We start from the raw sequence: 139681 nt of genomic DNA on the forward strand, positions 1-139681 counted from the left end.
TGACACATATAACATGGCGGCGACGCTCACGTACAAATGCCGCGAAATCTTCGTATCTATGAGTCAGAAGGAGAAATGATCGCCTCTGATTGGCTGGCTACGGACAGGATGCAGGCGCAAGGTGGGAGGGGGAGACTAGTAGAAGAAGGAGAAGGGCACCAGTAATTAGAGCGGGCTATGGCGGGGAACAGGGAAAGCAAGTGAGTTAACGCTTCGTTCCAGCTCTACTGGAAAGTTGAGATTTCCAAGGCCCAAGCAGCAAACGAAAAGGAAAGTGACGGAGAGCTGCTCGAACACTCATGAAGTTTCAACTTTCACGACCTCCGCACGCCAACTACAAAACTACTGCTTACGTTAGCAACAGTATGAAAAATGCGTAAACTGAGTGTTGTTGTTTTTAATATGGTTGAAATTCCTTTCCTCAAATACAGTTACAACTCATGTCTGTTCCTGTCCTACTTGTGTGAATGAGTGAAACTGTTACAAATAAAACCAGCTAATAAACTCCACGCAATTGTGAAACGTTTCACACCCCGAAACACATTTTTTAGTGAGAGGAAACCTTATTTCTCAGTTTATTAGCCTAATGCTATTAAGGTTTTTAAATGTGTAGGTGTTTCCTGGTCTGCGTCTGTTTTTTTCAAAGATACTATCATGCGTCTCCAAGCTCAGTGCTTTCATGTCTTTGATGTTACTAACAAACTTTCAAGTGCGTGTGCCCGCGCGCGTGTGTGAGTGTGTGCGCGTATTTCTTAGAGCTAACTGTCTGTTCAAAGGCTCCAAAGCAAAATGTGAGTTTGGGGCTCTATTTATGCCATTCATATTGTGTATTGATCATTGATAGTTGAATGTCCCCTTGAGTAATTAAGGAGGACTGAATTTTAAAAGTGGACTGGGGTTGATTTACACAACATTCCAAGTGATAAAACACTAAGTAGGATACTGAAAATTATCTAGGCCAGTGATGGGCAACTGGCGGCCCCAAACTGAGAAAAATCCAAAACATGAACAAATGTTGAAGTAAAAAATTGGTGAATATGCAATTCCGCGGGTGCCAAACTTCAAATATGTGGTCGACTGCAGTTTTAAGTTGTAAAGTTGTATATACATATGTAATAATGTATATGTAATATACGTAGTTGCACTTACACTCTGTCTTATAGACAAATAAGAAAAAAAAAGAAAACAAAAAGGATCTTCTCTATTTGTCATGTACACACACATACACGATATTTGACCTCTGCATTTGACCCATCACAGCAAACACACTGTTAGTGGCACACACCAGAAAAGGGGGTTACTTCATGGTATCAGTGTCTTGCTCAAGAGCACCACAGCCGTTTTGACGGTGGATGGTCTGTTGCAGAATCCTCTCAAACTCACACATTCTTTTTGTCGTTCAGTGATGTGGCAAGTGACGGCTACCCAAATACTGTACAATATTTCCTACGTGGAATGTAATGCTAACCTTCCCTTTTTTTGTTTTTAGTTTTGTGCCCAACTGCCAAGGAGATGAAGAACAAAAAACAAATGTTATTTTTTTCCCCTCATAGTATAATTAGGATAATTAGGCTAATTTAGCATTTTTTGTTACTCAGTTCACAATGTTAGAAACACTATAGGAACATATTTTGATAACGTGTCCAGTGATTTTTAAACGTATTTTTTCTCAGTACACGTACTATCCATATTGATAGGAGGAAAAAATGGGCGTTTAATCCTTTACAGATTAGCGGCTGTTTCCCCCCTTTAGCTCGCAATTTCTCTCTTCATGCTTCTATCTGCCTTGTTCTAATCCTCTAATTTGTTATCTTTCATTCTCCGTGGTGTGAGTGCATATCTGACAAAGCTCGAGGATAAGATCTCATCAATTGAGTCCAGAATTTTCACATCGGTGGCTTTTAATCTAGATGGGCATGGATCCAGTCTGGCAGATAAAGCAGAAGGACCAAATGAGAGCAGGCAGACAGGTATTGAAATGTTGGATTTTCATTTGCCCTCTGGAATTTACGCTGTACGTGTCATGAAAAAAGACGGATGACAAAGTGATTGTTTTAGCTTGGTCTCCTAATAAACTTCTGATAGACCAGACAATTTGGAGGGTGTGTTTTTGGATACCACTATACAATGCAATACAATACAACTTTATATAGCGCATTTCACAACAGCTACAGCTGTAACAAAGCACTTTACATACAACAACAAACTAGCAATAATATAACAAGTGAAAGCAATAAATGAACACAAAATACTGCATGCAATAGACACCGGAAAACAGTAGAAAACTGACAGTCTCATGTCAAATCAAAAGCCAAAGAATAGAAATGTGTCTTTGCCAGTTTCAACTATCAGACACATCCGAGTTATTAGGGGCTGTGCAAGCTTGTGCAACATTATCTCTGCTTGTTTTTACTCCGCCTCTTGAAAAGAGTTGAGGGTTTTTTTTGTTTTATTTTTTCAATTGAGTTTTACAAGTTATCGGTCACATCAATGGAGGTAAAAGTTTTGAAATGCTAGATCATGTTCCTGTTTTTTTTTTTTTTTTTTTTTTTTACATTACAAAATTCCAGTATTTGAATAGGGGTGTGTAGACTTTTGGAAGGTATGAGAGAAACCTGAATAAAGTTGATGAATAAAGTATTGTAGTTTTTTTTTTTTGACAATGATTATACATTACATGAACACTTGTTTTTTTTTCTGCAGTGAAAACGGTCATCTCATGAATGTTTTACATCAACATTGGTATTTCTCAGTGGAGCCAAATTACTGTTGTGTCCGTTATGTCAAGGCACAACCTTACGAAGTGACCAGTCAGATTTCTATGAAGATATCACCGATGCGACTCACAGCCACTATGGGGCATATTTGCACGGCATCTGGGTTTTGCTATAACATGGTTTCATGCATTTCTTCCTTAGGCGTTTCAGTTTTCTGTTTTCTTATCAGTTTTCTGTTAAACTGAAACGCCTCAGGTTAGATAGCAGAACATGTATGCTTATTTTTTGCGAGTGCAGTTGATAGGCACAAAAAGACAATCCAGTTCTTTTCTGATGCCCGTTTGCTATTGTTGACTCACACAGCTGAGCTAATCTGCATGACCGTAACAAAAGCTGGACCGTTATTGCAAAAATGTCTCGGTCTGCTAAGCAGTATCGTAGCACATGCCACAGTCTTACCAAAGTCAGGTTGCAACATGAGAGACTACGAGACACCGGGTCACAGTTTAAACTCTTCACCACCTCTTGATATTAGTAAAGCATGGGAATACTTATCATTTACTTGATTAGGCAAGCATAGGTTGGTAACTGACAGTGATGTTGCCATAACATATTGCTAGTCTCAAATCAGATACACTGAAATACATGAAAATTGATCATCAGGAGTGACTAAGATTTTCTTGCCAACCACTTCAATAAAATTATATTCAACACAATTTTTAAAACTATTTGGTCAACTTTGTGTTTAACTTAATAGAACTAGGTGAAACAGGTTGACAACAAAATACTTCAATGGGAACTACTGTATAAGCAAATAATGTTTTTGCAACCAAGAATATGCTGTACGTGTCCCCACTAGTCTTAACACGGTGACACTGATTACGTTTATTGTGTTTGTGGAATAAAAATTAAACTTGTTTTGGCAAAAAAAACCACCCTTTGCTGTCGATCGAAATTAACATTATGGCTATCCTCGGGCTCACATTATGAACTTCCTGGTTGTGACCAGACCCAGAAAACAGGTTAGCTGACTATCTAGCATAACTCCAGATTGATGGCTTGATGGTTTGAACAAAATTAGCCCATTTTGGTGGTCAAACTGTGATTTACTGTGGTTTAAAAAGTAAAGGTTTCAATAACTGCTAAAACAGTTGGTCATCAGTAATGAGGTCTCCTTTTTCTTTTTTTTTTTTAAGAGGACCTCTCAGCAGGGCACAATCGCTGCAATATGATCGTTGTCTTTTTTTCTCTCGGCTGAGTACAAAGAGGAGGGGTGAGTAGGTAGACACACAGAGGTGAGGAGTGGTTGGGACGAGAGATTACACCATGCAAATTTCAGCATATTTACACGGAGGCCTTTTTGCTCAGCTTATTGCGCATTGTCCTAAAAAAAGAAAAAGAAAACACGGTACGAACAGATACTATTTAGCCCCAAGGACAACATTGGTAGGCCATATGTCTATTCTACAAATAGCAAACCAGTCATGAATGGAACACTGTGACTTACTAAGAATTAAATCAGAAGGTTAACAATTATTCATTCAAATTTAACATGGTACACATTTCTGAATGAACCAAATATTCTTATATTTTGTTTAAAATAAAATGGTGTTCAATAGAGGAAAAAAAATATTTACCGAAATGTTTCAAAAAAGGAGAGCTGTAATTTTAATACCATGAAACTGCAATATTTTTGCTTACGTTTATCATACCATCAGAAGCTAATATCGGCTCATGCCACATACATTGTAAGTCCACTAAACTGCTTTCTGGGTTTGGTCACAATGCGAACCCGAGGGCAGTTGCGACGTTAATTTGGATGAGAAGCGAATAATTTATCTGTTTAATTCTTATTCCACTAATGCAATGTTAATTAAAATACTGTGTTTAGATTAATGTGGGCATATACACTATATTCGTTCCCCCCCCAAAAAAAGTGTTTAGTTACCCTTTATTGTGAGTGCTTTGAGTGTCCAGAAAAGCACCACATTAATCATTGCATTATTATTATTATTATCATTATTACGTCAACACTGCAGGAGGTAATGGCCTTGTCAGTAGTAAACACAGGCGACCTCTAGTGGAGTGTAATTTACATCCAATCACAGGCCACATATATAGTACATAATGGTACTATCGAATGTGTGGGCAAAATATCTCCTCAGACAAATTGTTCTTCACAGTACTTTATACCGTTAATAAACATTTTTTGGATCATGAAATGCAAGAAAATGTAACCTTCTTATTTTATTTTATTATTTATTTGCATACAAAACGAGACCTTTATTTTGAGACTTTTCTAAATATTCTATTATAATGGCACGATCGCATAATTTTCGATTATTGACTGCTTGCGGGGGAAACTATACTTTGATGCATTGTGAGGTGTGCGAAGGTCCACAGGTTTCTTGCCCAATAAAGGGTTTACACATCCGATTTCTATCAGGTAGGAGAACATTTTTAAAAATCCAAGAAATCCAAACGAAATCTTACATGATGGTTCATTTCCTCTTTTTCCTCTTATTGTCTCTGTTGGCAGTATTGTGATTTTTAACATCCAATGCACTCTGATTGGTGGACTCCTTCCTCTGTCCTTGAGACCACTCCCTCTGCAACTGTTGCAGCATCTCGGACGTCAAGAGTCCATCTCGCACCAGGCGGTTAGCCAGTGAGCTGTCCATGGCCTGTCCCGAGCGTCTGGAAGTGCTCGGATTCCTTCTCAATCCTGACGAGTTGCTAGTGGTGGCGCCAGGTTGGATGCTATTGTTCCGCATCTGAAGCGGGTCTGTTGCCCGGATGAGACGCGTGATATTACGGACACCCTCTTGGATAATGGCGTCCAGTTCCCGTTGAATTTCTCGGATGAAGGCAGTATCGGGAAACATGTCCATGAATCGGTAGCTAGACGAAAAACAACGTAGAGGGTGAACGTGATGAAGGAAATATGGCCAACAATAAGAACGGAACGGTATTAATCTAACATTAACAAAATGATGTTTGAAAAGGTCAAAGATGCTGAGAATCAAACTCCATCGTTCACTCAATTACCTTAACCAGAGGTAAAGGTCCAACACGTCGTGAACAGCCTCCAGGTGAACCAGGTCTTTGATGTTTTTGGGTGGGGCCAGAGGCCAGTTGACATGGCGGCAGACCCAGTCAAAGGTCAAGGGTTCGTCTCGACTGAATTGACGGGCAAACTGAAATAGAAACAGGAAGCGGAATCAGAGCAGCGAGTGCACAATTCGCATGCATGTGACATTGGATGATAAATTATTTATCCTAGTCTCCTTTTTTTTCCCCACAAAAATTCTGGCATTTGAACAGGGCTTAGGGCGCTTGAGAATAACTCATCGGGGGTTTAAAATGGATGCCTATGCGTACCTTTAAGAAAGACGTGCACACAAAAGGCTGTTTCTTGTTGATGGGAGCTGTGCAGAAAACGTAGCGTGACCTCAGGTTGAGTGGAATGTGCTGAATCATGTCAGCCAGGAACTTAAAGTCGTCAATGTTGCAGACAAAATAGAGGCCGTCCACCTGGGAGAGGCTCACAAAAATGTCCTGCAGAAGAAGAAAATAAATAAGATCATCAAAAAAATATATAAAAAAAAAAAAATCATACTCATTTTAGCCTCACTCACAATAAGGTTAGAGAGAGTAGCATCGGGTAGATGATAAGCAAACATCTCAATCTGCTCTGCGGTGGGATGAAGACCTGCAGTCTGTGAAGAAACAGTCATATTGTCACTTTATTGCGGAGACTACAAAAAAAATATGGATCATCTCTCGACAGGGCGTAAAACAACTGAGGCATGACCACCTCTATTGGCTCCACTGTGTGACTAAGGATATCCTTCAGGACTGGAAGATCATCTCTGTGCATGGTGGTAACCTCTCCCTCTTTGAACTTGGAGGAGAACCTGGAGATGGCAATGAAGAAAATGTTGGTATAGTCTGACAGACATATACAAAAAATAAATAAAAAAATAAATAAATAAATAACGAGACTGACCTTCCGGCTCGCCCTGCGATCTGGAGCGCCTGTGACGTGCTGATGGTCTCCATCTGCTTCTCCCCTTTTTCGTTGATGTTCGGCTTCACCAGACTGTTGAAGATGATGCGTTTTATGCTCCTGGAGGGTAGAAGAAAATCGAGCTGTTGAGAAGTCCCAGGTCGGAGAGGGCCACGCCCATGAAACCAGGCTTCACTTCCCGCAAAAACATTCCAAAAACTAAGGTTCAAAGACTGATGTCGGTGAGGCTAATATGAGCTGATTCTCATTTTTTAGTGAAACTTTAATAGATATTTGGAATAAACTACAATTTAATTATCGATCAAAATTTCTGTAAAAACAAGAATCCAAAAGAGGTCATCATTGCCAAACCAATCACCAATAAAGAATTCCCCCAGATTTTATTGCCGTCATAAACCTTTAAATGACTATAATATAAACTCAGTGATACTACCGCTATTCATAATTACATTATAATTAACCAATAACTTAATATGAATATTCAATTGTTTACATTGCTATTTCAATAAATCTGTTGACCAATTACCGGTAGTTGATTATGTAAATAATCTTTTTAAAAATCCATAGCAAATTGATAAATACATTTTAAGCAATTTTAGAAGATGAAAAATTGGGGCAATTGCTAAATTAATGCAATGTGTCTGACAAACATTATTAAATGAATGCCTCTCTGACAGTCTCAATCAAAAATGATCTTAAATGTAGAACATTTTGATACAAATCTTGTATTAGCTGTCAATCTACTGCGGAGTAACAGAGGAGCGTGTGCGCGTATGCTAGCACTTACAAATTAAGGCCCATCCCAATTGCATCTGTTGCCACCAAGATTTTGCAAGGGTCATCGGGGTCGTTGAATTTCTTGGCCTGAGAGAGTTTGGTGCCTGAAAAAAAATGGGCTTAATCTTAGCAAAACTGTTTTCTTCACTTCGCATGCAAACATTTTTTCTTGTCTGTGCACTGCGGGGATAAGACAAACTGTGTCACCTGGAGGTAAACTTCCATAAATGACTGCACATTCAAGCCCTCTGGCTTCAATCTGCCTGCTTATGGAGTAGATGTCATTTTTACTGAAGCACACGATGCAATCCCCTGCCCTCAGGTTGTCCAGAGACTCCACGGCCTTGTCCAAGATGGAGAACGGCGTCAGACGCTGGTAGCTATGGACCTGGACATAGTATGAGACACTCGATAAGGTAAACTGCAAAGAATAAAAATGCTCCATCCCATGAAAAGCAATCCAAGTGATGTATCAAAAGATGTTTTCACGACTAGGTATACTGTACTGCAACTCTACACAGTGTCAACTACAACCACAATAATGAACATATTGTTACCTCTTCCAAAGGGAGAATTTTTTTTTTTTTCCAGAATTTTGATAAGATCTTTAATTGGCTCTTGTTAGATTTGTAAAATGTGAATGTATGCATGGAGTATAATGTAACTCACCTCCACCTCCTCTCCAGTGGTGTACATCAGCTCTCTGACAAAGTCAATAGCTGCAGCTTCCCCACACACATGAATCTCCTCCGCACAGAGACCTGTGCGCACATACACACACACACACAAACATTGTTGATTGAAATAATCCACAGGATGGTTTTCACGCACGTGTGCTTTTGTGAGTGTGTTTCCACACAAGCATTTTTGTGTGTATATTTTTGTGCATGTCCCTTTCATGTGTGTGTGTGTGTGTGTCCGTGTGTTACAAACCAAGCAGAGCTCTGGTCCAGGCCCAGCCGCGTGACGGATCTCTGATCATTTGAATTTCATCGATCACAGCCACTTCATCTATAAAACATTGGTCAATACAGTGACTTGAAAAAAGAAGACCAACTTATAACCATGTGGCTAAACTTGCATTTGATGCGATCGGGAGAAATTCATTCATTTGTGAAGTAAAAATGCCATTTTGGGAGGAAATGATTATCTTTAAGACGATAAATTTGAAATGAGCACAGATGCCGTCTGAAGCAATACAACTGACTGTGAATATAGAAGTGCGTATGCACACATGTGTAATGTGGCACTGTGCTCAAACGGCGCACACTCACAAGGCGTTGTGACGCTGCACATCTCGATGGTGCAGGCCACATGACCAGACACTCGGCCTTCAGTGTCCACAAACGTCCTGTCCTCACCAGTAACCAGGTCACATGGCACGCCCTGAAAATAGACAATTAACACATCTAGAGAGCACACAATCGCACATTATTTTCAGAGACAGAGGAAGTCACAGTACGCACGGCCTGGTTGCTTTTCTCGAAGATTTCGTGGGCGAGAAGTTTGAGGGGTCCGCAGTAGGCCCCTGACTTTGCAGCCAGGTAGCGTTGGATGGCGTGGTAGGTTTTGCCACTGTTGGTGGGGCCGGCGTGGAAGATCACCTTCCTCTGGATGGCACGGGCCTCAGGGTACCTCAAGAGAGCACACGTTCAGCGCAGCGCCGTAAATTACAATGTCGAGGAAAACATCAATGAGAAGTACAATTAACTCAGTCACTGCCATTGACGTATTTATTTGTCTTTTCACAGTGCAGCCATTCAATCCACGGAACGTATTGATATTTTTTTCCATTTTTTTTCCAAACGTTAGGGATCTGAAAATGTCTGGCGGTGAGTGAGTTAAAAAAGTTAAACTTGTATAGATTAGATTCACAATCAAAAGAGTAAAATATATCAACATATATATATATTTTATTTTGATGATTATAGATTACACTCAAAACTTCCCGAGAATGAATCATATTGCCCTACACTGTGTGTATGTTTACCAGTTGGCAGGAACTCTGAGGTCAGAGATCTTCCTCAGGTCGTCCATACAGTCAAGCATGGGAAAGATCTGCTTGGCGTGTCGCATAAAGTATGGGTAGATGTCATCTATGTGACCTTGACGTCAACAGAAACGGAAAAAGATCGCAGTAGAACCTTTTCATTTTCTAGATGTACTCATTTTGGGACAAACCTGCGCCGCAATTAATGTCGCTGAGAATGATGTGCAGATCAGCAGGTAGTGATGGCACCTCCAGCATATATTTCCTGAAGTTGATAAAGGCCTGGTGGAAGAGTCGTGCTGCGTGAACACACAGATGCATATCAGAGAGCAAAGCATGCACAATTTGACAACAGTAGTGGTTTGCAGTCTTTCACTTTCACTGTAAATAACTGTTTATATTACGAGCATTGTTCACACAGATATAAACTCATTTGGTTTTGGAAAAGTCAACGTTTTACTCCAGACTAATGTCACAAAATAGAATTTTATTGGGTAGTCTTTGGGTCTCTTCATGGCAATGCAGGAATATTTTGACAGTTGAAAAAAAATGACAGTCAAATTCCATGTAGGGGTCTTTTTTTTAAATTATTTTTCTCACCATCCAGTCCGTTATCTGCAGCCAACTTCTGCATCTCTTTCTTCTTGTAAAACCGGTTTGCAATTTTCAAAAGTTCATCTAAAAAACAGAACACATCGCATATACACTTTAACATTTGAGGTAACGTGTTCGACAGCTAATACAGTCCATACCAAGGGTAGGGAAAGTATGCACAGCTCACCGAACATTTATATTATCAAGAGTCATGCGATGTTTGTTGCATTAATTCAGACATTTTTCCCCAGAATTTGGTTCATTAAAATCTTTTTTTCCTTTACTCATCTAATAAATATTAATTGGTCTACTGTAAATAATAAAAGCAATAATATATATAACTTCTCAACTGAACATTTTTCAATTAAATACACCATTATTGTAAATAAAACAAAAATATTAAATGAACAAATTAAATATTTTAAATTTAATTGGTTAATTTATTGTACATTTTGAAATAATCACATATACTTTCAAACACTTTTCTTAAATATTGGTTAATGTATCAATTTCTTTTTTAAATGAGTTAATTTTGCATACAAAGAAAAAATATTCGTGAATGTATTAGTATAAATATTAATTCAATATAAGTACAATAAACATGTTATTTTTAGTTGAATGAACAATTTCCAATCAATTTCTGAACGTTAAATTGGTTAATTTAATATGACTACAAATAGTAAAATAGTTTGACACACACACACACACATCACATTAACATTTGATTAAATATGTGGTTATTTATTGTAAATAATAGTTCAAAAATAGTAAAACAATTTTATATACATTTTTTTAAAAAATAAATTAGAGTACTTAATTTAAATCATGGGATAAAATAAAACTGACTATATGTACATTCAACATGCTTTTTTATTATTAAACAATCAGTGATGTAAATGGAAAAAATGGAAAAGTACATTTAAAATAATTAAACGGTAATACAATAAAATAAATTCACGCATGTTTTACATTTCATAAAATAATTGGGCTATTTATTGTAAATAAAACAAAAACATTAGTAAAAAGAAAATAATCACAAATAGATTTTATCTTTTATCTGACAAATTTGTTTAATTAAGTTGAATTAATGCAATGATAATTAAAATAAAACCATGAGAATGTATTCTTGGTTTCTTACGAAAGTAACATTTTAAAAATCAAATGTGGCTCATGAGCTCAAAGGTTTGCCCATTCCTGGTCGACAAGAGCACATGAATTGAGTTCATGTTGGGTTTTACTGACTTTTATCCAGAGGCTGGGTCAGCTCCGCTCCCACACTCCCTTCATCAGACAGGTCAGTCTTCAGCGTGAGAGGGACAAACAGAGATGTGTCCGGAGGTTTGGAGGATGAAGAAGAATTCCTGCTGCTAACCACAGCACACATAGAGTGCTCTCTTTGTAACGAAACAGACACAGAGGATGTATGAACACAACTTCTGGCCAGGCGAACAGTTCGAGTATTACTAACATGGCGCCGAAGCCGAGAAAACAAATACAGACACCGGTTCACCGACATCTTTTTTTTCCCACTATTTAGTTTATAATACCAAACTGGGACTGCGCCGACGTTAACGAGTCGCCATCGGTCTAAAATTATGAAAACACACCGCTGACTTGACTAGAGGACACATTTCTCTTCCTACTTGGCTCCAACGTGGGACAGGACCAGCCTCTGCGTAGATGTCCACAATGATGCCTGTGTTAAAAGTAGAGGAAAATGATCTTACACAAATATTTCCCCGAATGCAAATTACTGAATTTTTAGGTCAGAAATGTTAAATATATATTTATAAACGAAATTGGCTGTGTGTTGTACAGGTTACAAATAAATAGGGATTTATAAATAAACAGGCATATCTAGACACATCCCATGAAGTAGTTTATGCATAATTAAGGCATTCAGCCTTGATCATAGCCAATCAGATTACTATTACGGCTCTCCAAAAGAAGGCGGGACCTCACGCAACCAAGATAGTACGGTGCAAGTACCGGTACGAATTTTAAAACAGCAAGATTTAAAAAATGTGTGAATGTTTGTGTAAATAATTTGTATTATTCATTCTTAGCTTCCAACGTATCTAGCTCATGATTACAAGATTAATACATCCCTCTTCAAACCAGAATAAATAACTCCATATAATTGTCAATATAAATTTGCTTTATTTATGACTCATTTTTAGTTTTTAAGGGTTATGGTTTGTTGATGTGCGAATATTCCATGCAAACAAGGAAGGATAGTGTTTTCTTTACCTTTTCAGGTATTTAAAGGACAAACAGCCAACATGATTGGAAAGAGAAATTGAGAATGGCAGCAAGGGGGGAAAAAATCGCACATAAATGGTTCCAAAATTAGGGTAGAAATATCCCATTCAACTGTTGAGTGATGAGAAATGCTCAACAGTGGACATAAGTGCGCCAGAGATTATGAAACTCGTAGAGTCAGGACTTTGCACATGAGACAAACACATAATTCCAATTAAAACGTTATGTATACAGTATATAAATGGCAATTGAATTCACCATTGTAGATAAAGTGGACATTTTAACACCTTTGTGCAAAACAGAGCTTATGGGCTAATTCCCCATCAAATGGGTTTGCTGACATCATACAACCATTCAAATGTTTAAAGCGTCACAGTGAAATAGTGGTGGATTTTTCTGAGGATGAGTAGTGCTTGCAAAAGCAAACTTGATCCGAATTATTACATTGAAGGTTATTAAGCAAAAACATTAGGCCCACACACAAATGTAGGTCTAGATGAGAGCAGATGCAGACCAAAATGTCCTGACACAACTCGAGACGTCAACCCAAAATTGCGGAATTCCATCTACAAAGAATCGTCATCATAAAGAACATTCAGGTCTACAATCTGAACACTCTTGATGAAACTGGAAACAAATTCCAGGGTTAAAAACCAATGATGGGCATTTGTTTCTCAGTTCCAAACACAGGTGCCATATCCGAAGTAAGAGGATCTTTGTACAAGATATGCTTACTAGTGACGGTATCTCCCTACAAGATGGCTCACCAAGAGTGCTGTCGTGCCAATGGCGGGTGAAACGTCACATATTGTAAGATAGCACAGTATTAGTGTGTGTGTCCATCAGGAAAAACAGTGTAGCGTAGTAGCGGCTGGTTCCACACTAGATGATGCAAGCAAATGAAATCCTGTTAGCAAAGGTGTAATAAGTTGCCGTCTTCTTTGTCCTTCTCATGTCGGCGTGTCGTCAGGCATTCAGCAGAACGTGTGCTCGTGTGTCCAAATAAGAGTGGGGCGGTATGTCGGCAAAAGGACAGCTCACATTTGAAACTGGGGTGACGGAGATGTCATTGTGTGTGTTCATGTCAAGTCCAAGCAGACAGTGGGGTAACTGTCACACCTCAGACTGCTTAGCAGTGAACAGTCCGGTTGTGTGTTTGTTTTCAGTTCATGGCCTCACTCGCCCTCACATCTCGGGTTGCTCCGCATTAACAGGCTGAGTTTGAGAATCAGGAGACTCGTAGCGCTGGTGGAAGTTTCGTTTTCTCATCTTCTCTGGGGCTTTCCTCCACAAAACAATCTCCTGAGGGCGCGGACAAATGCATTGGCATGCGTGAGAACCGGTGACAGGCAGAAAAGTTGTGTGCACATGATTTACCTGCTGCTTAAAGTATCTTCTATCTTCTTCATCCACTAACACCAGATTCAGGAAGTAGCGTACAGAGAACTTCTTGTTGACGTCCCGCATGGTGGCTGTCAAGTCGTACCCTGGTCAAATGAAATCCAAAAGCTCATACTGTATATTGTTAAGACAGGCAGGAAACATATTATACAAAATAGAAAAGTGTGTTCATAACAACCCAGTCAAATCTGAATGATTAAAAAAAAAAAATTGACCAAGAACATAAAATGAAGCTTGAAAATCATGACGCGTCTGCTCTCAAACGCGTGGGCGTGTCCGCTAAATGCACTAAAACCACGCCCCCCTAAACTGTCAATCAAATATCATTCCTAAGACCTAGAAAGTGTATGCTACTCCATCTATCATCTTTCTTCTGCCTTCGCATGCTTGACCTGCGAAAATATATCCACTTAAAAGCCTCTGGTGGCTTGAACATATCCCACTAGGTCGTTACACGGCTTTTTCCATTCCATGACAACGAGGCGTTCTGAAGCTGCCATGCCAGCGCAAATCCTATCTCCAAACACTGGCTGTCACATCCAACTTTTTGATTTTTGTTTACCTCTGTCTTACGCCTTCCCTCTGTGACGTCTGTGCACTCACGGCCAACAATGAGGCCGTACTATCCATCCCTTACTCCTGCAAATGTGAGAAATCACTTTATAGCCTTCGCTGCAAGGCTATGTTGCTGTCGTCAGTTACAATTACATGTGGTACATCAAGTACTGGAGGCAAAACTGATTGCAGCCAGAAGATGGCGCTGTTGATTCAGTCTGGCTAAAAAAGACTTTACAATGAAGCCTGATTCGACCAAATGGTCATGCTGCCATGGCATTATTCATCAGTGGGCTTGATCAACAACGCAATGGCACGGAAATAATCCAGCGATTGTACTGTGTAGACTGTAGAAAGCGCCTTGTCGAGCAAAGATTCACGTGGATGCCGTGTTTCCATGTAAAAGTTAGCTCCTAATATCCCATTTCACAGGGTTGTGTCAAAGGCTGTTTGGCAGGAACTGTGTGACATGTTAGCTCTTCAGACCACACTGCTCATATTCCTCAATTATGTTCTTTTAGATAGCGCATATTTTAAATGCCGAGAGGTTTTGTCATTAATTAAATAAAAAAAAAAACGAAAATAAGAAAGTGAATCTGTACGCTTGTTTATTGCAGTGTAGGTTCGTTCCATCATCCAGCTTTTTCTTTAAGTATTAAGGAAAATTTTATTGTAATACAAGTACTTTTGCGGACAAAACATTTTACTTTCTGCCATCTAATCATCAACCCTCATTCGTCCATTTCAAACTGTAAGAATTATTAAATTGATGATTATTATTATCAGAGCTGGGCATCGCCTAACCGCCACGAAGTTCCCGTCTGTAAATTTAGCTGACCCACGTGGTCCTAGACCGTCCCTCGTCGGCGACAGCGACTTAAATGTACACGCACAAGCAGACACGCCGCCAAATAAAGAAAAAATATCAAATAAAAACAACAGACACATACACACATGGGATCTTTGTGAAATAAAGAAAAAAATATCAAATAAAAACAACAGACACACACACACACACACGGGATCTTTTGACGGTTAGGCAATGCCCAGCTCTGATTATTAATAATCTTCCCAGGGCTCTATCAATACTCATTGGTCACTCAGTCTTGTACTACTCTCATCTGGACTGTCATAATTACATTTACAAGCAGATTATGTTTTAATTACAATGTTAAGTCAAGTTTAACAACACCTTCGGCTGTTCAGCATATAATAAAGGCTGGGGGCCAAATGTTGCTTTTTCCTTCCATCACTTATGGCTCAAGAGATGGCCAAAACGAAAAAGTGAAGTTACCTGCCAGAAAGAGTCTGATAGGGATCGATTCTCCTTTCACCGGTGCTCCATCCATGATCTCATATTTTGCAACCGTATCCGTCTCCGTGGTCGTACTGGGACCTTCAAGTTTAAACAAGAACATTATGCACAGTGGACAGGAGACAGCAAAATGAAAGACAGTCGACTTTAGCACGGAGGTCTTCAATGTCACTTTATTCTCAAGACTTTTCATTTACAAAGAAACTGACACGGAAACACAAAAATGCTTTGCCGTTTCAATATGAACTTTGACTACTCACCGATGCCTGTTATCTCCTTCTTGATGAGCTGCAGCTCCATGTGTTGGATCTTGATCCTGACCAGCAAGAAGTAAATCTTCCCAACAATGACGTCCTTGAGATGGTACCTAGCAATGAAACATGTGGACAGTTGTTCACGTAAAAATAAATAAATAAATAAATAAATAAATGAAAAAACCCTAATAAAGCAGTGGTTATAGTGGCGCTCGTCTTACTTGGATTTATTGTATTCAAACTCAATGTGAAGGCAGTCTTCTATGCCGACCTCCATCTTGATAGAGTTGTTGACATCCGGGTAGGTGGCCAGCTGGTGGACAATCAGCTCGTACTCCTTCACCAGATCTGATAGTCGACGAACTATTGTCACCCTGAGAAAATACCTACATGAACACCGAGGAGAAGCTTCATTAATCATCGGCTTTTATTTGGATCATGTCATTCATTTTACAGCTGAGAAAAAAACAATTCTCCTAATGGTGCCATGACACGACCTTAGCCTGACGTTAGCGCCGGCGTACGACTCGTAGGGCTTCTCCACCTGCATGAACTCAAAGTCGTAGCTTCTGTTTTGGGTCAGCTCTCCCGGCAAAGCCAACTCTTTCACCAGATCCACAAACTCGTGGGTGTTGCTTTTGTCCGAGAACAGCTCTGAAATCAAAAGGAAGAGATTGTGGTCTTCAGCTACAAACCATCAGGGGAACATTTCAAATGTTTGTTCTAATAAATGTGTGGATTTGTAAGTAAAAAGTGTTTGGGAGTAGATAATACCCAGTATGCAATATGGTAAAAAAAAAAAAAAGATCACGATATACGCCATTTTATATCACAATTATCGCCCAGCTCTAGTAAGCAGTAAAATGATACACTGCGTTCCTTTTACTGTAAGTATTTAGTTACTTTTAGAATTGCCTGGCAAGGCCTGATCTAACGCACCTGAGTTAAAGACTTAAAATGTTTTCTAAGATGTAATGAGAAGTAGGAGGCTGAACCATTTAACAAAAGTGATACATTTGTTTATCTATTTGTAGAGGCTGTGTTTTCTGGTCACATGACAAGACGCTACCATTTTTTTTATGCTGGAGCGGGGTGAGCGGTGCTGACAAATAAAATAGCACATCATGCTCACCGATCTGTCCAACAAACTCAATGCGGATGCCCTGGTGCTCCAGTCGTTTTCCTCCCTGCTTCACATTTAGATTCACCTGCAGGACAAACATGTTTTATGATGATTCATTACCGCTTGTTGTGACAAAAATGTAAATGAAAACATTTAGGTGTGCAAATAAATACCCTTTCTTCATATGGTTATAAGATAACTTAATGGCTATAACCTGACTAATATTTGCACTGACTGCCATCAACTTTATTATATGACATTTGCTGTGGATGGCAATTTGGCAAATGCCAGACATTTTCAGACCATCTTTTTCCCTAACATTTAAAAAAAAAAAAAGAACAATATATAAATAGGTTCCTGGGATTTAATGGCTGGACTGTGAAAAGACAAATAAATTGGTCAATGGCAGTGGGATGAGTTAAGAAACGATGAGCTAAATCAATCAGGATGTAATTGGATGCAAAGACACTGAACAATAAAAAAAAAAAAGATCAAAAGTCAGGTGACAGATCGGGTTACCTTGCCGGACACAGATTCGCCATCATAAAACATATAATGTTTCTCCATCTTTCCATCTTCTGTCTTGAGTTCAGCAGTCTTCCGGCTCTCCGCATCGTTGAGCAGGACATCAATCTCACATACCGGCCCGAACAAACCCCCCAGGAAACTCTGCAAGTAAAGCACACCATGTTAGCGGTGACCCAATAAAGACAAAACTGAGTAGTGACTCAGATGTTGGGAGAAGCATGTATGAACTTACTGGAGGTTTAAAAATAAATACATTCTGCCACTGAAAATAGATCAAATTAATCTGTCCGTTCCCATGTTTATGTATGTAATTAAGAATCTACCTATCTGAAAACACATGCATGTAACTGTGCACCTTTGTTCGCATTGGAGGGTATCTGGAGAAATGTCATCATGCAGATAGCTGGCAAGCTAGGTCTACACACCGAAAACGCATCTCTCACATGAAATACTCAACTGATTAAAAGCATTTAACAGTGGGCGTGTATGCATGTAACACCACATCAGCTGATCGGTAAAGTGTGATTGTATGAACGCCTATGAACTTACAACATCCTGTCCAAAAACAACAAAGCAGTTAGTACCACATACCAACACACTTAGCAGCAGCCCCCCTGCACACATACCATGCAATGTATGTCACCAGGATGTCAGGAGTCTACAATCAAGTGTCTGGGTGGAGTGGGCGTGGTTATTGCACAACTAACAGACCAGTCCAGCAAAGATTTTGCAGTGTGGAGAAAAAAAGACAAAAAAATAAAATAAAATAAAAAATCCCCGAACCATCCCCAAAAACAGTCAGTAGGGATTGGTTTCGGATGCACATTAGCCCACTTCAGGTTAGTTTGTACCTCGTAAACGGCGTCTACATTTCAGTGAGCAATCTGTCATCGTGACATTTGACGCAACTTCTTGACAGCATCACTACATGTGACATTAGTGAACACACGTGGACAATCCAACCCCTCTCAACTAGTTAACTAGCAGTAGTTGAGTTACTTCAAAGCAAGAAACACAGAAGCACAGACGGCCTCTCACTTTGCTAATTCGACCAGCCCTGCTAGCTCCTCTGTCAAAATATAAAAAATATATATACATATACCAAAAAAAACACCAACCAGTCACTTTCAACCCATACCGGAAGCGCTTATCCACGCTGCACTTTCCACGATAAAAGACCTTTTTGTGATGACATTTGCGCAACGTAAAAGCCCAGTGATCGTTTTCTCACTCACCATCTCGGCCGTCTAGTAGACAGTTGAAGCTAACAACTTAGCCTTGCTCAGTTGTAGCCTGTGCGCGTGCGCGTGCGCGTCGCGCGCTCGAGACAGGCGGACACGTGACGTGGGTCAGGTGGCTGTGGGCGGGGCAGAGACGCTCACGTGATCCTGGACCACAACCGGCCAGGTGTGTCCACTTCTTAGCACTCACTTTATTTTAAAAAAGAAATAAAGTATGTTGTGGCCCATCTTACAGATGCGCTAATGTTTTTTTATTTTTTATTTTATTCATATTAACATGTTATTTTGGACCAGTGGTCACCAACGTGGTGCCTGTGGACAACAGGTAGCCCCCAAGGATCACATAAGTCGCCCCTGGGCATGTTCTAAAAATAGCTCACCAGTAATGGGACGTCGTAATTCAGAGATCCATAGAAAGAAAAAGTGTTGCATACTAATATGAACTATTTCCTACATTCTTAATCCAATTATTGTGAATATTATTTATTTCAGAAGTGTGTATCAAACTGGTAGCCAGTCACATTAATCAGTATCCAAGAAGTTCTGGACCAAGAAGGGCCATTCCAATATGTGCAATTTGCTTGTTGTAAAACTCTACATCAGGGGTGCTCAAATCCACTCCTAAAGGGCCCCTATCGAGTCTGTTGTTTTCCCATCTCTCCCTACCTGTAATACACCTGATTCAAATCATCACAATCATTATCAGACTTGGGTTTTCTCAACTTTGATATTAGGCATATCGAGCTACTGTTAAGTGCCCATCTCAGGCAACTTTATATGTAGCATTTATGCTAATAGCATGTTGACATCAATTGTATTTTAAAAATAAACAAATGATATCAACAATAATTCAAGTAAAAGATTGTGCCTAGGTTTTAACTGTATTTTTGAATACACAGAAAATAAAAAGGTGAACTTACTTTTGGCCTTCCCATGGCCTGTAGAGAATCTGAATGATGCAGCGTTCTGTGGACCACGTAAAACAGGGGTGTCAAATTCATTTTTGTCTTGGGCTGAATTGTACTTTGTAGTTATGGTTTCCCTCGGAGGGCCATTATGACTGAACGCATATTAATGTATTTGTTGCCTTACATTATCACATATACACAACAAATTGATGGTTAAGTACATATGATAAATAAATAAATAAATAAATAAATAAATAAATAAACTGTTCGAGAAATATAGCTAATGGAAAAACAGTGGTTTTGTGGCACAACTTACCCCTAGCGCGGGGTATTGTGCCATTGATAACTGGAGTAAAAAAGCTAATTTTAATCTCACAAATGATAATGCTTTATAAAAGCATGACAAATTCAATAAAAGAGTACTTGTTAAATGTTTATTTAGTTTTAACCATCATCAAAGGCCAATTTGCTTCAACAAGGCCTAGCGCCACATGAACACATAGTCAGAACAAAATTAATATTCCAGAATGAGCAGTTTTTTTTTACTTAAATGTGCTTACCCATAAAGACATGTGCATCCCTTCTTTGCAGGATGAGCGAATTGGATGCCTCTTCAAAAATATGAAGTCACATGACCAACTTGGTTTTCTAAATAACAGGGGTGGTACTACTTGCCCCTTGGAACAAATTAGTAAATTACCCCACTCTCCTCTTATAGTGGAACATTTTCAGTGGGGCTAATATTGTCAAGAAAGATCATTTTGACACATACACACACAAACACACACACACAAAATTTGAAACCTCTAAAAATAGCTAAACTGCTAAAATCTACATCCTTAGTTAAACAGATCATCCAATACTACCCCTGAAATAATCCATTAATAAATATAAAATAATAAGTGTTTGGTTCAATGTTTAGTGTTTTCCCAAAATAACTGGGGAAAAATGACTTTGGCCATCATTTTAGGAAGTTGACATTATGTTAATAAGCTTTCTTTTTTTGCTTTTAGATTTTCTTACGGTCGGGGTCCAGCAGGTTCAGGGGATGTGTTGCATCCAATGATGTGATGTTATCTTACTGAATCTCAATGTTCAAACAAACAAGGAGCTAATCATCCATTTAAAAAAAACACCCAAAGCAAGCATTATTCATATTGAAGAAGTTGCGTTTGTTGAATCTCACAAATACCTTGTTAGATTTGATCAAAGATGCAGTCATAAAGAGAGGTCAACAAAGGATGACTATGATACCATATTATGTAATTTGTTTTTTAACCAGTCTTTTATTAAAAGCCTTTTGACCTTCTAAATGTTGGTTCAATGGTTTGTCAGTCAAAGACAAAACCTGCCTAGTCAAATGTGCTCTCCAAGATAATTAAATTGAAAGTTGAATTTGAAATGTACAAATTTTTAGTGACACCAGTCCTGCAACTTTTTGACACACCTTGTATAGTACAATTACAAGATATATTTCTTTGTAGGAGACATTGTTTTTTTCACAATTAAAATAGTTCTCATGTGTCTTATATTATGTCTGTTATTTTTCTCTATATAACGCAAGTATTTAAAAAACTTGCATCAAACTTTACACCACTTATTTTTCCATGCTGAAATTACAGGTCAGACAGCATGTTGCGTGAAATATTTCTAATCCGAGCATTTACATTATCAAGAGTCCTGTAATATTTGTTGCATCAATTTAGATGTTTATTTCCAAAACTGCTTACTTTGATTGACTGATGACCAGTCCGAGATGTACCCATTCTCTCAAAGTCAGCTGGGATAAGCAATACAAAAAATGTTTAGTGGAGGAAAAAATAGATGTGACTAGAAATGTTTAATATTGCTTTAAAACACAGATGCACAAAATACATACTTTGAATATGACTCAACTCCCATCTTTACCTGAGGGGATTTGTTGTGTTGGGTAAGCTAGTCATGTTAAGTCTTGCGCAGCTGAAACTCCCTTAAAAGTATTAGACAATCTTTTCTGGGTGTAAATGTAAAGTGACGAAAGCCTTAAAGGAGATTGCAGTGTGGGACTGCATATAATATGTTACAGGTCTACTAAACTCATTAAAAATGTTAATTCAACTCATCAGTGCCAAGGACATATTTATATATATTTGTCTTGACATATAAATATGTCTTTGGGATTGAATGAGTTAATCAATCAATATTTATTGAACTCATTCACTGCCAAGGAGATATTTATTCGTCTTTTCACAGTCCAGCCATTCAATCCCAGGAATGTATTTATATATATTTTTAATATTTTTCAAACGTTTGGGTAGAAGGTCTAACGAATATTTTTTTTTCTCCTTTTTTTTAAAAAATGTTATTTATTTATTTGTTTTCACATAAAGCACAACTGCAGCCAGGAAGAGCGTCAATTATGGCCTCCAGGTGGTAATGCAGTACATTTTTAGTATGACGTTACAGTGGAAAGAAGAGCGAGCAGGTTGTCAACTCTACAAGTGCAGAAAGTGGTCCTCTTTCATCTCCCTCTCAGCTGCTTTGTCTTGGTCCTGCCAAGTACTGTCGAGGAACCGCCTGAAGGCCTCTGAGTCTACCCGTCCAGCTACAATACAATAAAAGCAAACAGGTCAGAAATCATCTGTATTCAAGTACACAGGTGGAGAATTGTTATGCACTTGAAACTCACCATATTGGTCCGTGTCCTTCAAGGACTCGCCAGAGCCCATCTCCTCTTCAATATTTGTATCAAAAGTATAGTCCATCCAGAATGGACCAGCTGAACCCTCATAACCAGAGCCATCCTCAGGTTGTACATCTTCAGCTGACTCGCTTAACCTCGCAGAACCTTCTTCCTCCACTGGCTGGGCATCACTGCAATTAACAATGACAGTCAAATATCAAACAAAAGAGTCTCATTAGACTGCTTGAATAAACTATGCGGAAGAAAGAATACTATAATTGAAAAAAAAAAAAATATATATATATATATATATATATATATATATATATATATATATATATATATATATATATATATATATATATATATATATATATATATATAAAATACAAATATATCAATTTAGTTTTTGCTCACATTTTTTATGAGATGAACTCAAAGGTCTAAAACTTTTTCCACATACACAATTTCACCATTTCTCTCAAATATTGTTCACAAACCAGTCTAAATCTGTTACAGTAAGCACTTCTCCTTTGCCGGGATCGTCCATCCTCACACCTCACAGATGTGCCTTAGGCTGCCCACAATAAAAGGCCACTGTATTAAACACAATGTTTTGCAAACATAAAATAAAACCCTAACTCTAATAATGACAGCAAAATGGATTTGTTTTATAATTTAAGCCTCAAAATACCCCTCACACACGCCGTAACCACATTGTAAACATTTCAAAATTGTGAGCGGGGATTGCTCTGTTGAATATTACTACGCTAGCCACTGAGAACTAGATGCGGGTTAACTCCAATTTTGTCATTTTTAAGTTATGTGTAGAAATGAATTGCATAATTTTGGGAACACTATTAGAACTGAGCAACACCCTAAAAAGGATTGGTCAAATTTACCCAAAAATGTGTTAAAATTGACCAATCTCGCTGTTAGTTATGTGTCCGACCAATCCTTTGGTTAAAACAACCAATCTAGAATGGATAGTGTTTTCAACCAATGTACGTTGGTGGTAGGACCAACTGATGCAAATTGTTCATTTTGACCAAGATATTGGTTCATTTGTGTAGAACCCTACAGGAAGCCACCAATAAAAACTGGTTGGATTGTAACCATCTATATTGTGCTGGAGCCTATCCCGGCAGTCTTCGGGCAGTAGGCAGGGTACACCCTGAATTGGTTGCCAGCCAATCGCATGGCACACAGAAATAAACAAACATTCACACTCTCCACACAGGAAGGCCAGGGCCGGATTCAAACCCACGACCGCTGCACTGTGAGGCAGACGCGCTAACCAGTTGGTCACCGTGCCATGGTCCACCAGTATTTCTTCCAGAGCCATAGGGATAATATAATTTTAATTAACAATTGTGAATTAATTACTTGGTTTGTATGTCTATATGTACTGCACGCTACACACGATACAGCAAAACAGTTGGGCTCGTGAAGTGTCCTTTCCGTAACCAATTTCATTGGTTGTTTGGCTCACCAATAAACCGGAACCGGATTGGTCGATATCTGACCAATCAATTGGTTAATCTAACGAATATCGGCTTGACCAATCCGTTTTTAGAGTGAAATAGAAAGTACAATATAAATTCAACGTAATATATTTTTCCTTGGTTGAGATAAACGATAGATGTAGGAACTGCAAATATGTCATATTGATAGATTGTTGAACCTTAGAAGAGTTCTGTTCCCCTTGTGGTAGTTGTTTTAAAGACAATTGTTTAAGTGGTCATGTTGTGAATATTTCCTCACACTTGAGACTTTAAACTACCACTCCGTCAACAGACTCTCTTGTTCTTTACAAGATGTTGCCACTTTAATCAAACATAATTTGCTCAAGTGCGCCGCATTCACTCATACTTAACAATAGACCAGAAGCGGCAGCCCACCGTGCGTCACAGTCCACTTCCTGTCGACGCTTCCCTTTGGCTTCCTGTTCAAGGCGAGCTAACAAACGCGAGCTCTGCTGATTTGTGTTGAGAAAAAGGCCCCATCATACGGGACGCCAGATGAGAGAACGGCTGGCAAAAATGACATTCGACTGAAATCTATTGAAACCTCGATACGACACGTCACCATCTTCACTGACCTTTAGGCCTGCAATAGGAATATTTATTTTCCATGACAGTTATCGGGTATTTCAGTGATTTCAATACAGAAGCAGCTAGATGAAATATGATTTGATGTATTCAATCATGTCATCGTTTCCTTTGAGGTGATAAACTGATACTATCTGAGTCATTTCTGATGAACCCAAAAGAGGAAATGAGAGGAATAAGTACACAGACTCAATAAACACACACTCACACACGCGCGCACACACCCACACACTGAAACCTCAGGTATTACACAAATACATCATGAAACACACACGCACACACACATACAGTTGTTTTGTGGCATTCAGCTGACTTTTTTTTCATGTGACGAAAGCTACAAAATGACTTTTTGCCGTGTGCGTACAAAAACACAACACAATATCTTTAATTACGTACAGTGGGTAGATAAGAGTTGAATTTGGTCTGTGACCACCCTCATGATGCAAAACACAATCTATAATATAATTGTACTGTACTTTATAAAAGATATAGTAATATGCAGAGGTGGGCATTCCGTCAGAGTGACGGACCGGTCATCACTGACGGATGCCTGTTTTGCTGACGACTTTCTGACGGACACACATTTTCTGACGTTTTTGGGGGGGACCGACTGACGGATCAACAGACTTCTGACGGACTCACTGACCGACTTAACTGACGGACTGACTCACTGACAGGCTGACTTGATTGACCGACTGATTGACAATTACAATTCAGTTCGTCACAAAAAATGATGGACTGACGAATGACTGACCAGCAAAATTTTGTAAAATGCCCACCTCTGGTAATAAAAAAGAAATTATCAGAATGTAAAGAATAAAACAGTTTGTGCTTTACGATGAATTCATTGCGACTCCTTTTGGTGTGTGCGAGTTGGCCACCGGGGGGCAGTATAATAAAGTCGTGACACAAATGAAGAAGACTACAACTACTGCAAGTGACTCTGTAAACCTAGTTTTCACAGCGGTTACATATATACCTGTAGTAGTCTACATGTTTTGATGCACGGTTTGTGTTCAAAAAACGGTTGCTTAAAGCGTTATAACTATCGATGCTATTAGTCTGTTTATGGCGTTTTGCATTGCGTGTTAACATTAACCGAAGATTGAGATAGCACAACTCAACATGTGTGTCTAAGTTGTGCATTCACCAGACACTTGACTATTGAGATCCAACACAAGCTGTATCATGTGTATGGCTTCCATGAGCCCGTACGCACTTCCTACAACAAAGTGGGCATGCTCCTGCAATGGTGCCCATTTTTTTTCTCCTTTCATATAGATCAGCAAAATATTAGAAAAGCCTCACTATGATGGCGTGCGGTTATACACCACCACAACCGACGACTACAATAATAACCCCTGACTAATGAATACTTACAGGTACTGTGCACTGGAAGGAGGCAGTTTTGTCGGCAGGTCTGGACTCCACTCCATCTGTGGACTTTGTTGAGTCACGCAGTTGGCACGGTCGCCCTCAGGCCGACACTTGACAAACGTATACACGGCAGTTCTGGGCGCTCCTATAAAAAGGATTATTTACGCACTTATTATTTTATTTAATGCAACATGTGGAGCTTTTCAGGAGATTACAACATGACTCTGCGACAGGATAAAGTAACAGTCCGCACGTTGGTGGAGGAAGTTATGGCGACATGGCGATTTCTTAATACGTCAGAGCTTGTCTGTAATGGACTTTAAGAAGTAAAGTAAGTAAATTAGCTATTTATGAATGAAAACAGGTATCACAGTTACTTTGAAACAGTGATGTTACCTCACTTTCGGACTATTTACTGGAAAATGTGGGCGTTGGTGTTTCAAGGAATATCTTTTGTTCAATCCAACTTTGAGTGGAAATAAAAAACATAACATGATGTCATGATCATGTATCTCATGAGGGTTCAAAGACATGACTCACTATTAAAAAATAATATGTTGGAACACCCACAGTTAAACAGTAAAGTATTTTATCTTTAAGTTCAGGCCTTCACAAAGACACAGCTCTATTTCCTTGCCAGGAGCAAAGTTTAGTAAACAGACTCTAGAGTACCATTATAAATATGCTATACATGCAATAAATAACACAAAGAATGCATCGGACATGAATTACAATAAACATGAATCTAAAAGTGTCAAGGGATGAATAAAAACTGATTTGGGAACTATTTTGTGGCACAAAAAGGCAACACTAACACTAAGACAAAGAGTTCACACTCCATGTAGTCAACAAACTATTTGGATGTCCATTTATTCATTAATTTATGTATTAAATAGTTATGATTCAATTAACTATATACAAATAGAAAAAAACTATTATAGAAATAAACATTAGTATATTAATAGGATTTTTGTCTTTTGTCTTTTCCCCCCAAAAAGTGATCTAATGAATATACAATATAGCTGTAATAAATGGTGGACCATGAATAGGAAAAATAATACTGTGGATTTTTTCTAGGGTGTCTGAAAAAGAACATGTTTGAACACTCTTTCCAAAAATGTTTTATTTGACCATTTTATATTTCAAATCATGTCCCGGTATCAAGGGAAGGATCAAAGTCAGAGATTGTGAAGATTATTTTGGATTTATATATATATATATATATATATATTTATATTTAAGTTCCACAAACTTAAACAACAAACTCAATTTTGTGTGTGTGCGTGTGAGTGACAGTTGCTCATGTTAACATGTCAGCTACAGACGCTCACAAGAGGACCCTGGCCTGTACCAGCAAACTGCCTGTTAATACAAATTTTCTGTCAAAAATAACAACATCAGGAGTAATTCCAAATTACCTTCTGCGTGTAAGGCGATGAGGCAGCACGCCGCAATGAAGATTGTCCAAGCCATTCTTAGTTTCAGGACTCAACAATAAAAAAAAGAACAAAAACACTTATTTCCAGATCTGAAGACGGAGTTCAAATGCCTGACGCATGCACACTCACATACATACATTCACACACTTACCAGACTGAGCTCAGCCCTCTGACTGCGTCATGGTTTCCTGAAGTATTCTTGTGTAAAAAAAAAAAAAAAAAAAAGTCACTGAGCTTCCTCAGTGGAAACTTTTACTTTCGCAAATAAAGAAGATCTTATCTTTATCTAACTGCATGAAAGGAAATACCACAAGACAGAATTTGTCTAACTAGTTTCAATCAAGGCATAAATGGCCTGATAGTGGCAATGATGGGGAGGAGGAGGAAGGGGAGATAAAGACTGTGTAATATGTACTGAATATGTTCACATGTTATACAAGTGCAAAACAAAAATAGAACACAACAAATAACCACCTATTTACAAATATTTGGACCTCACTAGACTGGAATGTGTGTGCTTGCTGTCTTATTCGGAAGTGTTTGTTTGTGCTGTGAGACAACATGTTCAACTTCACAAAAACAGACACTGTACTAAGTGTACTACATTATACTGTTCATTTTCTCCAAGGTCGCAGCATGACAACATGGTACATACATGCTTATATCCAGTACAGATGCTGTATCAACTAATGAACCACAATAATAAACATGTTATTCAATACTTATTACCACCTTGACAGTCAATCAAAAATAATAAACATTCATATTTAAGGTATGACGACAAAATATGTTGCATTGGATCAAACCAAAAACAAAGACAACCACATAACTTTGCCTTAAAGTCTGCTATTTTAAAGCTAACACATAATGGAAAATGACAGTAGTAGTAGACAGGCTAGCAAATAGCATCAGTGCTGCAGTGTTATAACGAGTATTTGAACACAACTACATAGCAACACATGTAGACAGACAATTTAACAATTTCTACTGGCATACAGGTATATTCTTCGTCTTCTGAGAAGAATGCTTAATATTACTGCAGCTTACTGAGGAGAGGAGACATCTCTGTATGTATATGCATATGTATATGTTAAAATATTAATTAAAATGTTGATAGGAATGTTTTGACTTACAAGTGGGGTCACTGAATGAATGAAATGCAGGTCGACAAAGTTGACCTGATGAAATGTCTGGTAAGCCACTATACATTCAAGCAATACTGATTAAGAAAACTGATAATCCTTAATGCATAGGGCATAGAAAGATATTAATTCCAAATAAAACTCAACATTTCATTAATGTGAAATCACTATCACTTCTTTAGCCACGCCCATTAAGAAAGTGCTACTATATTCTGATTAATACAGTATTGCGTTTGTGGAATATGAATTAAGCAGTAAAATACACCCATTTTTATCCATCAAAAGGGGCGGCCATTACTTGCTGTCAATTGAAAATGGCATCGCAGTTGCTGAAAGCTCCGGTAACGACCAATCACGGCTCAGCTTGTGAACATCACATGACCAAACTCAGAAAACAGCTGCGCCGTTATAGCCCTCAGCAACTGTGACGTGACTTTCAGTCGACAGCAAGTGGCAAAATGGCCGCCCCCTGGGATGGAATAAAACGGGCAGATTTTGTTGCTTAATTAATTAGTATACTGTGTTTTGACTAGTTGGACCACACAGAATATTATTATAAAGAAAAAAGGTTCAGTTGACTTCCTCTTTTAGCAGTGATTCTTTCACATACTTTTACCGCACTTGAGAATCACTGTTCTCGTGTGTTCTAAATAAATGTATTAGCCCAACAGAAACAGGCAAAATGGATGATTCTTTAACTTCCATATTAACAAGCCTCCGTCCACCTGTCTAAGCATCTTACCTTTCGTCAGTCAGTCACGCATTGATTTCAGCTGACACATCAACACCAAGTCACGGGAAGTGCATCAATCTTCAGGAAATGACACATTATCTCCTATCAGTCACACACATTTACTCATGTCACAGCTTTACAGGACTAAACCGCTCATTTAATGAGGAATTAACTACTAAAGGTTAAGCATGAACCCAAAATGACTTTCTTCTTAAAACCCAGATAGCGTTAACTGGAAGTGACACATTTGTGAGCCGATTCTAACAAATAAAGGCATTAGGTCTACGGCAGATGCAGCTTCTATCTTCCCTCATATTACTCAAGAAGCCGCCGATGTCCTAATAGTTTTGTTTTTGCCACTGTTTTCTAAGCTTCTACTCTGACTCACTCGTCATTTCATGTGGGAAATGTTGTCTTTTTTCACCATCAACACGGTAGAACATCACAAGGACACTTCAACCAGTCTGGTGTTCCTCTGAAGTCTTTTAAATTAATTTAGTTGGATTTATATGGCTTATAAATAGTCAGTAAGTGGTCATTTTACAACCAACATCACAATTTATCAACTTCATCTTAAATAGGAAGCACTGCGAATTTGATCAAACGCTGTGCGGTCAAATGGGTCCTGTTCACGCCCTGTCTGACTCTTTTGCAATATATTCCGCCGAGAACCGATAAAGTACATATAGCACCTCCGTGAGATATGAGTGATCAGACTTAAAAAAAAAAAAAAAAGATACGAGCCATCGGCCTGATGATATCTGTAGGAGTGAACCTTTCACAAGCAGCAGTTTGGCAGATCGAGAACAATTCTTCAAAAAAGAGACTTCAAGCTTTCCACTGCCACTCCAAGTTCAATTTTACTATCAAACTAGATGTAAACAGAGAAAAACATCTTCCCATAGCTTTGCCTTGGGTAAGTCTATTTAGTTTAATGCTAAAAAACAAAGCAAAATGCCATAGACAGGCTAACAAACATGCTCGGGGGGCTGGATTTCTTCAACTGGAACTGGGGCCCGACATGGTGAGGAATAGCCAACTAGAACATCTTAACTTTGTTTGGGGCCAATCAGAATCACTCCTATTTAAAATGAGTTTAAATGTGACTGGCCAAATCGGTTTGAAGCAGCTGTGCAGACTTATGCAATCACATGATTTCAGTTACAAAATTCAATTGCGCTCGATAGGTTAGAGGTCACATGAATGGTTTTATAATTATTTAGCTGGGTCACAGTTTTTAGACCATTGGACATTTTAATATTGACCTTTAGCTGCGTTCCCTAAAAAAACATCTGCAATTTAGTGGGAGAACACTGTAGTGAAATAAAATAGATCTACAGGTCCGTGATGTCCAATCGCAAACTGAAGCATTACAAAATTACCGGTCAATTGGAAAAATCAATGATGTAGTTGAGTGCAGGCAACCTGAGTTCAAGTTCCAGTCAGTCACAATGTGCATGGAAGTATAAATCTCTACATGTACTGTACAACGAGTTGTCACTCGGCTGAAGTCGGCTGGGAGAGGCTCTAGCTGCCTGCAACCCTGAACAGGATAAGCGGTACAGAAAAAGTTCATAAGATTTGCATCAGAAAAGACCCATGGTAATTGCGTGTATAATTTAATACCATTGCATACATTATGTACATTAACGTGATGCTATCAGGACGGGGAAAACACATCATGTAAGTTTGAAAAGGCAAAATGTAGGAAGGCTTTCACATATTTGACATTGCTCCGAGCATCACATAAATACAAGACACTGGAGTATAGTGTTTGACCCTCAAAGTCATTCATCAATAAGAAGACAATGTGTAAGAGAAGAGCACATTAATTCATTCATCGTGGACTGATTTGATTCATTACATATATTTTTAACTGATGAATTTACGTTTAGATTTAGGCCACAGTGGTATTGCAGTATAGAAGCAACATGATGAGAGAAGTTACTGGCAAAACCTGATTTATGCATGATGCCTTTTAATCAGAACGCCATGTTTGGACATATTATTATGTTTGGACATATTATTGCAAATCATTTTGAGGGGTTGACTTCCACTTTAATAACCCACATCTACTTATTTTCATTGCCACAAAATGATGGGTTGAAAGAGATGTAAAACATCATCTTTGACAGAGTTGCATTTTGAAATGGGAGCTAATCTTTTTCTTACTAGTTTTTCAAAGGTTTCCAGGAACAAGATGTTTTCAGTCAAGAAAAGTGTGTCCACTCGAAGTTACCCCAAACTTTCTTTCACCTGTTTGCCCTGCTGGTTATTATACGCAGAGAATATAAGAACATGTAATATATACTGTTCTCCATCTCCACTTGTTGCTGATGGTGAGAAGCAGAAGATTGTTCTCTTAAAGCAATATCATGCTCGGGACTTTCTCCAGCACAAACAAAGCGGTCATCCGAGGTAACTGGATTGAATCACTGTTTCAGGAAAGATGCTTAATGGATTGAGTGGAGACAAACGGCGCAAGGGGGTCATTCTGAATGATGCGAACACTGAAAAGCATTGACTGTTTGATGACAAAGTAAGAATATATTGGCATTTAATTGAAAAAACTGACTGATGATTATTATTTTTGAAAAAGGTTAATATTGATAAATCGGACAACTGATTAATTGGTGTAGTTTTTTTTTTGTATTTAAATTTTGATAATCATGATGACAAAAGGAGACTTAAATACATCCAGTTATATACATTAAGCTGTAAAGGTGTGGCAAAGTTTCCACCACTATGATTTGTAAAGGTTAGGCTATAGTGAAAAGGAGACTTTTTTTTCTTCTTAATTTTGGACCAGTCCCCAGGCTTGCCATGGTGGAATCATCTCATTTTATGATCAGATTTCTGGTGCAAGGCACCAGGCCTCATCCCGTCCCCGCATAATGCTGGGCCAATGGCAAGCCACAACAAATAATGTCCCCATTAAATTTACATGTGTGCAAGGTTGCATTGAAGGGAATATTAATTCTCTGCATGTGACCATTGACTGGACTGCACCATAGCATGCTCACACGGCACAAACGATCAATGATAAATTCAAAAGCTGCATTGCCCCGAATTCAGTTGTTAGCAGCCAGCCTGGCTTTGAGGCGGTTGATTTTAAGAGGAAGCAGGCCGACCATCTCCTTACTCAGCTCCAGCTCCGACTCCACAACGGCGGCGGCTTCAGGGTGGGTTTCGCAGTACTGAACGACATATCTGGAAGACAAGCGGTATACAGCTCATTATAATAATCAAGAATTTGGGGATGTTTACTGAGTCCATAAATCATTCGCTGTAAAAATCTCTACTTGCACAATCTCAAGAGAGTCAATACACAAGGCCAAGATCAAAAGATAACAATGATTACTTTGGAGAAGATTTTCAGTTGTTTTGTTGCCAACTTCTCCACTTGGTAGAGCAAACACAATTAAAAATGAAACACTTCCCGAAATATATTTATACAGTTTTTCTTCTTTAAAAAAAAAAAAAAAATCTAACAGGATATAAATGAATGGAATAGTCTATGACAATTTCTAATCATCTTTGCAGAGCCAAAGATTTGACAGCGGCTCCCTTGTTGCATCTCCTTGGATTGTGCAGATGCATCAAATGAAGTGTGCAACAAATGCGTATGGACATACTTGTAGTTTTCCAGGGAGTTGTTGAGGTTGTCCAGCTGTGTGAGCGGGAGAGAGCAAATCAGGCGGCTGTGCAGTCGGGCCACTCGGAAGCGGGCCACCAGGGCCGGCCTGAGCACCTCCTTCTCCAGGTGCTCGGGAAGCTTCCCCTCTGGAGAGCGCAGAGAATCCAGGAACATCTGGAAGTACCTGGAGAGAAGAGGCTTTGATTTACATAGACGTGGCGAAGAATCTCTGTAACCTCCGCTAAACAACCAAGGCTAACTTTAAACTCAGTTGAGATGCATCACTTTAACATACTGTACTTCCTTAACATCAAGTACTACTTTCCTATCAACCAGGGCTTTGGTTGCATTTTATGTAGCACAAGATGCCACCAAATGCTTTGCATGTATGAGTCATAGAAAACTCAAATAATTCAATGACCTCTGCACGCCGTCAAGGATAGGCAGCCGCTGGTGCAGTTGTTTGAACAAATAGTTAAAAAAAACAAAAAAACAAACACATTTCAAGCAAATTTATACACGTGCTGCCGATGCCCACCAACTCACGCCAGGACTTTCAACAGCGGTATGACTGATTGGTTAGAACCAGTTAACAGGCAGTCAACACTACACTCTCATTATTCATTTAAAGCCAGAATCAGTCAACATACTACAGTAGAACCTGAGGATGGCGACCCCAGGTGGACAAAAATAATACCTGCATGTACATGTTACTGTGTTTAATAACGCAGTCAATTTTTATCCGTTTATTCGATTAATTAATGGGATGATCGGTAGAATGCTCATTTTAAAAAAATATATAGGATAGCGGCAGCCCTACTTGTGGAATATTTTTTGTTTGATTTGTGTTTTTTTCCCTTGAGCTTAACTGTAAAATGTTATTATATATAATTCTTCAATGAATAGTTAAGGATCGGAAAAACATGAAAAGGTGAATTTGTGACTAGCAAACGACTAACAGGTGGGGTTTCTCTGTATGTGGAAAGCAGTGATGAAGAACTGCTTCCTGCCTGTGGGAAATATAAGTTTAGAGTGAGGCCTTTGGCTGACGTGATGAAACTGCAGTAAATCCACGATAGCTGAATGCACACTCACTTGGTGGAGGCCGAGCAGAGGCTGTTGAATTTCTTTATGGTGTGGCTATCAAGAGACTGCGCGTCAGCCTGTCTGTTGGCCAGAGTCAGCTTGAGGTCCATCATTTCATTGTAGGTCTCGGCCAGCTCAAACATCAACTGTCGGCGGATCATGAGGTAGTACTGGGCGTGCAGTTCTACAGAAAGGCAGGCATGTGCATTTTTGTCAAAATGAATTGTCCCAGAAAAGCACAGCAAATGCAACTCAAGCGAGAAGAGTACCAAGGCAGATGGTCTCCAGCATGTCAACACGTCGTTTGTGCATCTTGCAGCGTCGCTCGACGTCCTCTTCAAAGAAGGCCAGAGACCTGAAGAGGGCGCTGTGATCCTGCAGGATCTCAACGTGGTCCGTCACATAGCCGTCCATCTGAAAGTACTCCTTAGCCTGAGAGGCGGCCCAAACACACACACACAGAAAAAAAAAGAACGCTTTGATGAAAATTTCACACTGCTTCCAATACTTTCTGCACATACATGTATTTGCCAGTGATTTGATAAATCCGGTTTGAAGTCCTATTGATTGTCATGTCAAATTTTTGATCGCAAGTCAACCCCCCCCAAAAAAAGTCGGCTGAGCGACAGCTCATATCTTAAAAAATGTCGGATCACTTGCAAGTCAAGGCGCCACTTTATTCTATAATAATCACAAACAACCGTACAACAGACTTTGGTCCATTCTCACGCTTATTTTTAACTCGTCTATCTAACCCAAAATGTGAGCGACCACATATTATCTTGCAGTACCTGTGTGACATAGTTCTGTCCCACCAGAAATACATTCCTGGCCTCTGTGAAGTCCAGCGGGAGCAAGCAGCTCACCTGGAAATCCCAAATGGGACAATATCATCATTTGCAGTGCCGATATTCTACTGATCCTACTGAATTGAACTTGAATTCGTGCGCTTGTTATAACACAACATATTTAAACGACACAACAAAAGTAGATATATATATTGTGGTACAATATCAATAACATGGACCTGTCACACTAGTAAATGTAACAAGAGAACGTATGCGCGCTGACCTTCTCCTCCAAGCTTGCGATCGAGTCAAAAGTGTCCTCCGAGCCAAACAACAGAGCGCTCTTCCTGCCCTTTTCTTCTTCCTCCACCTCCAGCATCCTATTCCTCTTCAACTCCTCCTGAAGATCAGAATCCAGCTCCCCAATGTTGTCCTGCTCACACAGAAGAGCAACCACACACAAAGAGACGGATGAGTGCGCTGCAGAAACAATCGTCACAATTTAGTTTGCACAGCATCCCTGGACTTGTGAAATAACAAAGACAGCACCTCCAGCGCTTTCTTGGCATCCTCAAGGAGGATGAGACAGTATTTGATCCAGCATCTTGCTATCTCGGCTCTCTTCTGCCTCAGCTGATCCCGACGCTCGCTCTCTATCTCACCTGCAAGAGTGGGAAGAGACTTTTAGATCCATTTATTTAATAGTGATCATAAGTTAGTTTCAGTATTTGAGTTCAAACAGATGGGCCATGGCATTCATAGATGATGTAAAAAAACCTGTGTATGTATAGTTTTTTTTTTTTTTTTTAAACACATGTATTTAATTTAATATGAAATAAATTTCAAAAAATGTTTTAACTCATTCAATCCCAAAGATGTATTGTATGTCTTTTCACAGTCCAGTCATTCAATCCCAGGAATTTATTTATATCTTTTTTTTTTCCAAACATTAGGCTAAAAGAGGGTCTGAAAATGCCTTGTACTGAATGAGTTAATTTTATGATTTACAATAAACCAACAACACATTGAGGTCATGAAAAAGTACGTATACTGCTGTACTGTAACAAACAGCTAAATTACGTTAATAAAATAGATCATTTTACATGATTAGCGAGATACAATTGTCCTACTAGTGTCCCCGGTTGCTTGCTGAATTGTCTTACGAGGGCGAACAAAGAGCATACTTGTACATGGACCTGAAGCTGGGTATCAAGGATATCGAATAAATGCTACAACAGCTTTCCATAATAGTGGTCGGGATCATACTCCATTTTTACCATCCCCAGCCATGCCTACACGATTGCCTTACACTTTGAGTGACTCAGAACGAAACAGCTTGTGTGAGGCTAATATGCTCTGACTTGAGGAAAAAACGTGAACATTTTGGACAAAATGATCAACACAAACACTCACTCTCTTGCGCGGCAGCCTCAGAGGGAACTTCTCCTGCTAATCCAGATATGACGGTGGCTGCTGAGAGGCAGTGTCTACCCTCCATGTATCGCCCCTGAGGATATACCACACACAAACCTTGTTACTCGCACCGGCAAGATGACAACTATGCGCGCACTGTGGATCACATAACACACGTGAAACAAACCAATCAATCAAATATGAGCTTGGAAACCTCGAAACAACCAATTCACATCCGCCCGGGCCTCACCTTTGTGATATAATACTGTGAAAGCGTAGCAGCATTGAGAGCCCACTCAATTGGACTGAACTGACCTAACTGCAGCTGTCTCTGCAGGGTGCTGTGGCAGTAGGTGGCAGCTCGCTCTGTTTGCCCTGGCAAGACACTCGCGTTGTTACTTTCCACAACACAAAATAATCTTATCCTTATATAGTATAAGGCATTCTGATACACGTGATGATTGTTAGTTTTAGAAACATGCGGCAATGTTTTGAATATCATGATAGTACAGTGATGGATCAGAAGCGTTGAGTTCTTTCAACATTTAGGTCAAATGAGAGACGACTCACCAAGGTTTTGATAGACCTGAGCAAGGTAGTACATAGTATGTGTGTAGGCCAGCTCAAACCTGGGAAAAGAAGAGATGAATATAAAACTGGAAGGGAAGAGAGGAGCAACGGCGAATAGCTGTGCTACAAATAAAGACCTACTTTTTGTTCTTTTCCTGATGTGTCAGCAGCTTCTCATTGGTAGTAAAATACTCCACCAGATCAGTGGGTGGACTTCCATCCTGCAAATGATTTTTATTTTATTTGAATTGCTCTCATGGTGGAACCACAATCATACTTACCTCCTTCATGTAACGCAGGTAGATTGCCTCGGCCGTTTCCAGGAATCCCTGCGCCATCTCAGTCTCCCCCCGACCTGCCCAGAGGATACCAAGTTGGTTCTGGAATCAGACAAACACAGGAGCAGAAATGAGTGGTTATCACCTTTTAATCATTCTTGAGTCAGGAGAGCAGAAATACTAATCTCTACAATTGGAATGACACATCTACTTTACTTTGGACTCGGTCACAGATTTCAGTATTATGGATGGTATTTAAGCAGGGCTATAGACACTTGTGCTGTACCTTTTTGGGGGGAGTGGTGGGGGCGAATGAAATGTTGAACCTAAAAAAAATAACATTATTGTGGGCCAGCTGTCTCTGTGAGGTGAGTTTTAAATTTGGTTGGTTAAAGAAACGGGTATAGCAGACATTGCTAATAGTTTAGTTCCATTAGCCATCACTAATGATTCTGAAGGCCCGGGGCAGATTAGATAGATGCTTGGCAGCGCTAGAAGCTGAAATCTTATTGGGCAACAAACCGAACATCCACATACATAGTATATTTGAAGCAGTTAGCCAAGAGAAATGCTATACAAGAAAAGGCTGGAATAAATAATAAGATGTTATGTAGCAACAACATTTAACGGCCAAAAACTAGCATCTTCCCAGGCAATTTACCCGGACATGGATGAATAGTGACACATTTTCGGTTGACACTCTGCATCTCTCCAGCAGTTTAATGCAGTTCATTAGGTGCTCTTGGCCGGCCGACAGCTCCTCCGTGTCCACATGGTTCACGCCCAGGTAATATTCCACCGCCGCGAGCCTCGCGGTGCTTTGTCCGGTGGTCGAGTCCCCGCCGAAGCCGCGCTCGAACATTTCGTCGAGCTGGCCGTCCACCGGCTGCTCGGTCGGCCGTTGGTCGCCGCCCTGCGCCCCGCCGTCTTCCTCCCCGTCACCGGCCTCGAAACTCTTCAGCGAGCAGTGTATCTCCCAGAGGAGGTCTCTGGCTTTGTACTTGGAGCGATAAGGGTCATTTTCTGGGTCGTTTCGGGATTTGACTTCAGTGAAGTTTTGAGCGTTGGTAAATTTATCGCAGATTGCTGTCCACTCGTCACTGTTGAGGGACGCCATGTTTGTTTTCTTGTTTTGGTGTGACCCGACTAAAAGTGGCAGTACTGACACCTACTGGTAGAAATAGTAAAGAAGCTACGCACTATTAAAAAAATGGTGCGCGCAAACATTGTACGTCATTTTCAGTTACTCACACGACGTAACCTTTTTAATCCATGGAACACGCATTCGAGAAATTATTAAAATGAATGTTCGTATTGTTTATCATATATACCTGAACTTTCTGTGAACTTTCAGGGTGAACCGAAAATGCACCGTAATCTTCACAGGTGAACTGTATTTACCTAGTCATCCAACAGAATGATTGAACGAAAAAGGCCCAGATATCACATTAGGTAAGATTTGTGAGAAAAATAATTTAACTGAGATAGATAAAGGATAGGGACTACTTTGTCTCAATTGGTAGCCATGAGTCTGAGCGAACAAAGATCACATTCAGGGTGACACAAGGGTCCAATCTTGGACCACTTCTATTTAATATCTACATGGTGCCCCTTGCTCAGATTATGGAACATCACAACATCTCATCATACTTGTGCAGATGTCACACAAATTTACATTTCAGCATCATCACATGACTATACAGTAGTCCCTTACTTTCATTAAGTAAGTGTATTCATCAAATTAATGAGTGGATGAACTCTTAACTCTGTCATTGAAAGCAACAAATCAATCCAAATTTTTGGTGTAATTATTGACTCAGACCTGAATTTCAACACCCACTCAAAAGCCATTCCAAAATCTGCCTATTACCACCTGAAAAACATAGCTCAAATTAATGGCTTTCTGTCTCAACCAGACTCAGAAAAACTTGTTCAGGCTTTTATTTTCAGTAGGCTAGATTACTGTAATGGTAATTACACATCTCACAGGTCTCAGTAAAAAATAAAAAAAATCAGGCAGCTGCAGTGGATCCAAAAGGCTGCCGCCAGAGTCCTTAGTACAAACACCAGGAAACCGGACCACATCACATCTGTCCTCAAATCACTACATTGGCTTCCAGTGAGTCAAAGAATAGATTTGAAAATCTTGCTTTTATGTAAAGCATTTTACATATCAAGACAAAATAAACTTGCCCTGAGATCATTATTTCAGTACAGTATACACCTTTTGTGACATCTTTTTAATGTAAAATACACTACTCAGAAAACATTTGGTATACAGTATTCTGCATTCCGGCAAAATTTCCGGGTGAACCTAAAATGCACAGGAAGTAACAACAATTCTCGCTATTTTAGAGCAGTAACTTGAATAAACAAACATGTAAAAATCCACTAAAATGTAAATAAATCACTGGGTAAAGTAATTTCAAGTTGGTTGTAGCCAGTTTATTTTTACAAACCCAAAGGATCAGATAATGAATGAGGGATGTATTGATTTGGTTAAATAATATATTACTTCGAAAGACACACAAAGTAAGTACCACACAGTGTACAGTTGGTCATCATAAACAGACGCGGGACTACAATCTGGATATTGCTAGTGAAATTATCACCTCCTGGCAGCGTCACCATTTTGCCACATTCAAATGCATTTTTTCTTTACATGTGTAACAGTATTTATTTCTTTGTGTCTTCACTCTGTTAAAAGTGATCCTAGTCACCCAATTTCAAACTTCAGTTGAGCAGGGAAAAATTGTCAATAAGATAGTGAAAGAGCAATACAAATAAAAAATATGTTACACAGGAACTGTCGGATCTAGAGTGCAAAGTGGATTATACACTCACTCAGGGTCAACAATGCGAATATAAATTCAAGCGTCAAATATACGAAGGAAATACTCGGTTTTGTGTTGTAAAATGTGGCAAATAACTTCATGTGGGTGATCAATCATTTAGAGAGGGGCAGCAAACACAGCGATTCCTCCAGTGATTAGGTAAGTGCACACGTCCATGCCCTCCGTTCGCCAGTGTGGTGGAACAGGAAACACTTTACTTTGTCACTAAGATGTCTTCTTCTCCAAACTGAAATACAAAAACAGAGAGAAATTATTTCTTGATACATATAACAATGACCCCTCTAGAGTAGAATAGAGCAGCACAAGCAGGCAATGATTTAATGTTTTTCCTGACAACAGCACAATTCCAAACGATTTTGGTTCCGTCAAAAAGGCTGCTTAGATACAAAACGGGCTTACTTATACTTGATGAGACGACCGCCCTGAATCAGCTGTGCAGACTCGTTGGTCATATGGCACGCAAACAGCAGCCAGTTGCGTGGTTGCACTTTGTAGGCAAAGCGCATGAAGAGCAGCGAGTAACAACACAGAGCTAAGAAGAGGAGGAAGCACACAAACACAAAAAAATAGTTGATAGCCTTGTTCAAGTTATTCAATTCATAGAGTGGCACAGACGAGGTGCTGTAGCAGCCGCAATATCAATGGACACACAAAAAAAAAATCAAGCTTAATAATTATACAACCTAACACGGTTATGTAAAGATGACAGGGGGCCCTCTGTTTAAAAAGAAGGTCTTTTCTCCTATGGCAGTGACATAACCTCAATTTTTACTTTGGGTTGGCTGATAAAAAAAATTTTCACAGAAAAATCCAAACAACTTTTCGCCCTTGGCTTATAGACAAGAAGCGAATTACAATGAAATTATTCAAAACAAGTTTTGTTCTTTGGGCTTTGCTTCCCTTCTGGGATTTCGTCATATAGCCAACAAGCTTTCAAACATTTTTTTTTCTATAGCATTAACTTGCATCAGATTTCACAGAAATACAGTATTTTTGTTAAAGATAATGTGAAAATAAGTGCTTCCTAATGTACACTCAATCTTTAATAAGTTAACATTTAAAATGCTAAGCAATTTAACATCATGAAATGAGCCGTCAACCGACAGGGCTCGGCTGCTCCATGTCTGTTGTCCAAACTTAACCCTTTGAGATTTCTCACATAGAGTTGTACACATGGACAATATGACCTCAGCAAAATATTTGTGCCTTGAAAGCACATACCTCTGGTCAAAAGTTGTCAACGTGGATAAATCACTGCTTTTGCAATGTATACATTAGCACCACCATTGACATTTCGCAATGGCTAAGAAGCTAAGAGCCTTTCTTGTCATGCAGTAAACAATGTGAAAATGTTGTCTGCTGGTAGATTGTGCTTTGGCAATCTAGCTCCTCCCTGTGTGCAGCCATGTTGTTATTGTCAACAATGAATGTCAGCAAGGATGTGCTTTGAAATACAGAAACCACCCCAAAAAACAATCCATGAAAAAAAAAAAAAAACTTAAATGGATCCATAAAATCACTTAATTGCCCAGCCCTTTATACATAAGTGAATTCTACTTTAGAGTCTCCCCTGTAAGATATAACAAAAGTAAGCCATGCAGCATACTGTACAGTGTGTGCATGAGTCTCACCGAAGGTCATCCTGCCACTGATGATCTCGGGGCTCTTTTTCATGTCACTGAAGGCGGCAATAGGGAGACCCCAGTTTGCTACTGGACCCCAGAAATGCTGTAAGCACCCACGCACACAAAAGAAGGGAATTTAAAAAAATAAACATTGTCATACACTCAAATGATTAAAAAGCAGAACTCAAATAATAGTCATTTTAATAATAATCGATTATATTACTGCTGTTAAAATATATAAAACTACATTTAGAATACATTTCTACTGTAAAACTACACCCAATATGCTCTCATTATGAGCAGATTATGGGAAGGCAATAGTGCCGTAGACAGTTCGATAAAAATAAATAAGACTTACTGTACTGGTGAGTGTTTTTCAATATTCAGGGCCGCATGGAAGAGAAAAAATAAAAGTCAAACAAATAAGGTCAATAGGTTAGTTAAATAAGGTTCCACAGAGTGTGCCATGTGTTGATGTGTTTGAGCACATACAATAGGTAGCCTACATTTCTGTGTCCTCCTTGCTTGCGATTTCTTTCTTTCATGTTCCTTGTAACCGCCGTTGCTGCTAAAACGATGAAAATTTCTCAATTTTGGGACTACTACGTTATCTAATTCAAGTAGTCCACACGTCTGGTTATACTGTAGATTGGATCACACCACTATTTTGGGTTGAAACTGTTTTGAATTCCGGTTTTCTATTTCCAAGAGGTTTAAAGGAAAAGTCAACCCCAAAAAAATTCATTACAAGAATATGTTGTTCTATGTAGGACTTGGACTTTGGAACTGAGGGGGTCACGATTCGAGTCCCACTGCGGACAAAAATATAAAACTTTAACTACAGCGGCGCATTCAATTGTGAGTTTAATTCATTCTGTGACCAGGCTCGCAACCGGAAAAACTTGTCTCTCAAAGTCATCTTGTCCAATTTAAATCAATTAAAATACTAGTAATCCCTACCAACCCCCATAAAACAAACACTGCTTTTGTTCAAATATGTGTTGCTTAAACAGTTAAAACAATGGGGCATTTAAGAAGTTTTGTTAGCACATCTATGGCGTTTCGCATTGTGCGCTAGCATTAACCCAAGAGATGCAGTACTGTTTGCCTGTATGAGTGTGATCTGGTTGCCTGTGTTGTGTGCAACACAAATATACAGTACAGCAGAGCGTGAGTTGAATTTCTCCTTGAGGGATTATAATGAGTGCGTTGATTTACAATTTAAAACTTGACGCACATGTAGGTATGCATAATTTCAAATGAGCTGAATACCTGTCTTGGCAACATAAACAGTCAACGAAAATGTAGTTGTAATCTGGGTTCACTTTTTTCAGTGAATACTGCACTGAGATACTAGTTGTTCCAGATTGTGCTGTCCTACAATTTTAAACCAGATAGAAACCGTAGTTAGAAACCCCAAACGTGTTTGGTCCTTCACAGTTGAATGGAAAATAGCATGCAAATACTTCACAATCAATAATTTTCCGATCAAAGACAACTGTCAGTTAAACATTTGCTAACATTACTGGCTGGCTGTCACTTGTGAACGACACTCAGCTAGGTGGCTACATTAGCACATCTGCTCATAGCTTTTGTTACATACCTCATCAAATATTCCCTGAATTCTTTGCTCTTCAGGTGGTCTATAGCTTTGCGTGCAATCGTCCCAGCCATGATTTAACACTTCGCAACGGTCTAATATGACCGGAAGATGGTGAAATGTGTGTTGAAGGGCGATGAGCTGCGGAATGAGCAGACTAGAGGACGCTCGGTCAAATTTCCACCAACCACCAACACTGCAACTTTTCGCTTTACTACACTGTCGCAAAGAAAAGGCTTGACGGCAGCATTCTACCATTTGCCAGCAAGGCAGACACAACACGTTCTTTTTCTTTTGAGCTTCGTGCTTACGGCCAGGCTAAGCTAGTAGGGGCAAGGCTACAGGCGTTCCGTGACTTCACAAAAATAAAACATTAACAAGGATGCCAGCACATTGTGCTGCAATCGGTTGCACACAACGCCGAACTGCCGAATCAAGGAAACAGGGAATAACCTTTCATAAGTAAGAACTGTTTTTTTTTGCTCTTGTTTCATTATTAAATCTTGAGTGCTTCCAATATATGAGAGTTGCTTTGCAACGTAAATATCGTTTTGCTAATTGTTTTAAATCCAAGGCGATGATGTCCGTGTATTTATTTGTTTAGCCTTTATTTTGAAATTGGCCCCCGTAGCGCAATGGCGGCGTGTTACCGTAATGCCGAAATATTAACGATCGTTGTGGCGGCACCGCTAGTCTGACTTCGACTTTTCGAGTGGAAGAGTCTAGCAAAACACGCGAGCTTGTAGCTTGGCTTCCAAAAGGCCACACGATTAACTCATTCTCTACCAGGCGTTTTCGAAGGAGAATTCTTCATTTTAGCCAGCCATATTAGAGCAGCTGTTTAAAAAACACACACACAAAAAACAGCATAGACCAGCATGGTTTTGTTGTGTTTTCGTGCTGGTCTTGCTGGTATTACTAGCAAAAGCAAAACAGAAGCAAAAGCAGACCAAAAAAGCCAGGCTTCGTATGACCAAACCTTCGGTCACTGGGCCGTAGCCGCCCAGCAGGACCAACATGTTACCGGGGCCCAGCCAGGAGCTGGTGATAGCCGGTCAACAGCTGGTTTTGCTGGTGTCGCCGCGCTGCAGCTACCAGCAGGGCAACAACAGCATGTTGGTGTCGCTGGGTGGCTTTGGCTCTGTAGGTGGAGCGGATTGGCCAGTGACCGAATGTTTGACTGTTGGAATCTTGCGTGTTTTTTGTTTTTGTTTTGCTTTTGCTACTGCTCCTGTTTTGCTCTTGCTGGAATATACAACCAAATCCTGCAGTTTTTTTTAAGCAGGGAATATTTCAAAAGAAATATTCAATATAGGCACCAAAACGACCAAAACATAAAGTGTGCTCTTCTTTCACAATAAATATAAAGTGATTAAGTGTTTTGAGCGTTTCCCATTATTTGGTCCAGTGGTTCTCAACTGTTGTCATTCTGCAACCCGCAGTTTCTTTTTATTGCACGGTTGCGACCATATTCTATAGACGTTAAAAGCAATAAAGAACATGTCGTTTTAAAATAGCCACTGATGAAACATGTATAGTCTGTTACATTTTCAAAAGTTGTCTAAAATTATTTTGCTATACGTACCGGCAAAAGCGTATCGCTCGCCATGATGTCTGCTAGCCAGAGGCTGAGCTGAACTGTATTTGTTTAGAGTAAATTAGTCGCTAAAGCGTGAGGCATCTACACTTCCTGTCGCTTACCTAATAATGTTCCATGTGGGAACTTGGTACGCCTCTGACTGTAGCAGAAAATCCAAAATAAGAATATATGTAATTTCTTACTATCTGCCCGCGACCCATTTTGGGGTTCCAACTCTTGACCGACCAGTTTAGAATCACTGCTTCAGTCATCAGTAGAGCATTGGTTGGTTTCCCTCACAATACCGTTTTTGGAGCAAACAGCAGTGAACAAGCTTTTTGGAAAAATAAACATGAAGCAGAACAAAATGCCTTTAATTTCCAGTATATTGCTTCATTAGGTTCTTTGTCCTTTATTTATCAGAATGATTTCTTTTTTAATCTGTTATTGTTTGGAGACTTATTTACTGCTCTGTCTACTTTTCTTTCTCCGTTTAGGTTTCCCAGAGACGATGAGATGAGGAGACTGTGGGAAAAAGCTATGAGGAGGAGGGATTTTACTGCGAGTGATGAATCTGTGCTCTGCAGTCAACATTTTAAAAGTCATGAGTTTGACAAGACTGGGCAGATTTGCCGTATTAGAGTGGGCGTCATTCCATCATTGTTTAATTTTCCAGATCGTCCTCGACAAATACCGGTAGGTTTACAAGCATGCAACTACTGTACTTAGTTTTTATTGCATTTCATTCTTTTCATGAATATTTACACTTTTTCTGTTACTGTATAGATCACCCACAGTGATGCAGTGCACAATTTTTTACCAGACAAGTTTGATTCCATACCCAATACTTTTTGGGCTTTTTTTTTTTGGATATTGATACTTTGTGTGATTAAAGCAGCACTGGGCAAGAATTCGACCTTAATAAATTTAAATTAAATTAATTAATATAATTTAATGTTTTCACAACCCTTTTGATGAAACCTTGACTTACAAGTAGTTGATACATGACAAAAGAATAATTGGGGATTGATAAAGATTTATCTAAATCTATATTTCTTTTTTTTTTCTTTAGCATGAAGAAAAAAGAACCACAGGCACCATAAGAACCACAAAAACCTCAATCAAAGCTAAGGAGAGCCTACCATTACCCATCATCCCTCAGAAAGTCACCAAAAAGAAACCTCGGTTCAATATTGCCCTTGTGAGTACAGTATTTGTACTTACTAAGACTCAAAAAACTGATGGGCTGGATTGCAGGATTTAAAAATTACATAAAACCGGTGGCAAACCACTAATTTTTCTTTTTTTTTACCAGGACCACAACTATTCATTACCCAATTCTCCCGCTGCTCTAAAGGCCAAATTCAGTGCGGCTGCAGCCAGATTGTGGAGCCTGGAGAAGCAGAAGAGAAACGCGCTGGTGCGAGAACGAAGGGCAAGAAACACTCTTATGGCTGTACTGCACAAGTCACTATGTGAGCCTTGTGCCTGAACCTATAAAAGCCCCGTTCAGCAAGAACTACCATCGTTGGACCTGAGAAAAAAAATAATGGTGGGTTGGTGATTCCCTCAGATGGCACTGTTCAGGTGATGAGAGGTGGCTGCCACTGTCCTTGAGCACGGGAGTCTGTGGTCACACCAAGAAGAAATTGGTGCAATGGAAACCAGGGTGGTTGGTTTTCCAGGTTTTGTATCGAGCCGTGATTCCCAACCACTGTAGATTAGGTGCCATGAGAGACCATCAGTTAAGCTGTAGGAAATGATCCAATTTCCCCTTATGGTGTGGTTTAATGTATCTTTGTTCATCTATCTACGCCAGTGACGTATAGTGACAGGCAGAACAATTAAATGCTCTTCCACTCCACCAAATAGCTGGGGACACTGAGATTAAATCAACATTTTTTTCAGTGTACTGTATATAGGCTACCGGTACTTCACGTTGTTGCTTTAAAAATGTAAAATATGTGCCTTTGCTCAATAAAGTTTGAAAAACACTGGTAAAGTGAACCACCAGTCTTGATGACTTGCATTGCATCCGTTCTTAAAAATAAGGCTACGCTAACAAGTATGTGTTGATTACATGATGGGTTGAAGCCGAAATTGGTAAAACCTTTTCTTTATGGCTGGTGTATATGGACAAAAGCTTTGCATAAATGTGAGGGGTTTTTTTTCAAGCAACATAGCTATTCGTTGGTGAAACAAACAATTATCTTAAATTGTCTGAAAATGTGCAATTCTTAACATCTAACTTTAATGGGAACTAGCCTTGTTAAATTCAGTGGAATTTAAATTTTTCCTTTTTTTTTTTTTTTTTTTACACATGGGATTGAAGTTATGGCTAATTGTGCAACAGAACAAGAAACACTTTTTATTCCCCAAATTCTTTACATTTATTGAGAATGTAAAAAGAATAATATGTTGTTTTTCAGAATGGGAACTTTTCAGGGCAGATTTCTAATTACAGGAGTGCTGATGAAGGATCTTGGTTCTGATAACAGGAAAAATGAAGGGACAAATTAACTTGAGAGAAAAAAAAAAGTACAGATAATTACTGGTATAAAAAAATGGAATAATGGGTTTCCTGGTTAAAAAAAGAAGTTCCTTAATATTTGGATCAACAATCCTGTTTGACACCATCTGCAGTCAAGCAACCAAATAAGCAGAGTTAATGTGAAAAGATGTACGAGTAGCAGAAAGAAGGCAAAGAAGGAACAACCAATGTCTTCTTCAGTCCTTCCTCAGCGTGACAGTCTCCTCTGTGATTCCCTCCTTCGTGATGATGCAGATCTGAAGGGCATCCCCGGTGTAAACATCTCTTTCTGCGGCCGAGATGAAAACATCTTTGACCAGCTGAACTGACTTCTCGCGGCTCAGAGGAATGGGTGATACACCTTCCATGTTCTTGAAACCAATCTGGGAAGAAGGCATGTGGGTCAGTACAATGCAGCAATGCGTACACTTGACAGTTGGGCTTCAGCTATTAAATATTTTCAGAATTGATTAGTCTACCGGTTATAATGTCGATTAATACAATAAAAATGATTTTCCATGATTAAACAACCAAACAAACATGTGAGGTGCAGGTAATTCTGTGGTCCTGGTATAGACACTACAATATGGCTTGGTCTGTATGTGTAGCTTTTAAAAGGTGTGCTCCGGCCTGGTGAGTGACGTGGGAGTCAGTGAATGAGGGTGTAAAGTTTGCTATTGTGAGCTCAGGTTTAGTGGCTGGCTGTCAACTGGCTAACCATTAGTGAGTGGCAACTTTCTTGTAATAAAATTATTCGAGTTATACGATCAATTCTTTCAGCCCTATTTGGCAGTAAGGTCATGGCGTGTACCTGGTTGTCTAGTAGTGGTTGCAGCATGGCACTAGCTGATCCTCCAGCCATGTAGCTGTTCCGCTGGTAGGATCCTATTGGGTCAAAACTGTAGACAGCGCCCTTGCCTAAATTACACATTACAATTTTTGTCACCAATGTATCAGGAACAGGCTCAAGATTTTGGAACACTTATGAATTTAAAAACATGGCGTAAGTGTTAGCCCCCACTTACCCTCATCATCAAGACCTCCAATGATATTGTAAACGTAGTAGGGGAAGAACCTCCTGCCATACAAGATAGTGGACAACATGGCAGCAATGGCGCCGCACGTCATGGTCTTATTGTTTGAGTGTTTGTACATCTGAGAGAAAATAAAAGTCCATCACTTGTATACAGTTCTACTAAAAGCACATTTTCTACAGAATATCAGATATTCAGCCAAAGTACAAGATACCCATTCAAGTTGCCCACCTTGAGTCTGGCATCAATGATTTTTGTCAGTGTCAGGCAGTCACCATGGAAGCCACTGCAGCCAATTACAGTTGTGTCTGTCCTAGAAGCGACAGGATGATAATACAAATTAAAAAAATTTGCATGGTGAAGACACACTATAAAATTGATTTACTGTGATTCTTTATCAACAGTACTACAGGGGAAGTGAAGATTACAATTTGTAGCATTTTGGAGACTCTCTGCTGTGGATTGCGTAGCCCTCACTCAGCCTGGTGTCTGAAGCTACGACGGAAAAGTCTTCCCCAGCCAGCGCAAGTACAGTCCTGTAAACATATGTATTACATTTCTTCATATAGTCATCCATTTTTTTGGGTAACTCTTTTCATGACTAATAAATAAGTAACTGCATTGTAATGCTAACAACAACGGCGATATTCGAAAGTGAAACAATTGTACAAAGGTTTGCCATATGAAAACCACGTTCTGCCACTGTGGTGTCTTCGGAAAAAAAAAGTTGAAGTCACAGGCGTGTATCGCAATAATAATCAATCGTCAAGTCAAAAACATTAGCTGGTCATTCACTTGCGATGTAAAACGTTAGCTAGCAGGCTAACAAGCGAGCAGTTGAAAAGTAAACTTACCCGCCGTTGAACGTATATGGTGAGAAGCGGTGCTCCACTGGACCCGTGTAATGATAGTCCTTCATCTTACCAGGGCTTCTAAAATCTTGAACCGAGAGCATTTTTTTTTAAAGGAATACAAAAAAAATCCTTTGCTTGCCTTCTAAAGTCGCTGTATCACGGTAATATGGCAGCTTCTTCTTCAAGGGATGCATTCCAGTTGGCTGAAGTACGCGGGCGCCCTCCCTGGCTGCACGATGACATGCCATGACATCCAGTTATCTTAAAAAATAGCCAATGTTCTGTGAATCAGGAAATTGTAGTTATCTGTTCACCAAAAAATATATACTTTGTATACGAGATGACTAAAAATGGATGGATTAACTCTTATTCCACAAACGCAATATTTATCAGAATGCCTTGTTTCAACTAGTGGACCGGCATAGAACATATTCTTGAAAAAAATATATTTGGGTTGACTTCCCGAGTCCGGTCCTCAAGAGCCCCTATCTAGCCTGTTTTCGATGTCTCCTTCCCCCAACACACCTGATTCAAATGATCGACAGCTCACCAGCATGCTTTGCAGAAGCCCGATAACGATCCTCGCCCACGTACAATACCATTAGGTAAGAAACAAATTAACACATAGTGAAAATGACACGCTACCGTGCATTCACACAAATCAAGACTTACAGTAACTCAGCATACTGAACAATAAATTAAGGTCATTACTACATGCATGAGTTATACCCTACAGTTATGGTATTACGTCCTTACTGCATTAGAAGCGAGCTACTTTTATTAAATGCAGTTTTTCAATTGCTCATGGGTTTCTTCCAGATACCTTCCTTCCACATTCTAAAAACGTGTGAGGTTCGTGACTCTAAATTGTTCATCCCAGAGTCCAGGGAGTTCTTCTTTCTCACAGTCAGCTGAGAAATGCTCCAGCTGCAGCTGGCACATTTACTTTTAGTACAGTACTCAATATCTACTTGACCAATCTCAAACCGTGGATACCTGCATCTTTCACACATCTCAATCTATTAAAAAAATGATGGATGACATATGGCGGTTTTCATTATATTCAAGTTTATTTAAAACAAAATAAAAATCATTCAGTGACTATGACAACAAATCACGATTTACTACCACTACAGTACAGTCTTTTCTATAAAAGTAGAAATATAGGTTTTCATTTTCAAGTCAAATATCCAAAAATATGATTTATTGTAGCTTTGTGACAGGCTTGTTGCAGTCAGAGGCATCATTACAAGGTAGGTAGAGTGAAAAATTATACCTTAAGACACACTTTTTAATAAACAAGACAAAAACTACAGACAATGGTCAAAAGACCATTAGCACCATGACAGAATTCAAGACACTTGGAAAATAAAACTGTACATCAAAATAAATGTTTGAAATTTATAAAACCGACCTTTCATTTGTCTATTTTTCTAGATCAATAAAAGCACCATTTGTTCGTCCAAAACAGCTTCGTTGCTGATCACGTACATGTTTTGGTCCAGAAAGATAACATGATAAAAAGTGACACTCACACCAACATAACATCAATAGTCAAATAGAGTTGATGAGTTGTGTAACATTGTTGGAAACAAAAACTAGTCCTTTAATGCCACAACACAAAAATATTAAACCTATCGTATTATCTTATATTCAAGTCATTTTTATCTTGCTAATGAAGTTAGCATTTCCTTTTTTCTTAGACTAGGCACGGATACTTATGATAGGCATAATAATCAATTATTGTGTGGAACTGTTGATTCACCTTGAAGAAATTCAGGCAGAACAAGTGCACTACTAAGCATGCAAACCAGCAGTCTCAAGTTCAACTAGTTGGTGGCTTGAAAAACAACTTCTGCCAGCATTATACTGCTGAGTAAAACTCCCCAAAACATTCAGAGATTCTCCCATCCCATTAGAGATAATTAAAATTAACAATTAAATGGGACACATTCCATACATTAATATCACTTGCTAATTGTATTTACGGTAGTTGGGGTGCCTACATCAAAATTACAGGCAAATGTCCTAAAACACTTGAATTTCAACATCATTAGTGTCCACGGGCACCAGGCAGCCAGCGGGCCTGTTCAAAACATAGCTCACCAGTGATGGGACATTGTGAATTCCAAGGAATGTTGTAAAAGCAATCATTTGAAAATGTAAACTCTGGTAGGGATTTATAGGAAAGGGCCAATTACGGTTGTTGATAAAACTGTCGCCGTGCCGATCATTCTCTGTGTTGCACCGAGACATAGTACGGCTTCCAAAAAGTTGATGAAACCTGGTCTCGATCCTAACCCGGAATAAAATCAAGATGTGTTCTATGGCGTTTCATTAAATCATTTCTGCGCTGACCTGGGCCTTTTCAGTGTCTTCGTTCCGCCTTTCTTCTTGGGTGTGCTAAAATCTTTGTCGCATACCTCACAGAGCCAAAGACCTGAAACATCACGGGAAACAAACAATGACTCAACGCTACAAAAGGGGCAAATGTACAGCAAGCGAAGAGACAATGACCTGTGGGGATGGAGCCCATCCCAACGCAGAAGGTGTGGAAGCCTCGGTCACATTTGTCGCAGAACATCATCTCGTCCTCATGGTGGGGCTGCTGGCACACGGTACACGTCTTGCACTCCATGCACTGCCAGCGGTATGTCTGGATCACGCGTACCAGCTCCGCGCTGATGTCCAAGCAGGACGGGTGGCCTGCGTTTAGTGACGCAATAACATAGAAATGAGACACACACATGCAAGGGACTACAGACAGACATACGCAGAACACACTCTCAAAGTCAACACTAAAAGGACTGAACTGGTTGGATCTCTCATAATTGGGACATCTAATTATGGCCATCTTAAACCCGTGATTATCAACCACAAAAATAATAATTCAATACTACAACTAATACATCTTTATCTGTCTATGCCAGCAACGCAGGGTAACAATGAAATGCTCTTCCTCTCATTTTCACCTCCCCACAGGAAATATTAAATCAACATATCCAGCAAGCTGTCAGAGCTGTTTGACCTTAATTTCACACCATTCCTCAAATCATTACAGTATGACCTTAATTGTTGGACTAATTTGCCAATATCACTCCTGGATAGAATTTTAATAATAAAAATGTCTGTCCTCCCTAAAGTTAACTATCTATTCTCTATGATTCCCATTTCTCTAAATTCATCCTGGTTCAACTCCCTAAATTCAGTAATATCGAATTTTTACAGGAAAAATCCCCCCGTATAAAACCATCAACATTACAGAAACCAAAGTCTCAAAGCGGATTAGAAGCCCCAAATTTTGAATCTTATCATACATCAAGTCAATTAAATACGTAAAACAGTGGCTCACCACCTCCAATCTGGATTCATATTGGTTGGAAACTGAACAAGCACTATGCAATAATATTAACCCCGCAGACCTCCCGTTTATCAGCCAATCAATCAAAAATAACATCTGTTTTCAAAATACTACTATAGCCTCAGCTCGGACAGCTTGGTGGAAAACCTCCCGTAAAGGCTTCACAATCACACCGTCTCTTCGCTCACCAATCTGGAACAATCCTGATTTGACAATAAACAGGAAACCACTACACCTCCTCACATTATGGAAAGATAAAGGTATCACACACATACGCCATATCATTCATGACTCCAAAGTAATGTGTTTCCAATATCTAATCCAGAAGTCCGGCATTGGGAACAATCAATATCTTCAGTACTAACAATTAAAATGTACCATTCTCCCAAAACTCAACAATACATTCAATAATGAAGATCAAACCTCCACCATAAAAGACTTGCTGGAAATCTTTAGTTCCAATAAATTACTCTCAAAATTATACACATTTCTAAATAACACAGGCGGGTCAGTTTCTCTCCCAATTATAAAGTGGGAACAAGACTTATCTGTTATCAGTCCCAATGCTGACTTCTGGATGCAAATCTGTAAAAATTAACTTTACTTACTGCAAATCTCCAAATGTACATCTTATTCAGTTCAAGGTCAATCACAGAATTCACTACATTTCAGAGATTACACAAAATGGGTTTCAATACATCAGATAAATACATTTATTGCACAAAGAACACTTCAGACGCACGTACTGTATATACATGCTCTCTGGCACTGCACACCAGTCAGGGAATTCTGGGTACAATCCATTTATCACACATACTGGGCCACCAAATCGCCTTATCCTCTCAGCTCTGCATATTGGGAAACCTATCTGTCATGCACCTCACAAATGCTATATTGTTCACAGTACTGGCTATCACTAAGAAAACAATCCTCCTAAATTGGAAAACAAGAAATGAACTTAACATTACCCACTTAACATTACCCACTGCAAAAACCTGTTTATACCGCTTCTGTCAGTGACAACACAGTCTTTAAAGCGGAAGTCAATCCAAACATTTTTTTTTTCAAGAATATGTTCTATGCAGGCCCACTAGTCGAAACAAGGCATTCTGATAACTATTACATTTATGGAATAACAGTTAATCCACCCATTTTTATCCATCTCTGGGGGCGGCCATTTTGTCACTCCTGTCGACTGAAAATGACATCACAACTCCTCAGGGGTCAGGTAACGACCAATCATGACTGACCAGTTTTCTGAAGCTGCCCACCCAAAAACGAATATCAACCTAGAATTTAGAGGACTGTATGTGTGTGTGTGTGTGTGTGTGTGTGTGTGCGCATGTGCGTGTATTTACCGCTGTTATCACACTGGGAGCAGTGAATGAGCGCCTCAGGTTTGCCTCGCTTGTTGGCCTCCTTACCCTTCTGGCAAATGCCACATATAGCATTGGGAATGACCTTAGGCTGCAAGGCAGAACAACGCTATAAACAACAGCACGGCATTCTCCAGTCATGTTCTGTACACAGTAAAGCCCAGTTGGGTCATGCCAAGTGTTCAGAAAAGACAAATAATTATGTACAAGTACATTTTTTAAAAAATCATTGTATAAGACAGGAGCAAAGTGTATGTAAACGATGCTGTAACAAATGTGCAATATACCAATAGAGAAAATACAGCACGGCAGAAAAATGATGTCTGACTGACCCCATTACAGGCACCTAAGATCATTTTTTTCTTTGATGTCGAGTTTTAGCTAGTCCTCCATTTTGTTACTCATTTTTTTCCCCATGTTGCACATAATCATAACGCAGAGATTTTTAAAAAAAAAATCACCATTGTACAGCACAACATAAACTTGAGAAGAACTATGCAGATGTATCTACCTACCTACCTACTAGGGCCGCCACAATTAGTCGACCAATTACGACATCGACGATCAAAATTGTCAATTAATTGTAACAGTCGACGTGTTGTTTATTTATACATTTAATTATTTGGCGATGTCAGCCAACTCACATTTGTTAAAAACCAAAAGAGTTTTTATATACCTGCGGTTGACATTGAACAGTAAGAGCACATGTGTTACCGCACGGTCACTCTCGACGAAGCATAGAGTTTTGCGTTTATGAACAACGGACAACTCAGCACTCAAAGTAACATGACATATTTGCCAAAGGCCTTAACGGCAACACCTAACAATAAAAGACATAACCTACCTAGGTCGTTAGAATATATGAATTAACAGTGCTAAAAAAAAAATACGTTCCTCCTAATCTTTGACTTTTTATTTTCATTTTTGTTTCTGGTGCATACCACATTTTGAACGTGTAGATCATATTACGCATACTAGAGGAGCAAAATAAAACGTTTTGGATAAAGGTTGAATAAAAACAAAACTAAACCAATACAAAGTGTTTATTTTAGTTTTCTTCAGCACAGCACAGTTCTCTAATTTTACTCATGATTTCACTACTTTCTACAAAGGATTGGTGCCTAAGAAGAGTGAAATATGTTAACAAGTATTTCTTTTTGTATTTATAGATCGTTTCATAGTACAGTATTAGTGCAACTCAGTATAGTGTATAGTTTTTGGTTCCCTTTTAAAATGCACCAAACATTTGCAGCTAAAAATGTTCCACTGTTGGTAATAAGTCGACTACCAAAATGATTGTTTGTGGCAGCCCTACTACCTACCATTATTCCCCTCTTGCCATAATTCATTTTAATTTTATGATTTAAAACACTGAGAAGAAACAATAATCCCACCTGGAATGCAAGTACAGGCAATTAGTCCATTTAAAATCAGCTTTGTATCATAACTTGGATTTATTGATAAGCTGCATTGTGAAAATATCACATTATTCCAAACACTTGGTCAAAAACATTGCATATACTTGTATTGTCAACTGGAGCCAGACCACAGCAAAGTAGTGTTAACCAGTCTGCAACACTCACTGTGATATACAAAATCTGGGGACATGAAATCGTTTTAAAGGAATAGTCACTAATATATATGAAACTCCGAGGTGCACGTGAATTTATAGTTACAAAAGTATTACTTTTAAAGACTTTATAAATAAACATTTACTATTACTCCTGGTCCTTTTGCACTCATTTAAAAAGAGTACATGGACACATATCAATTTTATCTGCATGTCACATAAACTAAAAAAAAACGTGCCTTCATGATCATATTTCAATGTTTAATTGTAACACAAAAACAGAACCATGTCCACACTGCAAAGACAAATGGTTTGTATAAGTTGTAAATTAAAGACTATTTAACTAAAAATATTTGCTTTTAGTACAAATACAATGTTTTCACTAATTAGATTATATTAAGAGCTTTTAGTTTGAAGCAATTATTGAATACAGTGGAGTCCAACCCTCGTTGGAAACGAATCTAACTTACTGCTGGCAATGCGTAACCAACTCTGACACCGGTCGTACAGGGATCGACCTGCCCGTACTGGAGCGTCCGATACCCCATACTCCCGGAGCACCCTCCAAAATATCCCCTGGCATATATGGTCGAACGCCTTCTCCAAGTGCACAAAGCACAGGTAGACTGGTCGAACGCCCGTGCACCACTGTTCCATGGCCACAACGAAAACCACACTTATTTTTTTCCCCAACGCAATTATAATGGGCCACTGACTTCCGCTATTCACGGGCTGACCCGCCCCCTAACCCCTGCAAATAGTGGGGGTCCACTGTGTGTGTGATACTGTATTAAAGACCGGGGGTGGGGAACCATTTTTCAATTAGGGGTCATTTTGTTTTTATAAAGTCCTCTTACAAAAAGCCATACTAACATGTAATGGTGAAAATATGATGCAACGGTCGAATAAGTATTTTTAACTATATACAGTGCGGTGCGTGAGGAGCATCTCAAAGAACCACTGTTTTATGAGAATTTGTAGATGTTGATTGGCTACTTTTTCTGGAGATAGTATATTTTTATTACATTTTCCCTTTTTTTTTTTTTTTTGGTGGTAAAGTAACGATTGGCGAGCAGGGTCAAATGCTCTAGTGGGCTTCATACGATAGGTTCCCTACCCCTGATTTGGAGAGACAAGTTGATGTTTAGGTTTCTAGCATTTGAAGTCAGTGTGAACGAGGTCAGCATGTCATCGCCTCACTAACGCACTTGCATTGTAATGCAGCGCTCTCAGATATTTACCCACAGACAGTACGACACATGTTTATACATAGCATATCTTTAACACCAACACACACACAGTAAACATTTAAGTGTGTTACACACTTCAGATATACATGTTAAAATACTCTCTACTTTTAATATAGACTACTTTTTAAAAGCAACCACAAAAATGAATGTGTTATTTGTAGCCATGTTCCTTTTCAAAAATGAAAATGTAGCAGCCAACGATTATTTTACTTGTCTTGCAAGTATCTTTTTTTTTTTTTTTTTTTTTTTTTTTTAAAGACAAGTGAGGCGAGAAACTGAAGACCTTCAAAAAGGAAAAATAATTTTGTCCACGCTGGGAAAAACTGAAAAAAGTGCAATGCAAAACAAACGGAACTGTTCCTTTCTTATTGCTCGCAGTCTGGTTGAAGGGGGGGGGGAAAAAAGAGCGATGTAATAATCCTAAAAAGAAAAAGTGAAGACAGGAGCCTCAGCGGGAGTGTGTGGGCAAATGTGTGTGCTGGTTCCAGCTGAGACAAACTGTAGAAGCTGGAGAGCAAAGTGAAGAAAGCTAAGGGAGGGGATGTCGGGATGGATGGAGTAAGGAGGTGGTCGTAGTAGTAGAAAAAGGAGGAGGAGGGGTAGAAAAGTGCTGCTGCTGTTGTTGGAGAAGAGTTCAGGTGGTTTTGTCCTCTACCTTGTACCCGGGGGTGACTTTGTGGGAGTGGCGGTGGCTGCCATCTTTGCCCGGCGTGGACGTCCTTTCTTTGGCCTTGGACTTGTGGCCTCCGCCCTCCTGACTTTCACCTTCTGATGTGTTGCCTGAAGAACTGTCCTGCAGACACAAAGAGTGACGTGAGATGACCACAAGGTTATGCAGGTGCAGTTCGGGCCTGGCGATATGGCGTAAAAAAATCAATCTGATATCAATGGGCATATGCAAGGCAGCTGTAGTTATATTGCACATACCTGTACACAAACGGGTGGAATTCTCATATTTACAAATGCAATATTAGCGGTAATCAGAATGCCGTGTTTAGACTAGTGGGCCTGCATTGAACATATTCTTGAAAAAAAAATTGTTTGGGTTGGCTTCCCCTTTAAAAAATACAAAAAAATATAAAATTACATTTAAAAGCATATCCCCAAAAAATAATAATTGAATACATTTATAAGCAAAGTAAATAGATAACAAATAGCGTACTAAAATACACAGTGCAAGGACAAGATTTTTGAAAAAATGGATTTTACAATTGCTATAAAAAAAACATAATCATAGGTATGGGGGGGAAAAGCATTTTTTTTTTTTACCTGGATTTAAAACCATTTACACTTTGGGCATAGCCTTAGCATAACTTACTGTCAAAATATCTTTAAAAATATATCAAAGCGCTTGTGTTCTTTTTATGTCTGTGTAGTCATCCAAGTCATGGTAATACGCAGGGGTTGAATTGAGATAACTGGCTTGTTCTCTGTACCCTCCCCCCCCTCATGTAATCCAAAAACGTTTGAAATTGATTTAAGTAATTTTTTTGTCTTTTCCTCTTCTGGGATTTGCTGTATTTCTCCCAATACTGAACATTCTTTGAAATAGGTTTTTCCCACATCAAGCACAGAAAAAGAGAACTAAATATTTTTCCCCATACGGGAGTTGTAAAACTAAGTTCATCTGATAGAATAAACTTTTGTCAAAATTATAAACATGATCCTTAATAAATTTAGCCAACATGAACCAACATGATTTTGACTATGTTCAGCACAATTGACAGTTGACAGCGCCCATGTCCTCGTCACTCCACAACAGGCTGGATTTGGTTGTGTGTCAAGCGGGGACTATTGTGTCCAGTCTCACTTACAGAAGAGTTCTTCTTCTTTTTGTCATCATCTGCATCATCTGAATCAGGTTCTGAGTCCAGTGCAGGCAGATCTGGATCCAGCGGAGGCTCAAACAGAGCTGTGTTCAAAGGCAGGTATCGCAGCTCATTGGGAGAATACCTGTTAGGCACAATGCAGTTGTTTTTAGGGCAAAGCAATACACAGAGCAAGGGATGGGCAATTGGCGTTTTTTTTAATAAATTTTTTTATAAATGGGGGAATTATAAACATGTTTCCTCTACTACAACGGATGCCCACGGCACCCACAATTATTTGCAGATTTTTCTTTCAATATATATATTTTTTTGTTGTTGTTGGGGAGAAAACTCATGGAAAATGTATATTGGAAGTTTATCAGCATTTTGTGAAGAATCTTTATGGTTTAAAAAAAAAAGAAAAAAATTCCAATGGCCGTCATATGCAGATTTTTGTTATCTGCAGCCTTGTGGGGGGGTGGGGGTGGGGGTGGGGGGTAATCACAGTATTACACAGTATTATTTTTTGATTTGTTGTTGACGGCAATATCTTTTCACCACTGGATATGACATATATTAAGATACTTATTACTGTGATGTACACTGGTTCAGTACATATGCATGTATTTTATCCGCATTTTTGTCATACATCTGGTTAGGAAGTGCATGGTCCTATGTGGACCCCCCCAGTAGCGCTGATGAAAAATTGTGGCCCCTTCCATCATTTAAGTTGCCCAGCCCTGACATAGAGCATGATGCAATGGAACCTCAAAAGTAGAACATCATCTGTTTAGAAATGCAGTTCCATCTCTAATATGTATCAGTTTCAAACTGTCACCCTCTTAAATGTTTCAAAGTCTCAAAAGATTATGCTGTGGTGTGTAACTTAAGCAAAAGAAAATGTGGGTTGAACTCCGAATGGGCATTCAACTTTAGATGTTGGACAGGCTGCAGCAAAATTACTATTGCCACACATGGAGTTAGCTGAGGTTAACTCTTGTTCCTAGAAGTGTCATCTACCTTTTGTAGTAGTCTTGGAACTGCCCAGGTATTAGAGCAACTGGGTAGGGCCCCGTCCTGGTCAGTTCTGGAGCGAGCACCTTGAACCTGCCCTGTGGTACTTGGATAACCTAAGACCAACAAAATAAAGTCAACACTCATCAAGAAAACGTTCAAAACATTAAAAGCATGAACCCAAATGTTGGAAACCTTAATTCTTGCATGTGAGGAAATAAGTTTCATTGTTCAAATGGGAAGCACTGGCAATTTATAAGAGTCGTATTACGCTTCACAAGGTACTGTATCTTTATGCAGGACATTATCCTGTGGGCTTTGGCGTTCAGGTATATATACCGTATGTTAATTAACAGCCATAACTAGAGTAGCAGAAGAACCATGTTGTTATGTGTTATTTCACCAGATGTTAATGCCAAAAGCCTCTCTGGGAGCTCCTCGGTTACTTGGAAGCTACTGTGATAATACTAAATTGAAGCTTTTAAAAATGACAAAATTGTCATTAAGATGTATGAAGAACCAGAAATTATGATCAAATAGCTAAGCAATCAACAATATTTCTGAGTGATGCAACTGATCCCAAATCATTGTGCGTCATCATGAATTGGGACTATTGCTAAATTGGGACAAGTAGACTTACATGCGTCTGGAGGTCAAAATAGGCCCTCCTCTCTTCCATTCGCTCCCTGTTGAAATTACTGTTGAACTCGGCCGCCTTTTTGGCCGCTTTCTTAATGTACTCAGGAACCTTGCTGGCTTCCACCTTCTGAGGGTTCTGCTGCTGCATTTGCTGTAACACGATAGTAGATGCGCACCGTAAATGTATGGTATAACTTGTGAAGTGCATGATAGAACAACACACTCCTTGCACGAGACATGACATTTTCATTTAGACTTGTGTACTTACAGAGTACTCTTTAGCTATCCTCTGTCGCTCTCGCTCCTGAAGTATGACCGAGTACTCTGAATGTTTGACAGGATATTCTTTAATCATCAGGTCTATCACCTCGTCACTCCGCAGAGCTGTTAGACCTAGAAACAAACAGGCCACAATCATTCATTGACACCAATCCTAATGTCGGGCTGACTGTGTTAAAGAGGGATGTCTCTTACCCAGAGTGCACTGTGTCTCAGTGATCACATTTTGCTCACGCAGGTAAAGCTTCTCTTTGTGCGATAGGTCCCTCCTTTCCATATCTAGAGACAAGTAGAAATACAAAAGATGACATTTACACTTCTTTGCTAGTAAAATCTAAAACTAAACATGATTCTTCTTCTCTCTTTACTTTTCATTTCAATCAGCTTTCCATCAAATTATCCACTAGAACATTTTACCAAAGCATTCACAGGCTCCAGTTCATACCAGGGTATTTCCTCTTGAAGGACGTGACTCCCAGATACTCGCTGACCTGCTCTTGCAGCATGTAATACTCTCCTGTATCATCTGCTGGCCACTTGTACTCTGTTAGGTTCTCCGCTGGGAAATATGTTGGCCTGGAATAGGTGAGTGGGCGAACCAGTATTTTTTAAATCAAATCCATATTTAGAGACACGAGACAATTTGTAAGAAGTACAAGCACACTCACCCAAGGTCTTGGCTGGAGGTGTCACAGCTTCGTGAACTGTCCCCTGAACCCATTCGTCGCCTTTTAGGGGGCTGGCTGCCATCGTTGGACTCCTCTTCTGTTATGTCCTCCTAAAGGAGAAGACAATTTCAAGGCAAAATGAAAGTATGGTCTTTAGCTGTGATTACCAAACATTGTGCAACAGGAACCCATTCAATTTCCCTGTATTGTTTTTAGCCAAAAGGTTCAACCATAGTTTCAAAATTCTGCAAAAACAGACTTGAAATCTCTCAAAATGTGCATCAGCTTTGTGTTGAACTAAACAGGCCCAGGACCCACAGTGACTCACGCTGGATAAATTATTGTGACGAAACCAACTCAACTCAACTTTATTTTATTTATATATATATATATATATAGCATCAGTACGTGCTTCACCCAATAAAGGTTGGGAAACAATAAAAGAGTTGCATGAGATGAGTTGAGGAGGGGACCAATAAGTATTGGAGCGGGAAAAAAACAATGGTCGTGAAAACAAAGCAATTATCGAATACTGTATTTTCCAACAAACGATTTATACATGTAGTGTGATGTAATACTAGACGTTTAGACGTTGAATGTAATAATGGGATGACTTCATTTTAAGCAGAACAGCCAACTTAATAAATTAGTGGGTATGGCACTTCCTGCACAACTAACTTCAGCTTATAATAACTTAAATAACTTATAATAACAGTATTGTTACTGGAACGTATCAATGCAGAAACGTCGCCGCTGGTTGTGGAAAAGTAAGATAATAGTCTAATCATCTGTTTAATAATAAAAAAAAAAAACAGTCAAAATCAAATAACAAAATGGACATCCTGCTATCCATTAAATTAAAACGATGGACATTAGCCAACATATGTCATGTTAAGATGAAAACAAAGGCATACTTTTAGCATACTTCGTTTACAGTGGAAGCCATTAGCGTGCTAATCAGCAGTTAGCTTAAAATGGAAAGACGCAGAGCTCCCGAAACGATTATCTCCGCAAATGGTCTTTACTCTTTAATGAGTAGAACTGCCGCTACCTTTAAGGACTGTGCTCCAGGTGTACCGGGGTTGCTGTCGCACGGCGGTCTCGGTGTGAGCACAGCAGCCATGTTTTACAAATTAGCACTTGCTGCTGGGCTAGCTAGAAGCTAGCAAAATTAGCCGTATTTTGTCTTCGTTTTGTATAGGTTTCTGGCGGTTCATGTATGTGAGGCGCGCCATACCGCCACCTCGTGAGCTGGAGTTTAGCATTCTTCTTTTTTTCTTCTTTCCGGCAGACTGGGCACATAACGTGCATTGCTGCCATCCATTGGTCAAGGCAGTTTAACAACATCATCATCATCATCATCATCACCATCGTCATCATCATCATCATTATTATTATTATTATTATTATTATTATTATTATTATTATTATTATTATTATTATTATTATTATTATTATAAAACCATGGTGTGCTAGAGAAAAAACGAGCGCGGATTCGGAATCAGTGCAAAAAGTACATCTGTGAAAAGTTTACATGCATCTCTGATTAAAACATTTGTAAAAAAAAAAAAAAGTTGACCGGTGTTATTAATTTTTTGTAATTAATTGAATCATAATTAATTGGCCAACCATTTAATAATTAAAGTAATTGTTAAGATAAGATAATAATGAGATAAATGAATAAAAATGAAAAAATGAATACATTATTTGGAATAATAAAATCTATATGATATGATATGATATGATATTATATTATATTATATTAGCATATATAATGTATAAATAATTGTCTATTATTAACTCATTCAGTACCAGACATTTTCAGACCCTCTGTGTAATTACATATAAATATGTCATTGGGATGGAATCAGTTAATTATAAGTTCTAAATGTATTTTAATTAACAACAGCAAATAAGAAGTTACTGCAACAAATAGTAAAGGACTTTAGTCCATAATGTTTTATTGTGAAATAACACGTACGGGAAGTAATTATGTAACGTATCGTTAACCATTACATACTAGAGTGATACTACAGATTTCTAACTCGGCCTACTAAAAAAAAAAAAAGTGACGCAATCAAGGCTGTAGTCACCCCTGAGCCAAGTCGCTTTTATTTTGAAACCACAAAACACAGACGGGAAGTTGGAGGAGAAACTCAGTTGCAATCCGCGGAAATCATCAACGGGACTATTTTGCTTCACTTAGCTTAGCTCTCCATCTGTCAACAATCTTCTATCCTCACTAGAATCACTAGTACTGTTACAAAACGCCAAACTGGCTATGTCGGAGTCTTACGGTAAGATGTCCGTTCTGTCGAGTATTCACAATCGACGCCGTCATGTAGTTTCAGAGATGGGAAAGGGGACAGGTGTGTCAAGGGGGCTTTTTCCCCCCCCCCATCGTAAATAATTAGCTGGCATGCTAACCTAGCCTCTGGCAAAGGGATGCTGGCCTTAAATACCATGGCAACAGAAGTCACAGTTCAAGACGTCATTACATTGCAATACACTAGCCTGAAGCTGATTTGATTGAAAATATCATCTTATCGCTGACTCCTATTTTATTTATAAATTACTCTGCTCCTTTAATCCTTTAATATTAACTTCTTGTGCTGTTACTGGATTATTATTATGCTTTCATTATAATTTCACCTAGTGATGATGACTAGATTACTGGGTGCGTCTATTATTCTATTTTTCTGGCTCAAAGTTCTGAGGTTTTGGTTCGAGTCTCGGCTTAGACGTGTGGAGTTCTTATGTTCTACGTGCCTGTGTGGCTTACTCCAACATTGCAAAAACACGCACGTTTGATTAACTGCAAACTAAACAATGACCCCCAAAAATCATAATCTGTCATAAAGTCAGAAACAATGAATATTAGTGCTGTGCATCTTTCCACAAAAGATGATTTGATACGATTCAAGGATCCAGTGATTTTAAAATTTAATGATTCAATATTGGGCGGCACGGTGGACGACTGGTTAGCATCATTGAACACTCTAAATTGTAACTAGGTGTGATTGTGCGTGTGAATTGTTGGTTGGTTGTGCCCTGTGATTGGCTGGCAACCAGTTCAGGGTGTACACCGCCTACTGCCCGAAGACAGCTGGCATAGGCCCCAGCATGCCCGTGACCATTCTGAGGATAAGCGGTTTGTTTAATGGATGGATGTTTCAATTTGGTTTGTCAAATCAAAACTGGTTTTCCGATTTGTATCGTTGTTTTGTTACACCCCTAATAAATACAATAATTTATTGTGCTCATGTTCTGATTATGAAATACACACACACACACACACACACACACACACGCTGTATAGAGAAATTTTTAATCTGCCTTAAATCTCTCTCCTATACCACGCAAGTGAGGGAGGCACTTGCTGTTTTCTTTAAAATTGAACAAAAACACATGTGTAACATTTTTCTTCTCTCTTTATGCTATTAAGTATGTATTGATGCACCATAAATATTAACCTTCTGCTGGATTTTAATGATATGAGCATTTTTTTTTTTCCTCTTCAGATTTCCTGTTTAAATTCCTGGTGATTGGAAATGCTGGAACCGGCAAATCCTGTTTGTTGCATCAGTTTATAGAGAAGAGATGTAAGTCAGACATATTTTGCTGTTGCAATAGTGTAATATTGTTTAACAGTGCACGGAAATTCCATCCCTAAATGTTGTTGTTAAAAAATTATGGTGGTCATCATTATATTGTTGTTATGACATACTTCACCTGTATAAATCTGCTGCAGAAACTCCTCTCTTTATGCTTACTCAAGAATTACATATAGCCATGTGTCATGTTCATTACTAGTTTGATACACAGTCAGATTGTATTTTTCATGCTTTTTTTTTCAGTTAAGGATGAGTCAAATCACACAATTGGAGTGGAGTTTGGCTCTAAAATCATCAGTGTGGTCAACAAAATTGTCAAACTGCAGATTTGGGACACAGCTGGACAAGAAAGGTTCAGGTAGGGCATTTTCCATAATTTACTAACTAACCTACTGTACAGTGCTCTCATCCAGATTGAAGAGAAACAGACAGCAAATGTATCCCCAATTTCTCTGTGGGGTGGAACGCAATAGGAATTTGTAACACTAAAATGTGTTCCAAACAGCTTATAGCAACAGCATATAATAAAATAATATGTTTGTTTTAATGACACTGGATGGCTAGACTTTTTATTGTGTTGGGACTGTATTGTCAATGTTTATTGTGTGTTGAAGGTCAGTGACCAGAAGTTACTACAGAGGCGCAGCAGGGGCCCTGCTGGTCTATGACATCACCAGGTAACGAAGCCGTTCGCTATTGTTTAATTCAACTCAGGCACATCACTAACCCTCTCTAGAATTCCTTTATCACTGCTCTCTGACATCATGTGTCGTCCCCCCACTGTAGTCGCGAAACCTACAACGCTCTCACCACGTGGCTGAGTGATGCGCGAATGCTGGCCAGCCAGAACATCGTCATCATCCTGTGTGGAAATAAGAAAGATTTAGATGCTGATAGAGAGGTGACCTTCCTTGAGGCATCACGCTTCGCTCAGGAGAACGGTATAGTGATGTGACAAAAGAAACTTTTTTATTGTTTAAAACATGTTTGTGCTCATTAAGTATTCAGTAGGAGAGTGTTACATTCATGTAAACGTTCCGTGTGTTTCAGAGCTGATGTTTTTGGAGACGAGTGCTCTGACAGGAGAGAACGTGGAAGAAGCTTTTGTGCAGTGCGCTCGCAAAATCCTCAACAAGATCGAATCTGGTAGGACTCTGAAATGTACTTAAAGAGGAAGTCAACCCAAACATTTTTTTCCAGAATATGTTCTATGCAGGCCCACTAGTTGAAACAAGGAAATATGATTAATATGAAATATGAGTTAAGCAGCAAAATCCACCCGTTTTTAGCCATCTTGGGGGGGCGGCCATTTTGTCACTACTGTAGACTGAAAATGACATCAGAGACACTCAGGGCTCGGATAACGACGGATCACGGCTCACTTGTTTTCTGAAGCAAAGCCCATTTTGATAAAGTTTACCTCTTTTATTAACTTTCACTGTGCGTTTACTGAGAAGAAAGAAGAGTTCCCATAGATTTGCCAAAATGCTAAATTAGCTAATGATAACAAGCAAATCGGCAAGGGTTGACTTTATATCATTTAATGATTCCTTGTGATATTGAATTGTTGCTGAGGGGGACTATTAAAAGTTCTTCCCGTTCTAATTTGCAAGAAAATCCATTTAAATCCAATTTACTCTCTTTCTTTGCCTCTCTTTTTTTAGGGGAGTTGGACCCAGAGAGGATGGGATCTGGTATCCAGTACGGGGATGCTGCACTGCGCCAGCTGCGTTCCCCCCGTCGTAATCAGCCACAGGGCACCCAGGAGTGTGGCTGCTAGTAGGCTCACAGGTACTCTGCTTGTACTGCAAAGCGTGCCCAGGGGTTCTTGGGTTTTCGTTGGCGTTCCGTTATTACCCGAAATTCTAATAACCTACGCCAACGCATTCGTCAAGTCATGATTTTGTTTGTATGAAAAAACTCTTCTCGGCCTTCAATATAAAACGCAATTGACAAACGGTGAGTACAAAGGTCTTGTTGTGCCATATGATTAATAACATTCTTACGCTGTTGCACAAACTAGTTCATTGTGCACTGTTCATAACCTTAAAACTTAAAACCGAGGACCCCTTGTATATGGAAATGTGTTGTGGTTGTTGAGTTATTAAGAGGTGTAAAATTTCCTTTCCAATGACGTTTTGACTTACATTTTTTTTTTTTTTCATCAAACCATGATTGTTGTCTGTACTGTGCAAAGGACGGCGAGATGCTCAGATCAGGGTAGAAAGTTGCATAAATTTGTCTAATTTTGTAATGTACGTGTTTCAGAGTGGACACTGAAGACACCAACAGCCGGGTAGGACCTAAATCTCTTTTGGTGATGCCCCCCCCAGACCTGAACGCGGAACCTTTGTCGCCATGGCTGCTCCAGCCAGGAACCCGAGAAGCTTTCCCAGACGGCCGCTCCCATCAACAGAGCTCCTTGGTCACCGCCCCGCGTCCACTTTGCAACGACCCTCTCTACGCTTTGCCCTCGAGGTCCAACGACTGGCGTCTGTCTATGTACGTACTCTAACTGCCAGCTCACCTGTATTTGTGACATTACCATACCTCCCCCTCTTGCTGTTTACATCTCTCTCCCCTTACCACTGACACCTGAGTGACCTGACCCTCCCATCGTGGACGCATCTTCTACACTGTACAATGAAACTGTATATAGAGCTTGAAGCATGTTTTCTCAAAATATCAAGACGATTTCATGACGAAGACGTATTATTAAATTAGATATCCACGTGCGCTTCACTCTCCTATGTATTATTATCATCATATTGCCCTACGGTTTATACAAGCAGTATGATGGACAGCCGATTGTAGATTTTGTAAATGGATAGCGCCGGTTTTAAATGCACTCACTAATCTAAGAAAGATGCTTAGTTCTTATCCTTCTATCCGACAGCTTATCTAACTGATGTGTGCATTCAATACAGTGCGCGGTAGTTATTATTCAGCATAAGCAACATATCTGACACTGTAGCATGTTTCATACAAAGGATTTCAACAAAGATGTCCCTCACTTTATGTCTCGCTTGTTTACATGACTCCTGACTTGACTGCTGTGGTAAAAAACAACAACAATCAAACGTATTTTTCATCAGTTGTTTGCAAAATGTTGTAAAACTGCCCGAGGGGTTTAAGTTTGCCTCCAAAGCTGTTTTTGTTTGAACTCTTTCCATATTAAGATTTAATTTGAAGAATTAGCCATGGCCTCTTATATATATTTTGATATACATTCTATATTTAAGCAGAAGTGTTTATTTTTTATTTTACATTGTCCCTGTTATGGAAACTTTAAAGCACACCATGAAGCGAAGTAATTCTAAAGTATTATATAACGCTTGATCAATCTGATGGTGGCATTGTTTGCCTAATATCAGCTTGTCTTGCATTTGTGTCAATTCAATTCCTGAATTTATATTTCATTCATGTCGCTTTTCCCTCATTATGAATATCATGAATTTTTAATTTATTGTGTATGATAAAAGCATATGTTTTTAAAATAAAAAGTACAAATTCATGATTCACTTGCAAACACTGTTTGTTTTTCTCTTTAAAAATATATGACATGGAGGATCCAAATAAAGACGACGGGTGGAAACTGTGTTTATTAGAAGCTTGCAAGGTAAACACATTGTAAAAACAAACATTTTAACATTATGGAATGGTATTAATGTTCTAAGATGAGGGGACAAAAGAAAGAAAACATCCAACTTGTATATTGAACCAAGCCTCACAATTCAGACTGAATATCTGCTGCTCTAATACACTACTCAAATATAGATGAAGATTCCTCACTGTCAAATTGAAACCTGTTTGATGGAGAAGAGAACTTGTATCATCAAGAAGTAAAGCAAAAGAGTGACAAATTTTCAGATTCACCTGTGAGATTGTCATATTTCACACTATTTCCAGTGTCTTAATATTGCACGAAAATTTCACATCTTTGTTCAAAATTATACATATATACAGAATCATCCTGGTATTTCAGGTACAACATGAACAATAAATCCTGACTCTCTAATACTGAACCAAAACAATTTTCATTTTAGCCTAACTCACTTAACATCAATATAAACAAAATGTCACTATATGGCACAGAGCTGATTAGCCCTCCATTAGAGTTAAATTGGCTTTACGTCCATTGTCTGTTTCAACTTTGGCCCCATGTTAAAAATTACAATTATGCTGAATCAATTTGAGCTGGTGGTTGAAACACCTGAAGAAGATTCATTTATAACCCGACTGAAAATAACCACTGCAAAACTTGCAGTACGGCTCACATACACAGGCTTTAGTTGGCCTTGAAAAAAAGTTGTGAAGGGCGGTTTGTATCCATGCTCTGCCCATTACAACAACCCTACACAAGTTTATCTACAACAGCAAAGTGTCAACCTGTCATGTTGACATTTTCTTTGTTCAACACGCACACACACACCACTATGATGGTCATATTACGTGTTCAATAAGGGATGCAAATTCTTTGTGGTGATCACAATCTAATGACAAAAACATCAAAAAGTGGCTTTCAAAAAGTGTGTGTTTGTTTCATCGTGAGCGAGCAGAGAAGCAGCGCATGTACTCAGTGAGCCAGGGGTTGAACTCAGGCTGAACCCCAGTTCTGGCTTTGTCCAAATCAGCCGACTTGGCTCGGCGCCGCTCACATCGCTGGGCTTGGACCTGTCGCTCTGTTTCCCGTCTGGATTTTGCCCTCAGAGCGGATGCATGGATCTACAAGCAACACAAAGGGTCAGGCTCTGCATCCCTTGTAATATTAAAAATACTTTTCAGCATTTACTTGCTCTACAGGTAGATGCTAAAGTTTAAATCTAGCACTTCACTTTTCAATTGACTGTTTTTGTCCTTTTTGCTCTGTGAATGTCTTCCGTTGTTCTTTTTTTATTTGACTTTTTTTTTTATGCTTTTACTTGTGTGAAGCACATTGAGTTGCCCTGTGTATGAAATGTGCTATATAAATAAAGTTACCTTGCCGTCACAAGTAGTAACAAGTACAAATAGTAGTAATAGCATGCTACCCGATTTTAACTTTAACATCTAGTGCTTTACTAGTAGCGCAGTTGTCAAGTAGTGTCTTGCTTCACTAGTAACCTGTAGTACTACAACAAAGTAGTATGCCAACGTTGTCCTACTAGTGGGGACAAACAGCGTACTAGTGCTACTGTGTGACACTTAGCCACTTGTAAGACACTAGCACACATTAGTAGTAAGGCAAAACTGTGCGCTACTTTGACATCCGTGCGCTACTAGAACTACTAGTAAGGTGTTAGATCTTAAACGTTAACATCTAACACCTCACTACTTGTACTAGTAGCACACAGTTAACAACTAGTGCTCAGATTTGCCTAAATAGTAACATGTAATTTGTCTAACTAGTATGCCAAAGTTGTCCCTACTAGTAAGAACAAAAACTTCACTAGAGCATAGACCTTAACCTGGATATTAATGATGTCAAAAAATAATAATAAGAATGCATTACCTCTTTGGTCGAAGTAGCAGGTCGGACGTTGTGTGTCTTTCTGCCGGCAATGTCAGCATCCTTCTCACCAGAGGCATACAAAGCAAAAGGATGTTTGCTGTCCTCATTGGGAGGCCGCACCACTGCTGTTTTTTTGACCCGCTGAACAGATGCAAACTTGGGAAGCCTCTGTGGCTTTGTCAGCCGTACCTGTGGAGCTGCAGGATCTTTTTCTGGATAACAGACTCAACAGCACAGAACATCCTACGTCACACAATGTAGTGAATTCAAAATGCTGGGCTGAATTTTAGTTCAAGTGAATTTTTGTTTACCGAGTGGCTTTCCCTTCTCAACTTTTTAGGCTTTTGTCATTTCATCTTGTGGCAGTGACAAGATAACCCTTAAAATTTACATTCATTGAACATTTGGTCAGGGTATGAATCATATTAACTATATGACAATGAGGCTTGCAAAGTATTATCTACATAAGAAATACTCGACATGAGTCATAAAAGTGTGATTTGGTAATTATCAAATTTGTGTATTATGTATACAACATAATATGGTATTTATCACAGAGTTCATATGAAGAACATTTCTTAGTATTTTTAATGACTGTATCAACAGTCTAATGTCTAATGTCAATTATTAATAATCATTATCAGGTAAATGTAAATCTATAAAACTATGTCACTGTCAATATTTTACGTCTCACTTTTCACTCATTGTAAAAGGTACTGTCGCATGATAACATTATCGGTACTGTATTACTTACCATATACCAACATGTGCTGTTTTTGTTGCTACATCTTCTTGTTGGTGGTACATAATTGTTATTATTAATACAAGTGTATGTGCGTGAATATTGCAGCTTTGACTATTTCATTTTCCTTAGGAATGAAAAGCAGTATCCTTGTCCTTTTTTTTCATTCCTCTTGCAACTTTTTGAAATTCAACTGACTTCTGAGTCACTGTTGATTGTATGTTGAACGTTTTTGTATTTCACAGGTGACAAATTGTATTAAAAGATCAATGCCTTTGACTCTAACTATACTTACTTTATGTTGATTCTACATTAATTCTAAGATTTCCCGCAAGCAAATATTTGTTACAAGCTTTGCTCTTAAATAGAATAGTGTGATTAATCACAATTATTTTTTTAATGAATTAATCTCCATTAATTGACCTTAATTACAGAAAATTGTGCGATTGATGATTTTTTTCAGCACCTCTTTCAGCATCTCTCTAAAACCATTCGGACTAGATCTAATTTACTGTAACACGCACTCACCAATAATCACATTTGAACTGTTTGGTTCAATTAGTTAGCAACAAGCGAAGGGTGAAATATCAGCAACACTATAAATCACAAGCACAAAAATAAACGTTATTGTATTCGCTGACAGTGTCAATCTACATTAGCTTTGTAAAGGACATTTTTTTTTCTTCTTTTGGATCTAATTATATTGTGTCGGTCATTTCTTTAAATACCTGTTTGTGCTTCCCTGTGAGTAACACTTTTGTGTTTAGTGCCACTCTGTTCTCCTCTCTCCTCTGGTACACATGACTCTCTGACCCTTTGAGGATGGCAATCTAAAAGCCGAGAGAAAGCGAGACAGCAACCCTACATCCAATTTTGGAGGTTTTAATCCCAAAATTACCATGTTCCTCCTTCTCCAGGACGGGAAATCTTGGTACATCAGCCTTGGCCACCTGGCACTCCTCCAGCTGGGACCCTGCATGCTCATCACATTTCTCACAGCACCTAGCCTGGCTCCTGTCGGCCTGAGGTGAATTTCCTCCAACGGAATCAGAGTCGCTGTCGGATCCACTCCAGAACCATGGGTTGTGCGATTGCTCTAGAAGTCTGCGAGACAGTCTGTACTTCAGCAGCTCCTCGTAACATTTCGAGTAAGTCTCCCACTTGGGGTCTTTAAATTTCTTCATGTACTCCGAGCGGATTCTTTTGGTCACCATCTTCTTGCCTCTCCAATAGACAGTCGGCCAATAAGTCACCTGCGTCTGAAAAACATCGTCGTTGTTGTGTAAATTGCGCTCGTAAAATGGTAAGTAGAGCTAGACTCTTACTAATATTATGATCATCGAGCTGGGCTTCCCAGTCATTTATTTAAACCAAAACAGATGGGAAGCTTTCAACCAATGCCGAGGCAGCATAAACACCAGACCCGCCCACTTCCGCCTTTGACCGGATTTAGGTTGCAACGTAAAAAAAACCACACCGATATTTTAGCCTTAAAAAATAACCACCAAAATCATATTTTGCATGGATATAAAATGTTATACAACATGAGAATTTTTATAAATTAAGAAAAAGAGCGAATCAGATTTGAGTCGACGGGTCGCGAACGAATGACGTAACCACCGGCTAGTCTTATTGGCTACAGAGATTTAAATGGCTGTCAAAGAATTACAGTACAGTACCCATCATACAGTTCTGTACATTAAAATCCACCGTCTGTAACATTTTCCTCCTTTGAAACCAAGGAGAATGACGCAGTTATTAATGCAAATAAGTAAGAACTGAATATAATCTGCGCCATTATAACGCTGTCTCTCCATAAATCAACTAAAACTGGATGTCCGTACTATTTATAGACACCTCAGCGCAAATAATCATCTGACCACGTACGTAGACGCGATGCTAGCTGTCAGTCCTCTGTTAAGACCGTGTATTGTTTCTGGCAGCACCAGAGAACATTACAGTAGAAACTCCGGCCGGCTAAGACTCTAAATCGGTGCACAGTTAGTTATACTTACACTAGGCTCGGGTTTCGCGGAAGCAGGTGACAGATGGCGTTCATGTCGGAGCCGCCTGTTTGTAATGCTCCTCTTTAGCACCGCCCAGTCGGAGACGTCTCTTTAAAAAGCCAAACACATCGCCAGCAACAGGTGGCCGAGGTGTCACTGTCAAGGATGCATGCAGAGCAGTGATAATGATTTGTAGTGGATAAGGTATAAATAAAGTAGTACTGAGGTTTACAGAGATTTAATGCAACACAACACTTGCTTTGTTGCTCGTATTGCACTTAATGCAAATACAAAAATAGAACAACTGCCGCCTACTGACAGGCTACAATACAGTAGTTCTTGGCCCTAATCCATGCATAATGTTTACATACAGTTTCTGTAAATCTGAATCAAGAATGAAATGTTGACCTCCGTACAACAATTACAATTACAGTTTTACTACGGCAAAATCTCTCAAGACAGTAAATCTATTAATTTAAAGTTTAAATTAAAAGAGCAAAACTACTGGTGGCCTTCTTATTTGTACATCCGTTCGTTGACTAATGTGTGTGTGTGTGTGTGTGTGTGTGTGTGTGTGTGTGTGTGTGTGTGTGTGTGTGTGTGTTTCTAAACCTTGAGAGAGCCAAAGCACATTAGAAAACATCACAGCACACCACCCAAAACAAAGATCAAAGTCAGTCAGCGGTGCTTTGAGATATGAGTTTGATTTGTTCAGTTTTTGTAATACTGCCTCGTTTACATAGTCATTGTGCTGCTACTTCTGGTTTGCCCGCCTTGAACACCTGAGGGCAGTATAAGACCGACGGATATACTGTTCAGTGAAACGTCTCAACTTCTGTCTCAACTCATCAGTACATCTAATGTGTCGCTCTACATAGAGGATGAAGAATATATAAATGTGAGAACTGTAAAATTGTCTGTCTACACGTGTTGCTGCACTGTTTGTGTTCAATGTGTTGCATAAAGGGTTAAAGCACTGCAATATCGATGTTATTTAGCGTTAGCATTGAACTAGTGGACAGAAAGGCTATGCTATGTGGTTGTTTTAAATACGTAAGGTGTAAATCTCTGTTTATGGTTAGATTGACAGTAAAATGCAACTAAGAGTGGCATTAAACAGCTTGATGCCTTTTCTTAAGAATTATTCAGTAATTAAATCTTACAGCCTGCTACTTGTTCTGAAATGAGTTGAGTCACTGCCACCATGCAGCCCTTGTACCTCAAGTGAACGATGGCTCATATCTCGAAAAATTCGTAGTTTGAGTCACTCGTATCTCAAGGCACCACTGCATTCTTCATTTTAATTTTTGTCAATTCATATCATAGATGAGCTTTCGGGGCTCACTTTAAATGTATTTATTCCTGTATTGCTGTACAGTTTAGTTTACTTGACTTTATTACACAATACTTATTGACTTTTTAAAAAAAATCTTGCACTCAACAAATACTTCATATGCATTAAAAAAAACTAAAGCTGATACTAAAACTGATAAAAACGGAACTAAAATGAAAAATCTTCAACAAATAAAAACTCAAGACAACCAACAAATTTGCTCTAAAAACGAATTAAAATTAACTGAATTAAAAAAAACAAAAGTCAAAACAAAATAAAACTAACTATAATGAAAAATCCATTACTATTATAACCCTGTTATCAACTGGTGGATACACAGGTTAATTGTGCTTTCTGTCATCTAGTATCAGAGAATTTAATTTTTCTGCTTGTCACAAGGCATCGCTAGCATAGCTAGGTGAGCGAAGGCACATTATCTGTAGTGGAAATTGCTAATTTCCCATTAATGTACCGGACCAAGGTTTTAAGATTCTGAGAATCATAAATACATTGGTGTAAATTGAATGTCAAGGTTAACACCCCCCCCCCCCCCCCCATGAGTCTATACACTCAAACCTGTAGCTAAGATTGTGTGCTTTATGAGGCATACATGGTTGGAGGGTGCCCCGCTGTGCATTGCGGGGTCATGTTTTGCCTAAAAATGGTCTGGGTCCTCTCATCGTTGTACAAGACTCAAGGTGTCGAGTGTCCATCATCGAGTTGGGGCCCAAAATGGAACTGCCCATGCTTGCTGTCTAGGCACATTCCTGGAAAGTCAGATTCGGAAGCAATAGCTCACCTTTCACTGGACTCTGCTACCCAACCGCAGGGGTTGATGGGAAAGGGAGAGAAACCCTATCCTCCTTCCATCTTTTATGGATTAGACCCTATCATCCCTTCCTCAGACTAACATCTTAAATGTTTACAGTTTCTCACTCCTGTTTGACCCCTTGGTGAATATTTTTGCTGAATTTCTAGTGTCAGTCTATAATTTTCCCCTTTGGCTACTTTGCCATTATGACTATCATTAAATTTGCCTTGTCATCTATTAGAAAATAATAAAGCAGGGTCAAAAGTACCAAATAATGGACTTTAATAAATTATTAATATGTATATACACTTACATTCACATGTGTTGGGCAACATGTTGTTGTTGTTATTTTTTTATTAAAGTTTTTTTTGGTTGGAAACATGGTTCAGTGGTGTTTTTTCACAGCCTTTCTCCGTACAACACAGGCAACAGACAGCAACAAAATATGCACATTTGTTGAAATAATGCATAGTTAAGAAGGTCAACAGCACAGACAGGCAGTCCATTGACAGCAGAGTGTTGCAGTGCCGCAGAGGTTGATTCTCCTGCTTCTCTCCCTCGCTCGAATTCCGCAAAGCTGGTGGCGGAGAGGATGGAGAAGCTGGGGCAGACGAGGGATTTAGAAGCACTTCCTGTGGACAATGCTGGGGCCTGCCTCGTCGTACTCCTGCTTGGAGATCCACATCTGCTGGAAGGTGGACAGGGAAGCCAGGATGGAGCCACCGATCCAGACGGAGTACTTCCTCTCAGGGGGAGCAATGATCTGGGTGAAGGGGAAAGCGGGAGAGAGTCGGTCAGTAAAGGGTCGGCACCCAACGTTCATCAGCATCATCCAATTTGTTGGGGCCCAAAGTGACATTTTTCCACAAGGTCACAAATCCCTAACTTTGGTAGCTGTCGGTAAGGTGCCTTCTACGCATAATCTCCCACGTAACAAAATGTACAGAATTTCATCATTGTTCGAGTAAATAATTCTAGTACAGTCCTTTAAAAAATATATATATTTATTGATTTTACATTTTTTACTTTTCATGTGCAGTTTTTTGTACTTTTTTGTAAAGTACTTCTGGGTAGCAGCTAGTGGGCGTGGCCAATTATTTTCACGATAACATGACCCCTCCGCCCCCCAAAATCTGTTTATTTTACATCTTAAATGTTAGATATGTTGTTAAGTTTTATAATCAATCATGAGTTGTAAGAGAAAGCTGTAGTTTTCCTCGTACGTTTATCAAGTCGAATTATATGATATACCTTGATCTTCATGGTGCTGGGGGCCAGGGCGGTGATTTCCTTCTGCATACGGTCAGCAATACCAGGGTACATGGTGGTACCACCGGAGAGCACATTGTTGGCGTACAGGTCCTTACGGATGTCAATGTCGCACTTCATGATGCTGTTGTAGGCGGTCTCATGGATACCGGCGGACTCCATACCTGTGGTGGGAACGAGGACAAGTGTTAGGGCTCGTCACTCGCAGGATGCTCTGTCAAAGTGCAGGCAAGGGGACATGCATCGTACCAATGAAGGAAGGCTGGAAGAGGGTCTCGGGGCAACGGAACCTCTCATTACCGATGGTGATGACCTGACCGTCGGGAAGCTCGTAGCTCTTCTCCAGGGAGGAGGAGGAGGCGGCGGTGGCCATCTCGTTCTCGAAGTCCAGAGCCACGTAGCACAGCTTCTCCTTGATGTCACGCACGATCTCACGCTCGGCTGTCGAGAGGGCAAAATTGGAGCGTTTTTGAATCACATTTTCCCCCCACTAATCACGCTGTACCATAGCACATCTGCGATGCCTTCACGGGCGCCATATGTTAAGCAACTATTTTTTTTTTTAATCGCTGCTCACCGGTGGTGACGAAAGAGTAGCCACGCTCGGTCAGGATCTTCATCAGGTAGTCGGTCAGATCGCGACCAGCCAGGTCCAGACGCATGATGGCGTGGGGCAGAGCATAACCCTCATAGACGGGGACGTTGTGGGTCACACCATCACCAGCATCCAGCACAATACCTAGAAGGAGGCAGGGGATGTAAGGTGTTTAGATATTGGTGCTCTTGAATACGTATAACGTGTCATGGCACACGTGCGTAAAAGTCGTGCGTAAAAGCTGTGCGTAAGATGATGTCGTATAAATGCAAAATGTGCCATTAAATACAAATGTATATCGTTTTCCGTGGAATGTATAAAATGTATGTGAGTCACGGAACACTGTGCGTAAAAATTGTGCGTAGAATGCTCTGATTAACCAGCGCCTTATTGTTGTACATGTTGCGAAAATAAATATATGCATCTAATAATTTGTATCTTATTGTGTTGTGTGCATTATTTATCGTGTCGTCAGTCTCACCGGTGGTACGGCCGGAGGCGTAGAGGGACAGCACAGCCTGGATGGCCACATACATGGCTGGGACGTTGAAGGTCTCAAACATGATCTGGGTCATCTTCTCCCTGTTGGCCTTGGGGTTAAGGGGGGCCTCAGTGAGCAGGGTGGGGTGCTCCTCGGGGGCCACTCTCAGCTCGTTGTAGAAGGTGTGGTGCCAGATCTTCTCCATGTCGTCCCAGTTGGTGATGATGCCGTGCTCGATGGGGTACTTGAGGGTCAGGATACCTCTCTTGCTCTGGGCCTCGTCGCCGACGTAGGAGTCCTTCTGACCCATACCGACCATGACACCCTGAAGGGGGGAGAAAAATGGGTGATGATGAAAACAAACGTCTATACGGGGTATGGAAACAGAATGACCTTGCTCTTAATGGATTACTCTCCTCACTGCATGGTGCGCATGGTGGTCATTGCATAAAGGTGCCAAATAACGACGCAGGTCACCTCATCTGGGACTAATTTTATCTCAAGGAGGCAAATACCACACTGGTGCAATAAAGAATGATATGATTTAACATCCAGCTGGCCTCAGATTACCGTACAAAATAGCACATTAAATCCTATGCTTAAAAAAATAGAGTGACTATACGTCCTATATGTTGCTCAAACTTAGACGTTTCTGTAAGGACGGTGTTTAGCTGAGACATTCTTGTGGGGGGGAGCGGGGTAGTTGTTGCGGATGATAGATATCCAGTATATTAAAAAAAAGTTTGTGCGTGTTGGAAATACTTAAAATATATAGATTATTGTGTGTTACCAGTATATTTATCATTCAAAAAATGTGATTTTTTATACAGTATCCTTTCCATAAAAAAATGATCTACAGTATAACACGTGTATTTAATACGCTTGATTCTTATCTTTCGTTCCTGATTGGCTGGGCATAGTCACACGGTTCTAAATTCTGGCAGGGAGGCGTGTCCAATTAACGTCCCTTTCTATAAATCGCTACATTTGCGGAATTATTATGAACATAACATAATTATTCAAACGTGCACTTTTGCCTCTAACCTAAACGGTTTACTATTGTGTGTATGTGTCGGTATGGTGACTGCTTACCTGGTGACGGGGGCGGCCCACGATGGAGGGGAACACGGCCCTGGGGGCATCGTCTCCGGCGAAGCCAGCCTTCACCAGGCCGGAGCCGTTGTCGCACACAAGGGCGGTAGTCTCATCGTCGTCACACATGTTGGCTTCTGCGGGACAAAAACGGCGATTAAGGTAAGTCTTTAAACTGGAATATACTGGTAGAATGTATGAAAGTAATAACAGCCAGTCTGGGCAAGTTTAGTTTAGTTTAGTTTAATGCTCGTAATAAAGTGCAAACCATTGTAAAAGTCATTAACTACAGTATATCAGTAATGAACCTCAAAATAGAATCACCTAATTGTAATTACAGTGATATACACAACATCTATTCTAACGTTGCAATGCTTTTACATTTTTAAGATAAAAGTGGATTTTGTCATCTGATGTCTGACTTTATTGCCTAGTAACATTTGGCACTAGATAGACAAAAAAAAAAAATCAAAACAAAAAACTATAGTGTACTGTGAATACATTTTGAGTCAAGAAAATAAGGAGGCACTGTTTCGTTTATAGCTAAAACTGAGCAACAGACGTTTTACTTTCTTGCCCAATAACAGTTGACACTAGGTAGCTGATGTTAAGCAAACCCAATTTGATCTAATAACTTTTAACTGAAAAAACGATAAAACAAAACAGGGATGTGAATACATTTACATAAAAAAAACTAGACGGCCAGCTAAATCTAAGTCAACGCTGTAATTGCTTAGAGAAAGTTTACAGTGGTATCAGTATGTCTAATGTCAACTTTGAATCTTACAAATTACACTAATTATCCATGTATTTGTTTTCTATACTGTTTATCCTGTTCAGGGTTGCAGGGAGCTGGAGCTTAGCCCAGCTGACTTTGAGCGAAAGGCGACTACACTGTTTGCCACTCAATCACAGGGTCTACATATATTAAAAAAGCCTAAATATAAACGCCATATCAACATGTATGACTGTAAGCTTTGCTGCAGCCTTATAAAGGTTGAATGGGCTTACATTGTCTAATTAAAATAAACTATTTAAATAAAAGTACACTTTTAATATGATAATGAATGCTAGTTTGTATTTTGTTGTGACTTTCGGCTGGTCCCATTAGGGGTCACCACTAGTAATTATTTTTGAAAAGCATATTATACAATCAAAAAATAAATAAATGAATAGATCCATTTCCCTATACCGTTTATTCCAGAGTGGTTCTATCCCAAGCGCGTTCCCCGTCCCGGATGTGTGGCCCCTAGGAGTCCCGGTGTTAGCATCTTACCTTAGGAGAGTGTCTGCGGCTCGGAGAGAATGACCCAACCAGTGCTGCTGCTGAACCAGCTACGGTCCTCCTTGCTGCTAGGTCGGCTTATATACACAACCTCCACCATTCACAAAGGTATCCACCCCGGCCCTCTGCCATATTTGGATGCTGCCAGGGCATGGGGGTTAGGGGGGGGGGAGTTGGGTGGGAGGCGTAGAGTCTGTGACGGCCATCCATCAGGTTTCAGGGGACTCATGAGTGACAGGGCGGCGCGCCCCCCGCAACATAGAGGAGCGCCTGCCATATTTGGAACTGTCGCTTTGACCTCCCGTAGAGGCTCGCGGGCACTCCTCAGGGCCGTATAAGGAGCACACGGACCCCTGGGGGTGCTGCTGGTGGCGGTGGGGTGGGGTTTCCAGGGGGAGATGCCAGTTGCTACCAAGCAGGGTTAGAGACCTGCTGCTAGTAGGCCTCATGCAGCCTTAAAATGGGAAAATGCTGCCCTCATCTGAACACATTTAGGTCCCGGCCCAAACGACTGGAAGGTCAGCCCATTGGGTTAAAAACAACCATCATATAGTCATATCAAGTCATCTTATATGATATAAGAGACAGAAACGTTTCAAATTGCACTTATTTGTGTGGAACTACTCGTCATTACTGCTGTTGACTGTGCATTTGGTGTGTTTTGTGGATGCAATATTGCTCCTTTATATTGATTTCTTTTTTTACTACCTTGGTCCTTACAAAATGACTTCAAAAATTGATATACAGCTAGCTACCAATTGTTTATCACTAATCTAAAGTGTATGCACTAATAATTTTCAGTATTCCTTAATGGGAATGTGTGGTCATTAACATCTTCAAATTGTCGATCCTCTTTAATGGCCACAAACAGCATCATCAAATCTTTCTGAGATTAATTGAATAAATAAGGAAGGGAATCTTATCTGTCTCCATCACAGGAGCACTTAGATTAATTATAACTCTGCTGCACTCCATTTTGTGTGTGTGCGCATAAAGGAAGGTTGGAAAGGGAATACAGTGTGTACATGCAACACACATACGTGCGTGTTGGCAGGTGTGAGTGCCGTATGTGGGGCCACAAGGAGTGAAAGAGGAGCGGCCAAGGAGGTTAAAATAAACTCCAGGGACTTAGGGTGGGAGGGCGCGCGTCGTCAGAAGCAAAATAGGACTTATCAGAATTTGGCTAATACAGATTAAAAAACATATATTTCAAATAAAATAAAAGAGAGTGACGAAGAATTTACACATACAATAGTTATGTAGGTATCGAGTTGAAAAGACAGATAGCAATGGATAGAAGCAATGAGCGCTTCGTAATGGAACTGAAATAGTCAACAAATCTCAAATGTCATCAAATGTATGTTGGGGATTTAGTTAGCAGCATGGTTAGCACAATAGCATCTTTAGCCTGTAATGTAATAGGAGCACAAACAATTTCACCTTTCACGACCTTGCCATTATACAAGAATCAAATTGGTTCTTCACTGTCGATTGTGCACCCTGAGGCAGATTTACAGTGGTGACTCGACTTACGAGTGACCCAACTTACAAATTTGTCGCAGAGAACTTCACAAGCAGCAGTTTGGCTGCTAGTCAACAATTCTTTAAAAAAAAAAAAAAAAGAAGAGACCAAGTGCATGCTTCAAGCTATTAATTGACACTCCCAGTTGAAGTTTACCAAAGAGAATTACGCATTGTGTATTTAACCAGTCCACATAACTATGTCCTACAAAAGTCTGCTAGATTAATGTTAACACAGTACAAAATGCAAGAGACGGGCTCACAAAACTAGCATCGTTGCGTAATTATATACCTTTAGACAACTTATTTTGGAGCACAAAAGGTGCAGCCACACTTGCAGACAGACTATAACAATACATGGAATGGAATAAATTGAAGGATAATGTGTTCCACACTCAAAAATAAAGTACAACTACTCATCCTGATTGAAGGAGAGGATGTGTACTAAAAGACATTTACTGTATTGTCAATCTTCTCTGGTTAGTTTCATGCTAGTCATCTTGCTGTTAACTACACACTTTTGACTGAATGTTAGAATATGCCTGGTAACTACATGCGTACCCCGCTTCTCTCCCAAAGTCAGCAGGGATAAGCGCCGACTCCACAGCAACCTAAATAAGGAAACGCAGTATAGAAAAAAAAAATTCAGCCAAAATTGATTGAATTAAATTTTTTCTGACTTTTGGAGTAACTATTGCATAAGGAAAGTACATCTGGATTTCAAAAAAAAATGCTAAGTGGTCATTGGTGTATTGTTCACTAATATTCTAAGAAAAAAGATGCCCGGAAGAGGGCGGGGCAGAATGATTTAAAAAAAAGAATTAAAAAAATGGTCCGAGGATTTTTGGAAAGGACGATGTGTGAAAATAGGGAGACGCCTCCATGGGTGCCCATTGAAAGTAGTGAGTGTGCATGAGGGTGCTGTGGGAGGGCGATGGCAAGGGGCTGAGCTACTTTAACACACTGGTCGTGTGCCATTTTTGATGCGCACGCCTGCGAAAGGCCTAAAATGTAAGCGGCCAGGCAGTTGCCGGGCCAGCCAGAGAGGGGAGGGAGGAGGTCAGAAGGGGCGAGGGGGCGGAGAGACACACCAGGAGGGGGTTGAGTGAGGCAGACAGGGAGGTGTATGGTATGGGTGTGTTTGTGTGTGTGCAGCAGGTGTTGGGGAGAAGAAGTGTTGCGTGTCAGTGGATATGTGACGATGCCAGCTGACGGACTTATTGGGTGTTTTTGTGAGGTTTGTAGCCCGTAAACTCACAGGGACACACAGAGAAAGTACAAGAGGAGACAAACAAGTGTTTGGGGTACTGGAACGACGCTCTACTTTGTAAGCATTTTGATTGTAGTAATGGTAACCTGTCTCCTTGCAAGGGCGGAGCAAACAGTTGTAAGGATTAACAAGCAATACAAACGATATAGTGTATTGAAAATTATATTTCAGGTAGGATTATGGTTGAAAATTGGAATATATTATATATATATTCACGTTTTAACTGAAGACATAGCTTTCAAAGTTGCAGTAATGTTCTTCAGTGATCACCAACAAGGGTGCAGTGGCACACTAAAGTGATGTGATTAAGGGTAAAGCACAAGAGTTTGAAGACATATGGACACCGTTTATGGATTACCTCAAACAACGTTGATTTATACCTGAAGCTGTGGAGTGTGACTTTTATTTTCTTTCTATTATTTTTTTTTTTTTTCGGTACCTATTGTTATTATTATTTTCTTTGATTTTTATTTCAGCTCTTTCTGTGTTGTATGTTTGTATTCCACTCAGTAGAGTTAAGTTAGTTCTGGGTTAAAATCAAAATCAATAAAAAAAATATTGTTGAAAAAAAAAAGTGCTGTATATGCATAAGGGGATACCCACAGGAAATATTTCACTTATTTTGTCAGAACATTATTTATTAATTATATCTTTGATCCTCTTTCTATGCTAGCGATGAATAATGACAGGCAAAACAATGAAGTGGCGCCCACTAAATGGCAAAAGGTACAATTAAAAGGTAAATACTTGTCATTCCTTTAGGTCAGGGTGTATGCAACGCAAAGATAGGGAGCGACAGCACATGCTGTTGGAAATGCAACCGACGGGGTCGGCCGGACATTAGTTACTTCACTCAATCACAAACATTCAAACCTCACCAGACAAACTTTGCACTGACTACTGCAACACACCCAATGAATATGATGAGAAGTGCACTGTCAACAATTCATCAGACTTGGGGTAGAGCAAGACCACCACCAGGTGACGAGTTGATGCACTGCACACGTTTACACCAAAATACAAGGGCACTCTATTAAAAACTCACAGCCTTCAGATCTACACATATTCAACTTTATTTTTGTCCACAAAACTATAATAATTTAGCAAAACATGATTTAAAATGTACCCTAAATCATTTAGAAACCCATGACATACATATACATATACATACATTTATTATATGTTTTCAAGCACCATCGATGTGAAAGTGAGGCTAATCTTCTATTGGGATAACTAAAGTTGTAATTTGAAAGCATAGTCCATAAGTGAATTTTCTGATACGACAATAGCGCTGAGCAGTTGACAACTACATGATATAAAATAATAAATATCAACAATGTTCCTCAAGTGTCCATTTTGCAGTCTAATCTTAGTCATGGTTAAAGAACATCATTGAAAATTGTTAATAATTGGTGTTGTATTTTAAACATCTAAAGTAATTTAGAAAAAGGTTTGGTAAGGCAAAACCCTTCAAAATAATTAAATATACTGTTTTATATTTTTATTTCATATTTGTATATATATATATGTATATATATATATGTATATATATATATATATATATATATATATATATATATATATATATATATAATTTTATTTATATTCAAACCTCTGCACAATATTGTACATGATCACCCTCAAACCAGTTAAGATTGAGCACGTGACAGCTTTATATAATTTACATCGCATTTGTTCCTTTATTAGCCTTAACACAATTTACCCTGATATTTGAGTTATAAGCGATTAATGCACCATTTTCTATTTACTATCAGTAAATCAATCTTGAGTCATCTCAATACAAATTCAGTTGGCACTTGTGTAATGATACAGACTTATAATTATTATAGGAGATAAGTGTGTCTGGAGGATCAAACATGCTCATTAAAAAAATAGTGCTCTTGCTTTTTTTTCTTACTCCAACACAACTAACACCACATCTATAGCTGCTGTATTTCACTATAAACTCCAAAAAGGCTCTGCGTGTGAGCTTCAAGTTAAATCGTCCACCAAAACAGACACAAAGAACATAAATATACATTTAGCAGTACTTAACATGTCTCGCTATTTAGTTTTTGGTTTAGTCCTACGAAATCAGTGTGCTGTCAGATTACAGCATGACTCTGCTATTTAACTCATTCAGTGCCAGACATGTTCACACTCTCTTTTACCCAAACGTTTGAAAAAATTTGCAAAAAAAATATAAATATATCTGTGGGATTGAATGGCTGGACTGTGACAAGACAAGTAAATTTGTAAATGGCAGTGAATGAGTTGAAAAAGGTGTGTTATTTGCACAGCTCATACACACATTTACATGTACTTGGTAATATAACTGAATTATACATCCATAATGACAGTGTTTTAAATCCACAGGTGTCCCCACTTCAAGAAGCGTCTCTTAGCACTTTATTCCTCTGTTGGGAAATAACATTTTACAGCTAAAAAGAAAAGGTAGTAAAACAGTCAGCACTTGTTTAGGTTCTTTTTCACAGCCTCGTCGCTTGGCGAAAGGACACCTGCAGCGTTGTCACAGGCTTTTCACCCAAGTCATTAATCTCACCTCATTTCCTCCTTTTTGTCATCCACTCGATGAGGATTAACTCAGGGCCCGTTTCTGCTCCTCCTGAAGAAAAGCTTGTTTCTCCATCAGTTTTCGGAACAGTCCCTGTCTGTTTCCCAGCAGCTCCGTGTGCTGGCCGCATTCAGCCACACGGTGCTGGTCCAGAACTGCGACGGCATTGGCGTTCTGGATGGTGGAGAGGCGGTGAGCGATAATGACGACCGTCCTCCCTGTTGACGGGAAGGAAATTATGAAGAAGGTGGCATTCCACGAGAGTTCGACATTAATGCTTCCCATTCTTTACTAAGGGTACAAATTTCACATTTGAAAAATGTCACTTCAGACTACAAACAAAAATGGCACAAAAACTTTGTATTGTGGATATAAAAGTCTACACACCCTGTTCAAATTCCTTTTTTTTTTTTTTTTTTTTTGAGAAGTCAAAATAACGAACTGAAATGAAATCAGTAACAGCCCATCGCTAGTGCTAACACCACATGAGGTGTCCAGGCTAGTCCACTCATACAGTATTATCAACAACTTAAGCAGCTGATCAGGGCTCACCAATGCAGCATCGGAAACACTACACTACTGTCAGCATGCTTTGTTTTGAAAGTGCTCTTTTAAGTTCAAATGACATTGTTACAACAATACGTTGTTGATTTGAAATAAGAAACAGAAATGGGATCCACCTTCCATGAGTCGTTCCAAAGCCTCCTGCACCAGGAACTCGTTCTCGGCATCCAGTGCACTGAGGATGGGACATTGAAAATAGTAAATGTATGGCAAATAATATGATAAAATAGCCTGTCCTTATGTCATACCTGGTGGCCTCGTCCAAAAGCAGGATCTTAGGATTCTGATGACAGAAAAGTACAAGCTGAATGGACAAAGCTACAACATTCCAGTCATGGTAAATGATTACAAAAACGCTCTTGTTTAATGTCAGGTGGAACAGTTCCGAGAAGCAACAGTTCAATTGCTTTCCACATTGTGAAAGATTTGTTTAATGTTTGATTAGTGCATGCAAAATCTATTTTTTTTAATCGTCAGCTAGAAAACAATTTGAGTGCTTCACTGACCTTAAGAAGAGCTCTTGCAATTGCTATCCTCTGCTTCTGACCACCTGGAACACAAACCCAAAACTTTACTCACCCAAGAGGGGCGGGATTTCCTCAAATTCAGTTTCTATTGACTTATAGTGCAGTTTGCGTGTGGGGGAAAAGCCAAATATTTGTGGGCTTAGACAACCAATTTGTACCAGGGGACATCATTTGTTGGATGGAAGCAAAATAACAGTGTTGTAGTGCAATCTAGTGTTGACATTAGCAAATTACAGTTTCATTAACCTTTTGCCGATTGCAAAAATCTGTCTTTAAGATACGGTACTAATTTTGTCCTCATGTATTATTACAGTTATTACACATGATTGTGAGGACATTAAAGTTTGAATAGGAGGGTATGAACTGTATTATGTGAGGAAAATAAACTCAACTCAACTTTATTTGTATAGAGCTTTCAAAAAAAAAAAACACACAAGGATTGAAAATATTGAGGTACCTTGAACAAATGGAACCCATCCATCTATTTTCTATAGCACGTATGCTAGGAAATAGGAAATAAAGAGGAAGGTGGCCTGCAGAGAGAGCTCTACTCTACTAGTGAAGTGGCACCTTTATTGTTCTTTGGCTCACACTGCATTAGTAAGTGAAGCTATATTTACTTTAATTCCATTGTGCATAAACATGAGAAATACTTGGCTGGTGTACACAAAGGACTGGTTGCAGGCACATATAGCCAAACAACAACATATAAACAACATCATTCACAATCACAGACTCACACCTCTGGACAATTTGGATTCTTCAATCAACCTACTAAGCAGGTTTTTGGAATGTGGGAGGAAGCCGCAGTACATGGAGAAAACTGTGAACTCCTCACAGGAAGGCCAGAGCTGAAATTCAAAACCCCGAACCTCCGAATTATGAGTAAGACGTGCTCACCACTCATCCACAGAACACTTCGAGGACAGCTGGGTGCGTGTACAAGAGTACTTGTGGCAGCAGTCATTGAGCCACATGGTCACACATCACCCTCACCTGACAACAGCACTCCTTTCTCTCCCACCACAGTATCAAAGCCTTTAGGAAAAGCCTGGATGAAATTGTATGCGTTGGCGACTCGGGCTGCCCTGTAGATGTCCTCTGTGCTCACGCCGTCCGGTTCTGTAGCGCCGTATGCTATGTTGTCTCGAATGGAACAGGAGAACAGCACTGGCTCCTGAGAGACAGGAAGCGAGAATTCGTGAGAACCACGATGGCCTTCTCTGGAAAGCGTGCTTTGTGAACTGTACTTCTACCTGGCTGACGGTTCCAATGTGACGTCTGAGCCAGTAAGGATTCAAGTCCCTGATGTCATGGCCGTCCACAGTGATCATGCCTGCAGGAGAGGTGAGGACTGATCTTACAACCAGCACCTTTTCCCCCGAACAGAGAAGAAATAAAAACAAGCATGTCTTACCCGAGTCACAGTCATACAGCCTGAGCAGCAGCGATACTAGAGTTGATTTTCCAGATCCGCTTGGTCCCACGACAGCCATGATTGTTCCAGCCGGCACCAGAAGATTGAGGTTATGGAAGATGGGAGCATCTTTACGGGTCGGGTAGGAAAAGGAGACGTCGCGGAATTCCAAGCGGCCCTTCAGTTGCTCTGGAGGAAGAACTTGGCCTTCTGTGGAGAACCAAGATTGAAGAAGTTTTTTTTTTCCCCCACTTATTTTGCTATAAGGGTTGTAACAAGTCTTAAAAGACTATAGGGGGTCTGTTATTGGGCAGGATGTGTTACAACTGCCTTAAAGTGTGATTGCTGCCCTTGCTCATGAGATAACAAAGATATATAAACTCTGTGTTGAATTAAAGACTGATTTCTCACTTCCAACAACCAATTAGTCCTAAATGGTTATTGCGTGACAGATTTGGAAGTAAAGCCTACCATCAAAAAGGTTAGATGAGCACATCACTGCGTTGAAGTAAAATGTGAACAAACATGTAAATCCATCAGAAGAAATGATAACTGCCCAATGCCATAGCCCAGTCTGGACCATTTTGCTTTTCTAATGCCTGCTTTGCTCTGCTATTCTGATAAAGACTTGAGACAATAGTTTGACAATAAACACTTTACTTTGTTCAACTACTAGGAGACTGTCGTATTTTCGTTTGATTAATCATGGCTTTTATCTGACACCAACAATCCCCACTCACACGTGCGCAAACTGACCGTTAAGAGGGAACTCGGGTTTTCTGTCCAGCAGCTCCCACAGTCTCGCTCCTGCACCGAAGCCTTTCATCAACTCCGAGTAGAAAGTACTCAGGCCTGCCACGCAGAATGATACGTGACAACTTGAAAGAACATGTTTTGCGAGCAGTGTGCATAAGTGCGTAACATGTGCTACCTGCGATGCTGATGCCAACCCAGAAGGTGTACATGAGGAATGAGGAGAGTTCTCCCACAGTCATGTGCTGGCTCGCCATCAGAAGGCCTCCTTTGTACAACACGGACAGGATCATGATGTTACCGCTGAGACCAGTCTGAAACACACAAGCACACACACACTGTTGTTTAATATCCATTTTGAATACCGGTACGTATCAGAAGCCTCATTAGTGTGAGGCAAATTACATTTTCGTTTAATTTGATCAATAAGAGTAAAGACATACCGGGCAGTGAATTTCATTCTGAATATCAATTATTTGACTGATGAGTATTTCAAGTACTGGCACTTGTTACCATTCAAAAAGCAATAATTGATTCCAGGAAGCAACCATCAGTGAGTGTCCCATGAATATTTTCTGTGCACATGCTCACCATTTATGCGCACCCCTGCTGAATGTATGAACAATTAGAGGAAGGATGCACATATTGATGGATGATATTCTCATACATTCATGCTAGGAAGTCACATGTAAGACATTTTTGTAGTATTGTCGGTAAAGAGAACTTGATATTGCTTTGGATTTCTTTCTCCCAATCTTACCACTCCAAAGAAGGCAGCACGTAGCACAGCCTCATTCCGGGCCAGTTTAAGGACCTGATCCGCCTTCTGCATGTATGTGTTGACTTCAGACAGTTCTTTACCAAAGGCGCGGACAGTCCGCATGTTGCTGATTCGCTCCTCTGCCAACTGAATACATAAACAAAATCTTTAGGATTACATTTTAATTATGGTAAGTGTGTACAATTTTACTTAAGCAAAAAGGTGGATGAATTGATTTCTTTGAGTCAAGGTTAAATTGTCAGCTAATTGTTGTACCTTTTCCTGAGTCTAAACTGTAGTGTTACATTTCCAAACTATGAAAGTCAGTACCACCCCAATGACAAACCATCTGTACCCCTAAAGGTACAACAATATATTTTTTCCCCTAAGAGTGAAGGATGTGTTGAAAAAATCTCTTCGCAATATTTTTTTTCACACTTACTTGCAATCTTCCTACAGTTATTGCCACATATTTAAACACTTTCCCAATATGGTCAGAAACGCTTTTTGGCTCTCCTTAACCGGCGATTACATTTGTGTCTATGGTATACCTGCGTGGCTTGGGCCAGCGCATCCTGCGTGCGTTTGGAGATGGAGCGAAGATATCGGCCGTATACAACAGCCACCCCGGCCAAAGGGGGCACGATCAGGAGCATGAAGCTCGCCAGGCTGGGGGAGACGTAGAACTGCAGGAGTAAGAGCAAGAAAGCAGCGGGTGATGAGAGATTGGACAAGTAATATGTTGTAGTGGAATCTCTAAAGACGACGGTTTTCAGATGGTTTCTCACTGAGTGGCGAGCGCTTGCAAACGTAGCGAATCTGGGGTTTTCGTATAAAAGGTTGCAAAGATGTTCGCAGACAGTTTTTACTTGTAAGTAATCTTTGAAGATGTTCAGAATTTCTTTGAACATTCAACATTCCTTAGAACATGTTACATGTTAAATTTCTTTGCGACAAGAAAAACTGTGATAGGTAAAAAATTGTTTGTGAACATCTTTGCAACCTTTTACACACCCCTGACGAAAACACAAAATTCTTTACAATTTACAATTGCTTTACAATTCGGAGTTCATGGAAGATTTTCTGGACAAATATGCCTCAAAAGTCATACTGTCATAATGTGTGATGTCCCGTTAGACTCCAGCAAATCTCACTTGACTTCATATCAACAAGCATCTAAAGCTGAGGTGTCCAAACTACAGCCCGAGGGCACATTTGAGGCCCACCCTCCATTTTCTAGCAGCCTTCAGCAATATATAAAAAAAAACAACCTTTTTTTAAAGACACGGCCTGCAACCCTTTTGGTTGTGAATTTTGAAACAATGTGGGAGCTGCGATGCACCTGACAACTACTAATAATGAATTGGACTTATAAAGCTTTTCTGGATATACAAAGAAACTATTTACAACAGAAATAGTAACAACATTTCTCTTTATAATAATGCCTCAAAAATTCAGATATTTCAGTTTCAGAAGCAAAAATGTTTTCCTCCACTTTCTGCTATGCCAAGCTCTGAATTGTGAACATACAGTATCAGATCAGATCCGCAAGTAAACAGTACACTGCTTTAAAAAATCTTACCAATTACTCTTGCTTTGGTTCTGGATGTGGAGATCTGCTCAGGGCAGGGGCAGATCTATTCTAGTGAGATACATGAACCCCACCCCAAAATTAGGAAAAAACCCTTATCACCAAGTCAACCCAAACATATTTTATTCTATGCAGGCCTACTAGTCTAAGCACGGCATTATGATTAATTTTGCATTTGTCGAATATGAGAAGTCCACCCATTTTAGCTATCTCAGCGGGCGGCCATTTTGTCACTTCTGACGACTGAAAATGACATCACAACTGATAACGACCAATCATGGCTCAGCTTCAGAAAACAGGTGAGCCGTGATTGGTCGTTATCTGAGCCCTGAGCAACTTCGACGTCATCTTCAGTCAACAGAAGTAACAAAATGGCCGCCGCCTGAGATGGCTAAAAGTGGGTTAATTTTTTCTGCTTAACATACTCTGGAAAAAATATGTTTGGTTGACTTTTGCTTTAAACATGTGTTAAAGAATAACTTTTTCTGCTCAGTAGAATGTGACATACAATATGATATGAATTGTTTCAACTATTATTTTCTTTTTACAATAAGCAAAAGGTAATTGTTGGAAAAACAAAAGCTGCAGTTGAAAGGTGTTGAGGTTTCAACAGAGGTGCAGAGCCTTTTGTCTCATTCCCTTGCATTGTTGGGAGAATTACTTCAAACCAGTTTCTCAAGAGGTGCAGACAAAAGACGCAAACCTCGTTTACTTCCTTGTAGTGGACAAGCACAGCAACACAACTGTCAACCCTTCTCTGTTACACCACAAGGACCTCCAGGAAGCATGTGATGTGTTTAGCAAAGAGCAGCCAAAATGCCTCCTCGCTAATTAGATTGTGAACTTTAATTTCATTACGGTTACAACAGAACAACAGAGCCGAGCAGTCAAATTATGGAAACTGTTTCTCATCCAATAGTAAATTAGTAAGGGTGTCCGTTGTAGTGTATGTATGATACATGGAAACGCAAAGTATTCATCATTTTACAGTCAAAAGAAACATTCAAAATATTCTTGATTATTTAAAATCTTTTCATTGTGTGATGAAAGTTGAAATGTCTGTTTTTGTGTGTATTTATTTATTCTTTGCGTTGGTATACTGTTAAAAACCTGGATTGTTGTTACGTGTGAATGAGAAATGTGCCTGTTAAACCACGGTGGGAATTAACACAAAGATGATGCCATTAGAACTGATCAAAGGTTTAATGTTTAGGATAGCGGAACATTTAAAATACCACATCTCTGAAAGCTTAAATAATTTGAACTAAAGTTCAGAGGAAACATGCATTTAATCGAGACAACATTTCAAAGCATTTTGAATTTGAAATGGAAAATCTCATTATACGTGGCTCTTCATGAAATTTGACCCCTTGTTAGCGATTAAAGGTCAATGGGAGGTGCTTATGTTTAAGCCTTGGCAGTAGTGGTCTGTGTGCTCTCAAAGTGTTTTGCAATCACTAAAATATCCTTTTTGTCATATAAAAAGGTAAAAATGATCAACCATCCAAAGCACTCACCATCATACTGACTCCAGCAACGGCCTGGGCCAAGGCTCTCAGGCCGTCGGACAGATTGTCGGTAATGGAGCGGCCGACCACGGCCGTATCTGCGGAGAGGCGATTGATCAGTTCGCCCGTCCTGTTCCTGTCGAAAAATGCCACTTCCTGTCTGAGGATGGAGGAGAAGACGGAGGTGCGGAGATTGCGCACAATCTGTTGGCCTGCGGGGACACGTCAAGCGCCATCAGTCGATCATAGGAGCACCTTCTGCATTCAATCAAAAGGTTGAGGAATAATATAACTGATGGCACACACACAAAACTTTGGAGTTCAACCTACTGCCATTAGTGTCGCGTCATCATGTTGTCACTTGTCATAAAAGTCAAAGTACTATACAGTGGTGCCTCAACGTACGCGTTTAATTTGTTCCATGACCGCCATCGTAACTTGTACTGAAAATGATCGTTCACCATTGAAATGAATGGAAATGCAAAGAGTTTCACAACTCACTCAATAAGCTGCAGTAATATTAGTTATTTTGCAGAGGATATAAAATATATGTCTGTCAGTATTGTTATGTCTACAAGGGATGCTTCACCATTTTTGCTCAAACGTCCATCGCTTCATGGGTTACAACACTGTCACTATCAATGCTATTCGTTAAACCCGTCGATGACGTCTTGCTTTATGTGATAGCATTAAGTTAGTGGATCACTAAGACAAATTGGTATTTGTTTTAAATACACAATGTGGAATTCTCTTCAATTCATGTTTAGTTTTACCATTAACTCCACCTGTTAGGGGCAATACACAGCTTGGAGCCTCTCTCTTTTTTTCTTTTTTTTTTTTAGATAATAGTTCACTGTGCCAGACTGCTGCTTGTTGTGAAGTGACTTGTGTTTGCTGCCACCATTTAGCACTCTTATCTCAAATTTTTGCTTATTTTTGTGATGGCTCCTATCTCCAAAAAGGCTAAAGTCTGGTTACTTGTAAGTCTAGGCAGCACTGCAGTGTTTTTTTTTGTTTTCACATTTTTACTATTGGCTGTGATTAACTTTTTACACTGTTGCAAATTAAGAATGTCAAAAAATGGACTTCATTATTAAGTTAAGACAGTGTTTCAATGTCAAAAATTACAAACCTTTTTTTAACCCATTGACAGAAACACGAACATTAAAGGAAAAAAAAAAACCCAACATATTCGTGGTTCACCAGTCACAAATTCCCTAAGCTTTGGGTGGAACCTATCCTCTGTTATTCATAGAAAAACTAATCTATTCACTGTCTTTCTGCTTAGCCAAATGCTATAACAGTATTTCTTTGGCACCATCTTGTGGCATCTTGGTACCAAGGAACTGTCAAAGTGAGTTGAGGAGCTTGATTTAGACAAACGTAGTCATTTGCCACCATCTTGTGGCATCTATAGGCAATTATAGCACAGTATACATTCCACTGTAACTACAATTCATAAGGTCTAAAATATGACACAGTTAATTTATTGTTCCATTGTAGCAGAATCTGACTTTCACTCTATCTTCGTCCACGACTCACCGGAAATCTGCATGAGGTAGACTCTAGCTGCGTTGGCTGCTCCACCGCACAAGAACACACCAGTCAACATGAGGCACAGTGATGTGAGGGAGGACGTCATTGCTTCTGCGTCCGTTCCAGACGTGTAAATTGTGTCGATTACTCTGCCTAGGAGAAACGGCGCCGACATGGTGACAGCGCTGGAGATGGTCAGGAAGCCAACAGCAGCTATGAGTGAAATATGAGAACATTGTCAGTTGATTTGAAATTTTCCGCTCGAACAGCATAATAAAATATAAGATGCCGGTCAAGTGTAAAAACAAGGAGCTGAACGGCAAAATTCTCAACAGAATGGACCAATACATTTTATGTTTCAATGAGAACCGGTATTCAAACAGTCCGCTTGACCAAGTTGTTCACATTTGAGACCAAGATGACACCTAAAAATTGATCAAGAGCACCTCGCCATAGCGAGGCTTCAAATAAGACGGTCTCAGAGGCAGATGCCCAGTGAGTTGACAGTGTCATCCGTAGATTGCAAAAAAGATACAAAGAGACTGGAAGAGTCACTGGAAAGCAGAGAAGTGATGTCCTTGGAAATGTTCATTGCTCAAACATTTTGTTTTTCAGCTCCTTGTCAGAGAACAGCAAGTTGTGCAAAAAATATTTTTGTCATTCTTCTCAGGACAAGCATTATGTACGTTAATAAAGGGTAACAATTTTGTGTGTTGAGTAGCTTTTTAATTTTAAGTTGTTCAAAGTCATGAAAACGGGACTGTAAAAATTCATTTTTTACTTCATATTCAGGTGCTATCCACAGTCTGTACTTCTTTTTGTAACTTTTATTTAAGTAGAGGTGAGTCAGTACTTCTACATTTACCAGCCTTTTTAAAATGGCATGTTAATACGGCTTTAATTTATTAATTAATGTATTTATTACACATTTGTGCACATTTACCAGTTGTGTTTGGGAGTTTACGTTACCATGCAATGAAATCAAGGTTGAACTTTTCGTCCATAATTCCAGAAGGTAACAACCGCTCATCACCAAAAGAACACTGTACCAACACTGAAACACGGTGATGGTAGCATCATTCTTTGGGGTTGTTTTTCTTCAGCTGGTATGGAACTGGTCTTTTAGACAAGGTGGATGAGATTAGGCAGTGCCAAGTACCAGTAAGTATAAGCACTAAACTTTAACACTTTTGCTTAAAAGCAAAAAAAAAATATCAGGGACAGCCCATGAACATTCATTATTTGGGGTTAACAAAGGCACTTCAAATGATGGCAAGTGTGTGCTGGATTTTGAATGTGATTAGTTAATTCTGAACACAGCCACATCCCAGTTATCAGAAGGTGTGCACATTTGTTTCATTATTATTTCAGTTATTTTTACTTTACCTCTTGAAAAGATTTTTAAGAAATCAATTGATTGTGCAGGTTATAGGTCACATTATTGATGTTTTTTTTTTTTAATGATTGCTCTAGGTCTCATCTGTCATAAACACCTGGCCATTGAACAGGAGTGTGCACACTTTTTATATCGACTACATTATCAATCTGTCTCTCTCTTACATGATAGTTTCCATCTCTCCGGGTGAGCAAGTCGCAAAACCCTCCTGACGTCCTCCAGGGGTACATTGGTCGGTGTGTGGCCACCTTCGGTGTCAGTCTGACCCTTAAGTGATCCGGATGTGGGGGGTACCGAGGAGCTGGAAAACGCAACGGGTGTGCGTAAGGGTGTCCGCGTCTTGGCAAAGACGTACGAGCGGAGTGAAGGGGGATCTCTGCGGGAGAGACTCGTCATGACGGACGGGATAAGGAAGTCGGTTGGCGGGGAAGGCGAGGTCCTCGACCCAGCCAAAGGACGCTTCTTCTGGGGGTTAGGAGAGACAGCGAGCCACATCGTCCTGTGCAGCGGAGGCTTGTGTAAACCATGTGTACAAGTCGACATGCGGATTAAAAATCGCATTGTCGTCCGGTTTAAATGACAACAGCACAACGACAAAAAACAACAACAACAAAAAAAGATATATTCCAGAGTTTGGTTGTTACTGGTATGTTACGCCAGCCGTCCAGGAGTCACGTCAGCATAGCTGGGCGAATTTGGGATCTCGCTTTGCTCTACATCGTCGAGTTTTAGCCGTTAGAGTGCGTCTTTATCTGCTTTTGACAGCCGTTTCACGACGTTTATCTCTTATCGCCGACGGGTTAACTACACCCCGCCTCGCTGTCACTGTCATCTGGTGTTCAGCATTTGTCAACAGTCGGATCAAGCCGGGTCCCTGGAGGTTTAAGGTAAATCCAAGGGAAAGGACGACAAACGATTTCAACAAAACATTCATAAGGCAGAGGCGTTTAGCGCAGAACAGGAAAGGTGACCTCGCTGTGATACACTACAACAGGATTCCTTCTTCGAGACAGGACATTCAATGGCTGCTCGTGGGAACAAACTTTGCCAAGCAAAAGCAAACAATCCCAGATTAAGATCGGCTCGACGTACTAACGTGTTTAAAAAAAATTAAAATAAAAATATATATGGCCATTCCTTAAAATGTGAGTATGTATGATGCATACTAATACAATTTTAATAACTGTCATCCTTCCTTTTGCTTCTGCTTAAAATAAACATAAGCATGGTAAATGTGTGTATCAAATATGACAACATGCGGGATAATTTTTACAGCGCAAAAGGTCCTAAATCAATAATGTATATTGTCGAAAATGTTTTCATGACGACTTTGTCCAGAAAATGCAACCAAACAGTTTTCATCATCGATTCTCTACTGCTTTTGCCTAGTGGGCCGGGTAAAAGTTGAAAGGTCATAGAGATGTGAAAACAGGAGACACGTGTGAACTGAGAAATCGTAAGTTGAATGAATTAATGTGGCTTAAGTGTGTCTATTTATGTTTCATAAATGGCGATGTGGCAAGGTAGCGTTTGCTCTTGTTGCTCGCATACGAAAAGTAGGCTTTGCTATTAGCTGAGGTGGTCGTTAGCTTAGTGGGCTACATGACTAGCCGTCTCTTCATAGCACAAACAGTGTGCGTAGAAGTTTTAAGTCCTCTAAACTTGGACACCAAAGAGTCACAACTAAAATGGCAGGAGCTTTAACACTTACGTGATGTAATAAGTTTGTCCAGTTAATGTGTCGAAATGTGAACTCATAAGTTTTAACCCATTCACTGATATATACATTAACAATATTACCAAATTTTTGGACATATTAATGTGTTTTTTTGACTGGTAGTAAGTGTATCTAATTTTCATGCAAAATTAAATGCAGTATTTTTGTGATTAAACTATTCATTATGACCTGAACCGTCTGGCCGCAGTCATGATCACGTCATGTTGTGCATGCAATCAACCCCCAAAAAGTAAAAACCAATAAATTCAGAAGTATGACGGACAGTAAACTGGATTTTATGTTTCACGCTTGGTAACTAGCGGCACTGTCCAAATTAAATGAATACTGTAAAGTGTAAACCTAAAATGACCAATCTTCTAATTATGTATTATCGTGGTTTTCACACTTTGTACTATGTACCACTTAAAAATAAAAACTCTCAAAATACCACCGTCATTGACCAAGACTGAAACACAGTATAATAGTAATAGGCCTAAGTGTTCATAAAATGAAAATATTAAAAAAGACGAGGCAGATGTGTATTAAAAAGTGTATATTTTATCGCAAGCCAATGTAGCATGTTATTATACACAGTTTGAACATTGACACTGTATTTAAAAATAGGAAATGGAAAAAACTGTACTTTATGATTCAATGAAAAAAATTGTGCATATGTTAAAATTAAAAAACTGTCAAGATGGAGTTCTGAGTGTACATTGTGTACATTAATGAGAAATAAAATGAACTTTTTTGATTTTGGCAAATGGCTGCAATGACACAGAAAGTGAAAAATTCCAAGGGGTCTGAATACTTTCCGTACCCACTGTAAATGGAACTGCATTGTACTTATAAAGCACTTTGGGCACCATCTGGTTGTAGATATAAGATCTTATAAGTGCACTCCATTAAAAGTTAAAAACAGCAGAACTGTAATTGAATGTACTGTATTTGATTTAAATAAAAGTTTAAACGACTGTGACATTATGTACAGTTTGAATATTTAACTCAGTGTTACTTCGCTTACAACTAAAGGAAGCCCATTTACCCCCATTGGTACCCACCACACTTTGAGAATCACAGATGGGTTGTATTCTAGTAACTAAATATAAATTATACAGTCTTACATGGCTTGTTGCTAAAAAAAATCACTTACAGTAGTTTAATGGCATAATGCAAACAAATTTGGGCTGCACAATATATCGAAAAAAAACCAATATTGCGATAATGGCCTATGCAATATGCATATTGCAAACACATGCAATAATTATTTTTTATGGAATGTATGCTTTTAACTGAATTCAACCAGTTAGATGCAAACGTAAAATGCGTATTGCCACCCAGTTGGACATTACCGGTAGTTATCTTCAAACACACTGAGCTTGCTTATTTTGCTGCGTATTTTTATTTTTTTTTAATTTCTTTCATTGGATAATAAAAATGACATTTCTTCAGGTACATGTTAAATATCACAATAATATCAATCGCCATAGTCAACATCCATATCACAGATTTCATGTTTTTCCAATATCCTGTAGCCCTACAAAAAAATCTGCTTATCTGCTCTAACACTTTTCATCCTTATTAGGTATGAGAAGCAGCAACAATGGCTGCCATCTACTCTGGCATCCATCTGAAGCTAAAAAGCCCTCACACTCCATGGGAGGACAAGTTGAAGCTAGCACGTTTTGCCTGGATCTCCTCTCAGTGCTTGCTGCCCAACAAGGAACAAGTACGTGTACTGGATCCATGCGTTTGATCAAGTCATCTTTCAAATGCTTGAATTAAACTCCTTTTACAGATGTTAAGTGCAGTTGTATTTATACCTAATGCACTGCTTGACTTTGTGCTGTTATAGGTCCTGTTGGATTGGTGCACATATGCTCTGACAGGCTGGTATAATAAAAAGGTTGAGTTTTCACAAAGTGTGCTAGAGGGCCTGTGGAGTTGCCTTGATGCTTTTCTTCATAGCCGGAAGCTCCACGTCGCTCTTAAGCAGGGCAAGACAGTCAGCGTGAGGCTCAGCATGGCACAGGTGTGTAATCGTTATTAAATCGATTCTCCCGTATTCGACAAATTCTTAGTTTGACACACATCAACTCTAAAAATGATGTGCTGGAACCTGTCCCAGCTGTCTTTGGGCAAAAGGTGGCACCTGATGATCTCTCACGGCAAACTTGCCGCGGTACAGTGTTTGGGAATCACTTCTATAGTGTACTTCAAGACCCACAAATGACCTATTTTTAAATTTATTTCTTTTTTTTTGCTTCTAGCTTCTACTCAACCTCCTTGAGGAGTGTTCCAGCACCCCCACCAGGCTGTCAGTGGGTGTGTCCACCCTGCTGAGTGTGTGCCAGGGAATCCTCTCATCTTCTACTCTCTCATCTGTCTTCACCACCAAGTACGAACTCATGGTCAGTCTCATGGTTAAAGTCTGCTCCTCCGCCTGCCATCAATTGCAACAAGCTTTGCCCTCGGGATGCCATCAGCCCGAACTCATAACTGACACTGCGAGTGAGTGTCTTCACACAAGCGACCTGGACTGTCCAACTGAGGTGATTCTTAACCAAGAGCTAGAGGAGAGCCCGAAGAAAATCACCACCGGAGCTCATTTGTTTGAGTTGTTACTCCAGGTTTTAACGTCGTATTTATCAGTTCAGCGACAACAAGCCAACCCAAACAGAGTTTTCACCTTGGTGACAAATCAGCTCATTCAGCCGCTACTGCTCCTTAGACACATGCTGACGTCTGCTGAGTATGCTCCTTCCCACACACATCTGAGTCTCCGCCAGCATCTTTGCAGAGACGTTCGGGCCAGGATAGACTCCATCCTTCACTTATCACTCTTCTCAGATGAGCACTTGGCATCCTACAAGGAGGAGCTTCTACCTGCCAAAGAGGACACTCGGAAACGTGGAACCAGTGGGACAAAAGGCACCCTGAGGCCAGCCAATGCCGTACTTTGCAAATTAGGTTCTTGTGAGCCGCCGCTGCTTTACTCAGTGAAGTCAAACACCGTGCCATTGCTTTTTAAATTCTTTTTAGAAAGCTACAGAAAATGTCGAGCAGAAAACGAGGAAGAGCAGAGGATGCTGTGTTTCGGATACCTTACAAAATTGGTGCCAGCTTTGGATTTGTCCCCTTCCAATGTCCCCTGTTCGCCAGAAAGTTGGAGCCTAGCTCTGCTGGCTGTGGAATCACTGCTTAGCCAGGCCCTGTCTGTGGATATTTATAATGTGGCAGCAGACAAAATAAGACATGCAGAGGTCCAGCTCAACTTTTACAAAAGCCTCACACAGATTCTCTTCGATCATGCCCAGCCTAGGTAAATCACAGATTTTCGACTCCTCTTTAAGCGTTACGGAGCTAAGTTATGTGCATGTTTCAACCCGTGATGATGTGCTTTCACATGAAATTCATCTCTGTATTTCAGCATCCCTGCATGGTATCGCTGTTTGAAGGTGCTTCTGGGTCTCAACCACATGATTCTTGAACCTGACTTGGACGAGTTGTTATCTTCAGCCTGGGTTAATGCCGACTGTATGGAAACACGAGTCCAACGTGCCAGACAGGTCTTGATGTCGTCTTTTTTTTTTTTTAATTAATATTACAGGAGTTTAGTTCATGATAGCCACCAAACCCTGATCATCCCTGTATTGCCACTATGGGGTTGCTGGTGAGGCGTCCGCTCACACAACTTTAACTCAGGCGACAATAACCATTTAAAACTAATTAGCTGAGTGATGTGCCGGCGAAAGTCACTGGATGTAAAATTATGATTTAAGATTGCTATGTGTGTCTGCAAGTTGATTTGTGAATAAATTCAGACAAGATCATCATTAAATTAGTGCATGTCAAGGTTGGGAAACAGTGCACTAGAGGCAATTAGGTTTAAAAGCAGTTAGACAAAAGTGTCAGTTTATATGACAAATATATTGGCTTTGTTGATTCTATGTCATCCAGGTCAGGTTAATAGTTAGTAGTGTTGATTTGGTAACTAAAGAGGTCGAGGTTTGTGACAATTCAAGCAAAAGTGTTTATTCGTCATTGTGACATAATATGAGGGCCTTTAGACAAAATAACAAGAATAATCTTTAGCAGAAATATGGAAAGCTCTCACCCAGACTTTTAACTTGAGGTATCACTCAGCGTGGTTTGCTTCAAGTAGACTTTTGCATTTGTTACTACCTTAAGAAATCTTAATGCAGTATTTCCCCACCTTTGCTGTACAAAGGCAGATATTTATATTGGAAAAATCTCACAGCTACATTGCAAAAATGATGAGATCATCTCAATTTACTCACAAATGTATTGAGTGTGAAATCTGGGTGTGACTAGTTGAACTGAAATCTTAAATTCTGGCAAGTTTTACATGGAGAAAGCAAGAAAATGTGTATCGCATGCACAATGTTAGTTGGGTTAGCTGCAGCAGTGGAAGTTTGAATGTAATTTAAAAAAAAAAAGTTTTTTCCCAACAAACAATAGTTCATCCGTTGGTGGGTAACAAACATGAAAAAAAGAATAGTTCAAATCTCCTGTCCCATTTAGTCCTCTCTCTCGCTTTAATTTACTTCATTTTAGCGTCAACCCTCACACGTCCCCATTTCACCTCTTTGATTCATTCCCCACTGGCTATATTGGGTTGCAGCAATGTAAATGGTAAACAAGAAATGATGGAAAAAGTACAAATTACAGTGAAAGTTAAGATGCCATTTCCAAAATGCTGCAAAAGCGGTTTAGCACAACACCCAGAGATGCTAAATGGTAAGAAAAGGTGAAAAAGTGCTAATAAAAGAGTTAGCAGAACTGCCTCTTTGAAGCTTGACGAATTGTAATGTTTTCCTGTCTAAATCAACACTTTATTTTTTTTTCCCATTCCCCAACAGATGATGCTGTGCAATCTACTCCAAACATACACCAAGCTCCGTCAGCTGCCCCGCTTCTTTTCGGAACTCCTCTCGGTGATCTGTCAGCCGTGTCTCGACAACGCTCGACCACCTCTGCTCTGCGACGGCGTCGCCGCCTCGCTCAGGACCAGCGTTCTGGACACACCCCCCTCGCAGGGCCTTGAGATTTGCGCCTTATTGCTGGAGAGCATGAGAAAATATGTTTTGCCCGACCTGGTAAAGGAAGACGGCGAGGCAGAGAAGATGGAGATCGATGGAGTGAATGGTGAAGAAAAGGGGGATCGGAAGCGAGAAGACGCATCAGTGAAGCTTTTCAATCTGAGCCAGCTCCTTCACGTTGTTTTGTTCAGTCTGAAGACTCTAGACAACGCTTCCCCTCTTCCCTTAGTCAGACAAGGTCAAAGCCTGATGGAGGAGATGCAGAAAGTTCTCAACGACCTGCTGCGTCTTTTGTCCACAGAAAGCAAGGCTACGCAAGTAAACGTGAGTTGGGTACGGAAAGCAAAGAAGAAAAGAAAGAAAGTCGACCTGGAAGAGTCTGGAAAGGCATCCACGTCTCTATGGGAGCTAAAAACCCAAGAGGCAGTTCTCCTGCTCAGATACAGTTGGATAGAAGTAGACACACTCTTTCACATCCACTGTAGCAAATACGCGCCTCTCGACTGCGACGCCGCAGCCTTAACAAGCATAGGAAATCTCCTAAATTGTGAGATCGGCTCTGTACGTCTACTTCCACGCAGTCCCATCAACTTTGTGCATCTCAAGCTCCTCGCTGTGCAACAGATTAAGAAAGTTCTGCTGGACTCGGCCTTACTCGCAAAACCAAGTACCTCAGAGTCCCTGAACAGGGCAGTCGAGTTTGTTTCAGCAAGAGATGAGCTGCAGTTATGTTCAGAAGGAGACCAGATGTGGGACGGGCAGATAAGCAGCGTGGACTCCGGTTCATACCGTGTGGCCCACTGGTATGTTGTCACGTCTAATCTACCTTTGCTGGCCCCCTACCTGATCAGGCAAGACGTGAACTGCATCGCAAATGTTCTGGTCACGTCGTTGCTGAGCAAGCAGTCGAGCAGAAGCAAAGATCAACTCTCTGTCTCCCTCATATCCTCTGAGCTTATCCGCAGCTCCATTCTGGCCGAGTTGCCGCCGCTGTTCTCCGCCACTGTTGGTTCGATCTCGCGGAGGATTTTTGGGGTTCTGACAGCAGCGCGTGCCCTTGAAATTTGTCCCACCCTCGAGAAGTATCCGGAAGCACAAAAGGGTGAGACGGAGCTTTTGTCCGTCTTAGTGAAACAGACGATAGTAGAGGATATGGTCATGTCCTCGCAGTCCGGCAAAGTGTTTGTGCTTTTGAGTGACGCTCAAACCAAAGAGTTGATGGACCTGCTGTCAATCTTATCAAGCCTCAACCCAGACGGACTGAACTCTGAGGATCTGTTGTCCATTTTCCTCCTCCTCGCCTTCATGCTCACATGCACCGCTTGTTATTCAGAGGCTGCAGATTCCCAATATTGTTGCGCGGGATTCCAAGTGAAGCTGCTCAAGATACTTGCTTGTCTTGTGGAGGGCAAAAACGTCCAAGGTGTTCTGAAGATCATTCATGGCAGCACATTGCTGCGGGCCGTAGTGTCCTCGATCCTCTGGCACAGCAAGAAAGGACGCTTCAGCTCCACCAGCAGCTCCGATTGGTTGGATTTGATGAAAGCCACGCAGGAGTTCATCATATATTTAGTCCACTTAATTCTGGTCAGGAACAGCAGCGTGCGCCTCAATCTGGACCAGATTGCCTCATTCCTTACCAGTGAGGACACCGCATCAAATCCCGGCGGCTCTATCATGTCCGTTCATCTTCTACTTGCATCGTTGGCTGCCACCTCCAAGGCGATGACCTCTTACCTGGGAAGGAGTAAACCAATGGATCAAACTTTGACCCGGACCCTTGCAAGAACCACATCCTCGCTGGGATCAGCTGTGGAGTCAGTCCTGAAGGCCCAGAGCGGCAGCGAGGCCGGCTGCTCGCTTAGTCCCGCCTTTGTGGTCGACACCGTCGCGGTCGCGCTGCGGTGTGAGCTGTCCTCCTTGGCGGCGGCGGGGGGTGGTGACGAGACCACCCTGAGCCACGGCACGCTCTATCGGGGTTTCTGCCAGCAGATCCTGAAAGAGATGAACTCCGCGGCCAGACCTGTGGACTTCCTAGTTTCATCTTTGCGTTTCCTGTCACTGTTCTACATGGCGCTGATGAAGACGGGAGGGAAGAAGGAAGAGAAAGGAGAAGAGAACGAAGAGAAGAAAGTAAATGCGACCGATGAGTTGTTCGCTCAGATTATTCAAAATGTACACAAACTTTTGACAGGTAAGTCATCTAATGAATGTGCTTCACGTCTGCAGCTGTACTAATACATTTTTACACTATATATGGCCAAAAGTATTAGGGAGTGAGAATAAGGAGTATTGAGAGCTTTGCAACTGTAAGCGTTTCCACTCTTCTGGGATGAGATTGTGAATTTTGGTTGTTGATGTGGCTGAGAATTATTTCAAGATACATTTACTCCACGACAATCGCTTTTAAGGAACTTTTGGGAGAAATTTTACTTGTTATTAGTTCATTCCAGAGATGTTTGATGCTGTTGAACTCGGGGCTCAAGTTCTTTCTCACCAAACTCATCCAAACATGCTCTTTTGGCAGCGATTTTACAGCACATTAGTGTGCTATGAGATCCAATTTCACTTTATTGGGCCAAAAAGTATTTATTTACTAAAAGTAAAGTATCTTTGTTCATCTATCCATACCAGTGATGTATAGTGATAGGCAGAACAATGAAATGGCCCCTCAACTGTATGGCAGAAGGTACATAATTTATTTTTGTATCCTCCACTTGTTACTATTCATACAACAGAATAAATCACAGCAACCGCGATACTTTTTGGTGTTATGCCGTTACATTCAAAGACTGATTTGCTTTTAGTACAATGGAGTTGTTAAACGTATTGCTTATCCGGAATTTGGTCTATTTACTTTTAGCTCCATGGCTGACCCCATCCGACACATGTGAGCTGGAGGCAGCCGTGCAGAAACTGCTGCACCGCCTGCTGGAGAACAGCACTCCTTGCCAGTTCAACATGTTGCTCAATATGATCAAAGATGGGTTAGACACTCGCAAGCTGAGCTCTGGAAATTACAAGGTTTGCTTTTCATCTCGTGTTTTTTTTGCACTGACAGAATAACTTGACGTTTACCGGTGGTCACAAATATTAGGTACACCTGAACAAAGTATTGAGCTCCATGACCAAGATAAAGCTCATTTTTGTTTAAGACTGTCAGGTCAGCTATGAATTCAGCAGTGAGTTTATTATTGTGGCTGTAGTTTTTCAGTGTTGCCAACCATCAGTGCATCAATTCCAGTGCGGTTTCTAATGTTTGATACAGGCCTTGTTTTAGGCATCATTCAGCTGTGCAAGTGTTTCTCATATTGTGACAGCAAAGTGTATAAAAGGCCCGTTGTTTCACTCTGCCCTCTATTTACCCGTCTCCAGGAAGTGCTAGCTGTCGTCATCATCGCCAAGCTGCTGTCCTGTTGTCAGTTGCCTGAACCTTGCTCCAAAGCGCTGTGGTTCCTTGCACCACAAATTCTCTCTGCTATGGTGGTAAGCAAAATGTACACGTGCTGTAATAAACATGACGGGTTAGCCCAGAAAATCATAACAGACAGTCAGTCGTTTTTTAAATCTACTGTACTCGAATGTAGTGTGTCCAAAAGTACGCTTAGGTTTTTGTACAAATGGTGTTTAATGCAGTTAGAGCACTCGTGAATGACTCAATGTGCACAATCAGAGCTTTGAGAGGAACAGAATACATTATAAAGAGAATCTCAAGAGCTGGGTAGTAGTACTGCGGTTCTTCATCTGTAATCATTCACTCACAGCTTGCCAGAAGAACATGTGACAGCCATTATAAGTGACTCGTAAGCCAAATGACAATCACACACGCACGCGCACATGTTGCAATGCTTGGTTCATGTAATGAAGCTCTGATGTGTTTTGCGTCAGGGGAGCCAGAAACTCTGCTTGTGTCTACATACAATCATGTATAATGAGGAAAAGTAATGTTTGTACAGTTATTCAAAACACACGTGCACTATGCAAATTGATTTCCTTGCTGTTGTATCTTGCCAGCATAATTCAATTATGGTATACATACAGTCCCCTCCTCCACACACGCACAAAATATTAAAAAAAAAAAAAAACCTTGTGGTTGTGGCGTAGGATTCTTGTGACGCCTATTTATTACCTATTAGCAAATGTCATTTGGCTGTGGAAGAAAAACCAATCATATTTTTGGGCGGGCAAATAGGTGGAATAATATTCATGATTTTATATGACAGTCCGCTTGCGTTGTGGCAAAGTGACCCACAAGATCTAGTAGATTGAGCGGCATTGAAAAAAAGCTTCATGTGTATTTTTGGCATCCACTTTGTAATGCCGACTCGAGATGAACAGTATCACCGGCCGATGCGTGATTTTTAATCAAGTCACGGGGACATAGAATTGAAAAGGAGCACTGTGCCAACAACATAGCAGAGTTATTTATGTATTGGAGTTCTTGTTTGTCTACCACAAAAATGTATTCATGCCAACTATCCAACTTTGTTACAGTTTCTTGTAAGGTCGTCCAGTCAGGACGCGGGCTTCACTGTGACCTTCACCATTCCTACCGTGACAGCAATGACGACGCTGCTGCGCCAGAGCGAGGGTCTAATCCGTAACCCTCACCACGTAGTCTTGGTCCTCGGAGCGCTTCAGGCCGTGCCACTTGACCACCTGACTGCACTTGTTTACCATTCAGCGTTCTTGGCTATTCATGAGGCGCTTTTTGCTATCATCCAGTGTCATCCTCAGGTATGCGTACTCGATGTGCAGGTGTGTAAATAGACACAGGGATGATTCAGTCTCTCGGTTGTTCCCGTCAGTCCTAACGTTTATTTTTGTGATTCCCAACAAGGGTGCCGAGAGAAATTAGCCAGTTTCACTTAATTTGTCCATTATTTTTTTTGGCAAGGCAGTTTTATTTATACGGCACATTTCATAAACAAGGCAAGTCAATGTGCTTCAAACAAGCAAAGACACAACACTTACAAGCATTTACTAACACAACACTTAACGACATTCAGAAGCAAAGCAGCGAAAACTAAAGTAGCTTACAAACATTAAAAGTAAAGGAATAAAAGTAGGTTTCTAAAATAACTAAAAGAAACATTGACACTCGGAGATGACTTCACTTCTATTGGCAGCTTATTCCATTTGTGTGCAACAGAACAGCTAATTTCAACTTCACCATGTTTACTTTGAACTCCACTAATAGACCCAAGACTGGAAATTTCAGAGGCCTACTGAGCTTATATTCAATCAGCATTTCTTTAAAGTATTCATGACCCAAACCATTCAGTGATTTATAGACCAGTAGCAGAATATTAAAATCTATTCTACTGTCTATTCTGATTGTGAGACAGTGTAAAGCCTTTAGGACTTGAGTACCGTAATACAATTTGTTCTGATCTCTTTGTTGTGGTCAGAACGTGAGCTGCAGTGTTCTAAATGAGCTGCAGCTGTTTGATGCTCTTTTGTCCAGTAAGAAGACCGTTATAAGAATCATGTTCACTGGAGATAAAAGCATGGGCAAGTTTCTCCTGGTCTGCTTGGAGCATGTATCTATTCAGTCTGCATATTTTTTTCCAGCTGTTAAAAGGCTGTTTTAGTGGTTGATTTGATACGATTGCGGAAAGTCACATCACATTAGTGAGCCATGGCACCCTGGTTCGGAATCACTGCTTTAAGGATATCATATAATGCAGTTTCTAGCGAAAGTGCACTCCATTTGCTTACTCAGATGTCCAAGTTGTGCATGGACATTTTAAACCCACAAATTAGTATTTAATGCACACGGTAGACCGATTATGTGTCCGCAAATTAGTAATTCCTTCTCGCGTTATATCTCAGGGGCCGGCTAGGGTTTGTATTGCCATGTTTGGATCGCTGTAGCAAACAGTGCAGCTGTGGTGAATTAACGCAGGCAAAAACCTGCTAACTCGCATCAGATGTTTTTTTAAAGTTGAAAGACTGCTGCGGAGGAGCCTGTCAGAGAGGGTGGTGGAGGTGATGGGGTTAGAGTGTGGCGATTTTAGAAAAGGGGGGAAGAAAATTTGGTGATGCAGAAGTGAATCCAGTCTGAAGGAGGAAGCAGGAGAACAGAGGAGGAAGATGTGACTGGACTGCACAATGCAGGTTAAGTGGAACAGGAAAGCGAGCTTGAAGTGGTGTGGCGTGATAGGTCAGAGTGTTGGGAGGGTGGGAGATGTTGGAGCGAGTGCTGGCATTTACTGATGGAAACCATTTCAGTTGATGACATCACCTGCACCCTCCCCCACCCTTCTTTAATCCACACCCCTCTTTTATGTCTGTTTTCCCTTGCTGTCCTCATCCTCTGTCAGTCCGCTGTAGCTTAATACTGATGTTGCTATGCTTGCGGATTTTACAAGCATTCAGTACCTTGCTCAAGGGTACCTCAACAAAGCTTGGAAATGAAATGACATCCAAAAACATTTCTAGGTCTGTGTAGTAAGTCCTTAACCTACAACCAAGCTGAGCCAATTCCTTGAAGACTGAGTTACAACTGCCAACCGGAATCATGGATTCAATTTTCCTTGATTGCAGGCATATCATAATGAAGAGCCTCTCAACCTTATCACGCTCCCTGGAAACCTTTAAATGTGGTTTTGCACACTCTAATAAGTCATTTGAACCTGAAGATGGCAAATATGTGCTACATCTGAGCATTTTTCCATTACCAAACATGAGTGCTATCAAGTTTTGTTATTCGTCCTTGTCTGACATTTTCTTAAGTGCATTTTGTCCTTTCCTTGTGTGCATTCAGGTGATGCTGAATGCCACACCATCATTCTTGAATGTCTTTTACCGTCTAGTGGCTTCCATCATGCAGGAAGGTCGGCAGAGAGGAGCCGGCGACACAGGTACATTCTTCACATTTTCATCAAATGAAACGGACCTCAAACTCACACTTTTGTCTGAGCAAGGATAATATTTCATCTGCTTGGAAAATTGGATATGTGAAAGGCTTATTATTAGGTTTCTTAACTTCTAACAATAGTCTTTGTCTTTTGACGGAAAAAGTACATGTATCTAGTGTTTTAAATTTCAAGTCGAGTATAAAAAATATCCCACTCCACACCAATGTGTGTGCATTTACAAGCTGCCAAAATGATGGGAAAAAAACCTAAACTGGCATTATCATCCCCAATTGCTGTTGTAGCTAATCAGGGGCCAGAAGAAAGTTATGTCCGGAAAACAACAACAATGAAAAAAGGGGATCACATCGCCATTATCTAATTGCGGGATGTCTTAGTGCAGTGGTTCTAAAACGTACACCTAAAAAAAATACTTAACTCTCAAAGTACCACCATCGTAACCAACATTAAAATAAAATAGCATGGTTGCAGAATTGTTTGTCAAAATCGATTGTTATTCCTCAAATATTGGATAATATTGTAAGCCACTGGAACATGCACAGTTTGAACATTAATACAACACTTAAAATTTTTTTTTAAAAAAAGTGTACCTAAATAATGATTCAATGAAAATGTACAATTAATAAAAAATTAAAGCAGTCCACAAAGACTGAATGCAAATGTATTAAATAAAAAGTTAAATACAATGTAACTGTACTCATTGATTTTTTTTTTTTCTTCTCTCAATACCACTAGAGGGAACCAACATACCACTAGTGGTACCTGTACCACACTTTGACAACTGTCTTAGTGTGAAAGCACACACTGTTTTGGCAATATCCTGCTACGCTGTGTTCTGCCTCCAAGGCAAAGGCAGATAAATTGAAAAGCATTTTCCATCGCAACTATAACGTGGCAATTTTGTGTCTACGTAAAAGAGACTTTTGTTTTCATAAAAAGAGCGATTTTTTTTTAAGTAAATCCAACATTAAAAACAGTTTTAAAAAATTACTCTCACTAGAGTTTTCCAAAAACTCATTACTCAGAGACCTAAAACCCATTTTACATATGGTTGAAGGCCAATGTATGAGAAAATTGTTTTGAAAGAATATTACCATAACAATATTAAGTGTCTCGCTTGCCCGTCAGCACAAACAGCGGCACAAGTTGATATACAACAGAAATTGAACATAGACAGTTTGTACATTTTTTTCAATCACAATGAAAATGCTTTATTATAATGCTTTATATGTTTTATTAGTCCTTTATACTTTTTCCACAAACCCCTCATCTGCTACTTTAATTAACCCTATTTCGTCATGTCATTGAGTTATGACTTTGCTTTGGAGACATCTTGTCTTGTTTTATTGCAGCAGCAATCTGATAGTGTATTTGACGTTCACGTATTTAAGGTTAATGAATCATGTCAATATCTTTTTTTAGGTGGAGAAAGTGAGGTGTATCTGCAGTGCTCCCGGCTCGTAGAAAGGATGTACTCGCACATTGCTGCCATCTCTGAGAACTTCACTACACTGTCTGCCTTCATGGTGGCTCAATACGTCACAGAACTGCAAAAGGTACACACACACACACTTGAAGGATTTCTGTGATTTATTTTTCCAATATTAGCATTGGAAAATAGCCTTAACGGGTGACGGACGTCACGCACAGTCATACATAGTCACCAATCCAAAACCATCTGTCATCCGTGTCAACTGCTTTTTATGCAGCTGTGAGTGACACACGGACACACACACACTCGCACATGTACGTGCATAAACACAAATGAGAGAGTGGTATCGATGTAGCGCTATTGGCTCACATTAACATTCAGCAGAGCTGTGAGATTCCGACGCTGAGAAGGCGAGTCGAGGACGTTTTTCTGTCAGCGCTGTTTGAAATGTTCTTAAATCTGCGCAAAGGGGCTCGGGATTACTCTAGCTCCATGTGCTGGAATTAAGCTTTTGACTTGATGTTAGTTCAAGGCGCGGTGAGTCATGTCTGGCTCGTGAACATGGCTCGGCTCCTCTGTATTAATGCGACGCCTACTTGACTCAGCGTTTTGCAATAGAATTAACACATTTTGAAGAGGACATGGACAGGCGGCCAAATGAATGGACAGGCTGATGGAAAAAGGCAGGAGGAGGGGTCCATTTAAGTCATCAAACACTGTGATGTGTGTAAATTTGACTTTTTAAAAAGTGAGAACTTCATGCAAGTCAAATGTAATTTAGCCTTGTCTCAATCCTGATTATTTGAGACACGCATTAAACTTTCCCAGAAGCAGTCTTGTATTATTTGACCAAAACGGCTAAGCGAATTGTGTATTTATAAAGGCAGCATTACTTTAAAATTTGAATTAAAAATATGGCTTCACACAAAGATGCAAATTGACATAGTAGTCAAAAAATTCAAATCTATCTCGAGACAGAGCCCGCGGTGAACAAAAGCAATTGAAATGAGTAGTACTAAACAATTGATTAAACCAGCTGTTCTCAAACCTCTTACGCTAAGTACCACCAAAACAAATACTTAGCTCTCCAAGTACCACCGTCAAAGTGTTCACCACCAGAGTTGGTCAAAAATTATATTTTTAAATCTCATTCGCTCCCAGTTAACATGCATCTTTGACATACTGTATATTGCTGTCACTGGCAGTAAATGAGTAGCATGGACATCACTGTATTGCCATTCGAAAGCTCTTGATGTTCTGCTAACGACATCCGTCATCATCATTCCCTTCTTGACTGCTCAATGTTTTTCTATTTGACACATAGTAGATGTATTACGCTTGTTCGTTTCTCCTTTCAACCACTGGCCTTGGGTCAAGGTCTTCTGTTATGAAACGTATTAACTGGATATGCATTACATATGATAGCCATGGCAACCGTGTGCCCTGGCTTCTCTTTGCATGCCCCTTTGAGTATGTACACCTTCACATAACTTGGTGTGTGCCCCAGTTTATAACGTCATATCTTGAAATATGCATTTTCTGATCATTTTAACGTGTTATTAATAGCATACCAGCACTGCACACAACTTTGAAGAGTAATTTTAGGACCAATGCTAATGCTAACACAACATGAGAGATCTCCTGGCTGGTCAAGGAAAAATAGAGCACTAAAGTAAACAATCTGGGGTTGCCATGACAACAGAGACTCTATACTCAATGCTACCAGCCAGTGTACCATCAAAATGATCTTGAAGCTAGTTTTTGATGGTTCAAGTTAAATTAATGTGTTAGATGCCGACCTTATTTGAAGGCCTGCGCTTTTATTCTTCAACTACAGCTCTTATTCTTGTCTCTTCAGGTTACTCTGCGGCCAGACATCAAGATGCACCTGACAGAGGGAATCTACCACATATTGGACTTGTGTCTGGAGCAGGATATCAAGTTTTTAACAACAGGCTTGCAGACCGGAGTCCGTGAGGTTTTCAACGAGCTCTACAGTAGCTACACCCACTACCACAAACTCCAGGGACTAGGAGAGGACAAATACACTGTTTGAAAAGATACAACAGGCTCCAATTTGGGTCCAGGTGGCCCTAAAATTGTGATATGTAATTTAGATTAATTATGTACTACCAGAGCCAGTGGTAATTTGTCAAAGTTGGTAGTCGGAAACGTTAACAGAAGCTCGTTGATAATAATGATAATCGGTCCGGCCTATAGGCGATTATTAGTTGGTCCGGCTGGACAAAATGGCGGATAAATGGACGGTGGAAGGCGATAAACGGACCACGATTTTTTTGTAAAATGCCCATCTCTCAACAAATTGTCTGATAGGCTGTGGCATCCAGTTGTGTTGGTATGTTTTTTCACATTTTTTAAAGACAAATGAGCATATCTGTCGCTTTTTTAACATGTGCTTTCTCCTGGGTGCAGTAAAATTTATTGCAATTGTCATTTTTTAGATGAAGTATTTTTTTACCGGGCTATTTCAAGTAGGATCCCCCCCCCCCAACACACACACACACACACACACACACCCATCCACGCACGCACGCACACACACACACACACGCACGCGCACAACACAGGCACACAAAAAACTACGTTGCTCATTTGCTAATGGAGTTGTAGCAGTGTTGAACTGAATCAATGGGATAACTACAATCTTTGTCAACTTGATGGATCGTGTCAGAAACATATTGCACTTTTCTTTTTATATATAACAGCTCGTTCAAGGATACATTGATTAAAGCTGAAGCTGAGCTGTTTTTGTGCTGTAGTAGCACAATAACCGTTAGCTACGACTCCCATGCTGCCAAGCTCATCCATTTTTTTGGATTCCCTGCACAGTAGTGAAAATAAAACTGTTGCAGATGCAGCATTTCTGTGAATAGCTCATATTTATTCTACATTAATGCTAAACCTGTCAAAGGATTTCATAGAACTTATCTATCTGACTGAAATGACCTATTAAACACTGATTTGTGTAAATGAGATTACCTTGCGTGTTTGTACTGAGAACCAGGGGTGGCCAACAGCAGTCCTCAAGGGCCCCTCTCCTGTATGTTTCAGCCGTTTCCCTCCTCCAACACACCTGATTCAATCAGGATCGTTATTAGGCTTCAGCAAAGCTTGCTCATGAGCTCATCATTTAAATCAGGTGTGTTGGAAGAGGGAAACATCTAAAACGTGCAGGATAGGGGCCCTCGAGGACTGCATTAGGCTTTGTTTGCAGTTGGGATTCAGAAATGCAAACAAAAGTAGTGATAAACTAGCAGAGGTGCTTATCTGTGAGCTTGGTGAAAACAACACTGTGATATCACTAGAACAACGACATGAAGCATGGTGAAAGCATCAGGCTTTGAGCTTGTTTTTCTTTAGCTGGGATTGGGACTTTGGTCAAGGTGCCAAGACTTATGAACACTTGAAAATGGGCAATTTGGGCCCAAAACAGTCCCGTTTGCGAAAAGGCTGAAGCAGAAGAGGAATTTCACATTTCAACAAAAGAATGGCATCATCAGAAGAACGTGAAAATGTTGGCCCATGCTGTAGTCATGATGTTGGGGAACTACGTTTGCTAAGTTTGTCTCCTTCGGGTACCCATAGCAGAAAGATTGCCATGGCAGCCTCCTGTAGGGGAGGCGCGCCCTATGTAGTATTATTAGAGACTACTTCACCTACGATTATATAAAAATGATTTTGTTGATGTAATAGAACTTTTTTGCATTTTACTGAAATTAACTGGGTTTTCAAAATGAATGAATTTTGAAGTCGACAGAAGACAAAATGGCCGCCCCCAGAGATGGCTAAAAACGAGTGCATTTTGATGCTTAACTTATATTCCACAAACGCAAAATTAATCAGAAGGCCGTGTTTCAACTAGTGGGCATGCTGGGAACATATTCTTGAAAATAAATATGTTTGCGTTGACTTCTGCTTTAAAAAGTTGAACTTATTTGCCCGTTATTAAACTAATGATTTCCAGTGTACTGAATATACAAAATAAATGGAACACTGACATTGCACCTTGAGTCAATGAGAGATATGGCTCCCGCATTCTCAGCTGGATACAGTGTCACAACTTGTCAAGACATGAAACACTGGATGTGCACAAGGTATAACCTTTATTAGGCTCACAATGGGGAAATTTGCACACAAAAAAACCCCTTTTTTGAAGCATGCCACCATTTGTTGAGCTGCCAGGTAGAAAAGGACTTGACTGAAAATATATCATAATACATGTTAGGGATATTTGGCTTTTGGGTGAAATTTCTGGATCACTATACAATTTACAGATGAACTTCATTTGACATTGTCTGAACTTATGGATACATGTCCAACAGTTAAATGTTTCAGTAACTTTTGCATTATGTAATGGCAAATTTTCTCAACTGTTTGATCCATGAACATTTTCAAGGAATCACTTCTGTGCCTTTCTGAGACTCGTCCAGTCTCTCTCTATCCCAGTTGTATGCTGCTGTTGACACTGTGACATTCTATGCTCAGTAGTCCTCAATGATGATATTGGGATGGATGGCATGAGTTTCATCATTGGCAGAGAGTTCGAGTGGTTTGGGGTAGAAAATTGAAAGGAAGGTCAACCAAAAATAGTGTGACCTATGGGAAAGAAGAGGTTAAAACTACAGACAGTGCGGGTGGTGGTATGCATGGTGAGCAGAGGGCAGAGATAGGGTAATGTCTTGCCAATGAGTGTTTTATAGATAAACATGGACCAGTGAATTTACTGCTTAACTCTTATTCCACAAACGCAATATTAATATAATATAATCAGAATGGCATGTTTCGACTAGTGGGCCTGCTTAGAACATATTCTTGTAAAGAACATTTTTCGGTTGACTTCTTTAAGTACTTTTGAGTTTGCACGTTTACAGTAATTTTGTCAAGTTTGAGATATGTTAAATAGGTACATCAAAATATGAAATGTTCCACCCAAATGTTAAAAGTGAAATTAATTTCTAAATCTAAATGTTAGGTATTAGAGTAAATCAAAATGTCAGTGTTTATTGTGGGCCACGTCATAATAATGGTGTTGCCCTTGGTGGCTGGATATAAAGGCATGTAACAATTTGCTAAAAGCTATGATCTGGTTCCTTCCTCAGTTTTCAAAGGGGTAGTTTTGCTGTTTTTATTTTGTTTTGGGGAAACCACCGCGCCTGAGTCACATCAACCTATCAGACATGTGACTGAAAAGATGTCATTTGCCAGGCACACTCAGTTCCACAAACGCAACATAAGTCAGAATGTCGTTTATAGACTAGTGGGGTCGCATAGAACATATCTTTTTTTGTTTGTTTAACTTGATGCTTGACTTTAAACTCGTCCAACGTGTCTCTAGCGCCCCTAGCGTACCCACAGAGTACAACAGCACACAGCCTGTAGCAGCACACACGCACACATCCTCGCTCGCTGCTCCAATCCAAGAGCTGCAACTAAAACGCTCACTACAATAATTTCCTTCAACATTCGCCGGTTTCTTTTCCACTCTTTATCACGATCCGCCCCTCGACTCGCTAGCAGCACCGAGCCCTCCTACCACAACGGCGTTATCCGACGTTTGATTGGATTACAGCGGGTTAGCCTTTGCCCTCTAACCCCCGTTGCTGAATTTTGGCTAACTGCTTCCTGCTCCCCACGGAGGACCGAGGACCGTGGACCGAGCGGCGAAGCGCCCTGCGCGGACTCGACAAACCGGGACGAACCGCCGCCGCCACACCACTGCAAGCGAAGCCCGAGCCGAGCCAGCGAGCACTCGGCAGGCGGACGAGACGAGGAGACAGCCATGCGGAGGAAATCGAGGATATTGTTATGTTTTGCAGTGTTGTGGGTGCTGGGGATCGCCTACTACTTCTACTCGGGGACGGCGTTAGGGCGAAAGGTAAGACAGGCTCTTTTTTTTAATGGACCAACCCGTTTTCTTCGGTGGGACAAAGCGGCGATAGAGCACTGTTACCCGGGGCTCCTCTGCCCGTTTGAAACGCTCGGTTATGGCCGCGCCGGTGATGTGTAAAATGAATTGAAGGCCCCGTTAGTGTCGATAGACAGGCTTGAAATTGATTATAATTGAAGGGGTTTGTCAGGGTTGCGGGATTATCCGGTGAACTTGCACCGACCTCCCACCGGTTGTTGTCCCGTGGCAGCGGGGGAGAGGCACGGTCAGTACCGGGCGGCGTGTCTTGTCTTCACTGGTCGGTGTCTGGGGGGGGGGAGGCTGCCGGCCTGGTTCACAGGGCAGGCCAGGGGTGGGGGGGCTTCGCCTGTGGACCGGAGGACATCAACACCTAAACTGAGAGCAGGAAGTGGACGTAGCTCTGAAGTGGGAGAGAATGTGACTGAAAGTCGAACATTATTAGAGTAAAGTCGTAGTGGGTTCATTTGAACTCTACTGCTGTGCTAAACCCATTGTGCATCGTGAAGACCTTTTTACTACCTTTTCTCTCAGCAAACGATCGCCTATTTTTGTCTTGCACCCTAACCTAAAAAAAACACCCAAAAAAACACACCGACACGTTTTTACCTTTTGATTTAACTCAACATTGTTTCACAAGCTCAGTTTTGATTGAGGAAAATTAATTCTCTGCTTCTGTTTTATTGATTGCCAAGCAGACCTGCACTTTCTAGGCAAATGAGTTTTGGATTCATATTTGTTGTGTCAAATAGTGCTTGTGTTCATTTATGTATGTTTTATATGGTGATGTTGGCAATGCCATCCACCCTGTTTGGGGTCAGAGTGAACTGCTGCCTATCCCCATCTGACTTTGGGTGAAAGCCAGACGACAGTACACGCTGGACTGGTTCGCCAGCCAATCTCAGGGCACTGTCGGCACATTGCATTTCAATAAGCAACCATATGTTTAATTAACCTTGATTCTACTTTTGGTGCAATGGTTGACTTGGCCTGACTTCCGTACAGGAACTTGGGTTCAGTTACCACTCAGTGACGGTATGCATAAGGGTGTGTTGTTTGTCTCTATATACGGGGTCCGACATTAAGCCTCCTGTGATTTCAAACATCCTGTGGATGTAATTGTGAAGCATGTTGTCTTCCGGTCTAAAAACGCACCTAAGTACGGGCGATCAATGCAGCCGCTAAAAAATATCCACTCTCTTTACGTTTCACGTTTTTTCATTGTTTCAAAAGTCCCCGAATTGTAGATACTTAAATCGACATTAAGAATATGAAGAAATATTGATGGAATTATTTGGTCAACAAAAAACATGATCATCAGAACAGAATGTTTTATAATTTACATTCGTCAAAGTAGGCACCTATTGCATAGACAACAGCTTTGCACATTACACGTTAGTTTCTCAAGTCAGCTTTATGATGTGGATGACGTTTTATGACAGGGGTCTTCCATCCTGTTCCTCGAGGGCCAGTGACCTGCCTGTTTTCCATCTCTCCCTGCTGCAACACACCTGATTCAAATGATCAGTTTGCTGTAGCCCTTGCTGATTAAATGACCATTTGAATCAGGTGTGCGTTGCAGCAGGGAGAGATGGAAAACAAGCAGGTCGTAGGCCCTCGAGGAACGGGATTGAAGACCCCTGCTTTATGACCTGAAATGACTTTCAGTTCACAGCTGTGCATTATCAAGAGTTAATAGCTTTAATTTCTTGACCTTTTAATGTGTTTGACACTGTTTAAATTTGAAGGTGGTTCCAAACTTTTAACTGGTATTATATGTCGGCCTAACAGTGGATGAAGTAGAGAAGCGTGTAGTCTCAGTGGCCAAAATGCATGCAAATATGTTGCAGCACCCAGTATACTGTATAGATAAGGGTAGTTTAAATGGATAGAACTCAAAATAATATTGATTACATGATAATAAAAATACAAGAATGTGTTAATTTGTACTCGTGGCCCAGTTGGGCCAGCAGAAGTGAAATTCAGGTGACCAAAACATTTAAGTGGTGGCCCGGGGCCATCGGGCCACTGTTAATGTCAGACCCTCACCTTGAACAGGATAAGCTAAACAGAAAATTGATGCAAATGAACTGTATGGTAGCAATAATTAGTCGACAACTAATCGATAATCAAATGAATTGATAAATATTTTGACAATCAATTAAAATTGTATATTTGTGCATGTTTGCACTGTTGATTTGAAATAATGACCTGTTTTTGAATAAATGAATGGAAATTAAAACAGTAAAAAAAAAAAATCTGATAAGCGATTAAACTATTATTAAAATAATTGTTAGTTCCTGCTCTAAACGGTTGGTTTTATTCATCAGAAAATTATATCCTGTTTTCCAACACAATAAACTGGCCCACAAACTCAATGTCAAGTTAAACCCAAAAACTCCCAACAAAAAGTAAAGCTTGTGACCCTAATCATGCCAGCTACGCCATCACCCTTTGTCATCCATCCTCACGCACATGAACAGGTGGAGGAGGTCCAATATGCTAATCTGCTCATTAGGGGCAATTAAAGGTTTTGTACTTGCACCAGTAACCTGCTGACTGCAACTGGGTGACCTGGATGGTCACTTTAATCCATAAGATGATGCAAACCTATGTTATACCGTGTCCCTGAATGTATCACTTATGTGGCAGTTTGAATTTTACTCCTTTCAATTTCACCTCCGATATAATGGAATCAGTGTGGGTCAGAGGACTCCTCCATATCAGATGCGTAACACTCATTGTTGTGGGTGGCTTCTCACTTACTTGTACTGTATAGACAAAAGTATTTGGAAACACCTTGTAAATTATTCAGTTAAATCTGTCAAGGCTTCATAATTGTAAAGCCTTAAAAATGGGATCAATATGAATATAAACAATTTAAACTGCCTCTGATTGACCCCAAGTTCAGCTATTCTAGTAGACTTTCCTTTTTGTAGTCATCACAAGCCGTTGTCTTCCACTGCGTCAAAAGGATGCCATTGTTCAAAGTAACAGGCAGGAGTAAAGACGAAAAGTCACAGGCCACATTAATGATGTCAAAAGTTTTGAAATGATGTGTCGTTGTCTCATTTTTGTACGTCACAAAAAGTGGCGTTTGAACACAGATGTGGAGACTTGTTATATATCTACACTAGTGTGCTTAGGAACCAGTCAAGGCGCATGTTGTAAATGGAAGGTAAACATCCTTCAAATATCCTTGTGTGTGTGTGTGTGTTTGTGTTTGTGTGCATGTGTGTGGCACTCTGCATGGGTGGTTGTAGGCACAGCGCTACATTTGTGTGCGTGAGAACATGTCGTGTGTATTCCACCTGCCTCTTGTCTGGTCATATCAGCCTCTGTGTGCTTGCATCGCTCCAGTCAACCACATTAGCCCTTTTACTTTCCCATTAGGTTGATAGTCGTGTGTGCACTGCATGTATGTGTTTCATGCTGTTAAGGGTTTCAAAGTGGCAGCGATGTCTTGTTTAGATTGATTTGGAGTTTGGATGATGGACTGCACCCGTCTAGGGAAGGATACAGTGTAGTGTTTATAAGCTAATGGTGCACTACTGTCGACCAATTTCACATTATCACAGGGTTATTAACTCATTCACTGCTATTGACATATTTATTTGTCTTTTCACAGTCCAGCCGTTCAATCCCAGGAATTTATATTTTTTCAAATTTTTTCAAATGTTAGGGTAATGCAGGGTCTGAAAATGTCTGGCAGCGAATGAATTAATGATGATTTTATTTGAGTGTTATGGCCACCTAAATTGATAAATGTAATTGTTGTCGTTGAACAGACTGTGTGGCATTGTTAGACTATGGCTTGGCTTTACTTGATCCTGGAAAACAAGAGATTAGAGATAGACCGATATGCTTTTTTCAGGGCCGATACCGATTATTAGTAGTCAAGAAGGCCGATAACCGATATTTGGAGCCGATATTCATTTTCAGTAAAAAGGAAAATATTGGTATCAAAGTCTAAAGAAAAAAAAATCTTAACTTTGTTGCAATGTCTTTACGCATGTTTATCGAACAATGTTTCAGTTTTGCATAATGTTCATTTTTTAAAAATTATTTCAAGAAATTTTTGACCAACAATAGCTCTGTAGTTTTCTACAGTAAATGAACATTTCAAAATGACAGAAATATTAAACTTTTACGTATATTTGTTTTGATTTCCACAGTTTTAAATTGATTTATTATCGGCCAGCAGAGTTTTACAAAAGGCCGATCCGATATTCGTCGAAAAGCCAAATATCGGTGCAATAATCTAATTGTAACATGTTTGTATTTGTTACATGTTTTGATGCATTTTTATGCTTTATAAAACATTTATGTCTGAATATTGTGGGGGCTTGGAACGGATTAGGGCATTTACATGGAAAACGCGTCTCTACAGACAACATTTTCTACTTAAGAAATTTCTTCCAGAACCAATTAATTTCATAAGTAGAGGTACCAGTCTCCTCATTAAAATCAATGCAAGATGCTTACTTTCACTCTTCTCTAGTCTATATCCTCTATAGTGACTCCTACACAACCGCATACCACAACGCACACAGACTTTGGCTTTTCAGGCAGCCCGCAAATCGCTGATGAATACTCAGTATGAAGGCGGACTTGGGAAAGTTTCATTGGCCCTCTGTGACGTGTTCGGTAATTTCATTAGTCAGATGTGCCAAGACTTTGGGTCAAGCTGTTGATGGCTTGAAGTTTGTCAGTAAAAATTCATAAATAAACCGCGTCACATTAAAAGTTGCTGAGTTCAACGCATGGGGAAAAAAAGTTGCGGCTTATAGCCCGTAAAATATGGTACTCAACCCTTTTAGCTGTTTACAGATCCTGGGTTCATCTTAAGTTACACACAATAGTATCTTGTCACAACCACTAGTGAGTGGAGTGTGGATTTTTTTTTTTCACTATAGTAGTTCTCAACATATACAGTATTCGCTAAGTTATGTCTTCTTATTTTTTTTCCCCAAAAGGTACAGCGACTGTGATATAGTAGAAAATTGCAAAAACAAGAATGCATGAATCGATATCTGTAGCATTTTGCAGTTGTCGCGTTTTTGTAAGGACTTTGGCTTTGGAAGCCACATTTATTCAAAAGTGTAATTAGAATTGTTCTGTTTCTAAAACATTGCTTGTCTTCCTGTAATAAACAGCCAGGTACTGATAGAATACCAATTATTGGATGCCTTCCAAAGTTGTCCTTTGTTTTTTCTGCTGTGTTGGTTGTCTTTGTTGAATTTCTTGCCAGGTTGCACTGTGTCACACTGCTATGCTGTCACGCTATTTGTGTAGCTGACGCACCTTTCTCCATCGCGCCTAGACAGCCTGCGGGGAAACACAAGCCAGATCGCTGTTTACCATTCCAAACCATGCAACGATGAGCTCGACTGTACTGTACCACTTGATGAAAACTTGGCGTATGTCAGTGTTTGTCTTGTTGGTCAGCGTCTGTGTACACAGCGATAACTTGATTCTCTGCTTTTTTTTTTTGCCTTAAGTTAGGATGACGACTTAGATTTAGACTTAGACTTGACTTTATTAATCCCTTTGGGATGACTCCCTCTGGGAAATGTGCATTTCCAGCAGCAGTAAGAACAAAGAGGCAAAAAAATAAAATCAATGAAAATAGGGAGAAAAAATAGTCATGTAGACAGGAAGAACAGAAAAAAGTAAAGAAACACTTTAAAAATATTTAAGGAAAATAAATGATAAAGAAAAATAGTATAGTGCAATCTACGCCCCCCCGCCCCCAGTGAGGAGTTGTATAGTACGCTAGCACAGTGGATAAAAGAGCTCTTTAATCGGTCGGTCCTACACTTGGGGAGCTGCAGTCTTTTACGAAATAGGCTCCTCTGGTTATTAATAACAGTGTGCAGACTTCAGGATCCTTGATTTTAAGCAGTACTACGACTAACAAAAAATGCTTGTGATCTTTTTTGGAATGAAGTTAATACCGTGGTTCTTGTATTTGAAATTCCAAGTAAAACTTTTGATGTTGGCTGTCCATAATTAAAACTAAAAATATCCATAATTAGGCGACAAGACAAGTTAGCATAAGCGCAGTCTGGAAATGTTACAAAGCCCCCTTTGTTGATGCATTGTGGTACACAGGAGATAGTGTTGCAAAACCTTTTCCAGGATACCCTTTCTGAATCCAACAAGCATGTTTTGCTTTCTGCCAACTCTTCGGAACGTAGTGTCTACTTTCATGCTAATCAGGGCTGTGAGAGGGAGGCTCAGCGCCAGAATTGTAGTGAGCCGCGGGAAAAGCCAACGGACTTCATTAATGTTGTCAGCTGTTGGAGCAAACCTGCAGATGTTTGGCGAACCAAAGAAAACAGCTTTTTTTCCATCCTGAGATGACAAGTCACCTGCCTCTTTTTGTAAAAACAGTGGTACCTCTACGTACGAAATTAATTGGTTCTGGAAGAAATTTTTAAGTTGAAAATTTTGTAAATAGGGACGCATTTTCCATATAAATGCCCAAATCTGTTCTAAGCCCCCCAATATTCAGACATAAATGTTTTCTAAAGCATACAAATGCATCAAAACATCTTACAATTAGATTATTGCACTATAAATGAGAGTTGTGCATAATGTAAAAAAACAAAGAATGGAGTTAAGAATAAAAATGGTGGTCGTTTACCTTTTAATTGCTGTCCTCATTGCTTTTTGCCCTCTTTGGTTCATGTTCTCTCTCAGAAGTGTTTCTTGCCTGGCGTTGTGTATAGAACTGATTTAATAACGTGCCGACTGTTGATACATTACGGTCATATTCTTTGGCGAGATCGACCAAGCGCATCCCCTTTTCATACTTTTCTATTATCTCTTGCTTTGTTCGTATGGACAAAAAAAAATTTTCTCCCTTTTTTCTTTTCCTCGTTTCTAATTCATGTAAAACTATCGGAACACCTCATGGCCAGAGGGACGAATGACGAGGACGCTGCATAGACATATCTATCACATATCTATCTATCTACACACACAGACACATACGGTAGAGGTCCCTCTTAGCCAATGGGATGCCAGGAAGATGCTAGGCTAGCCAATGGCAGAGCAGCTATGAGCTTGTTGCGTTCAGGAAACTCCGGAGCTGCGAGCGGCAGCCCATGCTGTATTTTTACCTTTCGTATCTTGAAATTTCTTTCGTAACAAGAGGAAATATTTTCCTGTTGAGGCGTTTCGTAACTTGAAAATTTCGTATGAGGAGACGTTCGTAAGTAGAGGTACCACTGTACAGTGGAATCTTTCAAGTCCAATGCCTCAGAATCTGGTTGTACAGAGTTGCAATTCGATTGCTTTATCTTTGACTTTTTGTGTTTGCTGTCGTTGTGCATGATAACATGCGAGACCTTTGCACTCCTCACAGGCGCTGAGTTCAACATTAGAGGATTCATTCTGGGTGTTGGTGTTTGCTTTTTGTTTGGATTATTGTAGATTTTTACACTTATTCCAAAATCATTGTTAACAAAAGCGAGAAGAGACTAGAGAGTCGAACACGTACAAAAAAATAGTTTAGGCTTCCGAACTCAGCACACAAATGAGGCGGTGCACAACGCTGGCCTATCCAAAACTTCAGCGCAAAAAGGTTTAATCTCTTCTGCCTGTACAGGTATCTTGATTCTTCCCCCTGCCTGTACACGTCTCAAACTCTCGCTTTATCGTAAGATCTGCTATTTATCGTAGGCGGTGTGATCTCTCTATCTTATTTAAAGCAAACATGAGTAGAAAAGTGGTGTATATGCCCACAACATCATCGCCCTCCTCCGCAGTGAAGTATCGTTTCTGATGTTGTCCCCCACGGCATGCTGGAGTTAGTCACAACACACACATACACGCACACAACTTCAGCGGTTCAATATTGCACTATTGAGAAAATATGCTGCAAATTTAGCCTGTAAGCACAACCAGTATTGGCAATTAGCTAAATAGAGCAATCACTCAATCAATAAAATACAGTGATGAAAGGATGCTGGGGCAGATGACTGCAGTTCTGACAGTGTTCGAATAAAGAAAGGCTGAGTAAGAGACTGTGGTGGGATATTGTAGAGTAATAGATTTCTCTTTGGGGTGTGGTACCGCAACAGTAAGTACACCGAGCGACAGATGGAACTACTGCACATTGTGCGGGGGTGGTCAGCCACTGGTTTTGCTGCAATTAAAAATGCGTGTAATGTGTGAACGGTGTTGCAATGTCGCAAACAAACAAAAATGCACATGATCTTTCACTAAAAAGAAAGAAAATCAATTTCCGGGTTTTAAGCGTCAGTGAGATCCAGCTAGCTGTTGTGTTTTGTAAAAATAATGAACTGTATAATGTCATATGTGCCCGCGGCCAGAAAGCAAAGCTCAAAAAGTATGTTTGTCACTTACTCATTCATTTTAAAAACGTATTATTTAATCAAGCGCTGAAACTCAACTACTCCAAACTATCGTAGTAACATTTTATCCTTATATATATCTTCGATTGTAACGTTTTAAAGATCGAGGGAAGAGAAAATCGAAATCATGATTACATTTCGATTAAACGTCCGGCCCTACTTTACAGCTGGCTGGTAGTTGTGTGGTGCTCAATCGCTCGGTGTGCGACAGACCTTAAACACAGTTGTGAACACAATAAGTGAATCCTCTAGGCTCAGTGAATAAAGGTGGTTCCAACTCTGAAATTGTTTTACATTTTGGTTCAATTCCAAATGTTCCAACCTCAGAACTGTTCGCCTTTAGAGATGGTGTTGTATGCTTCTCTGTGTCGTGACAAACCACACAGGCAGTATTTCCTCTTCTGTCCTGTGTTGGTCAGTTGAAGTGGAGCCCGCATGTTGCAGCTGCCTTCGCGGAGCCGGATTTTATTCTTTGGATGGTGTTACTTTTTCCAAGAAAACCAACCGTCTTCTATCCGTCTTGTCAGTGAACGTTGAATTCCTCTGAGGGAGGGAGAACGCACACTTTCATGTCGCCCTTCGCCGTGGCAATGACGATTAAATGACAAGTCTTACTCATCTCATTTCAACATCCCCGGTGTCGCTGGCCTCCTCTCACAGCTGGCAGAGTGTGATAATGTTTTAATTGAGCTAATGAACTCTTACCGCTGGGTTTATTTAAAGTGTTGACAGTTGAAAACACGCCGTTGTCTGCTTTGCTTTTTTTTTTTAATTGCAATAATCTGCCGAAGGCCGAGCGGCTTTAGCCTTCTACCTGATGAACTCGGCGTGACAAACATTACAACACACATTGATCCACTGTTGCAATAGCGTGATTAAAAAGCAGGCTGGGTCAGCATACAGTATGCGTCATGCATCTCAGCTCAAGTCTGTCTACCGTGCAACGTGCTGTTCGAGGTTTCCATGAACAGACATCCATCAGATACCAGACATATCTTTTTCCGAATCTCCCCTGGCGTTGATGCCTGCGTATATGTTTTGCATCCAGGTCCCGGCTCTACATCACATTGCTGACTTAAACCTGCCTGTAGATGACCGTGGCGCACACCATATTTCAATTTTCAGTATCTATCCACCACGTTACCCCAGTCTTGCAGCAGCTCCCATGGCTACTGGATAAATTTAGAACTCATTTCAAAATCCTGCTTCCTTTCGAGCACATCCATAACCTCACCGCCCCAAACCTGTCCGACATTGTCCGCATCTCACACCCTTCGATTCTCATCTTCTCTGTACTCCCTGCCTGCCTCATCACTGTGGGAGCAGAGGATTCCGTCGCTGCGCAACACGGACTCCATTTCCCTCTTCAAAGCCAAACACCAAATATACTTGTTGAGAACGTAAGACTCCTTCCAATCTTGCTTTTGCATTGAACTTTCTCTTGTTCTCACTTTTTACCTCGATATAACTGTTTATTGTATGGTGCGCCCGTATGCTCTGAAAATAAAATGCACTATTATGCGGTGGAACCGCTAAAGTCGACAATGAGGTCGTGTTGTACAATTCCAAATTAAAAAAAAAAGATTTGGAGAAAGGTGTGCCTCTCAAATGGAATTGTGTTGTTGTAACAGTCATAACGTTCATTTTACACACTGTTGAAAGTATTTGCTGTGAAGTGAGCAGATTCACGCTCGTCTCACCAAACGTGTTTTCAAAGTTAAGGACGAGTTTTAAGCCCTAACGTACAGTCGTTAAGGCCTTTTGCACTTTTGTTAGATGAATTGAGGAGCATGAGACATGTTGATACATAAAATGTACATTAAACCAACATAAAGACCTTTCATGTATTTGTGACAAACGGCAGAACAGATTAAAGTAAAGCATTTCATTTCAAAATAAAACACAAACAACTCCCACTAATTTCGGATTCGTTTGTAAAGTGAAAAACAAAACATGACACTCGTGACCATTAAGAATGATGACATTTTATTCCAAAAAATGGCCGGTAGAGTTAATGAAGGGTTTATACCTGGACCCATGGTTTCAAATGGATTTTCTTTTGCAAAATCACTCAGAGGTTGGCAAGCATCCAAGAGCAGATTGTATTCGAGCTTTGAAGTTCTGCTGTATACTGATTACCCGTTGAATGAATTGTAATTGCGTCATGTGGAGACTAGGGTTGTACCGATGCCACTTTTCAGGGTGAGTCAATGCGTAGCTAAATGGTGAATGGACTTTCACTTTATAACGCTTTTCCACCTTCAGCGCACCAAAGATCGCTTGTGGGCGAAAGCCGATTTACTCCATTTGTTTGTCAGGGCGCTGAAGTGAGAATGGTGTCGTAGCATTTTTACGATTCAGAGTACAATTCCAGACGTACAATATCAGTACATCCGTACAAAACGTCTTTCTTCCGTAACGTCTCTCTGGTAACCATAAACCTCTCTATGACAAAGTGTGTAGTCGCTCTCACACACACGGCATGCGACAAAGTTGAAAGTCCACACTAAAGTTGAAAGTGCCAGCAAGGCCAAACTTGTGAAGTGTCTCTTTTGCCGCATGTGGAAATGGTTTCAGGAAGCAGTCCCGCTGACTCGGCTCGCGGTCTTAAAAAGAGGGAAGAATTATAGTCAAACTTTGGCAGGTTTGCTGATGTTTGATGGATCGGGTCATTTGATGAATTGATGTTAAATGTCATTGGAAACTAAGCAAACCGATTAATCAGCCCACTGCATCCTGCTAGTGTTTGGAATATTAGTTTATGTGACTTGATGGATGCAACTGAAATTCTTGTGACATGTCCCATTCAGTCAGCAATCTGATGTTGGACTGAGCGAAGTATTCACCATTTGTGGTAACACAGAAAATGGAGGTATTCTTTCCGCTTATCTACACTATTAGGTTTTCTTTGGAATACAGCTCGAATGGTACATGAATAGCTGTCGCTGACAAGTTTAGTTGAAGTAAAGGATTCAAACCCTTTTCATTCTGCTTCACACACACTACGCTGTTCGGCAAATGTATCTTTTGACATGGATTATAACGTTTTAAAGCTTGAGAAGCCAAAATTGAAAACACGATTCAATTTTGATTCATTGCCCAGCTGTATTACAACGTACAGAAACATAAAGGACACGGGGCAACTAGTGGAGCAATGCTGAATTCATGACCACCAGAAAGTAGGAAATGTCCAGAGTTAACACGGTCAACCCTTTTAAGTGTACAAGGCAAATATGACAACAAACATGGATGGCTGACCAATGTGATAAGCTAGTATTTCTGAAGAGACATTTTCACAGGCAGTAGAAACAAAATATTTACAGTAATGGCTAATGTTAGATTGTATGAATCCTCATTAGGCCTTGGTTTATTCACTTACTGCATTTGGTTTATCTTGAACAGTCTTGGGATTACAGACATAAAAAAGGAGCTAACAGGAATAGAATTGCAAAGCAGATCTTATTGTTTCATTTAGACTGTAAATGCACTGTGACTCGCAAGTGCTTGTTTTTCACTGAAATGTAAGAATATTGCTTTGTAGCTTGATTTATAGCTGGCTGGAATGTTCTCCACAGAGAAGGTCTCTCATGAGGGCCTGAACTTTAAAGGCAAAATGGGCTTTTTTTTTTTTTTTGAAAGTATCAACTGTTTTACATGAAAAAAAAATCCATCTATTTGCTGTCTTATTTGGTGTCTATTAGTTGTCTATGGTAAGACACCTCTATTCTCCACTTGTTGTTTTAGCTCACAGGTGTCAAACTCAAAGCCCCGGGGGCTAGATCCCGCCCACAACATCAATAGATGTGTCTCGCGAAGTTAGATCTGGTGTTGACTTCATGATTTTTGCAAATCGTCTTCACTTTTAACAACGCTGAGATATGAGATATTGCAAGACGTTTTGTGACACCAATTCCCCCTTATATAAAGGACTCAAACAACAGGAAATTGGCTTTTGATTTCTGAACTAGTTGTCAATTTAATGTGCATATGGGATAATACAAGGCAATCATACATTTATATGGATTCACAGTCATAACGGCCCTCCAAGGGAAACCATACGTAACTATGATGTGGCCTATGAGCTGGTTCTTCCGAAGCATGTCAGAAATGTGTGTTAGTCCCCTCGTCATTCTTTGGAAGAAGGTAGTTTTATTTGTGTAAAGACTCGCAGAAAATACCAGGCTTTTAGCCCAGATAGTTTGGTGTTTTTTTTTTTGTGCCTTTTCTATCTTGAAAGGTTATTTCTGTATTTGTTATTATTATGTATATTTTTTTTTTTATCTCTGCTCCCAGCTCAGCGGGGGTTTGAGGTGTGTGATATGATTGTGTTCCACCCTAAAGACCAGCTAAGAATAACTAATGCTTCTTAACAACTTTGCTGTGTTGACTTGAAATTGTTATTGGATTAGATATTGATTCTCTGCAATTCTGTTGGAGGATTTTAGCCCCAGGCATTTAATTTGATTTCCTTGATTCACTATCAAAACAACAATTAATCGATCATTATTGTTTTTTTTAATATGAGTCTTAATTGAATGGGAAAATGTTTTTTATTGCCAGAACTGAATAATTGTAGCATACGTCTTTTTGTTGAGGCGTTTCGTAACTTGAAAATTTTGTATTTAGAGACGTTCGTAAGTAGAGGTACCACTGTACTTTGCGGCAATCGACTGACTTGTTATGCTTTTCGAGGTAATATTAATACTCCATAATGTAAAATTACACATCGTGAAAGCAAGATTGACGATGATATCGATGACGATATATATCGCCCACCTCTACTCCAGACTAACTTTTTTACTCTGAGCACAGTGGCCCCTGACCTGAAATTTTACGGGTGCAAGGAGAAAATTTAGGGGTGCACACTGTAAATTGAGTAAATATTCACTCCATCTAATTTTCACTGTTTCACTGATAAATGGGCTGAAGTGTTGAACAGATGTTTGTCAGCAACAAAAAATATTCAGGGATATTCATTTTTAAAAACAAATCATCACATTTACTGGTTGCACAGTTGTGGGCAGATGAAAAATTTACTTGCGCTGTCTCAAATTTAGAGGAGCAAAATGACACCATTTAGTGGCAGTCTGTAGAAAAATTTACTTGCACTGTCTCATATTTATAGGAGCAAAATGACACAATTTAGTGGCAGTCTGCAGACCTGAACTGCTAAAGATAGTGTTAAGAAGCGCTTGTCATAAATGGGCAGAAAGAACTGTGCTGTGATTCATCGTTGTTGTTGATGCTCTTTATGAGACTGACAAAAAATGAGAGCACAAACTGATGATAGTGTGACAGAGGCAATAAAAAATGATGAAAGTGATCCAAAGAAATGTGTGGCAAATTGCCCAACAAAGCAATTCCTCTTTAGAATGATAATGTGACGTCAGACAAATTTCCTGGATCATTCTGTTGTGCTAAAATCAACCGATGAATTAGAAAAGAAGCGGAAGAAAGAAAAAACACCTGAATGAGAATTTAATGTTGTTATTATGGAACTAAAAAAAGTATAATCCACAACATATACAGTAAATAAACAAGTTGTTTAAATGATAATATTATAAAAGATATATTGCGCCCTTTTTCGATGGGATCGGTGATCAGTTATCTTTTCTTTTTTCTTTTTTTTTTAACTCGGTGATCGGCCCCAAAATCCTGATCGTGTAAAGACTACTAAAATGTTAGAATATATGGAGTTGGTCCGCTCTTTGCAACTATACTAAGCCTTTGTGATCCTAGCTTTGTCCACTGGGGAACAATCATGCTGGAACTGAAATGAGTCTTGGTCCAACAAAAAAGCTGTCTCTTTTCTCACTGCCATCATTCTCTATTTTTAATCAAACTGGACATGCTTACTGTGGCCAACAATCACATGCTCAGAAGTAAACACGGGGGACCCTCATTCTCCTCTGTGGTTCTTTGTTGGTATATCTCATTCTGACATACATTAAATGGGCGTGTTTTTCAATTTTCAGGAGTTTTAGGTGGAAAACTGCGCAAAACTGCAGGGAGTAGAGCCGAGTCCATTTAAAAAAAAAATTGAATTCATACAATTTTGTTTCATTTAAAGCTACACTCTGCAGCATTTTGCACCAAAATATCTTTACAGTAGCCTTTTCATTTGATCATTTATGACTCACACATCATATAAATAGCATATAAAAAGATCTCTCATGGTATCACACGTGATTTTACAAAACCGAAGAACAGCAGAATGTCCCACATATGTGCCGATGTTTATCGAGCGTGCCCAAGGCAAAAGCATTGTGAAATGGCGGTGTAGCGGAAAAGATTTGCTTTGGTAAACACTTCTTCAAATCTGAAAAAAAAGACTTTTATACAAAACACAGCATGGAGTGATGTTTGTTTTTATTCCTGGCCGTTGACTTGTTCCTCGCCCCAACTCGTTTCGGGACAAACACACTCTCGAGGCCGTCATGATTCCTGGTCAGCGGCAAAATTTGTTATTGTGGTGCCGAAGAAATACAGGAGGTGTATCACAGAACACTTTACTGAACATGCTTCTCGAAATGACATACGTAAGGCGCCCAAAGATAATCAAGCAAGTATCCTGAAATTCCATCATTTAGTTCTGTGGGGGAATTGTCAAAATCACCACATTTTTACATTTAAATTTGTAACATTAGACATTAAATATCATATTGAAAGGAAAGTACACCTTTTCCCAACCCCTGGGTACCGGTAAACATCTAGAATTGATTAGCAAGGTGACAAGATTCCTAAAAAAACGATCCGTCAAAATGCTGACTCTGGTTGGAATGGCCACTTCGTCCTGAGTATAATGCACCAAGAATTTTTTTAAATCGGAAGACGGGGTCCAGATAACTTACGTTTTTTTGTGTTAGGAAAAAAAATCCCTTTTTGAGGAATGTTTTTGTGCCTTTAGAAAATCTTGTCAAAAATCACCTTCAAATTAGAGTGAACTTGTGTAACTTATTTCTCAACGTTCTCCTCGACCTTTTCATGTTGCCTCTTCTCTGGGAAACCCCCTTGTCTGATTGGCGGACATGTTTCAGTTAAAAATACAGTACCCACTAATTGCTGTCAACAGGTCGAAATTGCTGTAATGTTGTAAATTGGGACACTTGCCCTAAAACCTCGACTTAACTAGCGCACATGGGAGACTATTAGTGACAAGAACGGTGTGGGCAGTAGAATAGGATATGTACTTCAACAGTCAATTTTTTTTTTGTGAATTTATTTGTTGTGAAGGACTTTAGAGGCTCTTGAAGTGCTCATTATGTGTTTTTAAGAAAATTACAAAAAAAGGTCCAAACTTCTTTTTTTCTGGCAAAAGATTTCTTTTGGTAGGTTGACTGCTTATATTGTCACAGCGCAATATTCTGTAGGTCTTCAAAGAAAGAAAGAAAATGCTCTAAAATGGCTGGCATTACGAGGAACTGCTTTGAAAACAGCTGTAAGCGAATGAGATTATGAGATTTCATGTGTGATCAACAAGATCAAGTGTAATGTCAAATCTAGTTCAAATGTGGCATTATCACAGGGACGTGTCAAACCAGTATTCCTCGCAGGCCTCTGATATGATCAGGATCAGGACTCATAATTGAATTCTAGTCCAGCATGATGTTCCACACACAGCCTTGTTACTACCTCAGGCATATTTTTTACAAACATGCAATGGTTGGGCTTTCAATTAACAGTAACACTTGAAACTTTTGGAGTCAGAATGGGTGTCCGACATTTGCCAACACGTCTGTATTGTTTCTAAATGATACAAACGGAAAATCTACTCAAATCTGCGTAGATCTTTAGAGTCACGCTTAATAGTCTTTGCTTCCCGTTACTTTTTGTTTACAATTGACTACAGCTGGTATGTTCCCCTTGCCAGCATGAAAAGAGATGGTGTGACTCATTGGACTGACCAAAAACACTTCAAAGACATCGTGGAAAATCCAGTGTTACGGTGACATGAGTGAATGCCGGTCATAATGCAAAAAAAAAAAAAGGAGGAATGCTCCCCCCACGGAGAGTAGCAATTCGTTTCAAAGGGCATGCGGACGATTAGAGAAAAATCTCCCCTCAGCCAAGTTACAGTGGAGTTAGAGTGTGTAATTAGCCCTCATTAGATGCCTTACATCTGCTCCTCGCCTGTTGAACATGTTGGTGAATTTAACGCATTATATTACTGCCGTGCGTTTGGAGGCTGAAGACGAGGCCACATCAGTCAATCACGACCCAAATATGTCTGGCTCCTTGGTTAAGTTTTGTTGTTTGAGTACGTTTAACAAATTCCAAGCCTTGGTATTTTTGCGGAATATAGACAGACAATTCCCACCCACAATCACATCTACAAGAAATTTATTCGTAGGTGTTTTTGAACCGTGAAAGTAAGCTGTACACCAAAAAAAAAAAAAAAGCTCATGCAAGCACAGGGAGTACATGCACACTCAACAAACTTACGATTGAATAACCCCACAAGACATGTAGTGAAGTGCGAAGCGGTGATAAATAGTAACAGAAAATGCATATCCAGCTTCAACAAAATAGCAACGCTTGCAATACTAAGCTAGCATTACTGTTTGCAGTACTGCAAACAAGCCGATGTTAGCTAGGGCTGCTACATCGGTAGCATGACTTATTCGTAATAAAGTGTTACTATAACACTAAATCGGTTTGAAGTTATATTTTGGGGAATGTAGAATCAATTGAAAATGGAAAAGAGGTAATACATGTATAGGTTGAGCAGAAACGCTGTCAATTATGTGTTGCTTTCTGAATTCACTCAGCTGCCTGATGTCTCTTTGCTCTACTTCTGTTTGCTAGTCTTGAGCCCAGTTGTTGAAAAATGAGAGATTTTTTTTATTTTTTTTTTAAATTTTTTTACGGAGTGATTTCCGCAAATTCAGGAAGCCGAAAGGTAACAGGCCAGCGGGGGTGCACGGTAAATTTTGGCAAGTTGAGAGTCATACCCTCTGTCTCAATTGGTTGTCTTTCTCAGGCGTGGTGGTTTCTTGAACATCTTTTTTTAAAATTGCCAACCCCCCTTTAAATGTATGTATAAAAGTGGCTATGTTGCACGTTTTGTACATTTCTAAAATATACACATTTCAATTAAGACTTTAAAAAAAAACTACTTAGAGTAATGTTCTTAAAACCTAATACAAATTTAACTGACAAAAAAAGAAATAATACAAGTTTTTGTCAAATCAGTTTTCAGTTTGAAACCGTGGCATATAAATGCCATATAATATGAAGTGTCAGAGATTGAGTTATTGACCAACATGGTTGTTATATGGTTACTTGCGATATTGCTGTTTGAAAAATTGTTAGAAATCTTTACTTTGACCTTTTGAGTTCAAGACCCTTAAATGTGATTAGGTTTGAATGTAAGTGTGAAAAGTTGTTGAAAGTGGTTTGCCTTGGTGTACTCCTTCTTTCGACCAAACTCAGCTTGGATAGGTTCTAGATCATCCATGACCCTAAACAGGATAAGCAATAGAAAATGGCTGGATATACTTATTAAAGGTAAGTGTACTGTACACAGAACATCTTGAAGTTTCTTACGGCTGATTGTTGACTAGTAGATGACTTTAGGGAACTATAAATGGGACTTTAAAGTCTGCAAACCAGCAGAATTGCATCAATCTGCGGTACTGCATAGATGATTTAATGTTGGAGGGGAACCAGAGGATCATAGCGTTGACCTGCCAGCAGGCTTACAGTATGTTATGTTGTAGTCATGTCGTGAAATGTCGCTTTGGCTCTGCTGTAACCAGGCGAAGGACAGATGGAGCCTGCTTTATCTCCTGTCGGATGTTTGCCGACATGTTTTAACGCAACCAGGCCTTTGCATGTGTGTTTACATTAATTACGGCTGACATGGTATAAATAAGGAGGGATGTGAAGGTTATAAAGGTTATATGCGCTTATTTTGTGTCTGGGCTCACAAACACTGTTTATGCAGTGCGCACATAACAAATGCATGCAAAAGAACTTGACACCGATTGATTATCTAAGTGCACCACTGACATTGAAAAAAAACTCACCTCTCGCTGCTGGATTACTGGGAACTCTTCTCCTTGTATGGTAAAAGAAAATATTTATGGACTTGCAGGATCTCCAAACGCACCATTGAGATATGCTGTTTTTGTGTTTTTAGTGTTCATCAGCACTGTAACATTTATGACCTTATCCTTGTTCTGGGCGCCTGGCAAGAGATTTACTTTTGCCCTTTTCCATGTAAAATACCTGCATTGTTTTCGCATTTGTATTAGTAGCAGCACTCACCCTCATTTTCTATAATGGGCTCTCATCATGCAGATTGTCTCACACCCAGCAGATACTTAGTTTTGGTGGTGGGCGTAATCACAGAGCGGGAGTGTGGTCGAGGAGGGAACAGTCATTTAGTGTTCTCTGAGAGGAGGATGAGGCGGGAGGGGAGCATCAAAGAAAGCAGAGAGGAAGAAGGGGGGTAGGGTGAAGAAAAGAGAGGAAGCTTGTGGTTGATGAAAGGCTGCGTACAGTCAAGTAAGGTATTTTAAAACCCCGCCCCCACCAGCCCGGCAGCATCCAGGCCTACGTGGTCCCTCGGCTCACACATGTTGGGATGATTCAGCACTCGTTTCCTATACGGTACCTCGGCAGTGCCTCATTGCCCCTCCTGGCATTCTCTATTGGTCAGTTCCAGCCTTACCCTGTTCTGGGTTCCTCTTAAAACGGGAAGTCAAGTCAAAAACCGTCTACACAATATTTTCTATGCACGGGATTCTTATTCATATTGATGTTGGGGTGTAAATTCAGCAGAAAAATTCACCTGTTTTTTATCCATCTCAAGGGGCTGGCATTTTGCCTTGTCCTGCCACATGCTGTCGACTGAAAATGACATCACAGTGCCTAAGGGCTCAGCTTGCGAATGTCACATGACCAAAGCCAGGAAACGGGTGAGCCGTGACAATATTTACCTGAGCCTTTAGCCAATGTTGATGTTGACTGCTGACTAGTTTGCAATTAATTAGTAGTACAAGCGTACATCCACACAGATCACTTGTATCCTACTCAGTACAACATACCTGTCAAGTTGTACGCTTTCGGCGTAATTTGTACAAGTGGAAACACCTTTTCAAACATGTACGGCGTACATCGTGAATCTGTACGGCCAATGCCTATTTTAGCAGCGTTATCCATTCCTGTTTTTGTCGCCTAACCGTAGTCTGGAGACGCAGTGGAGAGCTTTCTCCAAGGCCCGAGTTGCCTCCGGGATCGCGGCCGTCGCACGTCGTCGAAAAGGGGGAGCCATTAGAAAATAACGAGTAATGTGTAAGATTATATTCAGATATGTACGGGCAAATTACAACTTTTGTACGATTCAGTACACCCCGGGGTTGACAGGTATGATGGAATCAAAACAGGAGTTGACAGATGTCAGTCAAGTAACATTCAGTAAATCAAATTTGTTAAACGCTCTAGAAAAATGGCTTACTCCTTCCGATGACCTCATCAGTAATTCACAATTCTCACCAACCGTTGTGTATATGAGCATTAGTATTGACTTTCCATGAACTCTTCACTGTTTTATTTTCTCCGGCTTTGCGTTGCCCTTCCTTCAAATCTTAGTTTTGATACTCTTTCATGTCCTCCCAACAAGGGTCTGTGTTTATCCGACGCGCCAAACATAAAAAAACAAGTAGCGTGTGTGAATGATTTCCTGCAGTACTACAACAAAAGATGATGCGCTAATTGTCCTGTATCTGAGTTCTTTTAAGAACTGCGCTGCAGACATGCTGGTAGTTCAAAGGAGCTGATGGTTTTGGTCTCTAGCAGCGTGAAGACGCGACACACTGTTCATTTTACTGGTTTATGTTCCTGTGTCACAAAAATATTCCTCTATATTGTGAATGCAGATTTATTCAAGCCAAGAACTTTGTCCAGGCAATTAAGCACTCACCATAGTACAAAGAAGTAAATAGTGTCACATCAAAACAGCACAAACTCACCACACAAGTTCAACAAAGAGAATTGGAACAAGGGAGGACATCAACCAGTTTTGTTTTCCTTCCAGTATGTATTCCAAGAAGACCAAAAACGTATGTTCAATTATTCTTCCCATTTCATTCCCCTTGACAATTCACTGTCAACCAATTAACAGCCTGCATGGTGTCTGTCTCCACCTTTTAGAAATTGCGCCACTGCATTATAGTAGAAAGAAATTGCACTGATTTTGAAGTAGAAATTGTCTCAAACTCATTTCAGTTCAGGTGCCACGTTCACCTGACGTCAGTTTCCACATCCATCTGGGCAACTAACAAACAAAATGTATCAGCTATGTTTATTAATAACATACAATACATATTCACAGTAATTGTAAAATAGAAACTTAAATTAGCTGCTGATAGCTTGCCATAACAAGCTGGCATATATTATCTGAAACACGCACAATTAATCTATTTGTGGTAAGCAGCTGTCAGCATAAACAATTAGCAACCCATCAACAACTATTAGAATGCATCCAATTAGCTTGTACATCTGACTAAAACATTTTAATGAACATGTCGACAAACTCGATTTGAGCTGCACATGAAATTGCTTGAAGAACAATGTACTGGATGTGATGTGATGCCTACCGTTGTTGCTTTCAAAATCAAAGCATGAGTTTCCAAATAAAAGTCTATGTAAAACTGAACTAGAACTTGCGTGACAGGCAGAACAATCCGCTCAGGCCTAATTGGACCCCCTAATTGGCCGGTTCGTTGGACTGTATGTTTGTATGTCAAAAAGAGCAGCGCTGAGGAATGAAAGAAATTGAAATCCAAGAAGAAACTGAAAAATAAGAGGCTTCTTAGTGGTAAGAAGAGGAAACAATAAGAAAGAAAAATAATACGATGTTGAGAAAGCGTGCCATGGGACGAACCTCTTTGCCTGAGGAATATCCATTTTAAAATAGTGGGCCTGCATAAGGCGCACTAACATACATATTGCATACATTAACGTTCATAAAATATTGATTGCGCATACTCTACATATCATGATTTTGCATAGTCGGATTTCTGTCGGACTGTTGCAGAGAGAGATTTAATTGTTAAATTCTTAGCTGATTATTCATACGCTTGATGCTTCAAATAGGGAGCGTAAACTTGATTTGGTCGGCAGTTTGTTTGGCTGTTGTTCTGAACTTTAAAGCTCAAAGCGAAAGGTCAGTTGCTGCAATTTTTTCCCCGCACGCTCTTGTCCTAAACCGACAATTATACGTGTGCCTGTATAGGAATGTCTGTGTGTGCGCGTCTATGCAGCTTTCTGTGCGCATTTGCGTGTATTTGTGGGATGCAGATGGGTTTTCGGGAAAGAGGCCAGTGTGCACAATTGTACCATTGAGCTGTTTTACACCCGGAGTCTATCCTGCTGACACGCACGTGCACGTGCACACACAAGTTGGTGTGACTCGTTGCAGTTTGCTTAGTACCGCGTGAGCAAAATGGCTCGGCTGCAAGTTGACACAGTGGATTTCCCCCTCTGTATTTTTCTTTCTTTTTCTTCATCATCTTTCTTGAGGCGAAACAAACCACGAGAGCTCCTCAGAAGAACTAGCGTGTGTCCGTACGTGCGTGCGTGTGAGTGTCACGCACATTCCCACTTTCCGGGATTTTTGTCTCTGGTCTACAGAGGAGCACTCTCCATTTTGAATGATATCCAGCTCAACATTGGTAGCTAAGGTCTTTTCAAAGTCTTCACACAGCTTTCCCAACTTTTTTTTTTTAAACCAATGCCCTTCAAACTTGCAAGATTTATTGTTCCAAGACTGTAAACGCTGTGTGACCCAAGATGTTTGAGGTGAAATGTCATATCACATCAGTCTCATTCTGCAATGTCTGTTTATTTGTCTAACCACATGTAGTGACAGCTGTCACGATGCACATATGTTGTTCGTTTGTATGGAATGACTTAGGTTTGAAGACGATCCATTCCGAAATGCTGGTCAAACTACCAAATTGTTTGGATTTGGAAACCCATAGGAAATGTAGGAAGAAAAACAAACCTTAAATACACTTTAACATTCAGGGTCACGCGGGTAAAAGAAAGGCCCTTTGAGTAATTAAATTTGCCGACCCCTGAACTAAAACAATAATATACATTGTGACATGCAGACCATATAGAGTGCCGTGTCTGAATGCAAATACATTGATTGAATTGAGGTACAGGTTTTGTTTTGACCTGGACCTGTTCAGGTTTTTCTAACATCACGGCTGCCGGCTTGTTTGAATGAACACTTGCTATTTGCCCGGCGGACATAATAAATATCTCTGCTCACTGTCGTGTGAACATGTTGAAGTTATGAGCTTCCGCTGCATATATTCCAAAAACAATTCAACAGTCAGCTTCTGTCACTGCTTTAAACTTTTCTTGTTGAACTGTGAACTCATCCGTATTCGAAGTTCGGCAATCGAGAATTCGCAGATTTTTTTATATATACTGATAGCTTCAAATTCCGTCTTCGCTTTTACATAGACATTTTTATTTGTTTTTATGATTAAGCCAACACTATTAATTAACATTTTTTCGTGTTAGGGCTCGGTCCGTGTCCCCTGCAACTTACGGGAGTTCACTAAAATGTTCTTCTCCATATTCAGGTCGCCGTCAGAGACTAAGGGACCAACATAATGCAGGGTGTTTTGGTCAGGGTAATAACACAGTCAAATTGTGAATGAGGTCACACTGGAGTCATACTGAAGCATGACACATGTATTACTCTCAAAGTTTGGGATTGTACAAAAAAATGTTTCTGGGCCTTATTAATCGCAAAGTCTGTGACCGTGGTTTTGTGCACTATAAGAATAGTTCAGGCCAGTCTCAATTTGAAGTGAAGTCAGCTGCCACAACTATTTCGAGGACTAACTTTAAAATAAAAGCCAAGTAAGGCATTAATATCAATATACAGTATTGTATTTACTTTTATTTTGAAAATGACCCTCATGGCACGTTGCATAGTAGCCTATGAACAAAAGTTGAGGCGGCTGGTTGGACTAGGCTGGCTACCCGCTAACGGCTACATTCGCCATAAAATGGAGGCCAAACGCCACAGCCACAGGTTCGACGCTCCGTTAGGTCCGTTGGCGGGTCGGGAAAAAAAATAAGCAGCAAACGACAACCTCTGGTGCTCATTTGAGAACTACGCCAAAATTTTACGTGCCCCCC

At 40.0% G+C, this 139681-nt stretch overlaps 14 protein-coding genes across 22 annotated transcripts in view; 4 read left to right on the top strand and 10 right to left on the bottom strand.

Moving 5' to 3' along the window:
* Positions 1-4951: 4951 nt before the first annotated feature.
* supv3l1 (SUV3-like helicase) lies at positions 4952-11762 on the bottom strand. 2 transcript variants are annotated; one of them, XM_086026727.1, is made up of 17 exons: positions 11716-11762; positions 11351-11502; positions 10115-10192; positions 9706-9813; positions 9515-9629; positions 8991-9159; positions 8799-8910; positions 8458-8535; positions 8194-8285; positions 7732-7912; positions 7535-7628; positions 6727-6846; positions 6535-6634; positions 6356-6436; positions 6099-6275; positions 5766-5914; positions 4952-5618 (listed from the first exon to the last, which is right to left on the bottom strand). In XM_086026727.1, exons 2-17 carry the CDS (start codon positions 11490-11492, stop codon positions 5219-5221), a joined length of 2196 nt encoding a protein of 731 aa, XP_085882853.1. In that variant the 5' UTR covers positions 11493-11502; positions 11716-11762; the 3' UTR covers positions 4952-5218. The 2 variants fall into 2 exon arrangements, with proteins under 2 accessions (XP_085882853.1, XP_085882852.1); XM_086026726.1 differs by having other exon boundaries at positions 11351-11760.
* A 483-nt stretch (positions 11763-12245) lies between these two features.
* Positions 12246-21356, bottom strand: vps26a (VPS26, retromer complex component A). 4 transcript variants are annotated; one of them, XM_086025582.1, is made up of 10 exons: positions 20719-21356; positions 19708-19753; positions 17538-17687; positions 17028-17103; positions 16393-16549; positions 16117-16281; positions 15902-16008; positions 15621-15722; positions 13748-13857; positions 12246-13672 (listed from the first exon to the last, which is right to left on the bottom strand). In XM_086025582.1, exons 2-10 carry the CDS (start codon positions 19720-19722, stop codon positions 13556-13558), a joined length of 999 nt encoding a protein of 332 aa, XP_085881708.1. In that variant the 5' UTR covers positions 19723-19753; positions 20719-21356; the 3' UTR covers positions 12246-13555. The 4 variants fall into 4 exon arrangements, with proteins under 4 accessions (XP_085881708.1, XP_085881709.1, XP_085881710.1 ...); XM_086025583.1 differs by lacking the exons at positions 19708-19753; positions 20719-21356 and adding an exon at positions 18782-19574; XM_086025584.1 differs by lacking the exons at positions 19708-19753; positions 20719-21356 and adding an exon at positions 18665-18736.
* A 160-nt stretch (positions 21357-21516) lies between these two features.
* srgn (serglycin) lies at positions 21517-29187 on the bottom strand. The gene is made up of 6 exons (XM_086025585.1): positions 29169-29187; positions 27436-27482; positions 27264-27332; positions 25849-25990; positions 22364-22548; positions 21517-22279 (listed from the first exon to the last, which is right to left on the bottom strand). The coding sequence occupies exons 3-6, from the start codon at positions 27316-27318 to the stop codon at positions 22170-22172; spliced, it is 492 nt and encodes a 163-aa protein (XP_085881711.1). The 5' UTR covers positions 27319-27332; positions 27436-27482; positions 29169-29187; the 3' UTR covers positions 21517-22169.
* A 1578-nt stretch (positions 29188-30765) lies between these two features.
* Positions 30766-38083, bottom strand: kifbp (kinesin family binding protein). Its single transcript, XM_086025379.1, has 13 exons — positions 37593-38083; positions 36935-37033; positions 36795-36874; positions 36654-36712; positions 36334-36458; positions 36084-36177; positions 35220-35332; positions 34954-35103; positions 34674-34748; positions 34152-34314; positions 33892-34066; positions 32795-32980; positions 30766-32369 (listed from the first exon to the last, which is right to left on the bottom strand). Exons 1-13 carry the CDS (start codon positions 38046-38048, stop codon positions 32231-32233), a joined length of 1914 nt encoding a protein of 637 aa, XP_085881505.1. The 5' UTR covers positions 38049-38083; the 3' UTR covers positions 30766-32230.
* A 1271-nt stretch (positions 38084-39354) lies between these two features.
* Positions 39355-43418, bottom strand: mpc1 (mitochondrial pyruvate carrier 1). Its single transcript, XM_086025381.1, has 4 exons — positions 43011-43418; positions 41418-41514; positions 40186-40318; positions 39355-40012 (listed from the first exon to the last, which is right to left on the bottom strand). Exons 1-4 carry the CDS (start codon positions 43083-43085, stop codon positions 39991-39993), a joined length of 327 nt encoding a protein of 108 aa, XP_085881507.1. The 5' UTR covers positions 43086-43418; the 3' UTR covers positions 39355-39990.
* On the top strand, positions 43207-46597 carry LOC147149979 (THAP domain-containing protein 6-like). Its single transcript, XM_086025380.1, has 4 exons — positions 43207-43473; positions 45088-45286; positions 45663-45791; positions 45906-46597. The coding sequence occupies exons 1-4, from the start codon at positions 43394-43396 to the stop codon at positions 46080-46082; spliced, it is 585 nt and encodes a 194-aa protein (XP_085881506.1). The 5' UTR covers positions 43207-43393; the 3' UTR covers positions 46083-46597.
* Positions 46598-46955: 358 nt separating this feature from the next.
* On the bottom strand, positions 46956-49240 carry psmb1 (proteasome 20S subunit beta 1). Its single transcript, XM_086025602.1, has 6 exons — positions 49009-49240; positions 48583-48690; positions 48386-48467; positions 48146-48275; positions 47932-48038; positions 46956-47503 (listed from the first exon to the last, which is right to left on the bottom strand). Exons 1-6 carry the CDS (start codon positions 49107-49109, stop codon positions 47318-47320), a joined length of 714 nt encoding a protein of 237 aa, XP_085881728.1. The 5' UTR covers positions 49110-49240; the 3' UTR covers positions 46956-47317.
* An 819-nt stretch (positions 49241-50059) lies between these two features.
* On the bottom strand, positions 50060-62199 carry phf10 (PHD finger protein 10). Its single transcript, XM_086025601.1, has 12 exons — positions 62025-62199; positions 60974-61083; positions 60751-60881; positions 60501-60584; positions 60295-60419; positions 60028-60177; positions 59394-59503; positions 58380-58518; positions 57221-57358; positions 53728-53836; positions 51526-51714; positions 50060-51448 (listed from the first exon to the last, which is right to left on the bottom strand). The coding sequence occupies exons 1-12, from the start codon at positions 62094-62096 to the stop codon at positions 51351-51353; spliced, it is 1455 nt and encodes a 484-aa protein (XP_085881727.1). The 5' UTR covers positions 62097-62199; the 3' UTR covers positions 50060-51350.
* Positions 62200-63102: 903 nt separating this feature from the next.
* rab4a (RAB4a, member RAS oncogene family) lies at positions 63103-68116 on the top strand. Of its 2 annotated transcripts, none has more exons than XM_086025906.1 (8): positions 63103-63270; positions 64495-64575; positions 64831-64945; positions 65202-65264; positions 65374-65528; positions 65638-65733; positions 66252-66378; positions 66856-68116. In XM_086025906.1, the coding sequence occupies exons 1-7, from the start codon at positions 63255-63257 to the stop codon at positions 66365-66367; spliced, it is 642 nt and encodes a 213-aa protein (XP_085882032.1). In that variant the 5' UTR covers positions 63103-63254; the 3' UTR covers positions 66368-66378; positions 66856-68116. The 2 variants fall into 2 exon arrangements, with proteins under 2 accessions (XP_085882032.1, XP_085882033.1); XM_086025907.1 differs by having other exon boundaries at positions 66921-68116.
* Positions 68117-68171: 55 nt separating this feature from the next.
* ccsapb (centriole, cilia and spindle-associated protein b) lies at positions 68172-72987 on the bottom strand. 3 transcript variants are annotated; one of them, XM_086025903.1, is made up of 5 exons: positions 72836-72981; positions 71719-72079; positions 71549-71650; positions 70079-70302; positions 68172-69312 (listed from the first exon to the last, which is right to left on the bottom strand). In XM_086025903.1, the coding sequence occupies exons 2-5, from the start codon at positions 72032-72034 to the stop codon at positions 69130-69132; spliced, it is 825 nt and encodes a 274-aa protein (XP_085882029.1). In that variant the 5' UTR covers positions 72035-72079; positions 72836-72981; the 3' UTR covers positions 68172-69129. The 3 variants fall into 3 exon arrangements, with proteins under 3 accessions (XP_085882029.1, XP_085882031.1, XP_085882030.1); XM_086025905.1 differs by lacking the exon at positions 71549-71650 and having other exon boundaries at positions 72836-72987; XM_086025904.1 differs by lacking the exon at positions 72836-72981 and having other exon boundaries at positions 71719-72229.
* A 2248-nt stretch (positions 72988-75235) lies between these two features.
* Positions 75236-79816, bottom strand: LOC147149984 (actin, alpha skeletal muscle A). The gene is made up of 7 exons (XM_086026685.1): positions 79684-79816; positions 78408-78544; positions 77316-77640; positions 76817-76978; positions 76489-76680; positions 76222-76403; positions 75236-75733 (listed from the first exon to the last, which is right to left on the bottom strand). The coding sequence occupies exons 2-7, from the start codon at positions 78534-78536 to the stop codon at positions 75590-75592; spliced, it is 1134 nt and encodes a 377-aa protein (XP_085882811.1). The 5' UTR covers positions 78537-78544; positions 79684-79816; the 3' UTR covers positions 75236-75589.
* Positions 79817-83540: 3724 nt separating this feature from the next.
* abcb10 (ATP-binding cassette, sub-family B (MDR/TAP), member 10) lies at positions 83541-96169 on the bottom strand. Its single transcript, XM_086026413.1, has 14 exons — positions 95275-96169; positions 93721-93927; positions 92188-92390; positions 89631-89765; positions 89080-89226; positions 88498-88633; positions 88323-88418; positions 87567-87776; positions 87406-87485; positions 87146-87326; positions 86129-86172; positions 85871-85905; positions 85739-85797; positions 83541-85276 (listed from the first exon to the last, which is right to left on the bottom strand). The coding sequence occupies exons 1-14, from the start codon at positions 95669-95671 to the stop codon at positions 85083-85085; spliced, it is 2124 nt and encodes a 707-aa protein (XP_085882539.1). The 5' UTR covers positions 95672-96169; the 3' UTR covers positions 83541-85082.
* A 328-nt stretch (positions 96170-96497) lies between these two features.
* On the top strand, positions 96498-112657 carry urb2 (URB2 ribosome biogenesis homolog). The gene is made up of 12 exons (XM_086026763.1): positions 96498-96566; positions 98413-98556; positions 98683-98859; positions 99098-100149; positions 100258-100396; positions 101711-104084; positions 104754-104914; positions 105266-105376; positions 106385-106627; positions 108660-108756; positions 110194-110327; positions 112062-112657. Exons 2-12 carry the CDS (start codon positions 98431-98433, stop codon positions 112257-112259), a joined length of 4812 nt encoding a protein of 1603 aa, XP_085882889.1. The 5' UTR covers positions 96498-96566; positions 98413-98430; the 3' UTR covers positions 112260-112657.
* Positions 112658-115541: 2884 nt separating this feature from the next.
* Positions 115542-139681, top strand: part of galnt2 (UDP-N-acetyl-alpha-D-galactosamine:polypeptide N-acetylgalactosaminyltransferase 2) — a 58868-nt gene continuing 34728 nt past the window's right edge. The window contains exon 1 of one of the 2 annotated variants that reach the window (XM_086026135.1): positions 115542-116099. In XM_086026135.1, coding sequence (XP_085882261.1) covers positions 116004-116099 — 96 coding nt within the window. In that variant the 5' untranslated portion in view covers positions 115542-116003. The remainder of the gene's footprint in view (positions 116100-139681) is intronic. The other variant, XM_086026136.1, reaches the window with a different exon arrangement.

The sequence above is a fragment of the Filicampus tigris genome, chromosome 3 (assembly GCF_054856515.1).
Source record: "Filicampus tigris isolate MCC_2025a chromosome 3, RoL_Ftig_1.0, whole genome shotgun sequence".
In the NCBI taxonomy this organism is placed as follows: Eukaryota; Metazoa; Chordata; class Actinopteri; order Syngnathiformes; family Syngnathidae; genus Filicampus; species Filicampus tigris.

Excerpts from the sequence above, each read along its gene's own strand:
- phf10 (XM_086025601.1), bottom strand. The coding sequence starts at position 62,096 with ATGGCTGCTGTGCTCACACCGAGACCGCCGTGCGACAGCAACCCCGGT. Across the intron at positions 58,519-59,393 it reads TTCCAAGACTACTACAAAAG|GTATTCTCCCAATGAGCTGC; the intron begins GTAGATGACACT and ends TGTGCCTAACAG. Across the intron at positions 57,359-58,379 it reads AAAAGAAGAAGAACTCTTCT|GACAGTTCTTCAGGCAACAC; the intron begins GTAAGTGAGACT and ends TTGTGTCTGCAG.
- urb2 (XM_086026763.1), top strand. The coding sequence starts at position 98,431 with ATGGCTGCCATCTACTCTGGCATCCATCTGAAGCTAAAAAGCCCTCAC. Across the intron at positions 98,557-98,682 it reads TGCTGCCCAACAAGGAACAA|GTCCTGTTGGATTGGTGCAC; the intron begins GTACGTGTACTG and ends GTGCTGTTATAG. Across the intron at positions 100,397-101,710 it reads GAGTCCAACGTGCCAGACAG|ATGATGCTGTGCAATCTACT; the intron begins GTCTTGATGTCG and ends ATTCCCCAACAG.
- abcb10 (XM_086026413.1), bottom strand. The coding sequence starts at position 95,671 with ATGCGATTTTTAATCCGCATGTCGACTTGTACACATGGTTTACACAAG. Across the intron at positions 89,766-92,187 it reads TTGCTGGAGTCAGTATGATG|TTCTACGTCTCCCCCAGCCT; the intron begins GTGAGTGCTTTG and ends TTACTCCTGCAG. Across the intron at positions 85,277-85,738 it reads TTTGGAACGACTCATGGAAG|GGAGGACGGTCGTCATTATC; the intron begins GTGGATCCCATT and ends TCCCGTCAACAG.
- kifbp (XM_086025379.1), bottom strand. The coding sequence starts at position 38,048 with ATGGCGTCCCTCAACAGTGACGAGTGGACAGCAATCTGCGATAAATTT. Across the intron at positions 36,713-36,794 it reads CATCAGGAAAAGAACAAAAA|GTTTGAGCTGGCCTACACAC; the intron begins GTAGGTCTTTAT and ends TTCTTTTCCCAG. Across the intron at positions 34,067-34,151 it reads GCTGGAGACCATCTGCCTTG|AACTGCACGCCCAGTACTAC; the intron begins GTACTCTTCTCG and ends GCCTTTCTGTAG.
- LOC147149979 (XM_086025380.1), top strand. The coding sequence starts at position 43,394 with ATGCCAGCACATTGTGCTGCAATCGGTTGCACACAACGCCGAACTGCC. Across the intron at positions 45,287-45,662 it reads ATCGTCCTCGACAAATACCG|CATGAAGAAAAAAGAACCAC; the intron begins GTAGGTTTACAA and ends TTTTTTCTTTAG. Across the intron at positions 45,792-45,905 it reads CTCGGTTCAATATTGCCCTT|GACCACAACTATTCATTACC; the intron begins GTGAGTACAGTA and ends TTTTTTTACCAG.
- ccsapb (XM_086025903.1), bottom strand. The coding sequence starts at position 72,034 with ATGGTGACCAAAAGAATCCGCTCGGAGTACATGAAGAAATTTAAAGAC. Across the intron at positions 70,303-71,548 it reads TCACAGGGAAGCACAAACAG|TCTGTTATCCAGAAAAAGAT; the intron begins GTATTTAAAGAA and ends TGTGCTGTTGAG. Across the intron at positions 69,313-70,078 it reads CTGCTACTTCGACCAAAGAG|ATCCATGCATCCGCTCTGAG; the intron begins GTAATGCATTCT and ends TGTTGCTTGTAG.
- rab4a (XM_086025906.1), top strand. Across the intron at positions 64,946-65,201 it reads GCTGGACAAGAAAGGTTCAG|GTCAGTGACCAGAAGTTACT; the intron begins GTAGGGCATTTT and ends TGTGTGTTGAAG. Across the intron at positions 65,529-65,637 it reads ACGCTTCGCTCAGGAGAACG|AGCTGATGTTTTTGGAGACG; the intron begins GTATAGTGATGT and ends CGTGTGTTTCAG.
- vps26a (XM_086025581.1), bottom strand. The coding sequence starts at position 18,170 with ATGTGTGCAGGGGGGCTGCTGCTAAGTGTGTTG. Across the intron at positions 17,104-17,537 it reads GCGAATCTGTGTCCGGCAAG|GTGAATCTAAATGTGAAGCA; the intron begins GTAACCCGATCT and ends TTTGTCCTGCAG. Across the intron at positions 16,009-16,116 it reads TTTGAATACAATAAATCCAA|GTACCATCTCAAGGACGTCA; the intron begins GTAAGACGAGCG and ends TTTCATTGCTAG.
- psmb1 (XM_086025602.1), bottom strand. The coding sequence starts at position 49,109 with ATGCTCTCGGTTCAAGATTTTAGAAGCCCTGGTAAGATGAAGGACTAT. Across the intron at positions 48,468-48,582 it reads TCTCCAAAATGCTACAAATT|GACAGACACAACTGTAATTG; the intron begins GTAATCTTCACT and ends TGTCGCTTCTAG. Across the intron at positions 48,039-48,145 it reads TGGAGGTCTTGATGATGAGG|GCAAGGGCGCTGTCTACAGT; the intron begins GTAAGTGGGGGC and ends TGTGTAATTTAG.
- srgn (XM_086025585.1), bottom strand. The coding sequence starts at position 27,318 with ATGGCTTGGACAATCTTCATTGCGGCGTGCTGCCTCATCGCCTTACAC. Across the intron at positions 22,549-25,848 it reads CCTTCCAGTGCACAGTACCT|TGATGCCCAGCCAGTGGAGG; the intron begins GTAAGTATTCAT and ends TGTTAATTGCAG. Across the intron at positions 22,280-22,363 it reads GAAGGACACGGACCAATATG|CTGGACGGGTAGACTCAGAG; the intron begins GTGAGTTTCAAG and ends ATTGTATTGTAG.
- LOC147149984 (XM_086026685.1), bottom strand. The coding sequence starts at position 78,536 with ATGTGTGACGACGATGAGACTACCGCCCTTGTGTGCGACAACGGCTCC. Across the intron at positions 76,979-77,315 it reads CGCCTCCGGCCGTACCACCG|GTATTGTGCTGGATGCTGGT; the intron begins GTGAGACTGACG and ends GCCTCCTTCTAG. Across the intron at positions 76,404-76,488 it reads CTTCCAGCCTTCCTTCATTG|GTATGGAGTCCGCCGGTATC; the intron begins GTACGATGCATG and ends TTCCCACCACAG.
- mpc1 (XM_086025381.1), bottom strand. The coding sequence starts at position 43,085 with ATGGCTGGGACGATTGCACGCAAAGCTATAGACCACCTGAAGAGCAAA. Across the intron at positions 40,319-41,417 it reads CAGTGGCAGGATGACCTTCG|CTCTGTGTTGTTACTCGCTG; the intron begins GTGAGACTCATG and ends TCCTCTTCTTAG. Across the intron at positions 40,013-40,185 it reads GGTCGTCTCATCAAGTATAA|TTTGGAGAAGAAGACATCTT; the intron begins GTAAGCCCGTTT and ends TTTGTATTTCAG.
- supv3l1 (XM_086026726.1), bottom strand. The coding sequence starts at position 11,624 with ATGTCGGTGAACCGGTGTCTGTATTTGTTTTCTCGGCTTCGGCGCCAT. Across the intron at positions 9,814-10,114 it reads TGCAGATAACGGACTGGATG|CACGACTCTTCCACCAGGCC; the intron begins GTGAGAAAAATA and ends GTGTTCACGCAG. Across the intron at positions 8,536-8,798 it reads GTGCAGCGTCACAACGCCTT|ATGAAGTGGCTGTGATCGAT; the intron begins GTGAGTGTGCGC and ends AATGTTTTATAG.